This window comes from Crotalus tigris, unplaced genomic scaffold, assembly GCF_016545835.1.
Source record: "Crotalus tigris isolate CLP2741 ecotype Arizona unplaced genomic scaffold, ASM1654583v1 scf7180000019161.1078591, whole genome shotgun sequence".
NCBI lineage: Eukaryota > Metazoa > Chordata > Lepidosauria > Squamata > Viperidae > Crotalus > Crotalus tigris.
In genome coordinates, this window is record NW_024097408.1 from 74,977 (window position 1) to 217,084 (window position 142,108).

Consider the following 142,108-nt stretch of genomic DNA (forward strand, 5'->3'; position numbering starts at 1 on the left):
TCCAAGTGCTTTGAAGTTTCTTCCTGCTCTTTTAAAAGGATAGATGAATGGATGAAAGAATGGATGGGTGCATGCATAGATGGATGGATGGATACAGGAAGGGAGGAAGGAAAAAACAGAGGGGTTAAGTAAATTAGAAGTGATTGTAGGTAAGAAACATGAGGTTGGCTCATGTATACAGTATGATCAACCTATAAAATCCTATCAAGTTAATGAGGCATTGGGGCTAATGCAAAGTGTTCACTGCATATGTTTGTCCTGAGGAGCTCCCATCTTCATGAGAACCTTCTGTGTTGCACAACTATTCTAAACTCTCTCTCTGCCACTTAGCCACATTCTAAACAATTAACTCTTTTATCCATTGAGTTTAATGCTGGCTAGAGAGCTCTCTTTCTATGGCTTCATCCAAAGATAGAAGTAAATTACTTTCCTATTGAAGAATATAAACATGTCCATGAAATCACAAGGAGGTAAGCTTAACTTCAAAGAGTGCCTAGTTTACAATTTATGGTACAAGTCGATACATAATCAGCCACAAGATAACAGGAAATAGTGATTGGGATTTTTATTAAAGTTGAAAATGCCCTAATAATTGAAAAATGAGAGGGATCAGGCAGATAAAGCCTTCAGGCATTGATTGTTCACCTCTGTTGCAAATAATCAACCATCTTGCTTTTAATGAATTTCAGTGTTTATTTGGATATTTAATTGTTCTCGTTTCATGAAAAAAATGAATGAACAATACATTCCACGATATAATTGTTTTTTTTTTTAATTTTACTATCACAGAGCTAAGCATATACCTAAACAATCTAAAATAAATTAGTATTAAAACCATTTGGCATTTCTTTCTTCTGCGCCTAAACTCTTAAGATGAAAACAAATAATTGGACAAAATTATGAGAACATTATAATTAAAAATCTTGGAATGCTTTTAGAGAAAAATAATGTGAAGCTGTTCTGGATTTTTCTTCTCAATGTTTTTTTCCATATACATGAAAAGAAAACAGAATTAAGAAAGCAAGAAATGTTTACAAATGAAAAGTAACGATGCCTAGATCCCACTTAAAATTTATTTTGCAATAAGGTCTTTGTAGAAAGTGAGGCAGAATTATTGCACAATAACAACCTTATCTATAAATACTCTCAGAGGAAGGAGGGATGAAACATAAATAAACAAGCACACAAGCAAGCATGCTGCCATATTAAAGGTGAGCAACTTTTTTTGTTGAATGGGATAATTATTTCCAAGATTTCACCCTTGATGGATTTCAAGGTAATTGCATTGCAGGGATAACCCCCCCCCCTTAAAACAGCACCCATGTTTGTCTTTTATTGTGTAATACTGGGACTATTGTAGCATTTCAAAAGTGATCATACTAGCCTTCAAGTTACAATGGAAATTGGGGCCAAGATTGCTGCTGGTCATAAAGCACATTGCATTACATTAGCAATGCATTTCATTACATTGCTTAGTGAAGGCAATCTAGGCAGTCCTGGTTGTTGTCTTAATTTGAAGATGTACAAGTTGTTAAGTTGGAAGCAAAAGGAATCTCAAGTGAGGAATACTGCAGGGGGCAATAAGAGGCCCTGGGAAGCCCGGCACAGGCCACACATGAGTTGGGGGTGCTGCTGCAATGGGTCATGAGCTCAGGAAGGCCAGAGAAAGAAGATGTGGGGGGCATGCATGCACAGGGAGACTGGGAAAAAAGGATGCTGGCATATGCATGTGTGTGTTCAAGTGTAGGGAGGCCCAGGGAAGGAGGGAAGAATGCATGTGTGTGTATATGAATGAACGAAGAAAGGTGGGATGGGAGAAATATTGACTTGTAACCTTCCTGCCGGCTTCTACGTTGATGCTACTTGGGAGTCAGCAACAGCAATAACATGACTGCAGGATACTGAAACCTTAAGTGTCAGCTGGTTGTCAAACAATCAAATTTTGTTCATATGAACTTGGGACATGTGACATATGACTGGAATATTAAGGACTTGTCATAAATCCCTTTGTTCAGTGCCATCATAACTTCAAAAAGTTGCTAATCAATGGTTGTAAGTCAAGGACTACCTTACTAAATCCAGAGTAAGCAACTGGCCCATTCTCTATGACTGTTACACAGCACTATCCTTGGATGGGGCTGAAGTTTTGAGGCCCACTGTTTATTTGGAGAAATGTAAACACACATCAGATTGGAAGAGAAATAAATAGCAGATAATTTGCATATTTGTTTCTAAAGATTCAGAATATGGCTCCTCTGAAGGTTACCTAACTTTAATAATGCAATTATAGCAATGTTGAGAACAAAAATAAAAATGAGCCAGGGACATAGACATCCAATAATCTGCCCAGTTCTGTCTAATCCTAAAACCAGCATAGTACAGAGCATGGTAGCTCACAAGATTAGGATGCTGGGCTGACAAGTGGCAGGCTTGTTTTCAAGACCTGCTTGCTGCTGCAGGATAGGGTGAAATCGTATCATATACTCCAGCTCCTGCCAACCCAGCAGTTTGAAAATGGGCAATCTCAGTTGGCATTTTAATGGGGACATGAAAGGAGCATAGAACTGGACATCCCCTGGGCAACAGTGATGTCACCATTCAATCTTTTTAACTTGGAAGCACTTCTGTGCTACTTGTTGAGTCCTTGGCGAAAAGCAGACACGAGAAGCAGTTGTAGTTCTCAGGTTTTCTTTTATTCTGTGTTCAGCTTACAGGTGAAGGCTTCAGCAATGCCCAAAAGCTCCCAGCCTCTTATATAGGCAATTCCCGGGTCAATGTGTTACTTTTCCCGCGCCAGCACCCGCGCATGCGCACAGGCGCTGGCGACAGCCTGTCTGGTCCCGGGCAGCTTGCACCTGCCCGGGACTGCCTGCAAACGCCCCGAGCCCGTTTGCAAGGCTCGGGACATAACACCCCTTTCCCCCGGGCTAAGACTACTACCAACATACAATTATTTCTTGATGCAGTGTTCTACTCCCCAGTGCTCCTACTGTTTACTGGCTTTTGTTTAGCCAGCAATGTTATGTAATCCTCTAAGTACTTAGGAGATTTCCTTGCTCTCTGTGACCTTCTCAGCTCTGGGTTTCTGACAGGTGTTCCCTGACTGAAGGGAGACGTGAGCCTGTTCTCCTTATCTTGCCTTGGTGCCTTCCAAGGACTGTGCCCCAATGCCTGGCCTGCTTGCTCGCCCACCGGGCTCGTCAGGCCAGGGCTTCTGTCACTTTGTGACCTGGTTGACCTGCCTAGCTGTAGGCCCTCGGGCCCCTTGAAGTGATAGCCACTGCTGGGCGTCTCTGTAGAACCTCCTAGGTCCGTCCAAGACCTGTCAGGAGGCTGTCCATTCCCTAAACCCCGTTCTGTGTCCGGGCTCGTGTGGGTTTCTGTACCTTCCCAAAACTCAGTTACTCTCTGATTTGGGCTAGAGGTGTTGCGGTCGGGACTTGGTTCCTCGACCACCTCCCTGTATGTTTGACCCCCTGTAGGACTTGGGGTAAGGTCAGGCCAACTCTGGGGATTATGTGCCAGCTCTCTTGCGGGGTATGATTTATTGGGATGCTCCCGGGTATCCTCCCTGACTGGAGTACTGTGCTGTGCAGGTGAATAGTGATTGTACCCCCGGGGTGACTCCCTGGCTGGAGTAGGCGTGAATGCCTGGTAGTTGGATAGGCTCTTAGAATTCCTGTTTGGGGCACTCGTGGAATCTTGGAATGGGCCGTTTGTGACTCCATCATTGGAGGTGGGCAGCAGCTCATGCCCCTCCCTTTGCTCTAAAGGGTCCCCCTCCCCCCTGGAAAAGACCCAGGAGTCTCATCTGGAAGATCCCGCCTAGGGCGAGTTGGTCGATGTGCCGACGCAGGACACGACCGTTGTCCAGGGCTACCTCGTAGGATAGAGGACCTGTGACCCTGGAAATAGAAGCGGGGACCCATGTATGACCAGGCCCGTAATTGCGAGTCCAAACCGGGGCACCCACAAGTAGTTGTCTAGGTGCCCTAGGATGTGAGGTAGATGAAGGCAGTCTGTCCGGATGCAACCGGTCAAGCTTCGTAGTAAGTTTGCGCCCCCAGCGAAGTTCAGCTGGGCTTCTCCCTGTAGAAGTGGACGGTGTGGTGCGGTAAGAAAGGAGAAAGTCAGCCAACCTGTGATGCCAGTCCCCATAGGTGAGTCTTTTCAAGGCATCCTTTGTGATGCGGACCATGCGTTCAGCCATACCGTTGGTGGACGGGTGGAAGGGTGCAGACGTGGCATGACGAATCATGTTAGCCTGTAAGAAAGCTTGGAATTCGGAGGAAGTAAATTGAGGGCCGTTGTCAGACACGATGACATCTGGGAGCCCGTGTGCAGCAAAAATCCCCCTCAGTACCTGAATAGTCTTTGCAGTGGTGGTGGATGAGACAGGTACAACCTCAAGCCATTTTGAATGACTGTCAACGAGGACCAAGAAGAACTGGCCCTGAAAGGGCCCAGCGTAGTCAATGTGCACCCTAGACCATGGGGACTGTGTATCCTCCCATCTATGCACAGGAGCTTGGGGCATCTCTGGGCGAGAGCGCTGGCACAGGTGGCATGCATGCACCTTAGCCTCAATGTCCTTATCTAAACCAGGCCACCACAAGTGGCTGCGCGCAAGGGCCTTCATGCGAACAATGCCAGGATGACCCTCGTGGAGGGACTCTAAGATCCTAGTCCTCATTGAGGTGGGAATGACAACTCTGTTTCCCCAAAGCAGACAACCCTGAGAAGTGGACAACTCTTTGCAAGTTGCAAGGCTCGGGACATAACACTACTGACACGAGTGTTGTAGTAGTGGTAGTAGTAATAATACCACCCTAGTATGGTGGTTATGGGGGGTGGAATTGAAGAATGAAGTGCTAGGAAATGTTCTGGAAGAAAGGTATGATATAACAAGCAAATATCTCAACAGCATAAAAAGCAATAGATTGCCAAAATTCCTGATTCTTAATTGTTCATTGGCAATAGCAGAGAAAAGGTTTTTCCTAATTTAGGGTGTGAAGTTAAGAAAGGCTGGAAAGAATTTGAGTTGAAACCCCATCCCAATTGTGAAAACCAGCTATAGATGCATATTGAGAAGTATGTTCTAAGGCAGAGGCACATACAGTGCTCCTGTTCAGGAACAGACAGTATTTATTTTAGGATATCCTTACATTGTTTTGCCAAACAAAAAATTATCCTTGTGGGGGAACAAAGTAGTAATATGCAAAGCATATGAAGAGCCTGGAAATAGGATATTCTGTATTTATTAGAGAGTGATCTTTGCCTGGAGAGACTCTTTCACCTTTGTTCATCTGAATAAAGACTAGCAGTTCACAATTTATCCATCTTGTTTCTACTGGGCAATTGATCATAGCGTCGGTTCTGATTTAATAGTACTTTCTTTTGTTCCTAGTTGGCAGATGCTATGAAGGAAAGGTGAAAGATCAGGTCCTGGCCCATGGGCCTTGGGGTAGGAAGCTAAATAAACCTCATGATTTTTGAAGGCCTCTGTTCTTTAAAGTAAAGAAGTTGCCTGTTAAGAAAAGGGATAATGGCAGCTCTTGCTAAATAATGCAAATCGTCTTTTTCCAAACCCATAGATATATTGCAGTGATGGTGAACTTTTTAGAGACCAAGTGCCCAAACCGCAACCCCAAACCCATTTATTTATCGCAAAGTGCCAGGGGCGCATCAGCATTGTGGTGCCCTTGAGGGGGGCAGGGAGGCACCTCCGAGTGCCGCCTCTGGCATGCAAAAACCAGGGGCGCAAAAATGGGTCACCGTGCTGCAAGACACAGGGTGCAGATACAAGGCGCTGCACCATGCAAGAATAGGGCAGGGCTAGTGAGTTTCATGCAGGCACTAGCCCCATCCCATTTGCAGCACATGTATGCTCGTGGCCCCGTATGCGCATGCACACATGTAAAATGCTTCCCCCTGCCTTTTCTTCCAGTCCACCATTCGACAATGGTTGGTGACCTCTGCTCTACCACCTCTACTCGAGGTTGCTAGTCGGCCGCTTCGCGTCCTTTATGCTGGGCGAGGCTCCTGCTGTGGGCAGCGGTGGCGGCCTGATGGACCTGCTGCTGGCAGCGTGCGTGCCAACAGAGAAGGCTCTGAGTGCCACCTCTGGCACACGTGCCATGGGTTCGCCACCACTGGTATAGTGGAATCGGCTAAAGGACAGAAAATGAGAGGGGCAGGATGGAGTAGGAAGGAATCCCAGAATTGCTGGATTCTGACTGTGGGCTATCTCCTAAACCCACACAGTATAAGCCCACATGTATACACCGCATGGCTTTAATGGCTAGATAATTTAGATCTAGGATTTAATGGTTTTAGTTGGAAACAAGTTGGATCCACAGTCACACTGAGGAAAGCCCACTGAAATCACTGAGACTTAATTCAGCATTTAGTCACTTGAGTTGTGTGATACTAATAAGCCTGCTTATTAACTGTGCAGAGTTAGGTAAAGATTAAAACATTGTGGAAACCTAGTGTTGCTGAGCTGCCCCTAGATAAAACTAAGGCTGTAGACAAGAATAAGAAGTAAAAAAGACTACAGAAGAAAATAATGTATAATAATGCACCCTTGCCCAGAAAACAAGGATGTTTCTTCATAACTATCAAGAATCTAGCTCAACTAGGAGGAGAAATTATTTTTTAGTATCACATGTTTATTGTAATACAGATAGTTCTTGTTTTTCCCTCCAAGTTGGACCACAGGTTCCATACAGCTTACCCTGTGGATAGGTTTAATTCATCCTATACCTTGATCTTTCTGTAGCCTAAGTACAATGAACATCTGGCTGTATTCTTCTGTATCCTGCATTTTTGATACTCAAGGTGAACAATGTAAACAGAAGTTAGAATTAACAGATTGCCTGAAAAAATTAGGGAGAAGTGAGGTTGAATGATTTATAGGTAGCTTTGCATAAAACATATTACAGTACATAGACTGCATTTCTGTTTTCTCAATACTTAGCTTGGCTAGCTCCCTGGCCTATTGATGCCTTCATTCTATGTTCGTTGATGCTTTGGTAGAAGGGAATGGAAGAAGCCTCTCTCATTTCAAGCTGTTTGCCCTGCAGCAGGTATGGATTTCAGGTTGACCTGACTTTACCTCTTACTGCCAAATTATTTAATACCTGTCATATGATAGAAGCAAAGTGGAAAAGTGGGGAAGTGAAAGTTCCAGAATCCAGCTGATATTCAAGGGAGAGAAGGATAGCAATAGCAATAGCACTTATATACCACCTCATAATCCTTTACAGAGCTCTTGGGATGCCTGAGAATTATTCTTCATTGGCTGCAAGAATAAACAAGTCAGGACAGAAATCCTACCTCGCTGTAATATCTTTTTAAGGTACTGAGTGGTCTTAATGTTAATTCGAGCTCTGACTTTCTTCTTATTTCTGGGAATTGAACTGAAGTCCATACATCTTAAAACTACCAAAGTGAAGAAACACCGCATGACACCAAACTAACTCTTCAGAGGTATTAGGCTATAATTCCCATTACCCTTCATTTTTGCTTTGTTACTAGTAACTATTTTTTATTAATAAACATAGTAAACAATTATACAAGGTAAAGTAGAAGAAAAATAAAAGGAAAAGTTCAGAATGTGCAGAAAAAAGAAAATAAAAAAGCTGAAGAGAAAAGAAAAGAGCAACAAAGACAATAATAAACTTTCATTACACCAAACATATAATAATTTTTCACTCCTTTTTAAAGTTACAAATAAAAAATTATTCTCTTCATAGTCTAACTTCTATCTATATGCATTCCAGAAATTATCATCTTTTCAATCTTAGTTCAGCAAAAAGTCTATTAGGAGTTACCAGAGGTATCAAACAAATACTCTAACTTTATATTCCTTCTTTTTGCTCCATCTAGTTTTGACCTTTAAAAAATTCCCAGGGTATCCCATTCATCCTTCTTTGCATTTAGAAGAGATCTTCAAAGCTTTCACCAGCCTATTTTGTAAATCCCATAAAAAGGTATCATCCAGAATTCCTTGTTGCTGCTGTCCATGTCCAAATCCTTTTCCTGATTTGTCTTTTGTATCCCCACCTCAAATCTAAAACTTTTAAAAGGTTTTTCATAGCATTTCCCAAACTTTATCCATTGCAATCTGTATCCTGAGATTTCTGATATGTTAATAATATTTCAAAAATCTAAGACAAGAAAAAATAATAGCTGACTTAGCCACTTTAACTCTTTACTGCCTGGCCTTTAGTTCCCTCTAGTGTCCACTTCCAATTTTCATCAAGGTTCAATTCCTAATATGGTTCCAGTTCGATTTCAGTAATTTCCCACAACTTTTTATTTAATTATAATTTATTTTTCAAACCTTACAGCAAATACAAATACTATTCTAAATCTTTCTAAACTTCCAATCTGTTTAAAACTTTTTTAAATCAAAACTCTTTTTTGCTTTTTGCCAGTTGTATATTATTTTAAATTTTTAAATTTGTCTAATTTTTTTTAAATCTAAGGAAAGTAATATTCACCGTGTAGATCAAATTAAGCTACCATTTTGAAGATGTGATTAAATTGACTATTTCTGAATGCCATTAGAAAGTAATTTGGCTTAATGTCCTTATGAAAGATTCTATTGCTGCTGAGCATAAGAATACATTCCTTGGTTTCTGATGCTCAACCTGTGGGAGATGACTGTTTTATAGTGTCCTCACAAGGAGGTGCCATTCAGAGTATTTTGGATGATGTCCCCATCTCACCTCCTACAGAGAGATTTGAAAGACCAGTCTGCTCTCTGGTCTTTTGTTCTTCACAGCAGTCATCATCTCTACTTATTTGGGGCAGTGTCTTCAGTCTGTCATGACTCACACTGGAAGCTTAATCTAATAATTATCAATCATTCTCTAATATAATGGAAGAATGCATTTAAGAATATACAGTAACAAATTTGACTCAAACATATTAAAATAAATGAAATATGGGGATAAGCTGTGGGGGACAGAAAAGAGAATGGGAAACAAGGTATGTGTGGGTGTTGTTGTTGGGAGAAGCCATTAGAATTCTTTCATCACGATGGCGCTATACTAAGAAAGTCTACAATAAAGGCACCCACTCTGTGTCTACCCTCTATGAGTGAACAATAATCTTGCTACTCAAGAGAAGAATTTCTTTTTTTTCCCCCAGGCTATCTTGGCCAGATGTGTCCTGCATTATAGTTCAAGTCAACCTTCTTTATTTTCCCCAGATGCTGGGCAGATGGTCCTTTTGGGGAAAAAAATCCCATCCCATATTCATTGCATACTTCATTGCAATTTACCTGATTACAACAGATCAGAAAGCTAAGATCTGAATGCTTGGGGTCAGTGGCTGTAGGTTTTGGAGCATAGTATTTTTTTTGACAGAGAAAATTAAAATAATATGTTTGAGGACTACTCCTAATCCTCAGCATGCTTCTGTTTCTGCTGTTGCTTCTTTGCCTGAGGCTTGCAAGTTTGTGGCGTATGAAGATTAAATATATCCCAGGTGTATTGTTTTTGTAAGAAATAGCATCAAGGAAGTCAGATAATTCTTTATGCTAGAATAGTTGAGTTAAATAGATAATGCTTGCAAGCTTTTGAACTGTGCAGAATTGTCTTGCTACCAACATGAAAAAGCCTCCTGTGGAATTCAAAAGCAGTCTCTTTTGTCTTAGTCTCATATAATAAGGGGCATTTTGGATTCTGTCTGTCTGTGGATCATCTCAGTTTTCAGATCTTAAATGGAAACAGTTGGAGAAAATTATGCATGGTCATTGAAGAAGGCCATGAGGTAGAACAAATCACTCATGCAAGTACAATTGCCATGCACTTCTTTAGTAGCATTACAATATGTGCTTCTTGATGTGATCCTTCATGGTTCATTTCTGAACTCTTCTCTCTCTAGCTCTGTGACCTGCAGTTTCTTGGGCTCAAGACAATTAGGTTGTAACTCTGTAATTGAAGATATGTCTTGAGACTTCCAGTAAAATGAGATGATGACCACAAACTCCTTCTTCCACATATTTCTCCCTTTTCCTGAGGCATTGTTTCTCAATTTCAAGAATTTTAAAGAAACTTTAACATGCATAGGCTTTAATTCTCCAGACAAGAGTTGGTGTTCACCCATCTTAAAGTTGCTGAGATTAATTTTAAAGTTTATGTTAGCATACTCCTGAGCGCCTTCTAGACATCAAGTTCTACTTAGCTGTCCTTGTTCCATGTTCTTTCCCAGTTAAAACATCATCAAGGAACACCAGGCGGTTTTCAGTGGTGGCTCCTTGTGGGGAATCTTCCTTTGCTCTTAAGATCATACTGGCAGAAGTATTTATTTTGCTCAGCCTTTCCTACTTTATTTTTTCAATGCCTTTTCAACGCAATGGAATTTGCCTTAATCTGTTTTTCCGTGCCCTTGTAATTGCTGGATGAAGTTTTAAATTAATTGTTCTTTTCACTGATGTTCTTATTTTAATTGCTTAATTACTTGTGAGTCATGAATGAAAGAGCTATGCAGATATGCTATATAAATGAATAAATAGTTTAATCTTTTACTGATTTGAGTATTATCTTGTAACAACTAGCAGAGGTGTAGAATGGAAGGTGTAGTGGCTACATCTGGTTTCTATTCTTGAAAAGTATAGACAAGGCAATAGTTTATAGCTATGTTCATGTCAAGTGCCAAGCCATGGAATGACCATGGTTTATATATTCACATATTGGTGGGGCTCATGCAGTATGTGAAATCATAAACCAGAGGAGTCAGTTTGCTCCAGTGGCTAAGGCACCATATAGAGTTCCAGTTCTGCCTTAGACATGAAAAGCCAATGGGGTGACTTTGGGCCAGTCACTGTCTCTCAGTTCCACTCACTTCACAGGGTGGAGGAGGCAGGTATGTTGGATATGTTTGCCACCTTGAATTAGTTATAACAATACAATAATACAGAGAGGATATTAGATAGATAGATAGATAGATAGATAGATAGATAGATAGATAGATAGATAGATAGATAGATAGATAGACAGATAGACAGACAGACAGACAGACAGATAGATATTAAAAGCCCAGGACACTTGAACACACTGAAAACTGTAGGAAGGCTTCCCGAATACCACTAGAAACTGTCAATAACTAACTTTGCATCTGAAAAACTTTTCATATGGAGAAAATAATTAAATACATGACTGGATAAAAATAATATTTAAATTATTTTTAAATATATTTTAAATAATATATAAATTAAATTTATATATATATATGGTTAATAACTCTAAAAATATGAACCCTGGGAATATTCATATTTAAAATAAGGTGAACACCAGGGTAATAAAACTATAAAAGTTTAATTTAATTTAAAAAACGCCAAGCTTTCGCCGTCACCTGCTGACATCCTCAGGGCTTAAAGAGCCAGGGAGTGAGAGAGTCTCTTATAAGCAAGCCAAAGTCTGCGCCCGGCTCCTCGATCTCGTCATCGGACCTAATTGGTTGGATTGTGCTCCGGTGACTCGTTTCTTCCTGCACCCCTTTTTACGTGTGTCCTCATTTGCCTTCTTTTCTTTGAGCTCTAAAGTAGGTGGAGCAACCTCCTTGTCTCTCTGATTGTCTCTGTTCTCTCCCTCGGGTTTATCTAGTGGTTTGCATTTCTCCTTCTCCTTCTCCCAATCCACATTTGCACAACTATTCTCTCTCTCAGTGTTTTCCCTTTCATCCCTAGTACCTCCCCCTTGTGCCCAACTACTGTCAAGATGGTCACATGTATCACTCTGGGTTAACTGGGGTGTGGTAATGAGCTGGGATGATTCAGTAAGTTGTTTGTTTATGCAGCCAGTCTCGTAGATGCGGCCAAACCCAGTTAACATGCTCTCCCCCCTCTTTCTTTCATCTCCTGCGCTCTTTTTCTCCGCGTTATAAACAAAGGTCCCGGTCTGGGGGGAGGTGGGGTTACGATCCTTCCGAACGCCCCAGCATTCCTCTTCCATCCCCCTCCTCGCTCCGTTGCTTCTCATTTTTGCGTGCCTGTAACAAGGATCTTTGGAGTCGATGGGTGCTGTTGATCTGAGGCGCGGTAGGCTGATCCCGCAAGCTCCGCCCTCTCGCGCCTTCCTCCATCCGGGTTCGTTCTTCTCTCCGCTCTCCAGGGTGTCCATCAGCTCGCAGTCGCTCCTAGAGCTATCCCACACCCTATACATCCCCAACTGGGTCAGCATTATAGAGCAGAGGGGTCGTCCCATCCTCTTCGGATCGATCGTCCTATTCCTCTCGAGCCGTGGATGAGGTGTTGGTTTTAACAATCCCCCCCCCATCTCCGTCTATATTGCTTTCTGCCGTATCAATTGGAAAGTCCCTGATGTTCATAGTATGGGGATTCTGGGTTTTAGTTTTTATCGCCCTCCTGGTCTTTTGGGAGCGCGTCAACACGGTGGGGGTGGGGGTGGCTCTCAGGCTTTGTTCTTCATCCTCTGGGTTGTCCACGATTGGTCGGGGGGTTGGCATGTTCTCCTTAGTTTTTTCACTAGGTCTGCCGTCGGGCCGTCAGTAATGGGACGGGTAATTGGCCGCACTCCATGCTCTTAATGTCAAGTGTGCGGAGCAGAGATCAATGTGTCGATTAATGGAGTTACTATTGGAAAGCCATGCTTCTTTAAGAAGGCGGCCTCCCTTTGTACTGTCACTTGCCAAGACGCATACTTCATTAAAATTAAAGCGGTGGCCCAATTCCGCCATATGAACCCATATCTGGGAGTGCTGCTCGCCCCTTTTCACTGCTAGTCTGTGCTCATGGACCCTGGTCTTCACTTGTTTAGACGTCTCCCCAACATAGTTACATGGGCAGTCAATACAATCGATCCTATATATGGCTGCCGATCTTTCCATGCTGGGGAGTGGGTCCTTGGGGTGCATGATGGCAGCCCGTAGCGTTTGGTTGGGTCTATGTGCTACCTTTATGTTATACGGTGCCAAAAGTCTCGCAGTAGCCTCTGAGACATTGCAGATATAGGGGAGGGTGACACGTGTTGTCTGTGGCACTAATTCCCAAGGGGGTGGGTTGCTCCGAGATTCCGATGGTATACTAAACCGATTAATGAATCCTACCGGGTGCCCATTGCGCCACATACTTGGAAGAGATGGTTTCTTTCCTCTTTCTTTGCTTTGGCAGTACTGCAATGTGACTCTACTCGTTTGAATAGAGTTCTGACACAGCTGACTTTATGGGCTGTCAGATGGTTACTCTCAAAATGGAGAATCCTGTCCGTACAAGTTGCTTTTCAGTATACCTTGGTGGTCAAAGATCCATCCAGTTGGCGTTGGACCAATACATCTAAGAATGCCAATACGCCCTGATTTTCCTCCTCCATGGTGAACTGGATGTCTGGGTATACCAAATTCAAAATACCCATAAAGTCAGTCTTGTGCTGCTTCTTGATGACTACAAACGTGTCATCCACATAGTGGGCCCAAAATTTTGGTTGGTACTGGGTCATCGCTATGTGTTCCAGACGTTGGAGCACCATCTCTGCTATTACACTGGAGATCGGAGACCCCATTGGTGTTCCCTTAATTTGTTCGAATATAGTGCCCTGAAAGGTGAAGTAGGTCTTTAAGCATTCTCCCACCAGTTTAATAAGGTCCTCCGTCTGGAGGGAGTCCTGGTGTTGTCCCTGGTCTCCTTGGTTCAACCGGTCCTTAAGGACCGTGACCGCAAGGTCCTGCGGGATGGAAGTGAATAGGGAGACCACATCAAAGGAGACCATGAGTTCATCTTCCTCCATCCTCAGGGCTCTAATTCTACCCAGAAATTCGTCTGCCGATCTCACAGTGGTGTTATTATTACTGGCCAAGTGGCAGATACGTATGCTCAGCCACTTGGCCAATTCTGAGGTAGGGGTGCCCCTGAATGCGACAATAGGGTGGAGGGGGACGCTGGGTTTGTGTATCTTGGGCAGCCCATAGAACCTGGCAAGAGCTGAGTCGCCAGGGCGTACCTTTCTCAGCACATCCTCCCCCATCCTCCTATTCCGTTTTAAGTCATCAAGAAGCTTGTTGATACGGTTTCTAAGAGTAGTGGTGGGGTCTTTATTCACTACTCTATATGCAGTACTGTCATTGAGCAATTCAAGTGCCTTGTTTATATATACCTCCTTGTCCATGACAACAGTTGCCCTCCCCTTATCTGCTGGAAGTATGACAATAGTGTCATCTTTTTTAAGTTGGCTCAGGGCTTCCCTTTCACTCCCAGATAGCGTTTGGTAGTGTCTGTGGTTCATTATAAGGCCTGTGACTTGTTGTCTAATAGAACTCCTGACCTCTTCCCCTGCTCCGATATGGTATAAGGCAGGCTCTAATGCTGCTATGAAGTCAGGGGTATCTGTATCTGCAAGATTATGACCCACATCCCATTGTAATAGGGAAAGTTGAGACTGGGTTAATCTTCTAGTAGACAAATTGCATACCACTCTTCTTGATGAGGTGCTGTTGTGGGAGTCACGTAGCAGGTTCATTCTCCTTAGGAATGTCTCCATCATATAACGAGTTGTTTGTTCCGTAGCTTGTTGAATGTGCCGGTCCAGCATCCAAAAATGCTGGTTTGTCAACTCTAAACTGCAATAGTTCCAATGGTCTTGGATCCATGCTTTTAAGTTCCTTATACGTCTATGTTGGTCGTTGATCAAGGCGTGCAAGGTGCGCCGCTGGAATTGGCGGACTGCTTGCCGGTATTCCAAGGAGTCAACTGTCGGTCTCCTCCTCAGCGATTTTGGGGCCAGGTTCTCCTTAATACAGCCATGCAGAAATGCTAGCTTACAGTAGTTAGATGAAATGCGCTGTGCAAACTTCTCCCACTTCCTGGCTCTGAGCAGAACTGCTCTATCATATCCATGGTTAATAACTCTAAAAATATGAACCCTGGGAATATTCATATTTAAAATAAGGTGAACACCAGGGTAATAAAACTATAAAAGTTTAATTTAATTTAAAAAACGCCAAGCTTTTGCCGTCACCTGCCGGCATCCTCAGGGCTTAAAGCGCCAGGGAGTGAGAGAGTTTCTTATAAGCAAGCCAAAGTCTGCGCCCGGCTCCTCGATCTCATCATCGGACCTAATTGGTTGGATTGTGCTCCGGTGACTCGTTTCTTCCTGCACCCCTTTTTACGTGTGTCCTCATTTGCCTTCTTTTCTTTGAGCTCTAAAGTAGGTGGAGCAACCTCCTTGTCTCTCTGACATCTGCAATGTCTCAGAGGCTACTGCGAGACTTTTGGCGCTGTATAACATAAAGGTAGCACATAGACCCAACCAAACAATTAATGGGAATTGTTCCCATTAAAATTTCCCATTGTGGCCAACCCGGAATTACTGCAGGGTGCTATGGGAACTATGAATGGCAGAACCTCTTAATGTTTTTTGGGGAGACTACAATGATTGCCACTACTCTCAGGAAGGCCAAACAGAATTAATAGAGGATGATAATAGAGATTTGTTAAGATACCAAGGTTATATTCTCATTACTTTTTTGTTTTTTAAGTTTTTTTTAAAAAATGCACAAACATATAAAAGAAATTCCAACAAACGGCAAAAGATGCAAAGGCAAACTATGAGTATAAATTTTAAAATGAATTACACCTTTTAAAATGTATAAATTCACATATCTTGAATCCAGTCTTTACTATTTGAAGTAATAGTGCTTTTCCAATTTCTCAAAATAATTCTCTTTTCTATTTCTCCTACATAATATACCCAAAGTTTGCAAATTTCCACATTTTTGCAACATATGTATAGTTTGTGTACATACACATATATTCAAAATTTTGTGGCTGACAAAGAGTTAGTGAGGTCTGCCTGCAAAACATGCTCCTAGATTGGAGCAAAATGCAGAACAGACTGATTTATATTTGGTAGACCGGGTGCCTCATCCAACAGATAAGATATATATCCCCCCTGGTTTCTGCTGACAGGAGTAATGGGGAGCCTGTGGCTCAAAAGGGTAATATAGCTGTCTAACATGCAAGCTGCCCCAGTTCGAATCCCTGAAGGGTGTGAGTAACTGATGAGGGCAAATGAGCCTGAAATAGCTATACTATTTGTCAGCCACAAAATTTTGAATTTATACTGTTCACAGTATGTGAGGTCTGCCTGCATAGGGTTTTTTTTGGTCATAGAATGCCCAGAACGGAGTTCCGGCACCTTTTTTGGATGGAACCTTGTAGGGTAGGCAAGGCGGGTTGTATGACGTGTGTGAATTCCGGCACTTTTTTATAAAAAAGCACTGTGTGTGTGTGTGTGTTGAGAAAAATAGTTGAACACCAGGATAAATATAAAACAACTGTTTAATAAACTTAGCTTTCGTTGGCTAACTACGACATCGTCAGAATGGAATGCCGGAGATTTGAAAGCCTGTTTATAAGACCAGCTGCTTCTGCGCTCTGCTCATGGAGCGCGTAACCAGTCTACCCACCCCAGTTGATCATATTGCTTCTAGTTGTCTCGCATCCATCTATATAAAACAGTCTTGAAGATGTGAGTCTCGGATATATTCATATTCAAAAAACTAAAACACAGATCACCAAGACTGAAGAATTTATTTAAAAACCTAGTTTTTGTCAGAAATTGCATACTGCACAGTAAATATTTCTAACATGAGTTTTTAATTTCTAGAAATGATAGAAGAACTAGGACATGTTCACAGTTAATATGGCTGAAGTTAATTGTCCACGAACATTTTTGCGAACAAATATTTTCCCTATTGTAAGCCTTGAATTGTAAAACTAAGGTGGGTTGCTAACAAACATATAATGCAAGATCAATGAAAAAGATCCCTCTCATATAGACAGAGTTCAGATCATTTAGCTGACTGCCTGGACAATCTTTTCTATACAGATACTCCTTGACTTATAAGTGATTGCTTAGCAACCATTCAAATTTCCAACAGATCTACCTGGGGTGTATTTATGACCAGATCCAAAGTTATGACAGTCACCTTTGTGACCACATTTCGGGTACCTGGCAACCAGGCTGTATTTATAGTTGTCTATTATGTCCCATGAGAGTTTTGCTAAAAACTGCCATTTACTTTCAAATTTTGGCAAAACTATGAAATAGTGATCCATTGGTACACTTAACAACTGCAATGATTCATTTAATAACTGCCACAAAAAAGTATAAAATCTGTGCTTTATGACCATCACAAGATATGATCATGATGGATAGGTTCCATTACAGTGATAACTTGAGGACTACCTGAATACAGAATTGTTAGAAAATATATATGCAAAATATCTTTTCCTATTGGCTAGCCATAGGTGGGGGGGGGTGCAAACACCTTCTCATAAAGTGCAACCAAACTCTTTCACAGAATAATTGGGTTCATATATAATGTTAAGCCATAAGAGATTATCTTCAGACCATTATATGGTCTTGTCTTTGTGCAATATGTGAATGCAACCAATAAAGGGATTAATCCTTAGGCAAAAGGTGGATAACAACCCAGGACTTCCATTCTACAATTTTTGTTCCCTATTCCCAAATCTCCCTCTGATGTTGCTGCCAAAGTTTGTGTTGTTCTAAAATTCAGTGTTAAGAAATAAAAGATGAGGCTTGAGTCTATTCTACCCAATGTCTCCAAGAGCTTGTCCAAACTGATGCCCACTACATCAGTGAGGCTTTCAATTTTTCCCAACATCAGGGTCTTTTCCAATGAGTCCTTTACTAAAGAGTCTTAGTGAATTATAAAAGTGTGTGTTCCTTTATGCTCTCTTAGTTGCCTTTTCTCCAATAAACCGATGACAACATGAGAAGCTACACCTGGCAGAAGCTTTCTCTTTTTTTCAATTTTCAGAGGGACAAGCATTCTCTCCTACAAGTGGGGAAATAGCAACCTGGAAGGATCATAATGGCAGAATACCTATATCAACATATACTTTCCCTCTGCCACCTGGCAGGGGTGCATCTGAGGTTAACTGACAATGCCAGGATTAACCACACAATAGAAGCAGCGATAAGATCTTGCAGTTGGCCTCATCCTCTCCCCTTTTGGGCCCCAAGAGGATTTGCAAAGTTGGCAAATTTTCTACTTCATCATGATTATGTCCAGGAGAAAAGGATTAATAGAACCATGTGTAAAACCAAGTGTGTATGTTGAAGGCAGAGTATGGGTGTGTGGGGGGGGGGTGAGGCAAAATTTAGTTCAGCAAAGCACTCAAATGGAAGAGTTGAAAGCTGGGGATGAATTCCACAAGCTACATCAAGATTCTTTGAAAGACCAAAATAGGAGATATCCTGCACTAAAAGATGGAAATAATATCGGTCCCCACCTTTTTTCTTTCAGTATAACGTGACTCCTCAGTAAAATTATGTGATAATGAAGTAACTTCATTTGTTGAATAGTCCTTACTCTTAAAAGCACAGAAAAAAATGAAGGCAGGAAGAGAAAGAGAGGATTTATTTATGGACATGTCTCATTTTTCTCATGAGGAAATGATTCTCAAAGATAGAAAATGCAAATAAAATGTAAATATTTTAAATATAGATGTAGCTAAATCACATGAAAACACAATCATCAATGTAACAAAACATCCAACAACTCTCTTTTACCTGAACTTCAAAAATCCTAAGGTGACCAACCGTCCTCCTTTAGGGAGGACAGTCCTCCTTTTGTAAGTTCTGTCCTCCCTCAAAAAGTGTCCTCCTACATGTCCTCCTTTTCGATATTTGAAGGCTAATCTGCAGGGCTTTTTTTTCCTCATAGAACACTCAGAACAGCATTCCGGCACCTTTTTTTGATGTTTTTTTTTTTCAACTTTTGCATGAGCTGTGCTACTCCCCCTATTGGCTTTCGAAAGCCAATAGGAATTGCTGCTGAGCGCGCCAAAACACCTGGCCGGCAAACTTTGCACATGCAAGTTGTCTGCAGTGAAGGTGAATTGGCAGGAACTTTGCACCCCTCCCTGCTCCTAGTTAGTCCCGAAGATACCTGGAGGAGACTAACTTCCATTTAGGGATGGAAAAACAAAAAAAAGAGGAAATGCCATTTCAACGATATATTGAATAAGGAATTTCCATTCATCACATCAAAGAAGGATAACATTGTTTTCTGCAATATTTGCAGCAGAGAATTTTGTATTGCAGTTGGGGGCAGAGCAGCTATTACGAAACATTTGACCACCAAGAAACGTAAGCAATCATCAGATGCATCTGCTTCCAGTTGTAAAGTAACAAGTTTTTTAAAAACTTCAAAGTATTCTGAAGATGAAAAACAGTTAGCTGCAATGGAGGGAACATTTGCATTCCATACCATACCATAATTCACAATCAAAGTTTTCGTAGTATGGATTGTACAACTAAATTATTGAAAAAGTTTCATGATGCTAAATTTTCATGTGCCAGGACAAAATGTGGGGCTATTATTAAATCAGTATTTAAAAATTACTGTGACAAAATACTTACAGAAAACTTGGAAATTGCAGCATTTGTAATGATTTTATCTGATGCATCCAGTCATAATGAAACTAAATTGTATCCAATACTAGGAAGATATTTTAATGTTACCAAGGGCATTCAAGTAAAAATTTTAAATTTAGAATCTATTGAGGGCGAAACTGCTGAAATTTTGTCAAACCATCTATACCAGTGGTTTTCAACCTTTTTAATGCTGTGACCCCCAACCGGTCGTAAGTCGAGGACTACTCAACCGGTCGTAAGTCGAGGACTACTCAACTGGTGCAGCACCATTTGCAGAATGGAACTTTTGGCGGGCTCAGCAGGGCAGAGACAGCCTGGGCAATTCCTATTGGCTTTTGAAAGCCAATAGAATTAGACTCTATTCAATAGAGTCTATTCTATTGGCTTTCAAAAGCCAATAGAATAAAAGGGAGTAGCACAGCTAAGGAAAAGGGGAAAAAATGGCGGACTGCGTTGTTTGGCGACCCCCGTGAAATGGTCGTTTGACCCCAAATGGGGTCCCGATGCACAGGTTGAGAACCACTGATCTATACAGAGTAATAAATGAAAACAATTTGAAATCCAAAGTTGTTGCACTAACAGCTGATAATACAAACACAAATTTTGGTGGGTGAAGATGAAAAGGGGTGAATAATGTGTATGTAAAATTACAAGATTTACCCCAAAAGAAAATACTAGGAATAGGTTGTAATGCACATATTTTGTCAAATGCAATCAACATGGTGTCATGTGCCATGCCAATTGATGTAGAAGTAATAATAACTACAATTTATTTGTATTTTAGTCATTTTACCGTTTGTGTGGCTACTTTAAAACAATTTTGTGAAAAAGCGAATGTTCAATACAAAAAACTTTTAGGATATTCAAAAGTTAGATGGCTTGCTCTAACACCTGCTATAGAGCGTGTTCTACAATTATTTGAGCTTCTCCGTTCATATTTTTTAAGTTTAGACAAATGTCCTAAAATCCTGGAATCGTTTTTCAATAATGAAATATCTGAGATATTAATGTATTTTGTACATAATCAAGCATCTATTTTTCACAAAACAATTCAAAAGATTGAAGGTGAACACATTTCAGCTACAGAAGTTAGTCTTATTTTGAATGACTTTATCCTTCAATATAAAGCTCGATTTGAAGAAAAATTTCTTCCTTTAGTTATAAAAAGAAAACTGTCAGACTTGGAGGAATCAAATCTGGGCATAATGGAAAAGTTTATTAAAGAAGTACAGAATTTTTATCAAACATGTTTTCAATATATCAAAGAATGGTCTGAAACAAACATCACAGGAAATAACAGTTTTCAATGGTGTTTTTTGACTTCATCGTAAGTATATTGGACAGATATTGAATCTTGTGTTGAGTTTTTATCTAAAGAAATGCCAGACATTAAAATAGATGACAACTGTCTCTTTGAAGAAATTAGAAGACTGAATGTATTTTTAAATTCTGAAAAATTAATGCAATGGGAAAATAAACACGCTGAAATTGATAAAAGATGGGTGGAAATATTCAGCCATTTCAAAAATGAACACATTCCATGTGAAAATTTATTTATTCTTGTTCAATTTACGTTGTGCTGCCCTGGAACTAATGCAGCAGTTGAAAGGGTTTTTTCAAGTGCTAATGATTTTTGGAAAAGTGAGAAATCGAGATTGAATGTTGATACTCTAGCTGCAGCACTTGCCGTAAAATTCAATATGAAGGATATTTCTTGTTCAAATATTTCCAAGATATTGTTAGCAGATGATACATTAACAAAAAATATTCATTCAATGAAAAAATACTCATTTAAATAATAATTAATAGGCATGTAAGCATAATTACAGTATAAAATGTTATTGTTACAAATGTTTTTATTATGCATTTATCATATTATAGTGTATTCTGTATTATTGTTGCAATGAATAAAATGTTTTTTATTTACGATATTTTTTTCTTCAATTTATTTGTGTCCTCCTTTTCATTGTAAAAAAGTTGGTCACCTTAATAATCCAAACTCACCAACATGTTTAAATGTTGCTGAAATAAAAGTGATTGCTTTTGGGAGAAGGCTTGGAGCTCAGATGGAGCTGAGCTGAACACACCTCCTTAATTCTGGAAATTCCATACTTTGGAAACAGTGACCCTATATGTGACAGAAATGACCAGATACAAGAAAGGGCTAAATCCAACTGCAAGGTAATGGTAGTTCTTGTTTGTGGGTTTATGGGTTTATGGACTCCAAGCATGTTTACTCTCTTTTTTTGAATTCTCACAATATTACAGAATGCTAGATTAGAGGGGCATTATGGAAAATTAGTAGCTAAATTTAGTAACTGCATCAGAACTGGGTCTAATAGGATCTTCGGTTTATAGCAGCTACACAAGGGAATTTGATGAGGTGATCAGCCTTGATTTCTGGATTGATAAGAAATAATGGGTTTTAACAAGATAAGTAGGGGATAGGAGGTCATATTTCTCACTTCTAGTCAGTACTTTGTGCATCTGGAATAAATGTTGATTAATTTACCAAAAATAAACAAACTCTACTGTATAAGGTATATTTTCATTCCGTTTGTAGACATTGCCCCCTACTGCACACAATGGAAATTACAACGTTTCACCGAGGCTTAAATCTTGCCTTTCTAACTAACACAGCCTCATTGGCTTAGGGTTACCTAAATAGAGAGGGGAGGTGGGAGGAAGAGGAGGAATCCTGTGCTTGTATAAGAAGCATTACATGATGTCCTGTTTAGCCAAAAGGTTCAGCTTTCCTGTAGTATGAAATTATACAGAGCCTCTTTAAAAACAGAATATTATAATGGCTTTCTTTTTTTGAGTCATCAGAAATTGCTACCCCCAGTTGGCATTCAATTCCACTTTGGGCTTTTCCCATGTCCAAGCCAAGGAGGAGGTAACCCCCATTTCTCTCCTTAGCCCTGTCTTGTATTTCAGAACAGAGCTATTCTTAGCTACCAGAAGATGTAGCTTGTTTATGTTGGAGGAACAAGTTTGGCCTCAGCTGACAGGGAACCACATGTGATTCCCTAAACCCAAAGTTAGCACAAGGCATGGTGTGGGGTCATGTAACATCTTGAACTTTCTTTACTGCCTTTCTTTGCTCTCCCTTGTGGATCCACCTATCTCCAGCTCAATCCACCCATCACTAAAGACCTATGTTGGGCTATTCCTTGTAGTAGCATTAACATACATTCCTCGTGTCCTTCAGTTGGCAGAAAAATATGTCAACATACCATCACTTTATCACACCTTGAGAATGTGGCCTGGCACTGTTGCTGCCCTTACAAGAAACAATGTGGGACATTTCAGGACAGCAATTCATGGAGTGCCCTCCTTCTTTCTACCCAGCATCACTTCCTAAAATAGGAAAAACAACCAGCTCTTCATATTGGTATGACAGGGTGGGATTGAGGGCTTGGGTGCTTCCTCCAGCTTCATCCTGCACTCCTGATATGCCTTATTTCTTACTTACCTACTTACTTACTTAACTTACTTACTTATTTACTTACAATCCTAGACTAGATCAGTGGTGCTTCAAACCACAGTTCCAGAAGGAAGACAATCTCAACCCACTTAATAACAAGTAAGCCGGGTAGACATGATCTTACTCTCACCTGCTCCTCTCAGACAATCCAGGACAAATCCACTGTAGAAAACTACAAGAAAATATTCACCCACTTTCTGCAGGACTGATATTTCCAACCCCTCTAATGGAGGCAGGGCATTTGTGAGCTGTACAAGATTGTGTTTCTCAACCTGCCCCCTAGCATTTCATGCCACTTAGAAACACACATATTTTTCTTTTTCTTTTCAGTTTTTCACATGATATTCATATTATTATAGCAATCTCTCAGGACCATTGTTAAAAATCTATAACATTTAAAATGTTAAAACTGGCACAGAAGTAAAACTATGTCAAGGAATGACCTCATTATTGGCAGGAAATATCCTGTGCATATACTCTTTTTGGAGAACCAGCTATTTAAATATGAAATATGAGTTACCAGGAAATTAATAAACCTGTATTTAAAAATAGAATGTATACAGAGTAAAAGTTTTAATGAATATAGTGATTGTTGTTGCAATGTTCTAATTCTCCAAAAGAGCAATGTTCCCATTAAAAACCAGAAAGAAGAAAAAGGATGCAGAAACCAAGTGTATGGACTCTCACAATCTGAACAAAATACTTGTAGATGTGGGGAAGGGGAATCCCTTTGGCAGGTTTAAGCAGCCAACAGAGTTGGGCAGATGCCTGTTCTGCCCATGTTCTGCCCATCTCTATCAACAAATCATTGTAGATGGTTTGTACAGCAAGGCTTGTGTCAGAAGAGGGGAAGCACCATTTTAACAGGCAAACAACTAAATATGACTTCTGCTTCCTACTGAAGTAGTTTGGGGATGAGATGGAGAAGGTGACATCATGAGGATATGTACTCCTTATGTCTCTAAAAAATAGAAAGTGAGGTGTCATAGTTGTGCTTTGATTAGGGCACAAAGATGAGTCCTTCACTTCTAGTATATATTGTATTAGGATAGGGCTACCCTATCTGGTGCGCATTATCAGGATGATTACAAGATAGGAGCAAAGTAATAAAAATGTTGGTATTGCTTCACAGCTATCTAGTATTTATCTGGATTTTGACAATCCAGATTTGCCAACTTTACAATCTGCAGTTGTAGTTCAAAATTTCATCATATTAGCTATTTATCTAAAGTTTTAATAAGGACTTGATTTTAATCATTATTTTCTTTAGACATTAGGAAAATGTCTTGATGATAAGAGCTGTCAACCCCTTCAAATCCTGCTATGTTGCCTCACGGTAACTTGGGTGGGTGGGAGGGATGAGCAAAGAACATCAGAAGTTCAGAAGTGTATACTAAGAATATATATTCCTAACAGGGTCACTGAAAGTGTGAAGGTCATCCCAGCTGCCTAGCTAAAACAAGCAGACACTGGGCAGACATTGGGCAGTAGCAATTTAGAAAGGTATCAGGTAGAATGTGGGAACAATAAACAATTCCTATATCAGTCAACCATGACCTGTCAACCAGTGAAAGTTGTCTCATAACAGACCACTTTGCCACTGGAGGTCCTTGAAAGCAGGTTAGCTATCTATCTAAAATCCACCAGCAAAACCTGCATTAAGCTGAAATTTAGATTTGATTACTTTTGAGGCAGCTTCTAATTCTGTTTTGATGATTTATCTCATATTAAATAACTTTATATTTGTCCCTGGAATCAAAAAATGGATTGGACTCTGTAATCTAGTGGATTTGCAATAGATTAGAAATAGTTTCTAATTTCAAGAGTTTAGTAATAGCAAGTAAAACTACAACTTTGATATGGTGGCCCTGGGCCTCAGTGATATCCCTGAGCATGAATTTGTTGCTTTTGAAATCTTTCAGCAACTTCACTGACCACTGTATAGGAGTTTTGTTTTATAATAATTCTGGTACAAATGTGTATATGGTATATACAGTTTATGAGGTACAGTAAATAATTGATCACCCATCCTTCAGTGTTTTACTCCAGTTTCCGATAACCAGATGGTGGAGTTTTTGTAATCAAATTGAATCCAGTGAAGAAGCTGGATTGCCTATACTTGCTTTTAAATAGTAGTAGGTGAAAAGCAGCATTTTTGCTGAAACAACTAAAAGGGGCTCCTGCTTTTAACATCTGCTTGAGAGGCTGAAATCTGGCAGGCATTTTCCCCTTCATGTGTTAAATTTCTGTATGTCAGCAGGCTGAAGAAAAAGCAAAGATAGAGCCATGGGGGGCAGAGAGGACAGAGATAGCTCCATAGAAAAGAAGAAAACCTTCTTTCCAATAATTTCTAATAATTTTTCTTTTTTCACACTTATTAAACATTTTGATTTTGTAGACATGGTAAATTGTGAAATGATTAACATCCTAAAAATAAGAAAATGTCATGAGAATAATAAGTTTTTTTTAAATGTACACAGTTCAGTTTCAATCTCTTCCAGTAGTGCTTTAATACTGTATACTCATCATACGTAATTGAATTTAAAAGTCTAACAAGGTCAATCTACAAGTGATCTCAGTCCAAAGATTGAATTATTTTGCATTTTGGTCAAAAATATGATAACTACTTCTCTTTCCTCTGTAATAAAATGGCAGCATTTAAAAAACTACAATGTATGGCTGCCTCATGATATTCAAAATCTGTAAGGTGAGGCAGATGCCTGATTTTGACTAGAGACAGGATTTGCTTTGTAGTCAAATTATCCTTAATCCAGGATAACTTTTCACCAAGTTATCCAGAAAAATTATTTTCAATGGAAATGCTCTCATTAGCTATCGCCTCATGCTACCCATACAATCCCTAAAGCTAACTTCACTTAACATTTTACTTTTCCAGTCATAATGATGTGGGGTCATTTTTTTTTTTTTTTTTTTTTTGGCTCAAGCCTGTCTGGAATTCAAGCTGTTCTAACAGCTTATATTTAAACTTCGCTACCTAAGCAGAGCGGAGCAGATGACTCAACTTCCAAGACAGTTTATATCTTGAGAAAAGAAAAGAGTGTTGTTGAGGTTGACTGAAAGAGGTTCGTTCTAGGTTGCTTCTGAACTAATCAAAGGCCTTTTAATTTGCTCCACCCTCCAAATCAGATACACATTTGCACTCAGGTAAAATACAGTTTGTTTTGGCTTAGTATATCATTTCAAGCCAACTGCTAGAAATTATGATTAAGCACAACATAGTCTAAGGTAATAGGAGAAAAGACTGGATGAGAACAGCAGTTAAACTGTTGGGCCAGCACTTGGGAAACTCAGATTCAAATTCATAGTCTGCTACAGAGATTCACTGGGTGATTTTGGGACAGTCACTCACTTTTTAGCCCAATTTATCTCATGGTGTTGAGAAGATGGAGTATTCTATATGCTCTGAACAAAAAAACCAAACAAACCAGGATGTATATTAAGCAAATAAATACTTGGTCATTATATAAGAGAAAACACTCTGCATTCACCCTCTATTTCTTTTTCAGTAAATAACCATTTACTTGCAATTTATTGTAGATAGATAAAGGGAACATATCTTCATAACAGCATACATGATGACAGCTGAAAAAATATACAAGAAAAATGATCCTTTATAGTAAATGGCAAAGTTCTTTAAACAATCAGTTTCTGAACACCAGGATTCAATTAAGCATTGCTGCTTGATTCAGAGATATCTATCTGGATCTCACTGAATAGATTCAACATGTCAACCTTCTCTTCTTCAGATCAGGTTATGGGCTAGAAACCAGTTTTGATAAAGAAATTTCGATCAATCCCTAATATTGATCAAAGCTATTTGTGCAAAAAAATAATAATACATGGTCCTCTTTCCTCATTTACCAAATATATTTTCATTTTTTTAGAGGAACCTATACAAGAGCTCCTCTTCTTACTCAGTGGGATTTCAATTTTCATTCCAAACTGAAGGAAGAAAAAGACTAGCTAGATGTGAAAAAATCAGGCCAATTCATCCATTTTCTTAAAAAGCCACTGCTAGCTATATAGAAAAGTGTCAGTTAACCAACCTTATCTTAAAACGGGTGTGTCAAACTCGTAACGTCACATGACATGTCGCGACATATCGTGGCTTTTTTGCCATTGCTGGCAATGGGGTGGGCGCGGTTTCGCTATGATGCATCTGGCCGGTGGACTTGCACCCCTGTCTTAAAATGACAGTACTTAGGAGACTCTTATCTAAATATTTCAAGATAAGGAAAGTTGCTAGACTACCTCTGCTGGCAAGAGATCAGAGCTATTTGTAATTAAACACCTTGAAAAGCTGAAGTCTCATTGGAAGCTAAGGGAAATACTGATGAACATCTGTCAACACTTAAGATTCATTTGGTTAAGAAACTAGTGCAAGAAAGGAACTATTTGTGACAAAGTAAAATTTAAGATAATCTGAGGATGCTGCATTACTGAAATAAGAGATGGGGTCAGATTGAAAATTAGTGAAATATCTGGCCCATTCCTCTTGTTTTCTGTAGGTCCAAGAGGTGGAGGGGCAGATTTCAAAAACATATAAGCCTCTATTAGGAAATATTTTAGGGTAGTTAACAATATAATAGAACAGCTACATGGTGGTAATAGCTTCTTTAAACTTAACAAGAGTTCCACAATCAATCTTTATAACTATGTACTTTCACTTTTTTCCTTATTGCTATATACCTGGCCAGGTAGCATTCAGATACCGTCATCCTGCCAATACTTACTTGAAACAAATCTCTCTGGGTCCAGTTAATCTACTTCAGATAATAATACTTAACACTTCCCTACTGCAACCAGTGAGTACAACAGGATGTAGTTTATCTGTCATGTTTTATAATTAAGATTTATTGTGTTTAACTTTGAAGAATCCATATCTTAAGTAGCTAATTCTCAGACATTCAAAAAAATTATACCATATAATATCTTTGTTGGGGGTGGGACTGGAGGTAGACTCGTTACTAGTATCATATTTATAGTAGGGAACACTTGTTTCTTTAACATGGACAGTTTTTCTGCTTTTCTCAGTGCTGGGAAAAGCATGTTGAATTTCTGATTATAAACTGGGGGGAAAATCAGCCTTATTTACTAAAATAAGCACTCACTTATTACAGAAGTAGCTTCAGCTATATGCGCCTCTTAGATCTGAGATCTAGGAAAGTTGATTTCTGCTAAGTCAAATTGTTTTTGACCTTTTCTAAACCATGCTCAGTTGGATTGATCCAGACTCAAGACACACACATAAGCCCTAGATCCTAAATAGGTGGTTTCTTTATTAAAAGTAAACATATAAAAGTAATATGTGATTGCTTTCTATATCTGTTCTATTGCTATTACTATGATATTATTGCTAACTACTATTAAAATTACTATGCTATTGCTATTCAATATATTATACTCTATTACTTTTACCTATTAAAGGTAAAGATTTACATGTTCAGATGTTTCCAATTGCAAGGGATGGTGCTCATCTCTGTTTCTTAGCTGAGGGAACCAGTGTTGTCTGAAAAAATTTCCATGGTCATGTGGCCAGAATGACTGTACATAGAGGCGCATAGAATGTTGTTATCTTCCCACCGAAGTGATACCTATTTATCTACTCACGTTTGCATGCTTTTGAACTGCTAGGTGAGCAGGAGTTGGAGCAAGTAATGGGAGCTCATCTCATTATGTGGCGCTCGGGTCTCAAGCATGAGCTGTCAGCTTTCCAGCTGACAAGCTGGTTGTCTGTAACTGTTGAGGCATTGTGCCCCCATTACTTTATTACAATTGCCTAAATAGGTAGTCCTCGACTTATGACCACATTTGGAGCAGAATTTCCATTACTAAGGTGAGTTATTCCCAATTTTTGTGACCTTTTTGCCAGTTTTTAAGTGAATCACTGCAGTTGTTAAGTGAATTACATGGTCATTAAACAAATCCAACAGCCTTCATTTATTTTTCTTGTCAGAAGCTGGCTGTGAGGGTTGCAAATGGTCATCAAATGATCCTGGGATGCTGCAACCATTATAAATATATCCCAGATGCCAAGCATCTGATTTTTTTTATTCTGTGTCTGTGGGATGCTAGGATGGTTGCAAATGTGCGTATTGGTCATAGGTAACTTTTTTCATGTCTTTTATTTTGAACAGTCGCTAAACAAATAGTTGTAAATCCAGGACTACCTGTAAACTATGCTCTATCCTATTACTAGTATGCATCAACAATGGCCAGCATGTAGAACATTTTTTACCATTTTTTACATTGTGCTTTTTCTTGCTGGGCTTCTATACATTTCTTCTCTTTTGGACCATCCATTCCTTCTGAAAGAAAAAAACATTTTCTTTCATTTGGCTGCTTGTCTAATTGCTGATGGTTGCAGAATTGCAAAACACATGTCTCCCATGCCCCCCTTCCCCCACCTGTAACAAAATAACAGAATAACAGAATTGAAAGGGATCTTGGAGGTCTTCTAGTCCAACCTCCTGCTTTAGAAGGATACCTATACCATTTCAGACACATGGTTGTCCAATTTTTTTTAAAACCTCCAGTGTTGGAGCATCCACAACTTCTGGAAGCAAGCCATTCCACTGGTTATCAGTGGACTATCAGGAAATTTCTCCTTAGTTCTAAACTGGTTCTGTCCTTTATTAGTTTCCATCCATTAATTCTTGTTCTGCCCTGGCTTTGGAGAATAGGTTGACCCCCTATTCTTTGTGGCAGCCCCTTAGATATTGAAACACTGTTATCATGGCATCCCTATTCCTTGTTTTCACTAGACTTACCCTTCCTGCAACCATTCTTCATATATTTTAGCCTCCAGTCCCCTAATCATCTTTGTTATTTTTCTCTGCATTCTTTCTAGAGTCTCAACATCTTTTTCATATCATGGAAACCAATACTGGATGCAATATTCCCAACTATTCCCAAGGCATTATAATGTGGTACTAATGTTTTACATCATCTTGATTCTATCCCTTGTTAACAGTCTAGGACTGCATTGTTTGTTTGTTTGTTTGTTTTGGCAGCTGCAGCACACTGCTTGCTCATTTTTAAATGATTGTACACTAGAACTCTAGAATGCCTCTCCCTGTTACTATTGAGCCATGTACCACTATCTTGTACCTGTGCATTTGATTTTTCTAGACTAAATATAGAGCCTTATTTTTCTCACCATTGAATTTCATTTTGTTAGATACAGTTCAGTGTTCAAGTCTACCAAGATCCTTCTGTATCTTGAGTCTATCTTCTGGAGTATTGGTTATTCCTGCCAGCTTGGTGTTGTCTGCAGATTTAATAAGTTGCCCTTCTATCCCCTCGTCAAATTTGCAGCTTTTACTGGCAACTCTGCCCAGCATTTCCCAACCTTAGCCAGTTTAAGATATGTGGATTTCACTTCCCAGAATAGCATTGCTGGCTGGAGTATTCTGGGAGTTGAAGCCCACTCATCTTAAAATGGCTAGGGATAACAGAATAACAGAGTTGGAAGTGACCTTGGAGGTCTTCTAGACCAAACCCCCCCCCCCGCTCTAGAAGGAAACCTATACCATTTCAGACACATGGTTATCCATTCTCTTCTTAAAGCCTTCATGTGTTGGAGCATTCACAACTTCTGGGGGCAAGTTGTTCCACTGATTGTTCTAACAGTCAGGAAATTTCTCCTTAGTTCTAGGTTGTGTCTCTCCTTGATTGGTTTCCATCCATTACTTCTTGTCCTGTGTTCAGGTGCTTTGGAGAATAGCTTGACTCCCTCTTTTTTGTGGCAATCTTTGAGATATTGAAACACTGCTATCATGTCACCCCTAGTCCTTCTCTTCATTAAATTAAACATACCCAGTTCCAGCAACTGTTCTTTATATATTTTAGCTTCCAGTCCCCTAATTATTTTTATTGTTCTTCTTTGCACTCTGTCTAGAATCTCATGGCGACCAAAATTGGATGTAGTATTACCAAAGCATTATAAAGTGGTATTAACACTTCATGTGATCTTGATTCTATCCTTCTATTAATGCAGCCTAGAACTATGTTGGTTTTTTTGGCAACTGCAGCACACTATCATATTTAAGTGATTATACACTAGGACTCCTAGATCCTCCTCACAGTTACTATTATTGAGCCAGGTACCATCTATACTATATATCTGCGCATTTGGTTTTTCTTGCCTAAATATAGAGGAAATGTAGAGGAGGAAAAGAGGGCAGCACAAGTACCTGCAATTTTGTTCAAGCTCCCTTGAACATGCTGATGGCTGCAGCGCTGGAGGCTTTCAAGCAGGTTTTCCAGCTGCAGACAAAGCAATTGGACTGAGACTTGCCTGAAAGATCCCGGTACCCACCTCCAATTAGTTTGCATAGGGCACATATAATGCATGGTAACATTTGACACTGATACTGATGAACCTGCCAATCCATTTTAACCATAGAAACTATAGACAGTGAAGCATTTACTTTACCATAACATTTGATTCAAATTATGGAAGAGGTTAGCGAAAGCTAGTCCAATATCCTTTTTCCATCAATGCCTAATTATTATTTGCTGGAAAAAATTGTGGAGACTTCAACATTAATGGTACCGTGCCAAAAAAAAAAAAAAGAGGGGGGAGACACTCTCATGTTATATTGCTGAATGTAAAGTTTATCAGTCTAGAGCAAATGTGAAGCATCCCTAAAGACTTTTTGCAAAGCTTATCATGGGGAATGCTGGAAGTTGCCCTTTAGCAACATCATGAGAGCAACAGATTTCTCAACCCAGGAGGTGTATATAATTACTTCATTATCCAACAAAAACTATAGCAGCTTCTCTTTGGATTCCAGCTTTGGAATGCTTTTATATATTAATTTCTTCCAAATATTTTCTAAGCTTTTACTCTAAACCTATATCCACAATGGTTGAGTAATAAATGCAAATGTATTTCTGGATGGTACCATTTATAAATATAGCCACTGTGACTGTGCTTATCAACTACAGTGCAATTGTTTAGGCATAAGCTACACTTCAGTTACTGAAATTATGCAGACAAATTACATGCTACTCAAAATGTTTAAATTACAGTTGGCCCAGACAGTACTCTAGTTGCTAAGGGGGATTGTTGTCATCTATGTTCCTGGCAGAGGCACTATGCTACCAAAGAACTAAATGATCTACATACTGTATCATGTAACTTTGCAATTCCTTCACACAGAGCATTTATGAGCGACAAGGTGGCAATTCTCACCAGAGTAATCCTTTTCCTCTTGCACTTACTTTCATTGTAATAAGCATGCCTTTGCATAATGCACAGGAGGCAGATAGCTGTTTCTTCTCTCCCTCAGACACACAATGGTAAAATATGGGGCTCTCCTGAGAAGCCAACTTGCAAGAAATTTAGGATAAATAAAGTCAATTTCTTTTGACAGTTCTTAACTAACCTATAAAGTTTTTTCCACAAGATATAATAAAAAGTCCTATTTTAAGAAGAGACAAATTTATAAGCAGGGTTCTCTTGGTACATTTAACCATAGTGTGTTTTATTTGTCTTATTTTTCAGCAACAAACACTATTTATTTACAAATCTTGTTTTAAACATAGCTTGTCATTAAGTTTAAAATTATAATTCTGTAGTATTTATGCTCTGGCCATTTCTTTTTTGTACTAGTAGAAAACAGGAATTCTTTTTAAAATTCAATTATATCGCTCATATGTTACAACTCTATTAAAAAGTTGGTTTACTGTCAAGTTGAACCTTGCTCAATCAGGTGTATTTTTTGAAACACTGGATATCAATTCCCAAACTTCCCAAGTTTTATGGGAGCCAAAGCCCAACTTACTCAGATAGCACCATTATTGCAAAACAGATACTGGGATAGATAGATGTTGGTCTGGTCCAGCAGGCTCTTGTTATGTTCACTCTGGCTGACCTTTTCCATTTATTGAACCTTCCTCTTCCAAGAGGAAGATGCAGGAATCCTGTCTTCTTTTGCATATGTTCATCCTACCCTGCCCACTTTTGTTAACAACATATTCTACATAGCATTACTTTGTCATTAAGTTCCTGATGTAAGAAATGAGCAGGGGGGTAATATAACCATAGCTATAATTTTTTAAAAACTTACCACATTATCTATTTGCCAGCCATTTCTATTGTACTGCATTTCTGTTGAGATATCTGTAGCCTCTGTACTCACTTGCACAATTCACACTTCTGTTTAGATTCACTTATTCACACTCTGTCCTTTAAGCTTAATTGACTTCAAGAAGCTTTTTTTATTTATATAGTTCTTTTTGCCCTATAATTAAGAGAAAGTGCTGTTGTTTAACCAAAATGTAAACTCTTCCCTTTCTCTCATTTTAAGACTCGTGTAATACAAATTTTATTAAGACAAATAAAGTGACTGGGAGATGGGGGTTAGGGGAAGTCTTTCTCTTTTTCAGTTTCATATTTTACCCAGCTGATTGCTATTTATTATTAAAATTTTCAGACCTATCATCACTTCCATTTCCTACAATATTTTATGGGATAACTAAAAAAGAGGATTTACCTTTATAGAGCAATGTTTAACCCAATCATTCCCAGTCTAGTGCCCTCTATAACTGTTGGTCTACAGCTTTTATAAACTCCAGCCAGAAAGAATAGAGCTGTCATTTAGTGAACATGAAAGAGATCAGGTTAGAAAAAGCTGCTCTAAAACATATGAAGTAAAATAAACTGTTTGACAGTAGCTAGCAGAAGGTTAACCCGAATTAAAAGTAAGGTTTTTAGCAGTTATCTGGATTTTGAGGTGAAAGTCTATGTTCTTCCTGAATGAATTTGACAGTGGTTAAATTGAAGCAGAAGGGTTTTTGTTCCAAAAGCAATGGAAGAGCAGAATGGATTGTGCATATTTGTAAGGAAAGTCTTATTGGGTTGTCCAGAAACAACTCACAATATTTTGGCACCATAGACAAAAGAAGCATAGTGTTGAAGGACTATGGTATTAATGGTATTAATGGTATTCTAAGGAGAGCCAGTTTGTGATTAAGGCATCAGGCTAGAAACCAGGAGATTTCTGCCTTAGAGATAAAGCCAGTTAGGTGACTTAGGGCTAGTTGCTCTCTCTCTCTCATCCCAGGAAGAAAGTAATGAAAACCACTTCCCAAAAAGTTTTTGGGTTTTCAAAAAAAAAAACCTGGACACACTAGTCCTAGTAGTTGCTATGAGTCAATGTTATCTCAAAGATATGCATATATGCACCCACACAAGATCTGTTACACAATCTAAACTCTTTTACCCTGCTTTTTTAAGTTGGGCTGGTTTGAGGTATAGTTAACTGGGTTGATCTTGGTTTTAATGTTATATTAAATTGTCCTCTTCCTTTTTAGGGGACTGAACATGGAATCAGAAGAATGTGCTGAGAAGAGGGTTGCACTAAATTTCAGAAGAAAAGAAAGTAGATTTCAAAACACATTATACAACCACTATAGTTTTGCTATTGCTTAAAAAACAAGAGCAATTTTCAAAGTAAATTTCCAGAAACATGAAGGCAAATTATCTGTTGTATAATCTAAGTAAAGAAGTCCTATGTTAGGAAAGTAGCTGATGAAAAACCTGTAGCAGCAGCAGTAGTAGAAGTAGTAGTAGCAGCAACAGTAACAGCAATAGTAGCAGCAGCAGCAGCAGCAGCAGAGCAACAACAGGCTTTCTCCTAGAGATGTATTTACAGTTCCTTCTTAGCACGATGACAATGTTGCCTGTAATATCCTGAATCAAAAATGACTGCCTGATAGCACTCCCTTATTTATCCCCACACTTGCTATTTGGGGTCTGCTTGTCCTGGGTATGTTCCTTTGGACGATCCAGCAGATGTAACTCAAGAACACAGTGCTATGGTTTCAGGAAGGCATCTTTGTGCCCTTTTGAGTCACATAAGGATGGTAGATAACAGAGTAAAGGCAAATTAAAAAAGCAGAAAGAAAACACTTTTTCATGACTGATTGCAACTCCAACTTACAAAAGAACAATATGGCAGAATAGATGTTTGTTGAACTGCCTCTTTGCAATTTAATTCATTTTTCTTACTATATAGTCTGATCCTTTGGCAGCTCGTTGTAATTAGTCCCATTCCAAACCCTTCCCTCTAAATTAACGTGAAGCATATCTTTGAACCCATTACTAGTTTTTAAGCACAACAACAGATCAGACTTCTGGCTCATGGCCTTATTATGCAGAACTTTCAAGTTAAATATGCTGAGGTGAGGTAAGGAAAGGCATCTAGCAGGCAAGAATTGCTTGGGTGGATGAGATGATCACACTTGGGTCACAAGACGTTTGTTGGGAACTTCTGAATTGCCTGTAAGCACCATACCATCTAGAAATTCTGAACTGGGTACAATAAGTTCTTTATCCCCATGTTTCTCCCTATGTAGAGCTTTCTCATGGCTATGAACTTTCCTTTGGATGGCAGCAAGTTCTGGGGATGGTGGTGGGGTATATGGGCATGTTGTAATGTGGGTGTATTGACCTTGATCCTCACAATCAGTTTCTCGGTGATAAAAGTAGCTGAAGTTGGAGACAATGACAGGTACTGGAAGCGAGATGGTGAGTACTCCAGCAATGGCACAAAGAGACCCCACAATTTTGCCTCCAATAGTTTCAGGGTACATGTCACCATATCCCACAGTTGTCATGGTAACCACAGCCCACCAGAAGGCAGAAGGGATGCTGGAGAAATTTGACTGTTCATGATCAGCTTCTGCAAAATAGACAGCACTGGAGAACAAGATGACTCCAATGAAGAGGAAGAAGATGAGCAAGCCCAGCTCCCTCATGCTGGCTTTAAGCGTCTGACCTAGGATTTGCAATCCTTTGGAGTGTCTGGAGAGTTTGAAGATTCTAAAGACTCTCACCAACCGGATGACTCTGAGGATAGCCAATGACATGGCAGGTTGGCTTACCCCACGCTGGCGTGCAAACTCTGTACCAAGGGCAACAAAGTAAGGTATGATGGCTATAAAATCAATCATGTTCATGATATTCTTGAAGAAAGCTGGCTTACTTGGGCAGGCTATAAGTCGCACCAGGAGTTCAAAGGAGAACCAACAGATGCAAATGGTTTCCACAATGAAGAAAGGATCTTCAGAATTAGATTGTGGTGGCATTGGGTGCATCACACTGCTATTCAAATGATGATGGACAAGCTGGGGAAAGGAAGAAAGAAAAACAGAATGACTTTGTTAATGTGACTTAATTAACCTGAGGGAGGTGAAAAATGAGTGTTATAGTACAAAACATTGATTTCAATTAAAAGAGATGGTCTAAACTGGTGAGTGCACTAAAGCAAGTTTTTTCAAACACAACTTTAAGATGTGTGGACTATCGTGAACCAACACCACCCCGGAAGTGGTGCCATAGAAAATCCCGCCAAATGTGAAGATACCAAAGGAGTACTGCTAGTGAAGTTCATGGAATGTGGTTTGACCATTAATTCAGAAATCTACTGTGAAAAATTACGAAAACTCATACGAGCCGTCCATAACAAGCATCAGGGCATGCTGACTTCCGGTGTGATGTTGGTTCACGATAATGCTCGCCTGCACACCGCAAGATGCACCCAAGAACTTCTGAAGCAGTTCCATTGGCATGTTTTAATCACCCCTCCCATAGCCCAGACTTGGCGCCGAGCAACTAAGGAATTTCAAACCTTGTAAGATGTTATGACAAGTGCCTCAATTTGAATGGTGATTATGTTGAAAAGTAATGTTGTAGTTTTTTAATCTGTATAATAAATGTTCTGTAACTGTGAGTGTCTGTCATTGATAATCAAATGGAGGTTTATTTCCGAATTGCCTTCATATATAAAGATGTTAAAAATTTAAATATTCCGCCATTCTTACTTTGCCAAGTGCAAAACATTAGCACTAAGCAGCTGCCTTTGCCCCTGGTAATAGCTGTATCCAGGCTGGTATCCACCCATCACTCAAATTAATCAGTTCTCTGAGAGAGAGGGTAAGATGGCTACAAATCATAACGTAATTACTTGAAATCTTAGTGTAACTGAAGAAGTATACACAAGTGTGTATTTATTCTATCCTATCCTATCCAATCCAATCCAATCCAATCCAATTTTTTATATTTGATGTCCACCCATCTCACAGAAAAGTGACAATATTATACCTTCAAACTTAGATTGGTGCATTAATATGAATCAAACAGTAAGAATGGAAGGAAAATTAGTAAGTTACATATTATTATGAGATAGGAGGAAAAAATAATATGAAAACTGATATGCTCCAAACTTAATTCAAGACAACAGATGGGAGGGGGAGGGGAGACATTTGGAAATGGGTGGCAGAGAATATGGGATACTATGTTGGTCCAGTTATTTGCAGAAGGAATCAAATTAAAGTGTGCCTAAAGGCTGGAGAAAAGCAGAATGTCAAGGTCAAATGTTTCTCCCATCTCTGTCCTCTGGTCAGCTCTGATTTCTTGCCTCTCTAATTTTGACTTCTGTAGTGGGTCCTGCTTGCTCTGCAAATGAGGGAAGTACCTGTTAGTTGTGTGGAATTTCTAAGATCAACGTGGATTTGGAAAAACTCCAGGACTGGGTCTGTCTGTCTGATATCTGTTTCTAGAACATGTTGAGAATATTTGTTCTGCACCTCTATATGTTCATATTCCTGGGCTCAGGATATAAACGAGAGTATTTTTACTTTGCATTTTCTACACAGTCTTTTTTATTTCATTAGTATTCCATCTATCCTTCAGGAAGTTCATAGCAAATCCACTGAACTGTTACTAGCAAACGAACTACATTAATTGCCTTCAATCCGCTCTCTATAGCTCAAATCACATTATATCCTATTTTCTATTTAGATGTCTATTAATTAAATTAGCATTATCTGTCTACCAGAGGAGGGTATCAGCAAACTTAGGAAAATGCCAGGCCTTGCAGAAATGCACAAAATCTTCTGGGTGATGGTGGTGGTGGTCAGAATGCCCAAGAGGCAGAAAGCTCCAATTGGAATTGCCTATGTTAAAATGGGGGAAATGTAAAATCCAAAAGTCAGGGATGGAAAGACATATGCTAGAAAAGAGTGCAGTTGCCTGGCACCACAATATAGTTTTACTTTTCATGTCAAACACACATTTTACATAGTAGTTCAAAATTCTAACATCTATTAGTTTCTGTGCTATACATTTTTACTTTTTGTGGATGATTATTTTTGCCTCCTCTGATCTTTAAAAGATATTCCAATACATACTACGTAGGTTATATAGTATATATTGGGATAGATTTACTAACTGTAGGTCCATATGATGCTACTGTACAACTATTTTATCCCTCTTTTTAAAATCTCCTTCAGTTGTAAGAGACTATAGATGCATACTTAATTTCCATCTCCTAATGTACATTCACAAAAATCCTGCAAGATAAACTTGAAATAAATAAATGATACAGAATTTTATTTATTTGTATCCCACCTTTATTATTTTTAGAAATAATTCAAGGTAGTGAACACTTCCACAATTCAAGACTATAGGAAAAGAGAGAAAAAAACTTAGCTACCTTTAAAAAAAAGGTTTATAGTGAACAAACAAAATGTGGCACTCAGCACACTTAAAACGTGACCACTGAAAACAGGCAATTTTTTTGCTGGAAAAGTCACCCACATGGGACTCTGAGCAGGATTAGGATGATAATGTAGAGATTCATCCTCATCAGTACACAAATGTGCTTCCTTCCTCTCTTTGATGAAAAAGATATTGAAATAACTCATGCTGACCCACAGCCTAGCATTACTGCATATCAGCAAAAAGGAAGACACTGTAATACAACGAGGGGTGGTATCAAATTAGCAATGAGTGGTTTTTCAGTTGTCCTTCTCCCTTCCTATATTTCCTACCATCAGGAAAACCAGCCATCCATTTTTCTGCTGAACATGTGCTGGAGAAGGGCAGCTTGGAGGTGGGACCACCTGCAGCAACAGTCAGTGGCTTCAAAAAATGGAGGGAGCAACAGGGTGATCTAAGTCCTATCCCTGTTTAATACAAATCACATGGATTGCACATACATAAAACTGTGCTAAATGTCAATGGCTTAGTTCTGCTTGCCATTTTGAAGCCCTCAACCATCACTGTGGATATTCCTGGCTGGGCATTCAAGATTACTACTACTACTACCCTACTACTACTTTACTACTATTATTAGTATAATAGTTGTTATTAATCATCGCATAGTCAGCTAATTGTTGATCATCGCATAGTCAACCAGATGTTCAGACTGGATTTGGCATTTTTTGTCTACCCATCGTGTCCTTACCAAGGACCTGGGATAGGCAGATCTAGATGTTTGATGGTGTTATAGATATCATCACAGGATGGAAGCTATCCCCAGTAAAGCCGCCTATTCCAATTGACTGGTGGGGAATTTGTCAATGCTAATGATGTTCAAGTGGTGCTCCAGTTGTTTTGGGATTGCACACAAGGCACCTATTACTATTGTGGTACTACCCTTGCTTGCTTTTGCCCCAGTCATTCTATTTCTATCTGTAGATCTTTGTATTTTGTTATCTTCTCCAATTCTTTCTCTTCTCTTCTGCTGTCTCCAGGCTCCCACATCCACTATCCAGACATTTTTGTCTTTCTTATTGACAGTTGTTAAGTCCGGGGTATTATGTGGCAGGTGCCTGTCTGTTTGAATTCTAAATTCCCAGAGTAATTTAACTTTTTCATTTTCTATTACTTTCTCTATTTTACGGTACCACCAGTTCTTGCTTGCAGTCAAATGATATTTCTTGCAGATCTTCCAATGCACCATTGTTGCTATTTTGTCATACTGTTGCTTGTAGTCAGTCTGTGCAATCTTCTTGCAGCAGCTTACCAGGTGGTTCACTGTTTCTTCAGCTTCTTTGCACTTACTGTCCGTTGCTGTCTTCTCAATTCTGGCTTTGTATGCATTTGTTATTAAGGCTTGGTCTTGTGCAGCCAGAATTAATCTCTCAGTCTCTTTCTTTCCTGGTCTTAGACATTGCCAGGTCTTGTTATTATCTGCTTTCCGAGTTATTTTTTTAATGTACTGGCCATGTAGTGCTTTGTCTTCCCATGCCTCCATTCTGTTCTTCATTTGGTCTTTCTTATAGGTCAGTTTGGTCTCTCCAGTAGTCAGTAAGCCTTCCTGATATACTAACTTCAGTGCATTTTCATCATTGTCCTTCAGATATTCTTCCAAAGCCACTTTTTCTTCTTCAACCATCTGATGTACTTGCAACATTCCATGCTCACCTATTTGCCTTGGTAGATAGAGTCTGTCAATGTCACTGTGTTCATTGTCATTATTTTTCTGATCTTTCTATCTATTGCTTTTAGTTCTGCTTGAGTCCAGTCCACTATTCCAGCTGTGTATCTAATTACTAGAATTGCCCAGGTGTTGATTGCCTTCATGGTATTTTCTCCATTGAGTTTGGACTTTAAGATCTTCTTCACTCTCTTGATGTATTCACCTCTATTTCTTGATTTCAGTGTGCTTGATGTTGTCATCTTGAAAGATACCCAAGTATTTGTAGTAATCTTCCTCATCCAAACTTTTAATGTTATTTTTGTGGAGCATCTTGATTCCTTCAGTTTTCACTATTTTCCTTGTTTGATAGTAAGTGTGACACATTTGTCCAAGCCAAACTGCTGCAATAGCTTGGCTATATATACGGACAGTGTTGAGCAGCGATTTTATTTCAGATGATGTTTTTCCATACAGTTTCAGATCATCCATATAAAGGAGGTGGGATAGTCTGGCAGATGTTTTTGATGATTGATAGCCATGGCCTGAGTTATTCAAATATTGTTGACAGAGGAATCAGTGCAATGACAAATAGTAATGGTGATAGTGGATCTCCTTGAAATATTCCTCTCTTGATATTAACTTCTTCCAGTCTCTCACCATTGACCTGCAACTATGTCTTCCATTGTGACATCGATCTTTGCACAAACTTTTTGATGTTTCTATTGACTCTTGTTATTTCTAGGCACTTGATTATCCAGTCTTGTGGCAGAGAATCAAATGCCTTTTTGTAGTCAATCCATGCCACATTCAGGTTGGTTTTCCTTCTCTTGCAGTTTTCCAAGATCATTTTGTCTATTAGGAGTTGATTTTTTATTTTAATGTATTGGCCATGTAGTGCTTTGCCTTCCCATTCCTCCATTCTGTACTTCATTTGGTTTTTCTTGTAAGGCCAGTTTGGTCTCTCTAGTAGTCAGTAAGCTACTAAAATCAGTGCATCATCTTCATTGTCATTCAGATATTCTTCCAAAGCCCCTTTTTCTTCTTCTGCAACTCCATTACAATATATTGGCTCTATATATGGACAGTGTTGAGCAGCGATTCTATTTCAGATGGTGTTTTTCCATACAGTTTCAGATCGTCCATATAAAGGAGGTGGAATAGTCTGGCAGATGTTTTTGATGTTTGATAGCCATGGCCTGAGTTATTCAGTATTGTTGACAGAGGAATCCATGCAATAATAAATAGTAGAGGTGATAGTGAATCTCCTTGAAATATTCCATTCTTGATATTAACTTCTCCCAGTCTTTCACCATTGACCTGTATCATTGTGCCATTGATAAACACCTTTTCTTCCAGTAGTTCTGCAGCCTCCAGCCCTAGTTGCTCAGACAACCAGTCCTGAGTCCTGTGGCCCATTTTTCACCACATAGCCAGGAACTCCAACATCTAGTGTATACCTTGTTAACTTGGGTGACGTCCAAGCTGGTATGGCTTTCTGAAATTTATGTCTCACCATATGTTTTATTTTTCTAACTTCTCTGATGAGAGCTGTCCAGTACGGTTGAACCTCTGGCATAGCTCTCATCTTCCTCAGAGCACACAAGTAGGTTTTTTGCAAAGTCAGGATATTCAGGTCTAATAAGTTCAAACTTTCCATGCATCTAGGCAGCCCTTTGGGTATTGCTCCATTTTATGGTCCCACCAGTTCTTGCTTGCAGGCAAGTAATATTTCTTGCAGATCTTCTAATGCACCATTGTTGCTACTTTGTCAAGCCCTGACAAAGATACAACAGATCTGCAGAACATGGTGCTTTGTCATTTTCTTGTCTTTTGATCCAAATTATCAAGTTCTACCTGAGTCCAATCAATTATTCCAACTGAGTATCATATTACAGGCATTGCCCAGGTGTTAATTGCCTTTATTGATATGCAGGTTCTGAGGTTTTGCTTGATAAAGAAATACAGGAAACCAGAAGTTGTCTTCAAGCTTTACATTTTTATTCAGCTGAATAGAGACGGACTCCTCTAAATGAGAGAAGCCCCGAATGACAAGAAATCCTTGTATTTATTCTTTCTAATTACATAAGCAACTCATCCAGCAAAGCTGACACACATAAGATAAAGATTTCACCCAGTAAGTCTGGCACACTGTAGATAAGAAGGGAGAAAGCAGAAGTAGCTAAACACGTTCCCTTTTGGGTGTTTCCCTAAAAATATCGTATGTTCTCAGGTGGGTTAGGACAGAGCTTTTCAACCAGCGATACAGGTACCACCTGTGGTACATTGGCACCTGGCAGGTGGTACACGACCATCCTAGAAAAGTGGTAGCGGGGGAGGAGAATGAGCTGAACTGGTGGCAGCACCGCACAAGTCTGAGCGAGAGATGGCTGGAGCTGCAGGGCTATTGGGGCTCAGCGGAAGCGCCAGGATCAGCGCTTCTTTGGGGCTGTCAGGGCTCAGTGGAAGCACTAGGATCAGCGCCAGGCTCCAGCTGTAGCTCGGCGCTGATCCTGGCACTTCTGCTGAGCCCTGAAGAAGCACCAATCAGCTGGAAAGTGGCACTGATCCTGGTGCTTCTGTTGAGCCCAGATGAAGCGCTGATCAGCTGGAATGTTGCAGCATCTCCAGGGTCTTGTGATTTATATTCAGATGCTTGGCAACTGATTCATATTTATGATGGTCACAGTGTCCCAGGGTCATGTGAAGTGACCAAAACCTGCTGCAACCATCCAGCAGATGGGGGGGAATAAAAACCAAACACCACTCCACACCACCCCCGCTGCGAATCCTCAACAGAAATGCTCACAACAATGAAAACCTCAGACAGGAGGAAGAGTGTGGCCAAGTGGGCAAGCAGGTGTCTGGCTCAGCTGTGCCTTGGGGGGAATTTTTTTCAGTGCCATTGTAATTTTGAACAGTCACTAAATGAACTGTTGTAAGTCGAGGACTACCTGTACTTCATCACTTTTTTCCTTTTTTTTTTTTGGTCATCACATTTTTGACACCTTGCTAGGCGACTGGTGGTATTCGGATGTTGCCATATCCTAAAAGTGGTACAATGTGTGAAAAGGTTGAAAAGCCCTGGGTTAGGACATTGGGTGTTGTCCTTGCTGTCCTTTTATGACCCTGCATCCAGGACTCTGTAAGTGACCAGAGAGAGAAGGGCCATCTGTATGTATTCACAATTGATACTGTCCCCTAAGTCCTGGTCATCATTATATTTCCTCTACTCAGCTTTGATCTCAAGATTTTCAGGACTTTTGTTGAAGTAGCTTTCTTGACTTCGTTGTGCAATAATCAGAAGATTCCAAAACTCCTAAGTCCTTGTATCTCTATTCTGGTGTTCCTGCTTTTATCAACTCTTCATTATCAAGTGTGAATCCACCATGTTCAACAATTTTTTCTGCCTTAACAGTAATTGTTGCACATATGCCAATGCCAAATTGGATTTCAATGTCTCTGTTAAACCCCTCTGTGTTTTTCAGCAATGAGCTCAATTCAGCTTTTGTTTTTCCAAACAATTTTAAATCATCCACATAGAGCAAATAGGAAATTTTGAACCCTTTTTTTGCCAATTCATAGCCATAGTTCATCTTGTTCAAAATGCTTGTTAGTGGCACCATCAAAAGTACAAATAACACCTTGGAAGATTCCTCATTTGATTTCAACTTCACCAAGTTCTTCTCTACAGGCCATCAGCTTGGTTTGCCAGAGCTTCAAGGAAGTTTTCAGGAATTTCTGGATGTTGCTGCTAATTCCAAAAATTTCTAAGCCTTTCTCAATCCAGCTGTGTGGAACAGAATCAAATGTTTTCTTATAATCAGTCCAGGCCATGAACAAATTTGTTTGCCTTTTTTTGAATTCTTCAAAATCAGTTTCTTTCTTCTTCTTGTACCATATCCGTTATTGGACATTGGCGATCATGTTGGCGAAAAAGTGCTGCTGAGTTTTGTCCAAACCAATCCCTTAGATTTTGAAGCTACAATGTTCTTCTTCTGCCTGGACCTCGTTTTCCTTCAATCTTTCCCTGGAGGATTAAATGGAGTATGCCTTATTTTTCTGGGTGTCACATCACACGTCCGAAATATTCTAATTTTTGTTTAATTGTTTTGATGATTTCCCTTGGCTTTCCCAGGTGGCTTATCACCTTCTCATTTCTGATCTTGTCAACCCAGTTTATATGTAACAGCCGCCTGTAAATCCACATTTCAAATGCTTCAAGACTCTTCAGGTGGCCTTCTGTCAGAGACCAACTCTCTACTCCATACAGCAAGATAGAAAAAATATAGCATCTGACAAGCCTGATTTTCAGTTTTAGGCTTATGTCGTGACTGCAGAAGACCTTTTTCATTTTGAAGAATGCTGTTCAGGCTTTTTCTATCCTTGACTTTACTTCAACGGTCATGTCCCAGCTTTCATGTAAATTGGGACCGAGGTGAGTGATCCTTTCAACTTTTTCTAGTGGTATTCCTTCTGAATTTATTAACCATCAATTGCTCTTTGGTTCCTCTTGAATTTTTGTAGCACCCTTTATTATTATTATTATTATTTCCTTCTGACAGAGTTGTTGATCATCCAAGAGATTAATTATTCAGTCAGAGAAACAGATATAGCTATATCAAGCAACAAGCCCAGCTCAAAACAAAGTCTGCTTTAAAGATCAAAACACAAAAATCACAGAAGCCCCAACAGAGAATTCTTAGCACTACTGTGCCTCTGGTTTTTATTTTTCTTTCTCCCCCCCCCCAAATCAATTTTCTCCCATAACTTGTTTTTTATGGCCAAGAACCCTCTTCCCCTCTGCCCAATGTCCATATTGCTCTCTGTGTTGGATACTTTACAAACTCACAAACAAATAGGTATGCACCACCACTGCCCACATAGTAAAATGCCTATTGGGTAGATTTATCAATCTCCTGGCAGCAATATTCCAATAGAAGTGGGAAAAGATGAATACCTGGTCTCTCTCATAATCAAAGCCAAGAATCAGACATGGCATCGAGGCATAGTGATCAATGATCAGGTAGGCATTTCCACAGCTGAGTGGAACTGGGGTTGGGGAGATCATCCTCAGTGTCTTCTAGATTGTCTATATCAGTGATGGTGAACCTTTTAGAGCCCGAGTGTCCAAACTGCAACCCAAAACCCACTTATTTATCGCCGAGTGCTAGGTGGGTGTGGCTCACTGGGTGGGCATGGTTGTGGTCATGACAGACTGGGTGGGTGTGGCCAAGCTGGGAGTGGTCACCTCAATGTTGCTCATGGGGAGGAATATCTGTGGGGGCTGGGCAGGTTTGGGGGAAATCCAGGGGGTCTCTGGCAGGTGGAGCGGTGGGCCGGAGGCTCGTCCTCTGGGGTGAGGCTGGGAAGGTGAGGCAGGGTCGGGGTGCCATTGTCGCAGGGAAGGCGAGGCATGGGCTGGGGCGGCTGCTGCCTGACACCATTGGCCTCCGCACACAGAAGTCAACGAGCGCATGTGGGCCGACAGTGTCCGTCAGCAGCCACAGCCTGTCGGCCTCTCGACCGGCACACTCTGGGGCTCTGCAGCCCATTGCCAGCAGTTCAGAGAAGCCGCTTCTGAGCTGGATGGCCAGCCGACAGCTGAGGAGGCGATGCAGTAGGTCGTGCCCGGGAAAAGGAGAGCATGCAAGGCCAGGAGGGATGGGATGGGGGGGGGAAGGAGGAAAACCAGCCATGCTGGGATGCATCCAGCCACATGGGAGCTCAGCGAGTTAGCGGGCGGCTGGTTGAAGAGGGACAATTGCCATCTCCAGAGCAAGGTGCGTGTGCCCACAGAGAAGGCTCTGAGTGCTGCCTCTGCACGTGTGCCATAGGTTCGCCACCACTGGTCTATATGGAAAATTTTGAATTAGAAGAAGAAAATCTCCACTTCCAAAGAGAAGAACAAAAGAGAAATCAAGGCTGCCTTGGCAGCAGGTTGAGAGTAAGATGGAGAAAATAGGTCCCTCAAAAACAGTTACTGTAGTGAAACAACTTTGTACTAGAGCAAGCAGTATGCAAGAATGAATACACAGAGAGAAATTTAATTGTTATCTCTAGATATTTTTTTTACACTTTCACAAATGAGTCTTTATTTTTCATACCCTGGAAGTGTTGTTTAGTACAAATAGCCTCTGAAAAGCAAATGATGGAGCTTCAACACAAAACTGAAAGGGCCAACTCGCCAAAGTCAACTCGCCATGGCCAATTTGCCGTAGCCAACTTGCTACAACCAACTCGCTGCAGAACAACTCACCATGGCCAACTCCCACAGGACAACTCGCTGCAGGACAATTCAACAATTCAATTTAATTATTTAAAATAATTAATAATTCTTTTATTTTTGCCATTCACATTTCATTTTGTCCCTCCTTTTGAATCCTTTCTTTAATTCTATTCCATCTTTTTTTTAATATTAATATAACTGTTGTCCCACAGCAAGCTGCCCTATGGCAAGTTGGCCATGGCAAATTGTCATAGATCCAACAGGAAAGCACGAAGGGGGTGGGGAAAAATAATTTTCCATTTACCGTAGGCTTAACCTAGATTGGGGATCACTGCATTTTCCAAGAATAAATCATGGAATTAGTAGAGATGAATATTCTGCTAAAGATGTGTCCTTTACTTAGTACAGTGGTTCTCAACCTTTTTAATGCCGCGACCCCCAACCGGTCGTAAGTCGAGGATTACTCAACCAGTCGTAAGTAGAGGACTACTCAACTGGTGCAGCACCGTTTGCAGAATGGGACTTTTGGCGGGCTCAGCAGGGCAGAGACAGCCTGGACAATTCCTATTGGCTTTTGAAAGCCAATAGAATTAGACTCTATTCAAGAGAGTCTATTCTATTGGCTTTCAAAAGCCAATAGAATAAAAGGGAGTAGCACAGCTAAGGAAAAGGGGAAAAAAATGGTGGACTGCGTTGTTTGGCGACCCCCGTGAAATGGTCGTTTGACCCCAAATGGGGTCCCGACCCACAGGTTGAGAACCACTGACTTAGTACATTACATAATTTGACCATCCCTGGTTATAATAGCCTTCAGATTGGACATATTTGGGCAGAATTTCTATAATTCTTTGAACTCCGTTATTTTAAGGTTGTAAATGATACTAAAAACATGTACTCAGTGCTGTCTCAGTCTTAAAAATAGTAACATTAGATTCTGTCCACATTTCTCTAACTCAGGACAATTATCCCATATTAATACAAGGATATCTATTATTTCCAAATAATAATTTAATACTTTACATAATGAGATACATCAATATTTCCTATTCAAGGGAATAAAACAGTTAAATACACTTTAATAGTTATTTTAATAATCTGATTTCCCCATAAACTCTCATTTATTATGCAATTATCATTAAAAGATTTTTATAAATTATATTGAAATAGTAAGAATTAAAAAAAACATTCTGTGCTTCTCTGGGCATCTGACAAGTTTTGAGAGACTTTGTTTTAATTCTTTGATTGGGAAAAACAGGATCAAAATTGCATTCACCAGTAATTTGAATAGCTAAATAATGTACAAAGTTTTTGCTATTAGATATGGTAGATAACAAGAGAATTTTTTGGGCTGCAGCTTGAATTATACTAGATTTCAGCCATTTATTATTCAAATGTACTAATGTTAAACCTTGGATCATGCCATCCATAAGTTTAAATAAAATATTCTATGTCAGGCTCTGGTAAACAGTGACATCTTACTGATGTTTCAATCAGACCAAATAGTGATCCTGATACTTACCAAAATTACAGTTTAGTATTAGAACACTTGGACTATCATTGTGTTTAGCTCTATTTTAATCCCACATACATCTCTATACCAACCAGAATGCCGAGGTATAAAGTTGTAAATAAAAGGCACTTTGGATCAAATTGTATGAGTCAAAAAATTCCTGAGTGAACAGAAGTTGTCACCACCAATACATGATAAAAAAATTAAACATAAGACCTTTCTGCAAATTCCAATGCATATTACTATGTATAGTAGTTTAAAGTTGAACATAGTGGATGAAAAGTGTGGATACTCTTTCAGTTAATATTTTGTAATGCCTCCTTTGACAGAAATAACAGCTTCCCAATATTTTCTGTAATTTGTTAAATATCTTTCTATTCTTGCTTTTGGATTTTTTCCTCATTCTTCCTTGTAGACATTGTTTAGCTCAGTGGTTCCCAACTGAGGGTCGGGATCCCATTTGGGGTTGAACGACCATTTCACGGGGGTCGCCAAACAACACAGTCCGCCATTTTTTCCCCTTTTCCTTAGCTGTGCTACTCCTTTTTATTCTATTGGCTTTTGAAAGCCAATAGAATAGACTCTCTTGAATAGAGTCTAATTCTATTGGCTTTCAAAAGCCAATAGGAATTGTCCAGGCTGTCTCTGCCCTGCTGAGCCCGCCAAAAGTCCCATTCTCCAAACAGTGCTGCACCAGTTGAGTAGTCCTCGACTTACGACTGGTTGGGGGTCACGGCATTAAAAAGATTGAGAACCACTGGTCTAGCTCAAAAATATTCTTAGATCTCCATACAAACACTGTATGGAGAACTTCCAACCGATTTTCAGTAATATTTAAGACTGGGAAATATGAAGTCCTTTCCATAATTTTTATCTCTCTTTCATGGTTGGTGTTGACATTATTTTAGATTGTTGTTTTGTTGAAATACCCAACCTCTTTTCTTCATTGTAGGACAGTACTGTAGTTTGAAGACCAAGAACAATCTCTACTTGAATTGCCTGAAAACTGGTCAGATCTGCAAAACAGAACCGATCATTGAAAATGTTCTGCTGAAGGACTTAGTTGACACTGTATCCACAGTACAGTTTCTGCATTGGAGAGCATTTTTTTCTAACTTTATCTCAATAATAATTGATTTAAAAAAAATTTTTTTTGATAAACCTGAAATCTTTTGGAATGATTTGCTTTGAACTGATAAAACAAAAATTGAACTCTTGAGCACCATACAAGATTAATTAGGTGGGAAAAATAGGTCAAGCATTTGAAAAAAGAATATTTTTGACAACTGTAAAGCATACGGTAGGTTTATCTTGATTTGGAGTGGCAAGACAATCACTGACCCAGGACATGCTGTGCAGATAAAAAAAGAATGTTCTACTAAAGAGTGACATGTCCTAAAAACTAATTTGCCACAAGCAATAAAAAAGGAAGCTGAAAAGAGGTTAGATGTTTCTGCAAGAGAACAATGTAAAACATACTGTATATCCAAATCAAACATGAAGTTCTGCAAGAAAGACTGACTGCTCCTAAGATATGAATATATTTGAAAACTGTTTTGGGAGATCTCAAACCTAAAAGTTTATCTGTATAGAATAATTTTGCAAAGATGAGTAGGGGGAAAAATCCAAAACCAAGAACAGAAAGACTTATCTAAGCTGACTACAGAAAATGTTTGGAAGACTTCTGCTAAAGGAAGTATAATAATTATTGGCTGCAGTGGCTTCCAGACTTCTGCACCTGGTGTATTCAGTGTTTTCTTATTATGAATCTGAAAGCAACTATACATAGTAACTATTCAAATTTGCAGAAAGAAGTTGTGTTTAATTTTCTGCAAGATAGAAATTGTATTAGCTTCTCTTCACTCTTCGGGAGTCTTGGAAACTTAAAGTTTCCAGTGCACTTTACTGCACAATCAGCATTTAGCTAAGACTTTAGAGCAGCGGTTCTCAACCTATGGGTCGCGACTCCATTTGGGGTCGATCGACCATTTCACGGGGGTCACCAAGCAAGGCTGTCCACCATTTTTTTCCCCTTTTCTGGCAGGTGCCTTACCTCCCTTAGGCTGGGCCAGCTGGTGGCCCAGCCGGTGGTCAACCTGCTCTGTCTCTGCCGCTTGCCAGCTATACCTCGGCCGGCACAGGGGGTGGCACCACACATGTGCGGCGCTCCCGGGCAGGGAAAGTCCTCAACTTACAACAGATTGGGTAGTCCTCGATTTATGACCGGTTTAGTCCTCGACTTATGACCGGTTGGGGGTCGCGCGTTAAAAAGATTGAGAACCACTGCTTTAGAGCAACTTGAGATGCGTCCAATGTATATTGAATTGTAACCCATCTAGAGTCATTGACTGAGATAAGGGGTGAAGAAAGGCTACATTTCTTATATTTGTAGAATTTTGGAACTGTGAGAACTTGAGAGGAGCATTGGATCAAATCAACTGAAAAGAAATTCCTAGGGAAATATAATTTACAGTTGAAAGTAGCTATAATATTTTAACAGTGAGTCCTATGCTATTTTGGTGTTTCCTTCAAGAGTTATATAGCTTTGCATAATTAGATAAAAATTTGTTAAGGATTACAGTCTGCTAATCATCCTGTTTCACAAAAAACTACATTTAAGAAGATCTGTTATTCTTTGCAGTATTACAAGCTTTGTGCTGTTAAAAACTGATGTGGCGTTAAGTATCTATACAGTAATAAAAATTCAAAGGCTGGTTCTTTTAAATAAAAAAGCTTCGAAAAACAAAATCTGTTAAGTTTAGAAGTAATTCATGAAAACAGAGTAGAGTTTCTCCTTTGCAAAAGCATAACTGGAATATCATTGGGGAAAAGTAGCTAAAGGAAAGCAAACTGCAGAGAATGAATTTAGTCTCATTGTTTTTTTGTGTGTCTCTTCTTCCAAAAACTTTTTTTTTTTTTTTTTTACAAAAAGTAATACCCATTTCACTATATAGGGGGTTATACATGATTGCATGCAACTGGCAGGTCTTTGGTGAGTCAAAAAATTTTTTAAAAGTGCCATAAGGAATTAAAAAAATAAAAGTAAATTGCTCATTTCCTACATTTAGACAGTCAGATTTGACCATACAGTAGTGGACTTCTTCCTGTTCTCTGGCTTTTCAATTTGTCTTAAATTCAGACCAGCAAATCTGATGCTGGATCTACCACCAGCTTTGCTCCTCTTTATAACCCATATACCATGATCAACAAACTTCAATGGTTAGTGTTTAGAGAAGCTTAGTAACTACAACATAGGAAGAGTTCAATCAGAAAGCAATTTATCAAACTGAAAAAAAAAGTTTGCAAGAGAGTAACAGAAAAAAAGCTGAGAAGTTATTTTTTTATTGTCACATTACATATGATATGCATACACACTACATATTTAAAGCAAATTTTAAACCATTTAAAACATGTTGAAGAGCAAAACAACGAATAAAATGTTATCAATTTTTAACACTAAAATTAACTGAATTAAAATAATTACTCTGGGTTGAACACTATTATTTAGTCAACAACAAGCATGTTGTAGATTATATGCAGTAATTACAGTTTTAATATTGTTTTGCTACTATGGGCATTTTGCTCCTCACTGCTTTGAAAGGCAAGATATTCTGGTCAAATTGTTTGGCAGTCAAGCAGACAATTAGACATGCCCACTCTGTAAGTATCTGCTACCTTTTGTCACATAAACTCAGCTGTCAGAGGCAACTGCCTGCTGGATGAGAATTTTGGCACTCCATGCAATTTCCAATTAAGGCAACTTTAATTTCACAGCAGAGAAAATTTAGCTTGATACAGCAAGAATCATAGCTCAGTTTAACCTCACCAGCTGCAATCAGACCATTACATAAAATAAAGTTCCAAGTTCTAAGCAACCAGCTGCAGATACTGATGGTTTTCTCTAGATGGAGAGAACAAAATAAGAGGATAGTCTACAGATATCTCTGTTCTATTAGGACAGAAAGTGTATCTAAAATTATGTTATTTCTACACTACTAGCTCAATATGTGTATTAATGCTCACAAATGTTTTAGTCTCTATGGAGGAAGTCATGATGAGCATCACTTGCACATGATATAAAATATTGATCTGGCTAGGAAAACAATGTATGCCTCTTTGAGTCTGAAGGAGATGGTACAGGCAAGGAAATCTAGATAGTTAAGCAGACTGAGAATCAAAATGTAGAAGAACTAAAAAAAAGGAACATGACGGAAAGCAGAAAATCAGATTATCATTGCTTGAGAGACCAATGTAGCAGAAAAATGTATAATGAAGATGGGTCAGAACAGACAATTATTGCACAGCTTAAAAAAATTCTCACTGGACATAGAAATATATGATACAATATAATTGGTAAGAAATAGGCATTGCAATTCTGGAAACCTAAATTAGTGGACCAGCGAAATACTGTGGATATAGTATATTTGGATTTCAATAAGGCATTTGCCAAAGTAGACCATAGTCTACTTTTTAGTAAGCTAGAAAAATGTGGGAGAGACAGCATCACCACCAGATGGATTTGTAACTGGCTGACAAACTGCACTCAGTGGGTAGCCCTTAGTGCAGGGGTTCCCAACCGGGGGTGCTCGCACCTGCTGGGGGTGCAAGACAATATTGCAGTGGGTGCGAAAACTTCGGTTTTCAAAATTATAGTGTATATGCATAATTTGTTGCCATTATTTCAAACTTTTGTAAGGGGTGCGAGAATATATCAGAAGCGTTCTAGGGGTGAGGAATATAGAAAAGGTTGGGAGCCGCTCCTTAATGGAACTACATTCACATGAAGAAAAGAAGCAGTAGGGTACTCCAAGGTTCTGTTTTAAGCCCAGTACTCTGTTTTAAGCCAAGTACAAGATATTGCTCTTCCTAAATGATTTAGATGAGGAGATAGAAGGGCAATTCATCAAACTGCAGATGCCACCAAGCTGGTAGGAATAGTTAACACCCCAGAAGACAGGTTCAAAATCCAGATGGATCTCGACAAATTTGAACACTGGGCCCTATCTAACAAAATGAGATTCAGTGTAGACAAAAGTAAGGTTTTATACTTAGGCAAGAAAAACCAAATGTATAGGTACAGATTAGGTGAAACTTGGCTCAATAGCAATAACTGCAAGAGGGATTTTGGAGTCCTAGTGGACAATCAGGTATAAACCAACAGTGTGCTGCAGCTGTCAAAAAAGCCAATGCAATCTTAGGCTGCAATAACAGAGGGATATAATCAAGATCACATGAAGTGTTAGCACTGCTTTATAAGACCTTGGTAAGACAACACTTAGGATACTGCATCCAGTTTTGGTTGCCACAATATAAAAAAGATGTTGAGACTCTGGAAAGAGTGTAGAGAAGAGCAATAAAAATGATCAGAGGTCTAGAAGCTAAAACATATGAAGAATGTTTGCAGGAATTGGATGTATGAAAAGGACTAGAGGGCGACATGAAAGCAGTGTTCCAATACTTAAGGAGTTGCCACAAAGAAGAGAGGGTGTCAACCTATTTTTCAAAGCACCAAAAGGAGAATTTTTCTGATGGTGAAAACAATAAACCAGTTGAACGGCTTGCCTTCAGAAGTTGTGGGTGCTTCATCACTGGAAGCTTTAAAAAGAGACTGGACAGCCATTTGTCTGAAATGGTATAGAGTCCTGCTTGAGCAGGGGGTTGGACTAGAAGACCTCCAAGATCCCTTCCAACTCTATTTTTCTGTTAAACCCTGAGTTAGAATTTCCAGTAGGAAGGATGGAAAAGGAATTTGTTTTCAATATAATTCTATGCATATCAATTCAGTTGCAAATGCAGTTATTTCCTGGGAATTTACAATGTGAATGAGTAGTTTTTTTCCTCTAAAAGGCAAATTTAGGTGAGATTGGCCCTTGTTGAAATTAGATTCATTTCTGATTCTTACATAATCATGTACCAGGATTATAATATTAGGGATCCCTAATATGCTATCATTTTGGATGAATCATTAAAAGTCACATGGAAAGGAAAGAAATTATAATCTCAAACTTTGTTTTACAATGAAGTGTATAATTAAGCCATGCTTTATAAGAGAAAAATGAGTTAGCTTCACAAAAATGAGTTGGAGTGCAGTAGTAGAATCCACTTTCATGGGTATACATAGCTGAATGGCTGCACTGAGACTGGAATGATGAAGAGGGAGCAGAAATGTTGTGTGACAGGGAGCACATGATGTAAAGGAATGGAAAGGTTTCTATGGTAATGTGCCCCAGAAGGATTCCCCTATTGGTTTCAAAATCCAGTTCCTTCTAGCCTTTAGCATTATATCAGTTACCCGCTTCTTCTTCTGCCATCAGGATCCCTAGTTGGTGAATCCTGCAGTATGGAAGATATTAATCCTGGTCATCTGCTTGCTCCAGCCTAGCTAGCAGATAATTAGCACCAGGTGCCAGCAGGAAAGCCGACGCCAAAGAAATCTTGTTGGACAGAATTTATAAAAGCTATTTTGGATGAGTGAAGATATGCAAGATTTGAGTACAAGCTATTCAGGAAGTATATGGGGATAAACAGGATACTGCTGACCAGAAAATTCCTTACACCAGCTTTTCCTGATGTCAAGTCAAAATTTTCATTATTCCTAATCAGTACAGTCTCATGATATTTGGAGGGCACCGGTTTCAAAAAGATACACTAGCATATCTATCCTGGATACTGTAAACCCCAAAATCAAGTCATCAGATGCCAGGTTGTCATTTCTTACAAGACAAATTTGGTTCAACATTCCTTGGAATGAAAATATGAATTCATATTTTACTTCTTCCAAACATAGCAAGAACTTCATTTGATTATTCAGTTTCCTCTTCCTTTTTAAATATATTTTATTAGTTTTATAGTTTTAACAGAAAGTGTTTGAGACACACCATGGTGTTTGGGTAAACACAGATTCCAACATAAAATCACACAATAACAGCTCAACTTAATACATTCGCTATAATCTCTCTATTTCCCTCAAATAACATAATAAATTTAAAATATTTCATTTCTATCCTACATTTCTATTACTACTAAACCTGTTTATTAAAACTTTATCAATTTCAATTACCATAATCAAATAATGTTTTACATCAACATATTACCCCTTCAAATATCTCTTGCAAATATATTCAAGTTCTTAATTTCTCTCATCCCTTTTTTATCACCAATCTTATTTATTTCTTCTTCCAATAATAACTAATTTAGTTTAAAAAAAGAGACAATATTATCATATCATATCAAATCATATTATTATACACAAATATCTCTTAATTAATTAAACATTACACATATATATGTGTAAGAAAACATTACACACATATATATGTGTAATATATATGTGTGTAATGTTTCTTACTTCTAAATCTAGATCATTTGACTTATTTCATTTCTATTCATTAAATAAACCAAATTCCATCCAATTAATTACCATATCAAAACATATTATTATACACAACAATCTTCTAATTAATTAAACATTTCAAAATTCCAGTCTAAATCAATCTCTTACTCCAAGAAATGCATTCTTAGTCTCTGTAAAGCCAAGTTTCTTTTTTCATTTCACATTTAACTTTCATATTTCCATACAAAACAAACTTCCATAAAACAAAAAAGTCATCAAACTAAATTAAACGCACATGAGTATAGTTGTAGATTTCTTACTTCTAAGTCTAAATCATTATCCTTAAAACAATCCATAGAACCAACATTGCCTTTTAATCCATTCAACAATTTTTACTAATTTAAACACGCATGTGTATAATTGCATTTTTCAGCTCTAAATCATTATCCTTAAAACAATCCATAGAACCAACATTGCCTTTTAATCCATTCAACAATTTTTACTAATTTAAACACGCATGTGTATAATTGCATTTTTTAGCTCTAAATCATTATTCTTAAAATAATCCATGAAATCAACATTGCCTTTTGCTCTATTAAACATTTTTAAATTTGTTTTTGAGTCTGATTCTGGGTTTCTTTCTATGCCACACTGGCTTCCATAAAGACATTTCCCTTTCAACCAGTAAATCCATTCTCGATGCTTGTAGTAATTTTTGAGCAAATGTATGTCCCTTTCTCTGTAGTAAGCATCTTTTTTTTCTCTTTCAACCAATAAATCAATTCTTATTGCTTATAATAATCTTTGAGAGAGTATAAATCTCTTCCTCTACAGTAAACGTCTTTTTCTGTTCTCTTTGCGATGTAGTTGATTTGTATTTTGAAATCTTAGTCTTTGCTTCTTCTGGTTCTCTAAGTTGTTGGAGAAGGGATTGTCAGATGAAGTAAATTCCATTTCTATCTCTGTAAATTCCTCTTCTGGCACATTTTGATTTATGCCATAATAAGTTGTAACCTGGACATCAGTTTGGGCAAATATAGTAGAGTCTCTGGATCTTAATTCTGAAGTACAGTTTTTAAATGTAGCACAAATTTCTGCAGTGGCCTCATAAATCTTTTCCAATATAAGTGCACAATTCAGTTGTATCTGAGGTTTCTCCATTTTAATACTAATGCTTAAAAGGAGATCTCTTTTTCTTTTTTGTAGAGGCTTTGTTTAATGTAGAAACATCCACCCCCACAGCTTCACAGGTGCACAGTTTATCTTTAGTGTATTAAAGTTCATAAGAAGAAATAAGCAGGGTTGCAGTATTAAATTTTCGCCGCTAGATGTCCTCAGTAAGTTAAGAAAGTCCTTTCCAAAAGTCAGTTCTTTTTTTTCCCCCTATCTTTTAAGGTTATATATATATAACCTTAATCGATTGCTCCTCGAAGCACGAAGCTGAAAACACCAGCCTGAAGATGACGAATGGGACTTCGTCGAAACGTCGCCAAGACACTTCCAATTTTACGCGGGAGAAAACCCGAATAACCAAAGACCTACATACATACATACATACATACATACATATATGTAGAAATAGTAAATTTCTTAAAAAGAAAGGAGAGAGAAGCCTTTTCCTTTTTTTCCTTTTTAGTGTTCCAATAAAAATAATTATAGCCTTTCAGTGTTTGTGAAATGCCTTTCTTCCCATAAAAAAGCAGAAGCCGCCTTTCCAAGCCAGGGAAATAATTTCAAGAGCTCTTTACAGGTACACAATCGAAAAAATAAACGGAAAAGAGAGAAAAATAAGAAAAAATTCTCACCCGGATTCACCACGGGGGCAGTAAAAGCTTAGATGTTGTTCAACTTACGATCTGAAGTGGCAAGGTGATCAGCCATTTTCCTGGCCGATCTTCTTCTCCGTCAGTCCTCAGAGTTTCGTCCGGACAGCTGGAGGAGCTACCGCTCCTCCGCAGCCAGACTGCAGCCTCCTTGACAAAAGTCGCACCCTCCAGGGCAACTTTGGACCCGTATAAGGGTCCACCAATGGAGGGAAACCTAGTCGACGAGAAGTCTCCCCGTGCGACTAGTGACGCCTCTAACCGGAACCGGAAGTCTGAAATATAATTTTTTTGCATGATCATCTAAAGATACTCCTAAACAGGGCTTTTATTTCTCTCATAGAATGCCCAGAATGGAGTTCCAGCACCTTTTTTGGATGGAACCTTGTAGGGTAGGCAAGGTGGATTGTATGAGTGTGTGAGTTCCAGCACCTTTTTTTTTTTTTTTTTTAGAAAAAAAGCACTGCTCCTAAATATAAAGACAGATAGGAATTACCCTACACATGACAGTAGGAAGTGAAAGGGGAAAGCTCTGCATTTGAGAAACTGATTAATAGAATTGTGCAACATGAATAATAAAGTAAAAACTAATTTTGTTGAAATGGCGAGATAAATCTAGAAGGATTACGATTGTGAAATGTTTCAATTTTTTTATTGTGATATTATACAAGTGGAATTCACTTTCATTGAAGCTGAAGGATTTCTATCCTACTCCCCGAAAATTTATCCTTATTTTGATACCTGAGAAAAATACTATAACTGTAAAAATACCATAATAAATTAGGGCAGATTAAATTAAAATGAATGAAAGAACTGATTGTAGGTCTTATTCTCCTTCATATTCCTATTGCTTAGCTTTGTGGTTTTCAGGATTTTGGACTGACGGCATTGGTAATGAAGATAAAATGAGCACAGGTCCAGGTTTCCACAGCCTAATGCCTCCTTCTTGACCCCAGCTGAAATAGTGGTTACATGTTTTTTCTTTGTAAATGTCCCATGGAACAAATACACTGGTACAGAGGGGAGCTCTATGAATCTGTGTAATGCAACCACCTGGGCTCTTCTTGACCTCTGATATCATCAACCATGCTATCCTTTGGAGCCTGCTATCAGTGGTGGGATTCAAATATATGAACAATCGGTTCTCTGTGTAGATGCCACATCCAGAAGTCCATTCTGGGCCTGGGCAACAAAAAATTAGCTACTGGTTCTACCAAAGTGGTGCACCAGCTGAATCCCACCATTGCCTGCTATGGAGCTTAGGACAGGGTGGCACAGTTCTGTACTTGTTTAGTTCCTTTCTCAAAAACTGTTCCCAATCAATGTTATGCCAGCCCTCTGGAATATCCTGTCTCCTGGGGTCAGGTTTTCCTCCATCCTCCTGTCCTTCTGCAAGGGTCTAAAGACCTGGCTCTGTTAGTTGGCCTGGGGACTGAATGAATAGGGGAATACATCATAGGCTGCTGACTAATTAGCTGATCCCACCTCACCCCTGAACTTCCTGCTCCCCTTTGCTCATTTTTTAAATTTCATATTATTTTACTTCCACTGTTTATTTTTATTGTTTCATTGCATTATAATTGTTATTCTTACATTTTTTTATTTTTTTCCCATTTTATTGTTTCAAGCCCCCCAAAGTAGCCCCATGGTGAGATGGGTGGCAAATAAATTTAACAAATAACATTATAATTGTTATTCTTACATTTTTTTATTTTTTTCCCATTTTATTGTTTTAAGCCCCCTAAAGTAGCCCCATGGTGAGATGGGTGGCAAATAAATTTAACAAACCAACGTTGCACTCATCTGCTTCGTTTTTCAAAATGCAGAAGTTTTATAAGATGTGTTTTAAGAAAAAGGGATGTCTATCGACCCCTAAGAAATAGTGAAGGACAATTCAACAAATACAAAAGTTAAATTAATTTCAGTAGAACTGTGGCCAATAATAATAAAACAAATAAAGTCAATCCAAAAATACAAGAGTTGCCATAATTTTGATGAAAACATGGTCACCAAAAGTAAAAGTAACTGAATGAAACTATTAATACAACAATGAATTGTCCAGCACTGAGTATTCCCATGGCTAGTTGGCCATGGTGAGTTAGCTACAGTTGTGGCAATTTGGCTATGGTAAGTTATCCTAGACCTAGCTCAAGTTGCTATCAGCTCCTGGACAGATCCTGTGCATTTTTTTTTATATCAAATGGAACTGTTTCTTCAGGGATTTTTCCAACTTCCCAGTATTGTTTCCAGCCATAAATTTTAAAGTAACCAGATCTGACTCTATTTAACTTTTTCAAGATCAGCAAAGGCTGGCTAGTACACAACCTGCTGTGAATGGAACAAAGGGGGAGTTAAGAAAGAAAATATAGTTGTTCTATTTGTTCCTAGGAGAGAATAAAGAAGTTCTCTTTTCTTTTCCAATGGAGGGAGTCATCACTTTGTGCAAAAATGCAAATATAGTGGTGACATGTGCTTACACTGTAGACCGATTAAGACTTCTGATTGTCTTCTCTTCTGATGAAGATTACAGCTCCTGAAAGTTCCAATTCACATAGACAGGTCAAAGAGAATCAAACTTTTCCTTGAAGATGTTCATTGGCAGTGTTAGAAAAACGATAAAAAAGCCACAACAGGAATGTAATGGAAAGAGCAGAGCCAATAACTATAGCAATTTTGATTGCGATTGGACAGGAATTTTTTGTGAGGCAAAAGCATAGAATTTTAGAGATGTGGAGCTGGATCAAATAACAAAGATCCTTTAATCCTGCCTGTTATAATGTGTAGGAAAACTAAACCAACCATCTTGATGGGAGTCTACTCACCTACTTCTTAAATGCTTCTAGAAATAGAAAATCAACAAATTCTGTAAGGTAAGATTGTTCTTGTAGATGAAAGACTGAGCCCGAGGAAAGGGTCAAATGTGTTATCAATCTTGAGTCCTTTCGCACCCACAAGAGATCTAAGTCCAGCCTATCTTTAATTCCATTAACTCTTATCAACTGCCAATTTACTTTGATTGTAAGTAGTTCATATTCTTGTAGAGAACTAGCATGGAGTAAACTTGTACACATTTAAACAGTCTTGGTTCCTGGTTTCTTAAGGCTCATAGTTCCATAGCTCTTATTGTCAGAAGTTTTTTCTTATATTTAAATCAAATGTGGAAGATCAAACAGATTCCTGATAAACCTAGCAGACAACTTTGTCTCCCAAAAAGTAGAGAAGGGAACTAGGGGATCAGCCATACTGGACCTAATTCTTACTAACAGAGATGAAATGATAGAAGGTGTTGAAGCCACAGGAACCTGGGGAGGGGAGTGATCATGCAATATTGGAATTCAACATTATGCAAGCACAAGCAATAGAACACAGTCAAACTAGAGTCTTGGATTTTAAGAGAGTTAATTTCAATAAACTTAGAGAGAGCTTGGGAAGGATTCCATGGAGAAAACAACTCAAGAAGCTTGGGAAATTTTGAAAAGTGAGATAATAAAAGCCCGGTCTAGCACAATATCAACAAAGAAGAAAAATAACAACTCTCAAAAGAAACCAGCATGGCTGCATAAAAAACTCTCTGATAAATTGAAAGACAAAAAGGACGAGTATAAAAAATGGAAAGAGGGGCACATAACTAAGGCAGAATATCAGCAAATAGCCAAGCCTGCAAAGATGAAGTGAGGAAAGCTAAGACTCAAAATGAACTAAGACCAAGAAAAAAGTTAAGGAAATGATTGGTCCATTAGTGGGAGAAAGTGGCAAGAAGGTGACAAGCAACAAGGAGAAAGCAGAACTACTTAACTTGTTTTTTGCATCCGTCTTTACACAAAGGGAAAAAACAGTTCAACCTATCAAAAATAGTACTGTAAAAAACAGATTAGAAACACAAGTTAAGATAGGCCTGAAAATGGTAAGTGAGCACTTATCCAGCCTAGACAAATTCAAATCACCAGGACCAGATGGATTACACCCGAAGATTCTGAAGGAACTGGCAGATGTGATCTCAGAATCACTGAACTATATCTTTCAAAGATCCTGGAGCACTGGGGAACTACCAGAGGACTGGAAAAGAGCTGATGTAGTTCCCATCTTCAAAAAAGGGAAAAAATGGATCCAGGAAATTACAGACCAACCCACCTGACCTCAATACCTGGGAAGATTCTGGAAAAGATAAGCAACGAATCAGGGAACACCTAGAGGCAAACAAAGTCATTACTAAAAGCCAATATGGGTTTGTCAAAAACAGATCATGCCAGACAAATCTTATTGCATTCTGTGACCAGGTGACAAAATTAGTGGACCAGAGGAATGCTGTGGATATAATTTACTTGGACTTTAAGTAAGGCATTTGATAAAGTAGACAACCTACTACTTGATAAGATAGAAAAATGTGGGTTAGACAGCATCACCACCAGATGGATCTGTAGCTGGCTGACCAGACGTACTCAGCGTGTGGTCCTCAATGGAACCACATCTACATGGAGGGAAGTGTGTAGTGGGATACCAGGGCTCTGTTCTGAGTCCAGTGCTCTTCAACATCTTCATCAATGATTTAGATGAGGGGATAGATGGGGAACTCATCAAATTTGCAGACGACACCAAGCTGGCAGGAATAGCCAACACTCAGAAGATAGGCTTAAGATACAGGACAGTTTTGATAGACTTAAACACTGGGTGCTATCTAACAAAATGAAATTCAATGGTGCAAAAATTAAGGTTCTACATTTAGGCAAGAAAAACCAAATGTACAGGTATAGTATAGGTGGTACCTTGCTCAATAGTAGTAACTATGAGAGGGATTTCAGAGTACTAGTGGAGAATCACCTAAATATGAGCCAGCAATGTGCTACAGCTACCAAAAAAGCCAAAACAGTGCTAGGCTGCATTAACAGGGATAGAATCAAGATCACATGAAGTGTTAATACCATTTTACAATGCCTTGGTAAGGCCACACTTAGAATACCGCATCCAGTTTTGGTCACCACGATGTAAAAAAGATGTTGAGACTCTAGAAAGATTACAGAGAAGACCAACAAAGATGATTAGGGACTGGAGGCTAAAATATATAAGGAACGGTTGCTGGAATTGGGTATGTCTAGTTTAATGAAGAGAAGGATGAGGGGTGACATGATAGCAGTGTTCCAGTATCTCAGGGGCTGCCACAAAGAAGAGAAGCTATTCTCCAAAGCATTTGAAGGCAAGACAAGAAGCAATGGATGGAAACTAATCAAAGAGAGAAGCAACCTAGAACTAAGTGTCAGGAGAAATTTCCTGACACTTAGAACAATTAATCAGTGAAACATCCTGCCTCCAAAAGCTGTGAATGCTCCAACTCTGGAAAGTTTTAAGAAGAGACTGGACAGCCATTTGTCTGAAATGGTATAGGCTTTCCTGCCTGAGGAGGGAGTTGGACTAGATGACCTCCAAGGTCTCTCCTAACTTTATTATTATTACTGTTGTTGTTGTTAAATGTGGGTAATTGTAGTACATTTTATATACCTGATTGTTAATATTATGTCTCTTCACAGTTTTCTTTTTTCAGTGTGAATTTCCCAATTTTCTTCCATCTTTCTTTATGGAGAATGTCCCTGTATCATCTTTACTGTTCCTCTTAATTTATTAATAAGCTCCTGAAAATATGTTCTCCAAAACGTACACAGTGCTCCAGGTGTGGTCTCATTAGTATAGGGTAGAGGGAATATAGACTTCACGTGTCTTTAATATAGTGCTTCCACTGATGCAGCCCAGAATTATGTTAGCCCTTCTAGCAACTATTTCATACTCATGCTCAAATTGTTTTCATAACAATATGTACACATCTCCAATGTAGTGCTTCCAAGCTACGAATGTGTAGCCTGAATTTCCCCCCTCCCTAAATGGAGTATCTTACATTTCTCTTAATTGAAAGGCATTTGTACTGAGCTCAATCTTCCAATCTGTCTTGATTAGACTGCATTCTTTTTATATTTTCCTATATATTGCCAAGCCTTTCAATTTTGTGTCCTACATAAATCTGATAAGCAACCTAGCAATCCCATTATCCAGATCATTTGTAAAAATGTTGAATAATACTGACCCAAAGATAGACATGGCTATGGCCCATTGGTTACTGCTCTTCAACTTAATGTAAAGCTATGAATGCCAAATTTTTGAGTGCAGTCAGCCAGCCTGTTATAAGCCCACTTTATTGTAGTGTCTCCAAACCATATTTAACAACTTGTCAGTGGGAATGCTGGTACCTTATCAAATTATCCTGAGCACAGATAACAATGTTCCTCATTTAGATATCCTGCATTATTCATAGAATTTTGTGGGTGAGTGCAGATAACAATGCTTCAACCTGTACCTCTCTAAGAACAAAACATCTGGTAGAGATATTCGAAGTAATTTGTTGATGTAAAACAATATTTGATTATGGTAATTGTAAATTGATAAAGTTTTAAAACAGGTTGAGTAGTAATAGAAATTTAAGCTAGAAATGGAATATATTAAATTTATTATGTTATCTGTGGGAAATAGAGAGATCATAGTGAATGTAAAAAAAAAAAAAGAACAAAATATCCCCACAGTACTGTGTTGCACTAGGAACTATCCATCTGAAAATATGTAGGATGGCCATTTTTATTAAATTATATTGCTTTGAAAGGAAAAATAACAAGCTATTTAATATATGCCCTTCCTCAAACAGTTTAAGGCAACCTATATGCAAACATGGGGAATAGCTTTCATTTTATCTTTACAATAATTCTTTGAGTTGTTCAGCCAAGAGATATCAAGCAATCAAAGATCACCCAATGAGCTCATAGTTAAGCAGAAATTTGTATCTCCCCCATCCCTTTCTAGACACAATAACACACTGCTTCTGAGTTAAACAGAAGGAGGAAATGTTTAACATTCTACTTTACAATTGAGTTTCTCCTACAACTTTTCCTGGCTGAATTACTTTTCCTTTCTTAAGTGTCCCAGTTTCTTATTTCCAAAACTATGAGACTCTGAAATGAAGCAGTTTAATAAATATCTAGAAACCAACCCTCTTGAGTGCTCTCCTTTTATAACCTAGAGGATAGAATTACAAACTTCATGAACCAAGATGGAATATTTCCAGATTATTAAGTGAAAGGAAAGCTTAGGCTTTTCCTCCATATGTTGGATTTTCCCCTGAAAGTTTTTCCCCTCTCAGTTGAGGAAAACATGACTTCAGAGCTGGCTAAGAATCAGATAAAGGACAACGTAAATTAATCACAGGAGAAAGCACTGTATGAAGAGGTTTATTTCATTCCTATTCCTGTACTTTCTTGCAAGTATTTTCATCTGATTTTTTTTCTATTTTACCCTCTCTACAAAGTTTCAATATTCCCAGCATGCATGGGGAAGGATGGGAGTTGTAGCTCAACACATTTTGAAGCAATACAGACAGCCAGGCTTCTAATTGTACATTGATGATAGAAGATCTATTGGGGATTCCATGATAAGTACAGTCTCTGGGGCCATTTTTTGTGGCAGACAGAAAGACACAGGCAAAATCAGAGCTCAGTTACCGATTGGGTCCAATGTCTCCTATGTGCTACATCCTTACATCATCCTCTCCCAACTGTGATTTTTCAATTGTCATTGGATTAAACCCCCTTCCCCTGCTTATTAACCATGTTTGTAGGAAATGACAAGTACATTTTTATTTAATTTCATTTAATGACTCTTGACTGGAAGCATTATCCTACGACTTTCTAAATTTTACCAGCTTCTTCAATATTCAGTGGCACTATTGTGTTTCGTGTGATTGAAGCATTCCAAAAATAATAGAGACAAATGAAATGACATTGGCTGCAGAAGGCATATAGTGGGTGAAGGCATACACTCAGACAAACCAAAAATATATTTTAGCTGAGAGAACTCAATCTCATTGTGAAAGAAACATGAGCAAGGAATATGTAAAAGATGCTATCTAAGTTGACACCATAGCAAAGAATAAAACTGCATGAATTTTATATGTTACTATTGTGTCTGTCCTATTATTGACTATCTACAGGTACTGAATCATTATTTCCCCAATGTTTAAAATTTGGGATTTGCAATCTAAACCCATCTGGAGAATATTACATGAGTGAAAGCTGGTTTAGAAGTTGACAGTGAAAGTCAAGCAAATCTGTCTATCTTGCTTTTTGTTTTGTTCCTTTTTGAATTCCAAGGTTCTGCAAGCATAGTACAATATACAGGTTTTTAGGATTATATTTCTTGTTGAGTCAGCTAGCAAGGCAATCACTCCATTAGGACAGAAAATTTCAACTTTTTGTTTGGGGGACATATTTGAGAAGGCTGAAAATCACAGAGGCTAACCATTACAACAATGGCAGCATGTGGGGGAAGAATCAAAACACAGAATAATTAGCATTGAAAGAAACATATTGATTTATGAAGGAATAATTCTTTGTTGAGAGTTACTGTTGTCATTATTACTATTTCAACAATTGTTAGTCCAGGTGCCTAACTTTACTCCTATCCCCATCACACAATCCTGTAGATAATAAGGAGACCCTGAAAGCAGTTGGTAAAAAACATTGATTTTTGAGTAACGTTATTCAAGACCATAATAGTTGGAAATCCCCACATTCTTTATGGCCTATGATACAATAATAGATACATGTTGTCCTGAGGAGAACAGAAGCATAACTATTTCAACTCATTCACTGGTGATCACAATCAGTTATGAAGTTTTGCAATGAAAAGTACAATCCACTGTAGTTGGGGAATTGATATTAAAGAAATTAGAATCAAGATGGCATTGAGTTTTCAGATGAAGGCCCATTAAGTAAAGAAATGGTTGCATTATTAAGCTACTTATTTTTTAAAAGAATTAAAGTGAGCATTTAAATTTCATATCTGATTTTTTCAAATATCAGATTTGGAATATGGCATTCTTAAAAGAGTAAAGGTATCAGAATGACAAACTAAGTCTTGAATGGCAAAATACTGGTAACAATACTACCATTTGTATGACAGAAATAGAGGTTTATCTGAACCAGTAAGAGAAAATTATATCTGAAAGTTCCTAAAACCATTTAAATTATAATGTGGCATCAGAGTAATTGCCCTAGAACTTTACATTTATTGGATTACAACTCTTATCATCATTAGGCAAAACAGCTGCTCTTGTCTAAGACATCTGGGTACCAAGTGGGGAAAGATTTTGAAGGAAAGAATATTCTGAAATATCAATATTCACCTTTCAGAGAAAGGAGAACAGAGAAAACAATGCAAACAATTATAGAGAAAAATAACCAATATAGTCTTCATAACTTACTGGCAAAGACACGTCGCTCTCGTCCCGAAACTCAGGTAAAGTCTCCAGGCAAAAAATCACAATGGAGATAAGAATGACCATAACGGAAATGATTGCAATGATGCGGGCAGCTTGGGAGCTCTCTGGATGTTCAAAGAGCAGCCACACTTGTTTGAGGAACTCTCTCTCAGGCATAGGTTGCTCTTCTTCCTTGATGAATCCTTCATCATCACGAAATTTGGAGAGAGCTTCTTCACCCAGTTGATAGAATTTAAGTTCCTCCAAAAAAACATCAAGAGGGACATTGATTGGCCTTCGAAGCCGTCCTCCAGATTGGTAATAATACAGAATAGAGTCAAAGGAAGGCCGGTTGCGATCAAAGAAGTATTCATTACGCAATGGGTCGTAATATTGCAAACGGCGCAGAGGATCACCCAGTAAAGTATTGGGGAACTGTCTCAAGGTCTTTACTTGGGTCTCAAATCGTAGGCCAGAAACATTTATCACCACCCGCTCGCAACAGTCCTTGTGGGAATGTCCCCCACAGTGGACAATGGGCTCACTTTCCCCTGCAGTCAGTGGCAATAGTTTCTCCATGGTAAAGCTGGCAGCTACAGAGAGCCTGAGATGATGTAGGAGGTCATGATTCGAAGTTCACCCAAATGTTGAGGCCTTCTCCAGAGAATTCCCAGTTCAGGTATTCTATCCTGTATCCTTTCCAATATCAGTCTATTCACACTATTTGTATCTCAGCTGACATCTTTTCTCCTAATTCCTTCATCTATTTTCACTCTTTCGCTCCCTGCTTTAAACATATCAGCTCTACTTTCTAATTTACTTCTTTCCTCCTCCTTCTCCTTTTGCTATATCATTTCCTTAGTTCATGCCATCTCCTTTCTTTTCCTGCAACAAACCTTTCTGTTAAAGCTGTTGTCTTCAACCATGGATAATCACACGGCCATCTCACCCTACTCTCAGAATTGCTTTGGTATTTTTAAAGGGGTTATAGCCACAATTTAGATTTCCCCTCCCCAACTGTCCTTCTCTATGTCCCCTTTCTGAGAACACCCCTGTCTTCCAGTGTCAGCGTCAAGGTTTCTGCCTGTAAACACTTTCCCTAGATCTAGGGATATCAGATTGCCCCAGGACGTTACAGACTCTTGGCCCCCTTGCCAAAACCCCAGCACCGCCTCCAACTCCATGCCTAAAAGCAATCCCAACAGTACTCTGATCAGAAGAGAGAAGAGCTAAAAATAACAGAGTGACATAGGGGAAGGCAGAGTGCCCAGGCCAGAGAAAAAGGTGGGTAGGACACCTTCAGGAGAACACAGAAGATTACCAGTGAGAACTCTTGTGCTTCCCTATTAAGAGAAATAGTGCTTGAGTCTGGACATCCCAGTCTTTTAAAGGAGAATAGGACCTCATATATAAGAGTAAGCAAAGATAGAAAATTTGGATTCAAATGATAGTCTGAATCATAGATTAGAGATTGAGAAGGTAATAAACTAAAACAAATTTAGGCTCTAGCCTTCCCAGAAACTATCAAGTCCCTTCTGAGTTGTTTCAAGTCTTGAGAGATCATGGACAACACAAATATACAAAGTGTTCTCCCCACCCACTGAATTGCCTAATAAGATTCCTAGTATTATTTATACTTATATTTGTTCCTTCTTATCTGCCTTCATTGTTTTTCTCATTTCTTTTTTTGGGGGGGGGTTTTCCTCTTTCATCAAATGCTAATTATCTTACAAAAACTTGATTCAGTTGTTTTCTCCCCTCCTCTGCATTTTAAGTATGTTTTATACAGACTGTATAACTAAGGTAACACAGTACAGTATGTTCTTTATGTACATCAGAGCAAATTTAGGAAAAAATAAATACTAAATAAGCCAAAATACATTTCACAATACTGAAATAGTCACCTATTGCTGCTGTTCAACAACTGACCTGAATGTCAGTAATGTTAAGATGTTTACTTTCCTTTTTTTTAATGGTTCTCTAACTTCAAATTGGACTTAGACAGAGCATCTCTTCAAGAAATAACTTCCTGCAATAGAGGGTTGTTCTTGAATATGCTTTTAGATGAAGGATTTCCCCTGCAGGACATGTAACAACCCTGCACAGAAATGTTTTTGCTGCCTTTAGATATTTAACTGGTCTCCTCTTTGACCTGCTTTAAGATCTGATCAAAAACACATTTCTCTTCCTTTTCTTTCAGGATGTTCTATTTGGCTCCTTTGATCATTTTCTTCCTGTTGCTAGCTTATAATTGCATACAGTATAGGTTTAACCCTCTCTTTGGCTTTCCATTTAACTTATTGCAAAGTTGGCCCTGAACTTCTAACATCTCTTTTTCTCTCAGATTTGTTTGACTGTAAAAACATGTAAAAAGACAGTCTGGTCATGTTTGTTCACATTATATTGTTCCAATACAATTTTAGATTATTTTAACATTAAGATGTAGCAATGTGATATATATACTTCAGGTGTTTTGTTCCTCATTCAAAAATATTCTCTAATATTGAAAAGAAAGCCTCCCACCCTCCAAAAGATGTAAAGCAAAGTTTGATGTTCTTAATTGCAAGGAAAGTTTATGGAACCAGATCATGAACCCACACTCTTTTTCAGATTTGATCTATGTGAGCATCAATTTCTCCATTCAAAGAATTTTGTATTTTTAAAAAAGATTTAGCTCTTTTTTCTAGTCTCATGCCTTCTAACCTTTTATGTGGCTAGGATTCAAGAATTTTTGTTCTAGCCCATATTTTTCACACTGATTTAGAACAAATGGCCATACTAGGTTTAATATTTTACTAGCACTCCACAGATGAGAAATGTGCACATATTTTTCCTGTAGGGTCAGCAGTTAAGACCGGTCTACCGTAACTGGTCTTCTGAACAACTGCTGAGGTGCCATCTGGTATTTACTCAGAATTTTGCAGTTCATGTACAGCAGTTCTTGGTTTTGAGTTCTATGCTAGAGACCATACTACATAAATTGTCAAGATCTGGATAAAAACTTTAAATTAACTAATTACAACTAATTAAGCAGAGCTGATATATTTGTTATAATCCTATTGGATGATTTTATGAAATAAATGAAATAAGCAAGCGACATTGGTATATTTCTCCACTCAGACTCCTTGGATATGTTAGGAGAAACAAACTTCCATCGACATACAATAGACTGGCAAAGATATGCCAAAATTCAAAGAATGGTATGCCTTAAGCCAGACATGTCAAACACAAGGCCTGGGGGCTAGATGCAGCCCGTGAAGTGGTTTCATGTGACCCATGAAACCATCCTGGAAACAGTGAGGGAACGGCCCCTGCTGCCTTGGCCCTGGCCCAGGCCAGCCGGGAGCCAATGTACAATTTTGTGGTAGCCATCTATGCTGAAACACATTCAATCTTAGCTCCACAAGGCCGTCTAGAAACAGTGAGGAACCAGCCCCTGCCGCGTCGGCCCCGCCCCCTGGGTGTATGCTAGGGAAGTGTCACCCTTTGTGAGGAATGAAGAAATGGACCATGCCTTGTCGCTTGCCCCGGTCCCACTCCCTTCTGCCAGAGACCCTCAGATCCGTCCCACTCCTGCCCAGGCCCCCACAGGCACCTTGATGCGAATGATGTAGAGCTGGCCATGCCCACCCAGTAGGCCACACCCACTCCATCTATTCCCACCCAGTAGGCTGCACCCCCCTGGCCACACACACCCCGCCCCCCGAGGGCAACCGCAATGCTGATGCGACCCTCAATTAAATTGAGTTTGACACCCTTGCCTTAAGCATTCAGTGAAAATCTTTTCACCATTGCTAATCTTAAAGACTGCAATAAATATCTCAGAAAACTTATAATTGGAGTAGAGTTTAAAAATGATTGCCCCAGTTAATTTTCAGAAGCCCAATTATTACTAAAATATTACATTCTGCTTACTGTATTACATAAGCAAAAAAAAAAAGTTAGATGGGACCAAATCTGTAGCCATAAAATGTACAGGTAGATGACTTTTGTGCAAATGGAACAGCACGAAGTGTGTATGTCTGTGGTTTGTGTGAGTGTATTTTAGGTGAACATAAGACCATACTTTACATTTTTTTTCAATGTATACATAGGAAAAACTAAACAGATCATTATCGATTTCAGAAAAGGCAGGCACAGCTACACACCTGTGTGTATTAATGATTGACCTGTGGAGGTGGTTAGCAGCATCAGGTTTCTGAGTGTGCAGCTAATGAGTAGGCTAGATTGGTCACTCAATGGTGAGGCACTGGTGAAGTGGGTACAGCAGCGCCTGCATTTTCTGCATCACATAAGAAAAGTACATCTTCTTTCTCCTGTCCTTACCACTTTCTATAGAGGGACGATCAAGAGCATCCTGTCATATTGCATTACAGTCTGGTTTGGAAGCATCACTACTTCAGACAGGAAGGCAGTGCAGAGTGGTGAGAATAGCAGAAAAGATTATTGGTAGCTCATTTCCTTCTATCCAAGACATAGCATATAAGCAATGCTTGAGCAACGTCTGCCGGATTGTCTGGGATGCTACAAATCCTCTTCATGACCTGTTTTTCTTGTTACCTTCTGGGAGGAGGCTTCATGGTATCTGAAGCAAAACATCCAGATTCAGTCACAGTTTTGTTCCATATAGCATTAACCTTGTGAACACTCAAGTTTCCTCCTTGGTGTGTGTATGTGTGCGTTTGTGTGTATAGCATGTAAATATGTATGTGTATGAGTAGATATATACTTTCCTTTGAGAGCAAGCAACAGAATTTCATTTTTAATGTGGGACAATAAAGGTTATCTTAGCCTATCTTATTTTATCTTAATCTGAGACTGAGGGAAAATATTAAATTTAATATTAAATATTAAATCCTATGTTTTCCATCTTCTCATCCAATAATTTCTGCCTGATTTTAAAAGAAAAAGAGAGAGAAAGTTAAGAGAAATCTCCTTGCTGTTTTTCTTCTTCTGCTTGAGATTGAGAGAAATTGCAGGAAGCTTGTGTCACAATAGGTATGCTTCAGTTATGGAATTATATTCAGAAATGTTTATAGTTAATTAGAAATCAATTTACCCAGGAGCATTTCCTTCAAATGGGGAAAAGCCACTCGGCTTGAGACTCCTGGCCCTTTTCCAACTTTTTGCTTCCAATGTGAGAATTTAATGAAAAAATATTTCTCCAATGAAAGACCAGAGAGCCACAGAAATGGGAATATTGTAGACCTAATGTCCAGTGCATTTCACTGTATGAAAATAAGCTTGGTTACTGGTGGCTAGAAATATTTTTACCAGCTGATGCTGGTTTGCCAAGTACAATGCTATTTGGATAAAACAGGCCTTGCATGAATTTGTCCCTAAATTTCTAAATCTTTCTCTACATTTGATGTTCTTTTTTCTTCTTACTGTAGTATTTTTAAGTTGTACTACAGGATGACAATTGAAATACTATCTAGTGTGTCACTACATAGCTTTTCAAGGTTCTATATCAGCCTTAAGCTTAGTACCTTGTGGATGCATATACCACAAACTAGGCTGTTGTATTTACACTGCAAAATTTGGATAATCTCTAAATAGTAGCAGTCACATAAACTCTCAGTCTTGCCATTTAAAAATTATCTGGATATCTGCATTGCCTAATTACATGTCCATTATTCCCAGTCATCATGTGAAAAGAAGAAATATGTAGCTTAACTGGAACTCTCATTCCTGGATTTTCCTTTTTTTAAAACACCAACAAGCTTTTGCTATTTTTTTAAACTGTCCCTGCTCCCCATTGGTTTCAGTATAATCTACCTCAGTGGTGGGATTCAGCCGGTTTGCACTGGTTTGGCAGAACTGTTACCTACTTTCTCTTGAGTTTGGCGAACCAGTTGTTAAAATAGCACTTGAAAAAAGCGGAGTTCGTGTGTGTACCTGCCTCGCACTTACTCTGTGTCCTCCATACTCTCCACAGCACACTGCAGCTTACTCCAGGCAGCCAGCCAGGCACCAAAGCGCCACCAAAAACAGCAGAATCTGTGTGCGCACCTGCCTTGCCTGTGTCCACTATGCTCTCCACAGCACGGTGCAGCTGACCTGAGGTGGCCAACCAGGCACCGAAGCGCCATTGAAAACAGCGGAGTCAGTGTGTGACCCTGCCCTGCCTGCATCAGCCATGCTCTCCACGGCATTCAGCAGCTGATCCAAAGCATGGAGACATGAGAAACAGGGTAACATAATCTAGTTTTGTGTACCTGTTTTATTGTTCTTATTTAAGTATTAAATATATGAAGTAATAAACTACCTTTTGGTATATCATTTTTTTAATACTTAAAACGATCATTAGGGCAGAGAACTGGTTGTTAAATTTTTTGAATCCCACCACTGACCTACCTTTGAGGGAACTGTAAAGTTTAATTTGCATTATTTCTTGGTTTCAAAGGAGGACCATTGTACACTCTCTGGATCCTATCTATGCTTTCTAACTAACTGCTATAATAGAAGGAAAGCTTATCTGCTGACTTTGCTTCTTTATGCAACTTGTGAAATATCTTGATTTGTTAAGTCATATCAACTATGAAACCTATGCTGTAGTTCATGATCATTTCCATTATGCTCTTGAATGGGATTCCTAATTACATAAAATCTCAATGTGTGTTGGGCTCACAACTGTGATTTGCACACATTTTCAATTTTTAACATTCCATGTTTAAAGTGGCATGTTTAGTTATCAGAGGATTGTGTTCTTACTTGGCAATTTATGAACTATCTTTTGCCTGGTTTATGACCCAAGACAGTATTTAACTTGTATAAGGGATTTTTAAGAGATAAATAGCATCTCAATATTATTTTTATAATTTGCAAAGAAAGCAGATCTTTCATATCCTCATTAGACTCTGAAAAGCAATTACTGCTACAAGTGTGATTGTTCCCCCCCATCTTTTCCTGCTAACTGACCAATAGTGCCACCTACTGCCAGGCAATTCATTTAAAAAAACCCTTTCCTAATATATATATGGTTTTGTTTATACATCACATTTAGAAACTGTCCATCTCCCTCACCGAGCGATTCTGGGCCGTATACAAGTAAAAACATAAAAGCTATACATTTATTTGGAGATAATTAAGAATAGAATAAATTAAAAAGACAAGGGAAAGCCTTCAGTGTGCTAACCAGTCCCACAGCTGCATGCTCTTCTATGGGCCTCAAATAAGTCAGCAGAGCCAAATCTTCAGATATTTCTGGAAGGCCAGGAGAGTGGGGGCCCATCTCACCTCTGGAGGACAATTTTTCAAAGGGTGGAGCAATGGTAGGGAAGGCACTCTTAGACCAACATTCCAGATGTTATATTTTCACGGATATAGGTATGCAGGTCTTGGTGTATTTGGGTCTTTTCCCGTGTAAGATTGAGAGTATCTTGGCGACGTTTCGACGAGGTCCCCTCGTCATCTTCAGGCTGGGGTCTTCGGCTTCATACTTGTGCAAGCAAAGTGTGATCGGAGCTGCCGTCTCTCTATATATTTTGGTGGGGGTGTGTGGAGTGCTGGCTTAGTTGCTGTAGGTGGATTGGTTGGCTGTGTAGGAGTTATTGTTTGTGGATTGTTTGGCTGTTTCGTAACATCCTGAGTAGTTGAGGTGCTGGCTGTGTGCCTATTAGTCTTTTGTGTTGTAACGACCTGGGTAATGGGTTGTGTGATGACATCCTGAGATCTAGTGTAGTGATATCCTGAGTTCTGTGTTGCACCATCCTGGGTGGTTGACTGTGGATGGTTGGCTTACCACCACAATGGAGTCCAAAATTTCTGTTGTTAAACAAGGCAGTTGTTGTGAAGTTTGCCCCATTTTATAACCTTTTTTATCAGTTAAGCAAATCACTGTGGTTGTTAAGTAAATCATGGTATTTTAAGCAAATCTGACTTCCCCCATTGACTTTCCTTGTCAGAAGCCAACTGAGGTGATTACAAATGATGATTGCGTGATCTTGGGACATTGTAACTCTCATAAGTGCAAGCCAGTCACCATGTGCCTGAATTTTGATTACTTGACCATGAGGATGCTGCTCAGTCGTGTTAAAACTGATCATGTCACTTTTTCAGTGCCATTGTAACTTTGAATGGTGACTAAATTAACAGTTGTAAGTTGAGGACTACCTGTATTACTAATATTACATTCTAAAATAACAAATTTGGTCTTATCAAAAATATACTTCTACACTCAGCATATTTTTTTCCTAACCAGTTATCTTGTGGAATACTAAAGGACTCTTATGAATTCCAGAGGGTTTAGCAGAGAGATTTATTGCGCAGGTTCAGAAGCTATAGCAACAAGCAATTCTGAACCCTGAGGGTAGGTTCAGACTTCAGTTTTATACTTTCCCTTTCTCAGGAAAAAAGGACTACACATTGCAATACACATTGTGATACATTAGGTCCGTTTCTCACGGATATACAATGGAGAATTTGCTATATACATTGTATCCAAGGGCAATGTGCATTAGGTTAGTCACATACTACGAACGCAGCATTATTCCAGTAATTATGCAGACACATCATTATTTTAGTGATTGTTCATTATTATTCCACATTATTCCCCCCCTTTGGAAGTTTTCCTGCTTAAGCTTCCATCATTCTATCTCCAATTCAGGATCTTTAGAGGACAGCATTTTATACTCCCATAAAGCTAACATTGTTTCATGTTTTGCAGTTAATTAGGCTGTACTTTCTGAGATTCTTTGAATCATTGCTACAACACAGGGGAGTAAGCAGGGAATCAAAATACATCCTAGAATTAACAAGACTGCTATAACTATAATGGTTTGTAGGCCTGGTAACTTTGGCCACCATCCTGAAAATATGTCTTCCAAATTAAATCCTTTCCAGATTTGCACCGGAACGTGAGCTAGTTTGACCATTTTGTCTGTTATGTCCTTCAACACTTTTCCACTTTCATCTATTTCGATGCAACAGTTTGTTACGTTAAATTTTTCACATACCTCTCCTTCTTTGGTCAACAGATAGTCCAAGGCTAACCTATTTTGCATAATATATGTCCTGGATTTCATATTTTCTTTGGCCAATTCAGTTAGTCCCTTCACAGTCGCTTAGTGATTAATTCTACCACCACTTGTAACCTAATGAGCTTGTTGAGCATATAAATAGGAGTAGGGTAGCCATACATTCCAGCCTCAGCCCAAGTAGCTGGACCATAAACTAGGATAATGCGGCAAGGTGGCCATTCATGTTCTTGCCAAGTGACTCCTGTGCATTGGGTGTGTGCACTTAGTTCCCTTATTTTTCTTATATTGCCAACTTCATCATAGATGGGAACTCCAAGAATTTGCTTAGTTTGTAATGGTAACAGGAAAAATCCTGGTTGAATTATTCCCAATACATAAGATCCACACCAGTTCTTAGGTAGTTGTCCGTATGCCATTTTTCTGCAAATCCAGTACATTCCATCTGGGGCTAGCCAAAGGAGACTGGTATTTGTGGGGTCTTTTAAATATGGCATCCCAGATATGTTAGTAAGGGCATAATGATCCATAGTAGTGGTTTTGTTGATTCCAGACCACCATTTACCATTTTCCCAAGTCCCTGTGCATAGGAGGTTACCTACTGCTATGCAAGATTCTGTTTTGTTCCTTGAGTAACATACATGTCCTACCAGGTTGGAAGTGAGAGTCCAATCACCATCTTTCCCGCTTGTATAGGTTAAGGCCCAACTATTCTCAGACATTTCTAGTACCTTGGTATAATTTAACTCTTGTGCCTCCCATGGCCATTTTTCTCCCATATTTGTTCCACCACACACAAAACAGTTGGACACGTCTAAAGTATGGGCAATATCTTCAGCTAACTTAACAAAGGTATTGTTTACATGTTTAGGTATTTCAGGAATATTTAGTTTCTCCATTTCCTCATAATATGATCAAAATAATGATTTTTGTTCTGATCTTTTGGTTGCAGCTATAATTTTGATTTCCACCTCTGATATTGGGTCATAGCCGTTGGCATCTATCCCTATCCAATTTTGTCTTTCCCATCTATTTTGTTCCAGGAACCAACTGCCATTCATGACTGTGAGAGTCACCAAATTACAGTTGTCCCTTCCACAGGAGTCTGCTTTTGTATTATTCTTTTCAAACAAGATGTGTTCCATCTCCTTTGGGTCTTGGTATACCATTTAATACATGACCACCACTTACATCTGACCGTGGAGACTGCACACCCGTCTGGTGGGCACAAGTACTTATGGTTTGGGATATAGCTGTGGATTTGACTGATCCCTCCACAACCATCTATTGCAGCCCAATAATTAACTGCCTTACAAACATCAAAGGTGACGCTAAAACTGGAGTATGGGTTGGATTTCCATTGGGAGATCCTTGATAGTAACTGGTCCCTAGAGCTCCTAGCTGTTCTATGTGTTCGGATTTCTAAGGCCCAACTATCAGGATCAGACTTTGGGTTATAACACTGATCTTGGACTCCTTTTCTACAAACTTTATATGTAGTTCTATTGTATGTACAGGAGCTAGGGGAGCTATCTTGACACCCTTCTGGTTTCATTGTATGATAAACTAAAGTCTTAGTTTTCTGGGTTCCTTGTTTTGTAATCTTGATGCAGTTTTGACAATCCTGGTTTCCCTGTGTTTTTGTTCTTTGTGTGTACTACTCAATAGTTTTCTGTTAGAGGGTTTCTGCGGTATGACTTCTTGTGTAGCCATTGCACTGATTTGTGTAGAAATGTGTGTGTATATTCCCCATATTAAATAATTAACAGATATTATGAGCTGTAGAATTGTTGGAATATTCATGAGCAGGAAGAGTCATGTGGTAACTCAGTCAGCCAATGTGAAGAAAGTGCTACTGAGTCTGTGCAAAAGGTATTGAGTTAGGAGCTGGATTTCCAGTCTCAGGTTTGTCTCTGTATCTGCCTCTGTAAGAAGTCTTCATTAAGCTATGTTGCTGTAAAGAAGAATGGTATTGTAAATATTTTTATATAAATATAAAGTTATTTGAATCAGCTAAATGCAATCAACTGTGAGAGCTTCTGATTTATTTTTTTTACCAATAGAGAAATTAAAATTCTCTAACAGGTTATGGGCCCAGAGCTTATTAAGGACTGCATTGTAATGTAAAGCTGGAAGAAATTGCCTGTGTTTAGAAAGTATAAGAACAAGGCAGAATTAGCAGAATGGCTGCAATGGAATTTAAGGAAAGCTGTGTGCCTCGTTTGGGCCAGAAGAATTACATTGTGTGGGCTGCTAAAATGGAATGTTTGCTCAAAGCAAAAGAGCTGTGGTATATTGTAGAAAATCCACCCCAATATTTGCAGCAGTTGATCAGAAAAGTCATGATCAAGCAATGGCTTATCTCATCTTGAATTTAGATGATGAACAATTTCTAAATGTTGCAAATTTAAAGACTGCAAAGGAGATTTGGTTGAAGTTGAGAGCTGTGCACGTGAATGTTTCTGCATGCAATATAGTGCAATTGTCAAGAAAACTTTACAGGGCCTGTTTGCAACCAGATGAATCTGTGGAACAGCATTTAAATAAAATGCAAAGTTTATTTTTGGACTTAGAACAATGTGGGATTAAATTCCCTGAGTCCCAGAAGGTTTTATTGGTGTTGAACAGTTTAGATAAAACCTGGGACACAGTTTCTACGATATTTGAGTGTAAAGAAGAGCAAGACTTAAAGTTTAAGGCTTTAAAGGCATGTTTGCTTAATGAAGAAGAAAAACACCATTTTAGGAACAGCCACGAGGAGGAGAAATTCCTGAGGAGAGGGTCCAGACTGCAAGTCTCCGGAGGAGAAGAAACAAGCAGATCAGACCCGGACCAAGTTGCAACAAAGGAGAGATTTTGCAGGCAGAGAGCTAAGCTAGAAAAGAATTGCTACATTTGTGGAGAAAAGACACATTTGCAAAGGAACTGTTTGCAGAGAAACTGTTTGGAGCAAAGGACATTTGTGCAACCAAAAAGGACTGTTTTGCAAAAGGAACATTTTGGTGTTACAAAAGTTTGCTATAGCAACAACAGAGACAAGTGGCTAATAGATAGTGGGGCAGGTCAAATAATTGTTAATGACTCTGAATTATTTTGCAGGTTTGTTCCAGTAGCACAAGAAGCTGTAGCTTTGGCAAACGGCCAGAAAGCAAAAGTCATTGGAAGAGGCGATGTAAAAATTCCATATTTGGAATCAAAGTTTACCAATGTGCTTTGTGTACCTGAAATGGAACATAATTTGTTAAGTGTGTCTAATTTAGACAAACAAGGTTTTGAGGTCATTTTTGTAAATGGGAAGTGTCTCATCAAAAGGAATGGGAATATTTGTGCAGAAGGCATAAAGGAAGATAATCTATATGTATTGCAGAGACAAAAGGTTCAATGTTCCCATATATTTAAGAATGTTGCAGAGCATGATTCATGTATTCATCTTCTACATAGAAGACTTGGCCATGGAAGCTTTAAAGTTTTGCAGCAAATGCAAGATTTTGCAGAAGGGCTAAATTTGAAGGGATGCAAAACATATTTGGACTGTGCAGTATGCAAAGCATCGAAGTCAAAGGCATTCCCAGTTAGTAAATATAGCACAAGACAAACAAAAAGAGCTCTAGAGCTGGTCCATGCAGATCTGGTGGGACCTATGCAAGCCAGTTTGGGAGGAGCAAAATATGCACTGGTAATTGTTGATGATTATAGCAGATATTCATTTTGCTATTTGTTTAGAGCAAAGACAGAGGTGCTACAACAATTCAAACAGTGGGTAAGTTTTGTAGAGAGAAGGTACAGACAACAAGTGTGTCAGTTGCAAACTGACAGAGGTACTGAATTTATGTCAACTAAATTCCAACAATGGTTGGGGCAGTTGGGGATAAGACACAGACGTACAAATCCTTACACAGCAGCAGAGAACGGTGTAGCTGAAAGAAGGAATGGTGTTTTGCAAACAATGAAAGATTCATTATTACAGGATTCTGGTATGAGCAGGTCATATTGGGGAGAAGCCATATTGACTGCCAATTATATAGTTAATAGGCTGTGGAGTTCCTCCATTAATAATACTCCATATGCCATTCTATATGGGAGAAAGCCATCACTGGCACATTTGAGAATTTTTGGAAGTACTGCATGGGTACATATTCCAAAAGCAATCAGAAGAAAGGGACAGCAAAAGGCAAGAAAGCTCAGGTTTGTGGGCTATGAGCCAGGGTCAAAAGGATATCGCTTTAGCGATGAAAGTAAAAGAATTATAATTTCAAGGTCTGCTAATTTTGCAGAACAAAATTGGGACAGAATTAATGCAAATTCTGGGTATGTCTCACTTAATGACGGTGATCTGTTTAGTGACAATAACTCATCTAATGATGGAAAAATGATTATAGAAGATGTCAATGTTCAGGGAGGAGAGGCTGAACAAGACATGAAACCAGAAAGACTTGAGACACAGGAGCAGTTAATACCACGTAGGTCAGAGCGATGTAATAAAGGAATTCCGCCTGACAGGTATTCTGCCAGCAAGGTAAAGGTTTACAATGTGTGGTATGAGCCAAGAAGTTATAAAGAGGTGTTGGCATTACCAAAAGCTGAACAAGAAAGATGGAAGGAGGCCATGGATAAAGAGATGAAATCCATGGGAGACCATGAAGTATTTAAATCAGTGAATTTGCCACAGGGAACCAAAGCTGTGGGTTGTAAGTGGGTATATAAGAAAACGGTATTACCAAATAATGATATACAGTATAAGGCCAGGTTAGTGACACAAGGTTTTTCACAATTAAAGAATATATTAGGTTAATAGGTCTGATGTCTCTTCCTGTCATGAAGGGAGGAGTGTTGGAATATTCATGAGCAGGAAGAGTCATGTGGTAACTCAGTTAGCCAATATGAAGAAAGTGCTACTGAGTCTGTGCAAAAGGTATTGAGTTAGGAGCTGGATTTCCAGTCTCAGGTTTGTCTCTGTATCTGTCTCTGTAAGAAGTCTTCATTAAGCTATGTTGCTGTAAAGAAGAATGGTATTGTAATATTTTATATAAATATAAAGTTATTTGAATCAGCTAAATGCAGTCAACTGTGAGAGCTTCTGATTTATTTTTTTACCAATAGAGAAATTAAAATTCTCTAACAAGAATCCTCATGTCTTCCACCGTGCGTAGAGAGACAGCTTCCAGAGTGTCTCAGCAAGGTTTGTTGTTCACACGGTGTGTTGAGAACCCGTTGCCGGTAGGGTTCGACAGGGTGTATTTCTTGTAAATTTCAACACTAAAGGTTTGTCAGTTTTATCCACCTTGTAAGTTACTGGATCAACAGGTGCAGCTGCTTTCAATCTACTCCAGTGGACTCAGGACTTTCCCTCCAAGGTTTTCACTGCCAAAGGAGAACACATGACAGCAGTATATGGTCCTTTCCATCTTGGGCTCAAGGGATCTGATTTCCAGTGTTTTACCCATACTCTATCTCCTGGTTTGAACCCATGTGTTGCCGTGACCATTGGAGGGGGTTGTTGTTCCATCATATAATGGCATAAATTTAAAACAGCTAAATTATGAAGCTGTAACTGATGTAACAATTTCTGTTGGTCTATTCCCCCCTTATGAGCCAAGTCCGGCCAGCCCTGACTGTCAGGTTTAAATAGACAAGGGGGACGTCCAAACATGAGCTCATAAGGGCTAAGTTGTAATTTAGTGCGGGGGGGGGCAGTCTGATTGCATACAAAACTATAGGCAAAACGTCTGGCCAATGGAGATGAGTTTCCAAACAAAATTTGGTAATAAGGGTTTTAATCATGTAATGAGCACGTTCCACCCTACCAGCCGATTAGGGGTGGAAAGCACAATGAAATCTCCACTTAATTCCTAATGCCTGGGCTAAAGCCTTATTAATTTGGTGTACAAACTCAGGGCCATTATCTGATGAAATCCTAGAAGGGCAACCAAGTCTTGGAATAATTTCTTTAAGAAAGATTCTGGCAACCTATATAGCTTTCTTATTTACAGTCGGAAAGGCCTCAATCCACCCTGAATAGGTATCGATTATAACTAATAGGGTTACATATTTCTTACTCCTAGGCATATCAGTAAAATCAATAACGACATAGTCCATTGGAAAATGAGCGATTGGTTGTCGACCAGGTGGTACTACCGGTCTTTAGCATGCATTGGTTTGGGCACAAATGGAACATTGAGAACATACTTGTGCCGTTATCGAAGAAGCAAAAGTAAGATAGAAAAATTGTTCAAGCTGCTGTAATAATGCAGTTTTTCCCAAATGATGTTGCTTATGCGCCTGAAAAATAAGAGGGTGGCCAAGCGCAAGAGAAACAGCAATGCATCCATCGGGAAGGGTGTACCAGCCTTTAACCAGTTCGGCTTGTACATCCTGCTTCAACTTTTGGCTTTCCTCTTTCGTATATGTAGGATCAAGTTGTTCTAAGTAAGTGTCTAAATACATGAACCTGGTGACATCCGACTGAAGGGGGGGGCCTTCTAACACAGCTCTTTTGGCTTCTTTGTCTGCCTTCCTATTGCCCTGGGTAATAAGGCTTGAGTCTTTTTGATGTCCAGGACAATGGATAATTGCAACTCTGGACGGCAATTGAGCTGCCTTAATAAGTCTTTTAATCAAAGTTGCATATTGGATGATCTTGCCTGTGGAGTCCAAATATCCTCTTTCTTTGTAGATTGCTGCATGTGCATGAATTGTCAAAAATGCATACTTACTGTCCGTATATACATTTAAAATCATTCCTGAGTTATTTCTAATGCTCGGGTTAGGGCATATAATTCTGCAAATTGCGCACTTGCTTGGCTAGGTAATTGTGCTGATTCTACAGTTGCAGTTTGAGAAACAATTGCATAACCAGAGTATCTAATTCCTTGATCCATAAAGCTGGATCCATCAGTAAACCACTGAAAGTCTGGATTATGCAATGGTTGGTCCGTAAGGTCAGGTCTGCAAGAATATTGTAGTTCTATTGTTTGCATGCAGTTATGCACGGACATAGTTGAATCTGGTATTGGCATAAGAGTGGTCAGATTGAGAGTAGAATACTGTTGCAGTGTAACTTGTAGATTTTCTAATAAAAGGGCCTGTATCTTATGCATCCTTTGATTGCTAATCCATAAATGTTCCTTATTGTCAATAATTGTCTGCAGGGCATGACTAGTACAAACAGCCACTGGAGCAGAAAAGGTTAACTTATTTGCCTCCTGTAGTAACAGCATAACTGCTGCTAGAATTTTTAAACATTGTGGCCAACCTTGCGCCGCCATATCCAACTGTTTTGACAGATAAGCGACTGGGCGATTCCAATTTCCCTGCTTTTGGATAAGGACTCCTAAAGCCACATTCTGTCTGACATTGACATAAAGTGAAAACGACCTAGATATATCAGGTAGTCCTAGAGCCGTTGCTGTAGTAAGAGCTCGTTGAAGGTGTCTCATTGCTTGGGTCTATTCTTGTTGCCACAAAAGGGGTTCCTTTTCTGGTCTCTTAAAACTTGGTACAATGGTTTAGCTGTGAGAGCGAAGTTAGGAATCCAAATTCTACAGAAGCCTGTAATTCCCAAAAAGGCTCTAACTTCCTGTTTTGTTTGGTGGATGGGAATCTGTAACACAGCTTGCTTTCTCTGGGGGTCCAGAGTTCTTTGTCCTTGTGATAGTTCATAGCCTAAATACATTACAGTCATTTGAACTAATTGTGCTTTCTTTTCGGACACTCTGTAGCCACAGTCTTGTAACATTCGGAGCAGTCTGGATGTGTTTTCAAAGCAATCCTCCCTGTTTTGTCCAGTTATCAGAACATCATCCACATATTGAAGGCAACAATCCTCTTGTCTGACTAACTTCAAATATGCAAGATCTTGGGCTAAAGCTTGACCAAAACACGTAGGTGAATTCTTAAAGCCTTGTGGTAGTCTAGTCCAGGTATATTGAGTCTTAACTTGTGTCTTTGGATTAGCCCATTCAAATGCAAAGATCGGCTGACAATTCTCAGCTAAAGGTATGGTGAAAAACGCATCCTTTAAGTCCACAACTGAAAACCATTTAGCAGATGCAGGTATTATATTTAAAAGAATATATGGATTAGGAACAGTCGCATGTAGAGTTAAAGTCAATTTATAACGGGGCGGAGATCTTGCACTGGTCTCCACTGTCCATTGGGCTTACGAACAGGTAGAATTGCAGTATTCCAGGGTGACTGGATTTTTCTAATGATTTTTGCTATCAAGTATTTTTGGATTAATTTTTGAATGGCAGTAGCAGCCTCTGGAATACAATATCATTGAGGCACTCTAACAGGATATGCTTGTGGTTTTAGTTCCACTATAACGGGCGTGGCATATTTTGCAAATCCAGTGGGACATTAAATTGCTGCCACTTAGTACCTCCTACTTGTTCTTCTGTCATTATCATCAAGCGCCATATTTCTTCCACTGGGTGGTGCACTTGAATTAATTGCATCCCATTATCAAAGGAAACAGTTGCTTTTAACTTATTAAGCAAATCTCTTCCCAATAATGGGACCGGACAGTCTGGGATATATAAAAATTGATGTTTAATGATTCCTTGTCCCACTTGGCATCTTAGGGGTTCCAGGAGTGGTCACAATTGAGTTTCTCCGGATACTCCCTGAATTTGGATGATCTGGTTTGATGGCTTGCCAATAGATTTATTCAGGACTGATCTGGTGGCTCTCATGTCAACTAACATTGGACAATCTATCCTCCCACCCGTATTTTAACAATGGGCTCCGGGGGGGTGGGTGGGACCATAGAGCCCGGTCCTCTTCAGTCTCCCCATTCCATGTCGGCTAAGCCAATCATGTTTTCTTCTCTTTTTTCCGTCTGACTGGGATAGGCTGGACGCCCTCTTCCCCTGAAGCTTCCTTGGAAAGTCCCTCTAAATCCTCTTCCTCGTCCTCTTCTATACTGGCGAGATTGTCCTCTAGGTTGGCCATTCCTCTGGGGGCACTCCTTTTGCCAATGTCCTTCCCGTTTACAGACGGCACATTGGTTGGGTCCAATACGCGTCCCCCCCAAGGCCACTGCTAACATTTCAACCTTCTTTTTCTCTTTCTGATCTGACTTATGCTCTTCTTCCTTTTCACGGTTATGGAACACTTTCTGAGCTATCTATGATCTCTGCTATATTTTTCCCTAATGTCCCTTCTGTGCATTGTAATTTTTTCTTTATGTCTGGGGCACTTTGGGTGATAAATCTTTCAATTAGGAGTGGGCAATTTTGTGCCACCTCCATATAAAGACCTGTGTTTACTTTATAAGCTTCTATCAGTCGGCTGAGAAAAACGGTTGGTGACTCATTTTCATCTTGCCAAATACTAGTTACTGCAGCATAATTAACTGGACAAATTGCAGCTTCTCTCAGGGCTTCTAAACACAAAAGCCGATAATTCTGCAACAAAGTTTGGTGTTGTCCATCGTTAGCATTCCAGTCTGGTCTTTCTTCTACTGCTTCGATATCTCTGTTTGCCTGATAATTCGCTCCCCCATCGGGGTGTCGGCGAGCAAGTACTTTTAGTTTCCCTAACCTATATCTCTCTCCCCTCCATATCCAGTAAAGTAGAAATAAGTTGTTGCATATCATCCCATGTGGGGTTATGCATCTGAATAATGGTGGAGAATAGGTCTATTATTTCTTGAGGTTTTTCTGAAAATGGTCCATATTGCTGACGCCAATTGAGTAGATCAATGGTTATAAAGGGAACATACTGGAGCATTGGAATATTGGTGTTGTTTGGTCCAGGGACCAAAACTTCTCTTAGAGGGGCTATCATTTCTTCTGTTTTGACCCCCGTTTTACTTCTAGTTCGACTAGAAACTGATATTTTGCTGTCATCGCTATCTAAGTCCTGGTCTTTCTTCTGAACGGTTTTATCTTTTTTTTATCTTTCTTTTCACACCGGCTTCTAGTTGAAGGTGAACTTCATTTCTTTCAATGGGAGGGGGTGGAATTTGCTGATATATCCCCCTTTCTTCTCTTCTAGGAACATAGGGAGGGGGCCTGGCAACTTCCTCCCTTTCTTCCTGGCTCAAAATCTTAGCTTTTGTCTGAGGTTTGACTTTTTGGTTTGCCAAATATATTTTAGCATATTCTATCTGACACTTTGCTAACCATCGAGGCTTTTCTCCAATATTGATCTGCCACTATAGGGATATTGGTCCCAATGACCACTTCTAGTCACAATTTGATGAACCCGTGCCACGAGTTCGGGATTCACCAATCCCTCTTTGGGCCACCCTATGCCAAAGGTGGTCCATTCAGATTCACAGAATTTTTTTAACATGGCTGGATTTGGTCGTGGATCCCCATAATCCCTAGAAAAACCCTTTTTGAAATTTCCTAACATACACTGAAGCGGCATCTGACCAACGCCCTTCTTAGTCTGGTTCCCTCCCATTTCTCCCTAACCCACCTGGAGTGCCGGACATTCCAACGGTCACTCTTCAGGAAATGCGATGGTTTAACCACCCACACTGTCCTACCTATTGAAGACTTAAGGACTCCGCCTTGTCTTCTAGGGGGTGATCAGTCCCCTCTTCTGATCCAAATGGGATCAGGTATCCCCTTTTACAATACTTGCCTGCAGGCGTTCCAGACCCTTCTGCAGATTAAAGACCCGTCTGCTACCCTCAGTGGATCCTTGACTGGACTGCTTTGCTGGCGGGTGAGTTCCCCTCCCTTCCCGTCGAGGTCTCCCCATAGACAAAGGCCACGGAGCTGGCTTGGAAGAGTCATCGTTAGGAGAGGGGCTACCCACCAGGGCAGTCCGTCTGGAAGGTCAACAGCCTCTTCCTAAAAGTCCCAGCGGAGTTGCCATAAATCTTGTGGAATACTAAAGGACTCTTATGAATTCCAGAGGGTTTAGCGGAGAGATTTATTGCACAGGTTCAGAAGCTATAGCAACAAGCAATTCTGAACCCTGAGGGCAGGTTCAGACTTCAGTTTTATACTTTCCCTTTCTCAGGAAAAAAGGACTACACATTGCAATACACATTGTGATACATTAGATCCGTTTCTCACGGGTATACAATGGAGAGTTTGCTACATACATTGTATCCAAGTGCAATGTGCATTATTAGGTTAGTCACATACTACTAATGCAGCATTATTCCAGTAATTATGCAGACACATCATTATTTTAGTGATTGTTCATTATTATTCCACATTAGTTAAGTACCAACTTTTAATGTTCCTCACTCCACGTTTCATAGGCAAGAGGGAGATTGAAAAACATTTTGCTATACTGTATAATACTGTCTTGACACAAACGACTAGCCCCTACTACTTCCTCATACTATAGTAATCTGATGGGGAAATGGCAGACATTTGCCCCTCTCAGTGCTCCCTCAAATCCTGTTATTCAAGGCAAAATTGATTTGGTTTCTTCCTTGAACAAAGGTAACCGATGCTGCCACTAACAATAACCATAATTGAGCTCTCCCTGTATAAGCCATTTAATTCAGTTAAATCACTTAAGTTAATTCACACAAAACTACGGAAGTCAGGAATAATGCTATTCCAGAGTCTTCCACAAGGGAGCAAAGAATAAGCCAACAACCGGTAGATATACATGCTCGTAAATACATCACTGCAAAAACTGGCAAGCCTTTAAACCTAAACCTTAACGTGGAACAATCCAAGGCAACCTCCCGTAACTGGCTGGGAATCCGGGATCCAAAACATCGGGTCAGATGAGGCTTTCCATTCTTTTATTATCTCTTATTGCAGAAATACTACCGCAGATTCATACTTCTATAGCATTTTAGCTAGCACTGTTAATAAGGTAATTTAGTAATTTAGCTTTCCTCTGGGAACAGCATACCTTTTTTGTAAAAAAAAACCCCAATAATAATCAGTAAAAGGGGTTTTATTGATTTGGCTGCAAGCAACAAATCAAACCTCGGGAAAGTCACACGGAATTTCCCGTTGCCATCACTGAATCAGTGCCCAATTCTGACACCTCGGATCAATCTTTGTCACCACTGAGTAGTGTACATGTATACCTCTATAGACCAATATAGTGTACTAAGAAAAACTACTTTCTCCCCAACCGCCCAATTAAAAAAAAGAAAAAAAGAAAACCTTGCGCGGATTGATCAGGAGACGGCAACGAATCAAGAACCGACGCGTAAGGATTCAAGGGTGGTGATGGGGTCGGTCCAAGCATGCGCAGAGTGTGCGCCCAGTAGGCCAAGCCTGAGGCGGCGGGAGGCGCCGAACAGCGGACGGAGATCGTCGAGGGTCACGACGGCTAGTGAGACCCAAAGTACGTCCGGGAAGCGCGTGCAGAGCATTGTTTCGTGAGAACCGGGATGCGGCCGTTTTCTGGCTCATTCATGCGGAATGGATAATGCTTGGGGGGGGGTGGCGGTTGTTGCAGATAGAGAAAGGGGGGTGGCGGTTGTTGCCGATAGAGAGAGATCTGAGGGCCGTGATTTTGCGCAACGTCTGAGGAGCGGGGGAAGGCCTGCTACAGAAGAGAGGCAGAGGGGATGAGACGAGGTTGTGGGTTAAAGGGGGGGGGGAGAGAGAGAGAGAGAGACGTCTTTGCGCGCGCAGGTTAGAGCAAGAGAGGTCCAAGGGGCTGCTGGGATAACAGCCGCAGCAGCTGCAACAATCAGAAGCACGCGCTGTTGAGTTCCAAAGCTCAAGCTACCCTCTTGCAGCAGGAGATGTCGTGGGTTTGACATCCCCTCCCCCCCCCCGGTTATCGCTGCTGGTCGATCGCGAGCAAGAAAGGAGGGTTCAGCAGAGACGAGTTAGCCCATGACGTGGAACCAGAGCTTGAATACTGAGGTGGTATAATGGCTTCTACCAGTTATGATTGTAGGAGGGAAGCCCACTTTTTAAAAGCTGTCCGATTGCACTGTAGAGGGCAATCTGATTTGCACCATCCTTCTGGGATCTCTTTTATAGAGATATGAATAGTATATAATGTAGTATATATGCTGAAGAAAAACAGTTTTTGCCAGTTTGAAAAACATAACTTTCATGATATCATCTGTGATAGTAACAACAAAGTTCAAACTGGAGATATCCCTCAAAATATGTCAACTAAGTTGACAGTTTTTACCTTGTTACAGGCAGATGTTTTTATATATAAAAATCTGGGGGAGGGGCTTGGCTTCCATGTTGATCCATAGATTAGTTACCGTTATTCTTTTTTCAGATTTTCTGAATTTTTTTCTTCTTACATGATAGGTGTTTCAAGATGACGCAGTTCCTGCCCCCAAATTTGTTAGCACTATTTGCGCCCCGTGATCCTATACCTTATTTGCCTCCTCTGGAAAAATTGCCCCATGAAAAACATCATAATCAGCCATACAGTGGTATTGCTCCCTACATCCGTGAGTTTGAGGTAAGTCCAATAATATTAATCTTGATTATCTTTGGCTTATTGCTACTTACTTGAATATTGGCTAAATGCTTGTGGAATCAGAATGGCTGCTGTAGCAATTACTTCCTCAACATCTTGTCTTTTAATTAAATATTCAGAGTTATTACAAAAGAGCTTCTCTTTTAGGATCCACGTGATGCTCCCCCACCTACACGTGCAGAGACACGGGAGGAACGGATGGAACGGAAGGTATGTATAGCACAAAGTTAAATGTAAAGTACATCAATATTTGCTTTGATACAGGGTCTGAAAATAGAATTAAGTAGAAGGATGTTGAACAGTTGACCCTTGAAGGATTCATACAATTGTCTTTCATGAGGATACACTGAAAAACAAGATAAGCATTCCTTACGTTTCCTTGGTCCCTTTCATTGCAGAGGCGAGAGAAGATTGAACGCCGACAGCAGGAAGTTGAAAGTGAATTGAAGATGTGTAAGTGAGGCATAATAGAAAGATGTGAAAAAGAATGACTACTATTTATTATCAACTTAAAGCTAATAGTAGCCCCTTTAATTGAAGATGAAGCCTGGCACTTGTGGGAAAAAGGGTAAAATAGAAGAAGTATATTTTTCTCATTTCTCCTCTAATTTGATTCATTATCTTTTCATTTAGGGGATCCACATAATGATCCCAATGCGCAAGGAGATGCCTTCAAGACACTTTTTGTGGCCAGAGTTGTAAGTTATTTATTTTTCTTTCTGTCAGTGCTTTGATTAAAATGCATATAAGCAAGTTGCTGCTTACATTCTTGGTGATCCAGATGCTGTTACTCCCAGTACCATGCAATCTAGTGGATAGCTTGCTGGAAATTGGGGATTGGTCAGTTGTTTTGTCACCATTTGGAAGCCAGTGCAGCTGACATTGGTCAAGGACAGATAAGCTTAATCTTCTTACTTTCCAAATTCCATCCCCAAATTTGTCAACTTTCCCCCCAAAAAATTTGGTGGCAGTGGTGGGGGAAATAATTTCTGGGGTAAAGAGGGGCTTTTTTCTATTCCAGTTGTTAGAAAATATAATACTGAGGTTTGTCCTACATTCAGTTTATTATATAAACTGACAATGTTGTTCACAAGGGCTATTGAGGCTATTGATTTGGTAACTTCATTAATAATCCTAGAGAGAGGTATCTTTAGTTTTCCATAAATTTTATCTCTGCTCTTCCTACTTATTTTCCAGAATTATGATACAACAGAGTCCAAATTGAGGCGAGAGTTTGAAGTCTATGGACCCATCAAAAGAGTGAGTAGTTTAGATCAGTGTTCTGGAAGACATATATCTTCACAATGGAAGGAGGGGTGCCCTAACCTGAGCATCTTTTGTACTCATAGTCTACTCTAGATTAAGATAATATTACCATTTAACATTCCTGTTTTTGCTCTCTAAGGGAAGGAATTTAAGTTTTTTTTAATATGGTAGTTTTCACATAAAAATATACTTAAAGATTTTCAGAAGAAATGTAAACTAAGATGATATAATATAGTTTTTAAGTCCTTATCTCAAGAATCTAAAATTTGCAAAGGCAATACCAACTGAAGTTTTATAGTTGCAATCATAGTGACTGATCAGACAACATAAACAAAAGAGAGACAACCATATGTCATAAGGAATCTTCCTGTGGAAATGCTTACTCAGGTAAATCAAAATAATAATAATAACAAGAATAACAACAATAATAAATATGAAAACAAGAACAGCATAAAAGGATGCTCTTTTTCCATTTGATTGGTAATCTCATAAATGATGGGATTCTTCAAAGTGGTATTTTTTGGAACTCAAATGGAGATTAATAGAAGATGTCAAACAGATGTAAAAACTGCAGGTTGGATGGATTTTTTTTTAAACTGAATGGCTGAGAGGCAAAATGGTTGTAAAATGTGTATACAAACTCAATATTCTAAAAAGACATCTAAAGTATTTGATTTGCCTCTTTTAATATTATCTTCAGACCCTTCAAAAACACTTTGTAGCACTTCGCTGCTACAGAACCCTGCAAAACATCAAAATGTAAATAATGGATGTATAACAAGTACCCCTTATGTTGGTATAATTTTCAATGAACCAGTGGAAGCCCAATATGACCTTCAGGTTAAAGGAAATAAGACTGCTGCATATGGGCTACATTGAGCTTATGTGTCTGCTTAATTCCTTTCTAGATCTACATGGTATACAATAAGCATTCTGGCAAGCCACGTGGCTACGCCTTCATTGAATATGAACATGAACGTGACATGCACTGTAAGTCCTTTTATGGGATGATTTTAACCTTTTCTATATGCATATTTTAAACTAAATTATTATAAAAGCATGTGTTTTTTTAAACAACTATTTTAAGCCCTTAAGTTATTTGAGGGCCTGGGTTCCCCCCCCCCCCCGACAGGTAAGTTCAGAGTGGGGGAGCCTAGTTTGGTTTGGCGAGCACCCAAGTTCCGTTAATGTCATTCAGATAGTTTTTCAAGGGATCTTCATAATCAGATCAACAAAGTAGTCTAAAAGGAAAGAAGGAAGTTTTTATCCCCTTCTCAACAGATTTCATAATTTTTGGATAATACTGTATTGGATCTCTCTTATTGTAGGTCAGATGTTTCTCTCGGGAGCATTCCTTTTATTCTTTATCTAGTTTTGGAAAATCAAATTAACGTAGCTAGGGTGCCGCAAATTTAATGTGTGCTAAAGTAACAGGCAACAGTTCCTCTCCTTATTTCCTAAATTCCTATGTTTTGGGATGGATCCCTGTAAACTAAGGGTGGGCAGCTAGTCATGCCAACATCTTTTGGAGCAGTCTAGAGTTACTGCTTGCATTATGGGTCCCCTGCATTCTGAACTGTTGCCCATTCTTTTATGTTTTTTTTTTAATTTTTAAAGAGGGAGAGTGAATGCTATGAAGAAGTTCTTCTTCTGAAGCAAATGTAACTTTGACCTGAAGTTGTGTTTTCAAAAGATGCTTTTGTTGAGAGGCTGTTGTGAGCGGGTTGTATTAATTCTGTGTTCTTATTGTCACTGCAGCCACCTTTCTGATGGCTATTGCCACTGCTGGCTTGCAGCTGATCCTTATGCTTCCCCTTTACAACATCTCATTGTATGGTTGGTATAAGGGTTTGTATAATTGGTAAGAACCTCAGTACCCAACACACTTCTATACACAAGCCAGGTCAAAGGCAGATGCTAGATAATATGGTTTAGGTGGGGGTGGAGGGAAGGAAGGAATCTATTTCTCTTTTGGGTTCTGTACAACTCTCTTGCTGTGTAGAAGGAGAAAAAGAAATAGGTTCCTCGTGGTCTAATGTTAGTTGTATATTTTTCAGCCTGGATTAAAAGAGGGAGGGAGCAACAGGCCAGCCATTTCTAATATAGCTCAAATATCCTGAGTGAATTCTCCTTCCTTAAGTCACACATTTGCCATTTTATAGTCTTTATAATCTATGGACTGAGGAGAGAAATAGGCAGAATCTGTTTCAAAGAAATCAAAATGCTTTTTTTGTGGCATATGAAACTGAGTTACAGATATATTTCATATTGCCTAATCCAAAATAAATATTACCTCTTAATCACAAATTCCAATTGGTTTATGTCTATATTAAATTATGTAAACCCAAATGTATGGCAATGTTCTAATGTAAGGACCACAAAATAAACAGAGTTCCTATCTGACTGGGTAAACCAAGACAAAACTAAAATGTTGGTAATTACTCCAAAGCGCATAAAGTATGTGACAGTAGTACTGTAATTTAACATGATTAATTACCTCATCAAAGTCACTAAGGATTATGTCCGTAGAAAAAAGCAGCACCATTTGCACAATTTCTATAGTGCTTTCTTGGGTTAACATACAATAATACTTTCTTGGGTTGTACTACTTGCACAAAACAAAAATCTTTCACTGTCATTTTAAAAACAAGGCAAAACTATAGAGTTTGTGCATCTTGCTGTTAATTTTGCTCTTATAATAACACTAATTGGGAGGAATAGCTAATAATAGCTGAGTTTGAAGGGAGAGATTAATTTAAATGGAAGTTGGCAGCCATCTATGAGTATTTATTTATACTCTTTATAATACCTAGCTTCAATGAACATGTTCCTAGAATATGTTCTTGAATTTAAATGTTAAAGTTACATTTAAATCATCAAAACATTCTTTATAGTTGCTAAATTATTTGCATATGAGATATTAGAAAGTCTAGTTGCATGTTTCATCCCTTGGATTCCGTTTTTAGGAAAATCATTACCTTTGTGTAGAATAATGCAGATATTTTAGTTAGTACAGATACAGCCTATTTTTTGGTTAAACTTGGGATAGACAAACTAATTAGCTAATAATGTGTTTCTTAGGAGGGAGTGCATATTTTTGCATGTGTCCTGAACTTTCAGTTGATTTGAAGCAACACTGAGGATATTTGAGCTCTTCTTTTAGCTAGTAAATTAATGGGCAATTGTACTTTTAGTCTAACTTGGGGCACAAAGCTAAGTAAGTGGATTTTTTTTAGCTACCCCTGGTATGGCTTGCCAAGACCATAATGAACCTTTAAGAGGGACATGGTTGGGATGTCTGTCTCAACAGAGATTCTAACTCATTGTTCCCTTAAATAAGGGTTTCCACATGAAAGCAGGCAACTATACTGCTGTTGCTGGGTTCCTGGTTAATGGTAGAGAGGGCATTTCAGACACAACACACATTTCTTGCTGTTTTTTCTTGTATCTTTTTTTTCTGTCTGGCTTCTTTAGCTTAGCTCTTTCAATTGTGTAGTATTCAGAGCTTTTCATTCTGCCTGAAGGAGGCTACAGCTAGGAATGTTAAAAAAGCTCATGGCTAACATTCAGGACTTATTTTGCCTCCCTGAATTTGTAGTTGTAAAGATTTTAAAATGTAGAAATTAAATGGGGCCATTATCAGCTTACCTTTTCCAAGTCAAAACTGTATCTAGAAATGTCTTTCCCAGCCTTAAGTCTTCTGGACAATTTTTATTATTTCCAGAGTATTCTCTTTGGGAATGATTCTAATCCTTATAGTTGGGAACTATTTGGAAAAACTGACCAAAGCAAGGACAAGACAAAATGGTGAATTCTAAAGACTGACAAACATTCTTCATTTTAGTTTTATATTAGGATACTGTTTAGTTGTTAAGATAATTAAACAGTACAAACAATTTCCATTAAAATTAGTTGCTGGCCCCTGAGTCCAGAGAGTAATTTTAAGTTTTATCCTTGAGTCCCACACTAGGAAAAAAAAAAAAAAACCACAGCTATTTGTGATTTTAAATTGAGCTGTAAATCATTTAATGTGATCAGTTTACATTTGTTCTTTGAGGAACTATCTAAAAACTAAGTCCTCATGGAACCTTTCAGTTCTATAATTTTGCTTATTCAGACCAGATAACCAGCTATGCTAATTCTGAAAAATATGTGAATTGTCATGTAACAATCTCCCTAAAAAACATGTACTTCTTGCATATTTATTTGTTTTCATTAAATATGCCTTCCAATAAAATACCTGAAAGAAGTGTAAATCAAATGTCTGTTCCCTTGTTATCTCCCCCCTTGATACTTACATATAAACATGGAAATTGGAAGAATTACAAGAATTTCTCTTTTGAGGATGGGATTTCTGTGTTAAAAGTGAATGTTTCATCTCATCTTTTGGAAGTCAGATGGCCAACCTCTTAGATAAGGCAGTAATTTGAGGCTCCAATTTGGTATTCAGAAGCTTAGAGTTGTACATTTACTGCCATTAGTAGAATATAAGGGCTTTGAAAATAACTTTTCGGCCCTAATTGTATATAAATCAAAGAATAGGTTTTGATTAGTTGCCCCCTTCATTCCACATTGTTCATATCCCATCAGAAATCTTTGAAGCTCTGAAAAAATCAGAGGAGGTTTTTATGATAGGCCTGTTCTGCTTTATGTAAAATGTTCTATAAGGTAAGATTCAGTACAGAGGGTGGTTTCAGGTAAGCATGCTGCAATTCATCTTGCCTCGGATTGACCTCTTCATTGGAAAAGGCCCAGCTTCATCTCCTTTCTACAATAAAATGGTGGTGGATTAGTGACTCTGGTCTACTGGCTACCTTATCTGGAGAGGAGCCATGAATTTAACTTTATTTGTAACAGATGATGGTGTGTCATCGTGTCCAACATCAAACATGACTGACTGATTCTCAGCTTGATGAGCATCTTCAAAACGCAGAATGACCACTTAATAATGTGAAACAGTTTGACGATGACAATTCAGTCAAGTCCCATGTTTCAAACTTCTCTCTCTTTTTTTTTTTTTATGAGGAGGGAGGGTGGCCGACTTTTGGGAAATGCATCTCTCATCAAAGCTTGTCTGAGTAAACTAGACAAGATGAAAAGTGGTAAGAAGTTAGAGTTAGTATTTATTTGCATAAAGTCTTTTGCCCAATACTATTAGCTTTTCAATATTTTTCTGAAGTAGTATTTTTTCTGACTGCAAGTCTGTACACTAGAATCCATTTCTTTGAGAACTGCCATTCCCAAGAGGAAATGGGGAAGAGCATCTCTGCATTATTTCTATGTGCACACATCAAAGGAAAGAGATTCCCTGGTATTTCGTTTGTCCCCATGAGTTCATTTTCCTTCAATATTTTTAAAACCTTATTATTTTTAAAAATTTATGAGTTTTTAAGCCCAACCAGAAATATTTCCTTTGTAATTTTGTGCAAGGACTGTTTCCTTTCTAGTGTCAGACATTTTAATTAAGCTATTACATTCTAATAAATATCCCCCACCAAAAAAAAGTTAAAGAATCATGGTTATTTCTCAAGGCTACAAGTAGTTTGGTAGCCAAACATTATTGGTACGTTTTCTTAATTATCTGAAGTTGAAAGCTTTTTTTTTTCCTTAAAAAGAAATATTTCTGAATGCCTGGGTTGGATATTTACTTTTATCTAGCACTTTATTAATTGTGCGCCTTTTGTCGCACTTACGATTCATTGCCACATATAAATGGCTTCAGTAGGTTTGGAAGTGAAGGGTGAGACTCCCAAGGCTTGTGAGGACTCCTAAAGGATGAAATGTGCCTAAGCTCTTAAAAGATTTTACCTAGTTTGGGGAAATGGATTGAGAATGGGGGAATTGGGCAGGGGCTGGCAGGGGTGGGAATCTGAGTGTCCGACTTCTGCTGCTGAGACAGGTAAGGCAGGGAAGGTCGGCTCAGCAGCTAAAATGCAAAACCCAAAATACCGCCCCAGCCGGGGGCGCCCGGGCAGGGGGGAGCTGCGCCTCGGGCCCCAGCGCTAGCAGCCCGATGCAGTGAGTTTGAGGAGTTAAAAGTTGCAATGGTTTTGTAAGTAGTTTCTCCAGGTAAATGCTTTTATTTCCTTATTACATATTAGTTGTACTCACCCTACCCTTCCTTTAGCAAGTTGCTTCAGGATATTCCCCTTCCCTAAAAAATATCCTAGAGATTTGCAACTGGGTGATAGTAACAAGGGTGGTATAGAAGGATAAAGTGGGTTGGATCTCTTAAGGGAGGGTACCAGCCAGTTCCTGTAGAGGATTCTTACTCTTAATTTTTTGGTGCATATTTTTTTTTCCAGTCAAACCTTCCACTACCTCTGTAACATAGAAAAAAATTCTGTTTCTCTTTTCACATCCACTTTTCCTTAAGCTGTTGCTTAGTTTAGCCACAGAAGCTCTCGCTTTGAGTGAGGGATTTGGCCTAGGTTTTTTGGGACTGGCTGGTTGAGGATACTATTAGAAGAACAGTAGATCCTGGCTCACCCTAAAGTGAGCTGGAAAGACTGGATGAAGGAATTGTTTTTACCCAGACTTTTCCCCTCTGGGTAAATGATGAATATAATGTGAATGTCTTGACTGGTCAATAACATTTCTTTTTTTGCAGCAGCAGTAGAGGCTGGGGGAGGAGGGGGGTTGCATTATGGGATGGAACTGGGCTGGCTTCACAATCTGAAGGATTTATAGCTGATGTGGCTAGGTTACTTTTGAGATGTGCTCGCTGCTTCCGTTATTCTGCAGTAATGTAGATTTTGTTCCCAGCAAGCACTCTATTTAGGTTTCCTCCTAGAAACTTTAGACAAGATTTCCCAAAGCAGGTGTGAAGCAATCCCTTATCCAAGGAATCATTGGGGCCATAGGAGTTGCCTCTCTGGATCCTTTTCATATGAGTTTTGGGGGAGGGTGGGCTTGTTTATGTGCACTGTAGATAATGGCAATTCCATTTGCCGTTCCCTTTCCCCTGGATATTCCTCCTAATCTATTGCAGCGGCATACAAGCACGCCGATGGGAAAAAAATTGATGGCAGGCGAGTGCTGGTGGATGTAGAGAGAGGACGGACGGTGAAGGGATGGCGCCCACGTAGACTTGGTAAGCATGTGGAAAAGCATATCAAAACCACACTGTAATTGGTTCTAAATGCCATCTTTTTTAAAGTTCTGAATAATGTACTGGAGTACTATGTGCACTTTAGCCTCCCACATTAAGTTGTTCACATTTACTAAAGGTGGAGCAAGTTTAGAAAAGTGGTAAATAAAGTTCAGTACAATGAAGGGCAAGGAAGTTAGTATTTTTTTCTAAAAAGAAAACTTGCATAGAATTATCAGCAGATTCAACCCAAGTAAATGATGTGTTCTAAATAGGCTTTTGTTAAGCTAATTAAGGTACTTTGTGATGCATTCATACATTATTAAGCCATAATTTGAACTGTGCTTTGTTGAATAAATTGAAATACTCTGGCTTTTACTTACCCCAAGCCATGAGTTGGCTGGCATTTCATACTAAGCAAAACCAAACTTCATTATGGCTTAGCATCAAATGTTAACCATTATTAATAAAACATTTTCCTCTTGATTCTCTTGTATTAAACAGGATTCCCTTTTCTTAACTTTTTCTTTTTCCAAGATTAATTATTTCTATTGTATATATATTTCAGATACTTTGAGTAGGTTAAATTTAAATTTCTGATAAGACTAAACTGAGTAAGGACTCCTGCATGAGAATATGTTTTCTACTAATTCTGTCAAATTCCAAAGAGGGCAGCTTCCAAAGAGAAAATACAACTGGAAACAACTTGTATTTTCTTTTCATTTGTAGGTGGCGGTCTCGGTGGTACTCGACGAGGAGGTGCTGATGTAAATATAAGACATTCAGGTCGAGATGACACTTCTCGGTATGATGAACGGTAAGTCAGAATGTATTGGGATAAAATAGGATGGTGTTTCTGCCATTATTTCTGATTTTAAGAGTGTTAACTGTGTTTCCTTGTGGAAGCAACAGAAAAAAAAGAGTCTGTTTGGTGTAATGGTTAAGGTACCAGGTTAGAAAGCAGGAAATTGTGTTGTAGCCCTACCATAGGCATGGAAGCTGGCTAGGTGACTTTGGGCCAGTCACTGTCTCAGGGTTGGGCCAATCCATTTTGTTAGGGTTGTGTGGAAAATAGAAGGAAAGTATTAGGTATGTTCACCGCCTTTAGTTATTTATAAAAATAATAAAGGCAAGATAAAAAATAACTCTTCTTTTTCAAATTTTTATGTAATTCCGGTTGCATGTTAGAGGATCCACAAAGCCGATAGAAAAAAATAATCTGATATTTAAAATTTGAAGATTCTTAATTGGAGCAAAAAGTCTTTTATTTGGTTAAAAAATTACATCATGTACAAATTGGATAGTATTTTTTAAGGTTCTTAGACAGTATCTTTGTGATTACATTTGAAGTCTGTTGATCATAATGGAAACTTTACTTTTTCTTAATGAAAAAACTAGATTGCATTGCTGATGCTGTATGCTCAGACATTCATTCTAATTCTTTGATGCTTATTTTACTTTGGTTCTCTCAGGGATAGGGACCGTGAACGTGAACGTGATCGCCGAGACCGCAGCCGAGACCGGGACAAGGAGCGGGAACGCCGTCGCAGCCGATCCCGAGAACGCAGGAGGCGAACACGGAGTCGAGAGAAAGAGGAGCGGAAACGTAGCCGGGAACGAAGCAAGGATAAAGACCGGGAACGCAAGCGTCGGAGTCGTTCTAGAGACCGCAAGCGAGATCGGGACCGAGATAGAGAAAAGAAGGAGGAGTTGCCAGAAGTGGGAGAGGCCCAGCCTGATGAGGCTACTCTTGGCGAGATAGGTATAGATGGGGTAGAGGTGAAGCCTGAAGGAGAAGAGAAAGGGAGAGAGAGGGAGAGGGATCGGGAGAGAGAGAGGGACCGTCGGCGTGGTCATCGTGACAAAGACAGAGACAGGGAACGTGATAGAGAACGTCGTCGTGATAGGGATCGAGATAGAGATCGTGATCGTGAGCACAAGCGTGAGAGGGCTGAGCGGGGTGGAGAAAAACGGGAGGAGAGAGGGCAGGACAATGGGATGGGAGGAGCATTGGAGGAAACCAGTCAGGATATGTTCCTGGACCAAGAATCCATACAGTCAGCTGATGGCTACTTATCTACTGAAAATGGATACATAATGGAGCCCCCACTGGAGTGATGGAGACTCTTCCTTGTCCAGCCAGGTGAGGCTCTGCTTCCCAGGCTGCTAGCCAACGAGGCCCTGTCAGCCAGTTGAGGTAACTGATTTTAACTGGTTTTGTTTAGAAGGGTAAGTGTTTCAGGTCTGTTTGTCCCATCCCATTTCTTCTTAACATGTAACTTTCCACCAATCCCTTATGTATTTGGATATTTTTGTTTAAACAAGAATAAAGTGTTAAAATGTTTTCTTCATGTGAAATGTATATGACATTGGGATGATAGCAGAAGTGCTTTGCTGATTCTCAATTACTAATAATGAGAGATCTGCTATAGAGGTATTTAGTTTCATGCCAGACTGCTGCTGAAAATATATTGATAATCAGTGATTCAGGGTTTTGCTTGTGCTTTGGGAGAGAGGGCAGAGGGAGGCTGGAGCAGGAAGCAGCAGGTAGAAAGCATCAAAAGGTAATGAAAAAAATCAATTGTGGGAGCAACCAGGTCTTTGCTCTCTTATCAATGGCGAATGACTTTATAGATTGAGGAAGAATGTGAGCAAACTTCAACAAGATGCACTGAGATCAGCCTGGTTTATCTGCATTTGGCTGATGTGGGAAATGACATAAAGGGAATATTTAGTTAGAATTACATTTATACATGGACAGAATTAATAATAATTTCAAGGTGAGCAATAAAGAAAAAGATTGCATCTCACAATTTAAATGAATGCATTTTTAGAACTTATTTTTCTAATAAACCTATTTTAGCTTGCTCAATCTATACTTTGGAAAGGGATGCACAATAAATTAGGATACTAAATATTTATTTTCAGTTACTGGGCATGGTTCACTATGCTTTTGGCATCTAAGATTTTGAGTAGTATCTTTGTATTTTCAACCACATGGTTGAAGTCCCAAAGCCTAGAAGCTTGTTTTTTAATTATGAAGTGAAAGATTCTACAAGAAATAAAACTCTGCACTGAATACCATATTGAGTATAAAATGCCTTCGAGTCTATCCTGACTCCAAGGATTAAGTGAGCAAGGACACTTAGGTTTTTTTGGCAACATTTTTTGGATATCAGATATTTTTTGGGATAGCTCCCATGAAATTCACAACTTTCCATGAACCTATATTGTGGTTAAAAATTAAAAAGTAGGTTTTAGTTTGATACAAAATTGCCTGGAAATTTGCCAGGATTGAATTACTACAATAGAAAACCACAAGCAGAATCTTTTTTTTTAATTGAAAACAAGAGTATAGAATGATGCTCAACTGAAGTTATGCTTCCAAACTCTCAGCTTCTCTGCTTCCATTTACATAACACCCAATATTGAAAGGGAATTCGTGCTTATTTCATGAAATAGTCATGCGAGTGTGATTTAATTGATGGACAGGTTCTTGCAAGCAAATATAGCAAATGAAATACCGCACCTGGATGAATTGGGCCTGAAGGGAAAAAGAAACAAGAACAGCAAAATAAATGTACACAGAAATTGATGGAAAGAAGATCTTTATTAGTTTGCACCTAAACTGTTTTTTCACAATAGGGTTAGACTTTTAATCAGAAATTTACTGGATTAAAGTTAATGACTTCTTGAAGTATTGAATCCCATTCTGTGACTCCTATCACTACACCACAGGAATATATATGATTTGTTTGTTCACGCATACTATGATACGCAAAGAGATTTTTACATGATTAAACTATAGTCTGTTACATGTTAGTAACATTCTATTAAAGATAGAGTCTTCCTCAAATAGAGCTCGACTCCTGGTGAATTGGGAACACATTTTCAGTTTTTCTGCTATGAATATAAGAAATAGCTTGCCACTGCTTTCTTAAATCTGTGTATATGCAGATTTCATTTATAATTGAGCTGGATTCTGCTTAGTTTTCAAGGCCAAATAAGCCTGGCCAAGTGCTATTCTTTACTGAGATATTTTTGCAAGACAGTTTCTGTTGCATAATTAAATCAAGCAATGAAAGTATTTGCTTACAAGTAACAGCAGGTTACTCTGATATTCACTTTGGTAGCAGGAGCTGATGGAAATGAGCTTCCAATATAACTAAAGGCTTTTAGACATCTGAATTAAAATAGAAATTTGTACAAGAGGCTGAGTTATACCAGAAAGTTGCAAATTCTTCCTGAGTACAGAAATGAGTTCAGCTGGCTGCTGTGCCTGTGAAATAAAAGGCTTGGCTGCTTTGATGTCATGGTAAAGGCAGGCATGATGGGAGTATTTCCTTACGTAAAGATTCATCCAGCGATTCCAGGCACGTTCGACGAGAGTCCATTTTACGTTTAAGGGAAAATTCGGCACCTGCTGCTTATGCACCATCGGCTCTAACCAAATATGGAGGAGGCTTAGGTTTAACATCTCTGAGCGTTGAACTTCCATCTACCGGCTAGCGGACTTCATGGTGTCGCCTTTCTTTTTCTTGGGCAACGGGAGAGGCGCCTATCTGACCTCAGTAGCGCCAGAGAAGCAGGGTCCTCAACACACGTGCCTAGGTAGACACGCGCATCAGTAGCCCGGAGACAGGGTTGTGCGCCGGCCTGCAGAATCATACACGCACTTCCCACCCTTCCGCTTTGACGTACGAGGCGGCGGTAGGGTTCTCGGACGTGAAGATGGCAGCGCTGGCGGAGCCTCTAGGGCTGGAGAGAGGTAAGGATGGAGATGGCTTTGCCTCGGAACGGAGATTCGCGTCGAATGTGCCTGGTGGATCGGAGAGAAGTGGTAAGGCAGCCTTTGAAGCGAAGGAGGGGATGTAATCATAGCTGGAATCTAGCAGCCCCGATTGCTAGAGGGCTGCCGAGAGAGAGGACGGAGTATCTGCAGACTTTTGGGGAGGGCTGGTGACATAAGAGTCGCCGTGGGTTCGGCGGCAGAGAAGCAGGGATGGGAAGGTGAGGACATGCGGTGCTTCCTGTTAGAATATGGTGGAAGCTGCTTCTTAATTTCCTTTCTGGCTATGGCCCCGTCGAAAAGACGCGAGCTGGGTTCTCTTCTTCTCTCCTTTTCCTCTAGGTAGTGAGATGCAGCGCCCCGGAGCAGCGAAGCCAGAAGCCATGGCTGGGTTACACTCTTCCGCCACTCGCCTTGAATTCGGTCCCAAATGCCCTCTAGCACTCTCGGTTCTGTTTTTTTTCTTTTTCTCTTTCTGTAGATGTGGCTCGAGCAGTCGAATTGCTGGAGCGGCTGCAACGCAGTGGGGAGGTGCCCCCCCAGAAATTGCAAGCCCTTCAGAGGGTGCTACAGAGCAAATTCTGCTGTGCCATACGGGAGGTGAGATTGAGAAGTTTGTCCTATTTAAGTTGCCCCTCCTTCTGCCTTTCATATTTTTGCTTGTGTTTAACCTTTTTCCCCACTTCAGAGATGAGTTTCTTTAGAAAAATGTTTCGGAGTAGGGGAGGTGGAGTTAAAGATGATGGTTAAGAGTGTCAGTTTTGCAAAATATGTTTAGTATAAATACCAACTGGGTTTCCGCCCTGTGCTTAGGCTGGGCTAAAAGGTGGTTGTGAAATTTTGTGGGAACCTAGCCATCATCTTATCACTTATGAACTAGGCCTGTGTTAAGGGGCAGAATGTACCCAATTTGTTTGGACAAAACTCAGCAGCACTTTTTCGTGCAGCTGCTAATAAAAATAGGATTGCCAACATGATTGCCAACGTCCGATAACAGATATGGCACAAGAAGAAGAATAGACTGCTACATTACAAAACACATAGCATTAGTTCTGAAGGGCCTCTCCTCCTTTTCCAGCCCTAGTCACGATTCTTCATCACCTCCTAACATGTAATTTCTGGTAATTGCACAGCTGGTGCAATGCATATCATGATAGGATTCTTATTTCAATCCACTCTCTACTACCATTTCACTCTTTTACTCTGCCATTCTGCATCAGATTCTCCCAAGAATTTCATTTAGCCATTTCCATTTCTGTTTGTTAGTTATTTCTGATTTTTTTATTTCTTTACTCTCCCTTTTCTTTTTATTACCAATGGCACCTAACTGGATCTTGAATTTTGCAGAGTCTTGCCATTGGAAAGCGATCTTCTTGTCCTCTCTTGTATCTCTGGACAGGTTTATGAGCAGCTGTATGACACTTTGGATATCTCGGGAAGTGCTGAAATTCGGGCACATGCTACTGCTAAGGTAATTCAACAAGCTTTTTATAGTGCTACTTCTGATAGCACTATAGAAGTCTGGATCTGTGTCGCACTTTTTGCGAATCTAGGAAAACACAACTGCTTTCAAGTTGTTACTGACAAGTGCCATAGGCACATCCATGTGCTTTCCAAATCACATTTTCTCTCTCAAATCCGCATCTCTTCACACCCTATTAACCTTTGATTTATATTCCCTAATTCTCTGAAATGGTAAGCAATCCAATGCTCACCAGATACTCCATCCATTGACCTTTTAAGGGTTCAGGATCTACCAGGGTTGTGTAATGAATTGGATTTGAAGGTACAAAACTGTTTTGAGACATATAGGGGCAGTCAGTAATATGTGTCTACCCTCCACAGCTGCAGTACAACCTGAGATGTGGATGTATTTGATTTCAAACAGGTGTTAGGTGCCTATACCGAGTGGGGGTGGGTGAGTGGGTGGGCAGGGATAATGTCATAACTTTGCAGCTCTTTCCAAAAGGAAATACATCTGGCATTAATGTCTGTGTGTAAGATATCTGTTCATGACTTAATTTTTTAAAGCATTTGGAATGCAAGCAATGTTGTCCCTGCTTTATATTATTGTGATTTTTTTTTCTCTTTTGGTTTTCTAATCATTGCTACATTGTGTTCAGCATAATTATTATTTATTCATGTTTGGTTAAATATTTTGGGATTCATTTAAATGAAAGCTGGTTTAGGAATTTTTGAAACAATTATTTTAAACACTGGTGAACAAAATAAAACGATGGTTACCTATATGTGTCTGCGAGTATCATAGAAGTAGGTCATTGGTAATAACTCATCCTACTGGGTATATGTACTCTTGGGACTCAAAGCTAAAAACCTTTCAGGGTGACATTAATTGAAGAAAAAGTAAAAATACATCTGCTGTGAGAAACAGTCTTACATGCCTTAAAACTTCAGAAAGGGAAAGGGAAACAAAATATCCCTATTATACTAATTTATTTATAGGCGCCCCTGCTCTTCTACCAAAAACATTTTCTGAGGGATTACATAAAATCAATAAAAATAATTCTGAAATAAGTATCTGCAAGATTCCAAATTAAGGGATATGACTGGGCCAGTGACTGCAGGATGAGAAATAAAGTTTTTAAAATATCAAATTGATACATGATTATAAACATATTGACTTAATGTTATACTAAATGAATAAAGGAATGCTTTGCCTTTTTCTTAACATTTGATAAACTGTTACCTAATTCTTATCATTTATCATTTCTTTTGTTTTTCTTCTCCTTTCTGGTTCTCCTGAAAAATAAAACAAAACAAATATGATGGCAGCAACCATGCAGTTAAAACCTTGCTGCCTTTTAAAGTGTATTGCACATGTGACACACATTAAAAAGAAAGCAGAGCTTTGATTGTGTGATTACAGTTGCCACCTTCACACTTCCTCCTGCCATACCTCTATATTTGAAGCAAAGGAGATTGGGTCCCTTTTTGTTTTAAGCACATTTCCAAAAACAACGTATGTGGAACATTTTCTAATACATGCGTGCCAGAGGCGGCACTCAGAGTCCTCTCTGTGGGCATGCGTGCCATGTCCCAGAGACCATCTCTCTTCAACCAGCTGCCCGCTAAGTTGCCAAGGTCCCACGTGGCTGCATGCATCCCAGCACCCATGTGCTCATTGGCCTCTGTGTGCAGGGGGGGGCAATGGTATCAGGCAGCAGCCGCCCCAGCCCCTGCCTCGCCTTGCTCTGCGACAATGGTACCCCTGCCCTGTCTCACCTTGCCTCAACTCACCCCGCAGGATGAACCTCTTGCCCACCACCCCATCTGCCAGAGATCCCCTGGATCTTCCCAACCTTGCCTGGCCCCCATAGGCATCCCTCCCCACGAGCAACATCGAGATGACCACACCCACCCAGTTTGTCATGACCACCACAGCCACGTCCACCCAGTTGGCCACGCCTACCTGGCACCCGACGATAAATAAGTGTGTTTTGCGTTGCAGTTTGGGCACTCGGTCTCTAAAAGGTTCTCCATCACTGTTTTAATGCATCTAATTTGGATTAAGTATAAAAGGAGCTGTTAACAGGACATATAGAATTGAAGGAAACTATGTAATTTCAATATAGACTGAAATGAATAGAGCTGGGTATGCTAGCCTAAAACCATATTTTAGATTTATTATCTCTACAATATTTGTCATTAGATGCTCAACTTCCACTAACAGTTGTGCTACAAAGCTATGTGTCAAATTCTGAGAACAGGATATAAAAGTAATGTCAAATACAATTTCCATTCAGAAATTTGTTTATGGTATCAGAATTAGAATTTCTTTAAACTTCGTACTGTTTGTTATGTTTTGAATGTTGACTTGGACTCTCCTGGTCTTTCCTTTGTGTATGCAGGCAACAGTGGCGGCCTTTGCAGCTAGTGAGGGCCACGCGCATCCCCGGGTGGTGGAGCTGCCAAAGACAGATGAGGGCCTAGGTTTTAACATCATGGGGGGCAAGGAGCAGAACTCCCCCATCTATATTTCTCGCATCATCCCCGGGGGTGTTGCTGATCGCCATGGCGGGCTGAAGCGTGGAGATCAACTGCTGTCTGTCAATGGTGTGGTGGGTATTGGGTGAGGGGAGACATGTGACCCTTCTATGGCTGAATGGCAAAGATGTGGAGATGTGCATAGCATTTCTGAGCACTGACTGACCACTTCCTGATTCTAGTGAATGCTGAACCCCAAGTGTGTTAGGTAGCCAAAATGTCTTTCAGCAAATAGTGCGGTAGAATCTGTTGCAGAATTGAGGAGAAGACTGAAAACATTAGATAGCCTTCAATCACTGAGGTGGAGCAAGTGAATTAAAGGTGATCCTCCCTAAATGTTCACAAGGTTTTATGTATTAGTTTCTACAGCAAGTGCCTTAATTTGGCAAAACTCCTGTCAACAGGTGAGTAGCAATGAACATACCATTCTGATCAGTTTCTTGTGTCATTTCTGATTCCGTATGCCTGACAAATAGGTGCCTGCCTTCTGCCACCCTTGTCTAGTATCAGGTGGCCTGGGAATAGGGAAATTTTAATTTCCCACGATTCTTTCAGAATTGCTCCAGGCCACTATGGAAAATGAAAGCTGCCATTTTAATTTTGCATAATACTTTGGCATAATGCAAATGAAAAGGCAACTCTCCCAGATGCAGCTTCTCTTCACACTTAGAATACTGAAAAAAAATTTAAAGCTAAGAATAGGCATTGGCTACTGGGATTTGCTAAGGCTTTGTAGTGCTGAAAAGTGCTAAAAAATGTCCTGTGCTTACACTAGGCTTTGGATTTAATAGGTAGATTGGTTAAGGATTTGATAGCATTTGAATGAACAGAACCTCCATTTTGGATAAATAGCTTTTATAAAAATATGAACAGTTTATGCATGAAGAAGATAATTTATGACATGAAATGGTGATAAATCCACATATCAATTACATAAGACATCAGTCTGTATTACAGGACATGTGGTAGCTGAGATGATCCTCTGTCCTATCCTCCCTTAAACTCGCATTCTCCTAAAGTCTAAGCTGGCACAATTCTGTGAACTATAGTCCCAATATATCCAGAGGGCATCCATTTGTAGAAGAAACTATACATTAACTGCAAATCTTTATGAAGCCAAAACAAAATGATGCATACTCTAATAGAAGGCATTGATTGGAATGTGGGTCCAAAAACATCTTTTTGTGAAAAGGGATACTACTATAAGTTGTAGCAGGACCTTCCCTCATAAATCCCAGCTTAGTGAAAAGTGGCCATGTTCATTGCCAAAGAAATACAGGCCAAATATGAGAAAAATGGTTTGGATGACCTTCTTAGAGGTATTATTGGCTGGAAATCTGAATAGCCACCCTTGCCTCTCTCTAGCATTTTTTCTGAAGTACCGTTTGCCTAAATTTGTAATTTAAGGTAGAAAAGGTGGAAGTTCCTCAACAGTGATGGGTAGGGTGGGACAAGAGTTGTTTTTTTTTGTGTGAGGAGGATTGTAAGAGGAACAGCCCTTCCCCTTTCATGACCCTGCCTTTTTGTCTCCTCTCTTGCAGAGTGTGGAGGGTGAGCAACATGAGCGGGCAGTGGAACTTCTAAAAGCAGCACAAGGTACAGTGAAACTGGTTGTGCGCTACACACCCAAAGTACTGGAAGAGATGGAGGCACGCTTTGAAAAGATGAGGACAGCGCGGCGCCGGCAGCAACACAACAGTTACTCGTAAGAATGGATTCTGAAATGTGTATTGAGAATAACAGATACCCAGCAGGTTGCCAGTTTTTGTTTTAGAGGCAAGAGAAGGGAGTTGGTGGCTTTAAGGAATTTCTCCCCCCGAATTCCCCCATCCCTGAAAACACCAGCTGCTGCTTGTACCTTAGAGAAGTCCCCAACCTGTCTGGCATCAGGGACCGCTTTTGGGCTGGACGGTTTTGCATGCAACCTAGGAGTGGATGCTCAGATGAAACTTTGCTTGCTTGCTCGCCTGCTGCTTCTGCTGTCCAGTTCCTAAAAGGCCATGGACTGGTACCGGTCCAAGGCCCAGGGGTTGGGGACCGCTGTCTTAGAGGATTGTGATGTCTTCTAGGGCAGAAATATTATAGAGTGGTGTTAGTAATGCATTTTTTATTGCTACAGTTCAGGAAGACTTTTAAGTTCATTGGGAAATCTAAGAAAAAAGCATTCATTCATTCATTTTATTTGCCACCCATCTCTCTATGAGTCTACTGTGGGCTGCCTACAACAATAAAATTGGGGAAAAAAAAGATAAAAAATGTAAGAATAACAATAGTAAAGGAATAAATAAATACAAATAAACAGTGGAAGTACAATAATATGGAATTAAAAACTTGAGTAAAGCTGAAGCAGAAAGTGCAGGAGGGAGGTAAGGTCAGCAAGTTAGTCCAGCAGCCATCTCCTGTGTTGTACTCCCCTTTTGGGTCCCCAGGTCAACTGGCAGAGACAAGTCTTCAATCTTGTGGAAGGATAGGAGGGTGGGGACAAACTTTACCTGTGGGACAGGAAGTTCCAGAGGACCAGCATTACAATAGAGAAGATTCTTCTCTTGGATTCCATCAGTCAGAGTTCCTTGACTGATGGGATCTTCAACAGGCCTCCTCTACCAGCATGAATAAGGTGGGCTAATCTTAGAGGGACAAGAGAGCTCATCAAATAATGTGGATTTATGCACGGAGGGCTTTAAAGGTCATAACCAATACTTTGAACTGCACCTGGAAACAAACTGGCAGCCTTGCAGCTTGTGAAGCATTGGTATAACATGGGTCATTCTACAATCCCCAAAGACTGCTCATGCATCTTACATCAGCTGAAGCTTCCAAATGCATTTCAAAAGTGGCCCCATGTAAAGTGCATTGCAGTAATCCAGATGAGAGTTAACTAGGGCTTGAATGTGCAGGGAGTCCAGATCCAAGAAAGATCACAGTTGGTGCAATGGTTGAAGCTCTTCTAAACACAACCGCCACTTGATCTTCAAACAGAAGTTGCAAGTCCAGGAGAACTCTGAACTGGGTTGGGGGTTGCGAACTGGTTCTCAACAAGGCAGGGCAACCATCCAGAACCAAATATGCTAAAGACATGAATCTGGAAACTCCATGCACCCAAAGCCACGGTCTTGCCACGGTACAGTCATAGCCCGTTCCCCATCCAACCCCTGCAGCTTCCAAATACCATAGAGGATAGCAACAGCATCACTAAGTTACCAGGTGGATAAGTAAAGGTGAGTACCATCAGCATGTTGATGATATTTCAACTCATAGCGATGGATGATTTCATCCAGCAGCTTCGGGTAGGTGTCAAAAAGGACAGTGAGTATGACATAAGAGAGGCTGGATCTCTCACTCTCTGTCAATAGTGATTGGGACCAATCTTGGAGAAAGCTCAACCAGCACAGAAGTGCCAAGTCTTAAGCTCTATAGCAGGCCCATAGAATACCATAGTTGACCTCTGCTGAGAGGTCAGAGAGAGCCAGGATGTTTGCACCCATCCCGCTCTCGCCAGAGATTCACAGGTATCATCAATGAGGCCTCTGTCTCATAGCTGGCCCTGAATCCAGACTGAAAATCTGAACATTGTTTTCAGAGATTCTTCTTGATACAGAGTTTGTTATTTGGGAGCACATTCCCTCCTTCCAATTAATTGGATTGGAGCCATAATCCAGGTTAGGGTTATAATAGAAGATGGGGAAAGGAGCCTATTCGCTCCAAGCCAGCATTTGAGTTTTAAATTATCCCTTCTTTACATACTGTATCTGTAATTTTTTCTCTGCAACTTTAAGCTGCGTGGGTTTCGATTCCCCAAATCCCCTAGCTAGCTTGCTGGGCGGGGAATTCTGGGAGTTGAAGTGCACATATCTTAAAATTTGTTAAGATTGAGAAATGCTGATTTAAACCATAGCAAACAGATCTACCTTCAAGTTCCAACAAATCTGAAATGTGGGTTTTCATATATTCTGACTATTAGATATCCTTGTGAAAAAAAAAATCTAAATTTTTACTTACTCTTGAGAATTTTGGCTGTAAATTTCAGTTGGTTCTGTCTATCTACTTAGAGACTTCTGAAGCCAGTGCCTAATACTTCCAAGTATTATCTTGTCATTGCTGCAGAACTAAAGGGGCTGGGCTAGTTATATGGAAGACCAGATATTTGGGTCCATCAAATTTATATGCCCTGAGAATAGGGAGCACCTAATACTGGTTTCTGGTTGACTATACATAGAATCCATGCTATATTGCTGTCACAATTTGGGTTTTTTTCTCTTTCATTTCTACAGATCCTTGGAGTCCCGGGGATAAATTTGCACAAGAGTTAATTGGGCAGCTGATGAACCTGATCCATCCTCCCTATCCTTTGGAATGGTTTTACCTGTATAGCGGAGACATATTTATCTAGTCCCCTTCCCCGTGTTGGGAGGTGGACGTCAGTGTACAGTATTTATTCTTTACATTCCTCTTATTTAAAAAGATGTTCAGTGTAAACAATTCTATATGTTTGTGCAAGACCTTAACCTTTGTGAAGCTGAAAACAATAACTACAAAACTACCAAGAGAATCATCAATATCTCTGATATAGAAAACAATGAAAGAAAAATATACTCTTCCATGAGAAAAAAATCTTAGAGGAGCTTTCACCACTGTAGGCAAAGAAACCCCGTTTATCCATTTCCCTCCCCTTAATTCCCAGACACCATTGCTGCACTTTGGGTATAGGAAAGGTTTTTATGTTAAATAAACAGCTCTAGTGAGATGCAATTCTAGATGAAGCGTATTAGATGTATTCTGGATTCATAACGTTGTAGATGTCCAAATTGTTCTTTCAGTCTCACCTCCGTGACGGTTATTGTGAGAAGAAAATAGCAAACATGTTATATGTTTGATACACTGAATTTCTTGGGAAAAGCTGATAGTAACAATAGCAACAACCTGAGAGGGAGAAGATAATCTGAAGACATTAAGGTGATATCATAGTTTTCTTTAGCAAGCCCACATTAGAACAGGATGCAGCCATTTACAGGAAAAAAATACGGGGAACATCAGTTTCATCCCCTTGATTGACCCTCAGTCTCCTGGTCTGTAAAATAAGAATACAACTGCTCAGGATCTAAAAGAGATGCAGTAAAATTCCATGAAAGACGGAATTACAGAGTATTTCTGAGATGCAAAATACTATAGATATCTGCATACATGAAGTGTATTTGATTATGATATGAAAAAGCAGAGAAGTTCCCACTCTTCCAGTGGCATCAGAATGGAATCTGTAGTATGTTTCTCTCATCAGCTGTTTCCAGCAGCCTTTCTCATCCTTGGCAGGCTGAAGATGTGTGGATGTCAACTCCCAGAATTTCCCAGCCAAAATGTTATTCTAATCTGATATTTATTTGGAAGCAAATTTCTTGGGGACCACAAGCAAGATGTAAGTGGTAACCTCTTATTTTTTTTTATCCTTTTGTGTGCCCCCACTTTTCACTTCCTTTAGACCCCAATTTATTCTCTCCCTTTGACCTCCCTTCTTTCCACCTCCCCAGTTGGTGACCAAAGGAAAGGAACATTCTTCTCATCAGCATCATGAACAAGGCGTTTTCAGGGAGCTTTTGTATCAGGTTGAGGTCCAGAGGTTTTCTGTCCTCTTCCTTTTTCATGGCAAAGCAGCAAAGCATGGAGCAAGGGGGAAAAATACTGTAGGAGGAAATGCGGTGATTTTTATCTGTCTACCAGCAGGGGATGATCTTACTACATTGTTGGAACTAAAAACCGCCCTTCTACTTATATTCAGCAAGCTAGACACATAATCCAGTTTTTGTATTAATCCACTGTCTCTGCTTGCACTATCGAACACCAAGACAATAAATTAAGCCATGAAAAACGAACTCAAAGGAACACTAATCAAGCTGCATGTATGAATGCAGCTTTTCTTTAACCCACCTGGGTCAAGCAGGTGTATCAACCAAAGAATTTTAGGCTGAGATGGCATTGCTGGGAGCTGGCATGAAATTGATCAAGATTCAAAGCCTTTAAATGGTGATGGAATGCAATAGGAAGGAGTTGGGGCATGTAGTGGCATCACCAAGAGCTTTGATTCACTCCAGTTTTTTCATGGAGGAGCATGTGACAGGTGTGGTCTCCCAACTCCATTTATCTGATCCTTGGGCCCAGAATTGGTAGTCCTCGACTTAAAACCTTTTGTTTACCAATAGTTCGAAGTTACAGCGGCACAGAAAAAGTAACTTATGATTGGCCCTCATGTTTATGACTGTTGAACATCTCTACCTTCAGGTGATCAAAATTTGGGTGCTTGGCAACCCGCCTGTATTTACAGTGGTTGCAGTGTCCCAGGGTCATGTGATCACCATTTGCAACCTTCCCAGTCAGCTTCCAATAAGCAAAGACGGGGAGGGGGAGCAGATTTGCTTAACAGTCACATGTTTCACTTAACACCTGCAATGATTTACTTAACAACCATGAGAAAAAAGGTTATAAAATTGGGTGCGACTGATTTAACAACCTAACTTTTGCTTAGCAACAGAAAGTCTGGCCCCAATTACAGTTGTACGTTGAGATATACCTGTACTGCTGCCACAATACCTACTTATTTTGCTGCCAAACTTTGGTTGTGTAATCACAGACTTTTAGCAGTGCATGTTTTTTTCTCTTTTATCTAAGATAAGTCCATTCCTTATCAACATGGCACAAAAGTAAAAGAGTCCTCGCCTGGTACATGGCTTGGCATCTTTTTAACTCAAAATGCAATATAGAACAGAGGTTCCCAAACTTTCTCGGTTTATAGCATCCTTTGTGGCTTTGTAATTTTTTCATAATGCTCTGAGGCCAAAACTGTGAAGTATCTTAAGCTAATAGTTTGCATGCTGTCTAACAGATGTCAAATATCACTGTGTTTCCTGAAAAATTAAAATATTTCATGATGCCCTTGTGACTTTCTTGCCACATTCTAGGATAGAGATAAAGTTCAAACCCAACCTTATACTTAATTCTAAAGGGATTCTGCTTCTAAAAAATTAATAAAACTTTTGGGGAAGTTGAAATTATATTCCAATACATCTGTTTGCATTCTTCTAAAGCCCCATGAGGGGAAAAATATGTTTTTTAGATCTAATATTGGAATGTTGGAACAATGTATGAAGGAAGGACTGACATCACAAAAATGAATTCATGCAAGCGGGGGTGTTTCTGATAGAAATCTTTTGGATCCATATTCTGCATGCAGTGGTTTCCTCAAGCTAATATCAGTTGTGTTGTTCCTCCCTGCCCTGTTGAAGATATGGTTCTATATAGCAGCGGCTCCCAACCTTTTTTATACCCAGCAGCCCTAGAACGCTTCTGATATATTCTCGCACTCTTTACAAAAGTTCGAAATAACGGCAACAAATTATGCATGTACACTATAATTTTGAAAACCCAAGTTTTCACACTCCCTAGAATATTGTCTCGCACCCTCTGGTTGGGAACCCCTGACATATAGCATTATGATCAGAAAAAGTGGCCATAGTTTTCAGTGTATTGGCTTAAGCAATCACCAGAAAGCTATGATATTTAAAAATTTGAACTTATAAAAATGCTTGTTATCATGTTCTATGTTTGATAGGCAATTAAGTCCCAGGAAATGTAGAGGACTCCTGGACATTAGTACTGTGTACCACATTATTTAACCCTTTCCTGTTTTAGGAGCTATCCTAATGAAACTTTTACTACTGAAAGAGTCTGCTTCCCCACTCTCCAATCAAATAATAGTTTTGGCTTTTTTGTTTCTTTTGGTAGAGAATGGGGAGGCACCAACAGCTCTGTTCTTGCTAATTATCTGTCTACCAGTTGATGCTATTTGTGCTTTTTAAATCCTTGTTTGATCCAAAGATGCATTTAATTAGTTTAGCCCTGACAAGATTTCATGAGCACTTGATTATTTAAAACCTCACCCAGAATTAGGCTATGGCTGATGTTTAATTATTATAGCCTGCCCTATGTTGGTATAATAAGCATCAGTAAGAAGGATTCAGAATGCAAAGAGGCACTTTAGAGATACTTCTTTAAAGATCTCCATCTGCCTATGGGATTGATTTGTTTGTATTTATTATATTATTTTATGGCTTTAAATCCTTTGTTCTGTCCTTCTTGGGAGTAGCTCTTCTTCACACTGTTGTTGACACTGGTACTTGTCAACAACCTCCTTATTGTCACTGTCCCTAACATACATATATTTAAAAAAGGACAAGGAAGTTACCTGGCTGGGACGGACACACTACTACCTGACCCTAAGGATCACCTGATGCCAAACTAGGCAGTCTTGGTCCTTCTTGAAGAAGTGTCAGAGATCTCTGTGAAATTGCAACAAATTAAATACATGTGTGTAAATACATTAGTAAATGAGTGAAGCATGGTATTTAAGAAATGTGTAGCAATATTTCTTGCATCCTTTCCCCCCATGTTAAAAATATTGTGGAGGCAAGTGTTGTAATGTCAACTAGAGAATTATGATACAAATGTATGTACCAATGCTTGAGAAGCAACTTAGGCCCAGGGCCTTGTCTGGTTAAAGCAAAGTAAGATTACTGTCATTTTCATAGAAATACATCCTTATGTTACATTACAGGCTGATCAATTCTTTTACAGTAGGAAGGCAAGTGAAAAGAAAAAATAAAAATAAAGTTTAAGAAAATGAAATTCAGTTTCTAGGGGAGAATGACATAGGTGACATATCATGATGTTCCTGGAATTAAGGCCAGAAATGGATGACTTATTTTACTACAATAGTTGTATTACTTCGAGAGTTTTGTAATGGGCTGTATGTAGAGATGTGATAGCAGTAGCTTGGATTCTTGTTGGTTCCCACTCACTTTACTCCAAAGAAATTCCTATCTCACTCATTTGCCAGGAAGAAAGTAAGTGGCAACTCCTTTCTGCAAGTGGCATGATGTGTCAGGGAGATGTGTGTTCTCACTGTGAGCACCAAAGATTCATTAAAAATTTAAAATCATTATTATATATAGCAAACTCAGAGATCTAGGAGAAAGTGGAAAGAAAGGAGAAGAACTGAACATTCTTGAGGCTAATTTCAGACGCTTCAGTTCAAGAACAATAGCTGCTCTTTCATCCAGGTTATCACATAAATACACATCTATGGAACATGCCTACCCAATCTAGATCTCACTTCATAAAACAGTATATTGCAACAAGTTTCCCTGGCCTCATTTTGCTGTTAAAATCCACTTGGTTTTAGCCCATTGGCTGTTTGCTGAGACTCTGCCCTTTTAACTTTAGAGGAGAAAACACAAAAGACTAGAACACCAAGGCCAAATGGGAAATCCACCCTCTTGTTTGACTCCTTGATGTTTGAATTTCATAGGCTTTTGTGTTCTCTGCCCATTATCAATCATCTGAGATTGACAGGTCAGCTACCTTTTCTTTACCCCTTTTAATATCTAGACCTCTTTAAAGGGAATGTCTGTATTCACTATAAGTTTGAAAGACCTATTGTACTCTTGTTCTCAACAAAATTGAAACTAGGGCCATAAAAATTAAGCTTGTTGCCACTTTAGCAATATAATCAAACAGCACACTGAGCCATGAACTAGGCAGTGAGATTTTAGCCTGGTGTGTTATGCCAACCTAACCCTTGTGATTAGTTCATGTTCAGGATGTTGTATGAATGCAAGCCCTTGAGCTAACTGATAAAAATGTAATGAAATTAGCATTGAATAAATGCATTCTATATTCATAGAATTGTTTCCAAATCTGGATAGGTCAGACTTTACATAGCTGGAGACACTTTTTTCAATGCCTTTTTTCCCCACCAAGAACTACAAACATGATCAAGTGGAAAATGTCAGATTTTTGCCAATGTTAAAGTAAGTTTTTAATGTTTAGCTTACATGCTTTGGTTGTAAGTTTCAGTATCCTTTTTTTCATCCATCTAGAGCAGGGGTGTGAAACTGCCGGCCTGCAGGTTGGTTGCATCATATGGAGGCTGCACCCAACCCAGCTCCGGCAATGCAAAAAAAGTCGCAATACATCCACGACACATGACCGGGCGAGTTTGACACCTGTGATCTAGAGCTCTGGCAAGATCAGGGCTGCAGCAGTGTAGTTATGTTTTTATATATCTTTTTTCTAGGGATCAGTAATTGTTTTCCAATATAGCCTGTGTTGCCCCAAAAACATTTTAAAGCCATTGAATGAGCTTTCTGTTAGATACTGATATATTTACATCAATATAAATGTCTGCCTCACACTGACGTGTAATTGTGTACGTGCATACATGCCTATGTAGTGTAACATAATGGTTAAGATATTAAACTGAGACTCCCAGTTTGAGTTCTGACTTATTCCTCTGAATTCACCTGAGTGACTTTTGGTCTAATCCAGTAGTTCTTAACCTTTTTGAACAAATCACCCCCTTGAGCCAATGAGGAAGTTGTCATCGCCTCCCTCCTCCAACATAATCTCTCAATCACAACATAGGAAATAATTCTTCAATTTATGCAAACACTTTTCTTTAAAATTGTCATCAGGACATGCAAATAATTTAATTCCAGTCTTTTTCCCATATCTCAACTGTGTGAAAAATTTTGGTGCCACCTGTCACTTTATTCCCAAATTTCATGATACATGTATTTCATTATTATCTTATTTATTCAAGACAGTTAAATGTAATGACCACTGAAGACAAAATTCAATGCAAGAAAGTGAAATGCCCAAAAAGAAAAACAGTAACATTTAATGATTGAATTACAAGTGAAATTTAAGACGCAAAAAGAAATATAAAAGGGGCATAAGAACAAACTGCAATGCAGGAACTAAGAATTTCAAGACGAAACTCTGAAACTAAATTAAGATTCGAGGAAAGTATATATAGTCACGCACACTGTAAAACGGATTAAAAAGACACCAAATATAATATTGAACTGGAGTACACGCTAAAAAAGTACAATACAAAGAGACACACAAAATGTTTTACAGAGCACAACAAAAATTTGAAAATGAAGCTGAAAATTCAAACTGGAAAGTGAAATCCAATGCAAGCAAATACAATGATAAAAGCTCATATAATTATTAATGAAAAAAGGTATGTACACAAAAAGCAAAAAAAAAAAAACATCAATGGCTGCCTTGTGAGGTTTGCCACATTTTGCTATCAACAAAGATACTTCATAGGAACAAATGAGCCCCTTGTCGGTGTTGAGTGACAATTTTCCAAATAACTTCCCAACAGTGATGCAACCCTCAAACATGGCCTTTAAGAATTGGAAAAACGACTTCCGGTTCCGATACACGGTGACGCCGGTCACATCTAGGGACTCGTCTCCAGTCCGGCTGGGTTTTCTGCGTTGGTAGACCTCCTAGTGGGTCAAAAGTTGTCCTGGAGGGGCGACCACCGAGAAGGAGGCTTGCTGGTGACTGCGGGAGAGTGGCAGCTTTTCCCGCGGCCCCAGCTATTTCCTTAGGGCCGATGGAGCAACGATCGTCCTGCAAGACGATTATTATCCTGCTGCACCAGCCAAAGTCACAATTACAGCTAGGCGATCTTAGACCCACCGCGGAGGATCCGGGTGAGACCCTTTTTGCCTCTCTCTTTCCCCCACTTAGTTTTTTTTTTTTTTGCCTGAAAAAACTTGGTTGGAATTATCTCCCCATTTGGAAAAGTCAGCTTCTGTGTGCGTGGGAAGAAAGGTGTTGAGAACAAAGAATTTTTAAAGGCTAAACTCTATTTTAGTCATTTTGGGATACAGGAAAAAATGCTGTTTCAAATTGTATAAGTAGCTAATATTGGAAGATTATTTTTTTCCCTACTCCTTCCTTTAAAGGATAGAAAAAAGGACAAAAAAAATGGTGTCTGGAAAAGATTTTCTATTTACTGAGGACATCTAGTGGTGAAAAGTTAATATTGCAACTATTTGGAGAGAAGGGTTTGACCTTAAGATTATTCCTGGAAAAAATAAGCTGGTGCAGCTGTGGGAACTGAGGGGGTGGACACTGTTTAATTACAGCCCTCATAAAAAAAATAATAAAGGAAGGACTTCCTTTAATTACTTTTAAAATGGAGAAACCCTACCCTCACTTAAACTGTAAGCTTATACTGGAAAAGATCTATGAGGTTTCTGAAGAAATACGTGCTATAAGGAAAGGGATTATTACAGAACGAAGAGTTAATTCCACCCCAAACATTCAAACTGACTTTCAGACTATAACTGTTTATTCTACAAACCAAAACATACCAGAAGAGGAATTAAGGGAGGAATTCGTTACAAGGAAAGAGAATACCACAGAACTAAGAACTAGAGATTCTTCTTTAAATCTGAAAAGTGACTTTCAGACTATACCTGATTATTCTACACATCAAAATACACTAAAAGATGACTGTATTGAGGATACAGAGGAACTTATTTCACTCTACAAGCATCTTACTTATATTTTTGAGGATCGGAAAAAGCAAAGACTGAGATTTGAACCTTCAAAACAGTGGGGTTTCAAGAATAAGAGAAATGGAGCTCCAATGCAGAGGACAAGAAGCTTATTATTGCCGCAGGTGGCATCACAAGCAATAAAGAGAGACTTATCGGATGAAAGGGAAGCGTTGCTATGGAAACCTGTTTGGCAGGAAAAAAAGCCTAGAATAAGACTGAAAAGAGAAATTTAAAGTTATATATATTGGATATAAGGCATTTTAGAACTATGGATTGATTTTAGGATTAAGTTCTTGAGTAGTTTATTATATGAAAATTATTATATAATGGAATGAAGAAAAATGAAGAGATGTTCTAGTTTTGTTTGATAATATGACTATTAGGTTTTATAATTAATTGGACGAAATTAGAACTTTGTTTAACGGATTCAAATAATTTAAGGTTGATAGTATTTTGTTTAGTTAGATATGTATAGGATAGATTAATATTTTATCAATTGGGAGAGATTAGTAGAAGAAGGAATAAACAAGATTTATGATGAAATTAAAAAATTAGGATATAGCTGGAAGGGATACCTGAACTGATAATGTGTGTACTTGCAGTTAAATTTGATTATGGTATTGTAATTGCATAAAGCTCTAAAACAGGTTTAGGATTAATAGTAAATTAAATTAGAAATAGACTATTTTAAATATATAAGTTATTTGAGGGAAATAGAGAGGGAATAATTGATGTATTGATTGAGTTATTGATATATGTCTTGTTGTTGGATTTTTGATTACCCCAGCACCACGGTGTGTCTCAAGCACTTTGTATTAAGATCTAAAAAACCAATAAAACTTGTTTAAAAAAAAAGAATTGGAAAAATGATGCCGGTTTGTCGGCTTTAACCGAATGAATTCTTATCAAATGGTCTTTCACTGGGGAAGGCTTCATCGCTTCATTTGAAAATGTTTTCTCACAAAGAAGACAATATGAAAGCTGTACATTGGAAGGAGATGGAATGAATCCCAATTTTAGGTATTCCGTCGAATATTGGCGACACTTCCTCTTCTCGGCCATGTTGAGAGGACTTCGAAATGAAAGGCACTACCTGCAAATTAAATTTTTGACTGCACTGGAACACTAGAAAAACACATGTAATAAAACTTTTTGAATTAAAAAAAAAAAGAAAAACGTGGACGTTGATAAACCTAGTTTCAACAGTTACATTGTCATTACAGCTGATATCACAGGGGACAGCCACTCAGCATGCAATGTTTCGAAAGAAGCGCTCCCCCCTCCATCACTGCCCATTCTGGCCAATGGCGCATCACTGTACGGATAGAGGCTGCTGCGCAATGTGCATGAAGATAAGCGATGCGTATTCACATATGTACGGCATTCTGTACTGAAGCTAGCTGGAGGAACATTTGAAAACAATTCAATCCACTAATAGTGAGCAATCTGATGTTTTTGTACAACAGATATACAGCGATTCACTGTACAAAAAAGTCTCAAAAGTGTCCTCAAAACTTCTCGCTCCATCGTCCCATCACCCCCGCATTGCCCCTTTTCATTCCATCACCTCCCTGAAAAATGAAATCGCCCCCTGAAGGGTGATATCACCCAGGTTAAGAACCACTGGTCTAATCCACTTCATGGAGCCATCTCAATCCAACCTGCCTCATAGGATTCTTGAGAAAATAAAATGAGAGGAAGCCCTCCAGGTATACCATGTTGAATTCTCAGAGAAAGGCAAGATAGAAGTGCAATAAATAAATAATGTCTTATGTATGCAGTGGAGATTTTCATTGGTATATGTGCCTGTCAGGATGATCTAATGTTAGTGTATGCCCAACAACAAGAAATCTTTATAAAATTTTGCTCCATCACTTCTGCCAGAAATCAATCCAGTTTGAACAATTCAATCCAAATATGCCATTTCATCATGGACATAACTCAAAGTGCTGGAGGTAGGATCTTAACACAATTAATTTTAACATAAGAGAAAAATAATAGTGTGTATATTTTTACTACATAATTATACATACATACATACATATATATGTGATATCTGTTAGACAATATAGTTTTTTTAAAACAAAAATCCCTTCAAAAGGTAAAGGCAAGTGAACATTAAACATCAAACAATAATGAGGAGGAAAGAAAATCCTATAAACATGCCCAGATGATAAAATCAGTTAAGCAAGCAATTGAGGCTATTTTAACCAATTAAGATAAAATCATCTAAGAAAACAGAAGCAATCTTCCAAACCAGGAGAAGAAACAATTCGTTTTCATCCAAGTCTAAAAAGAGTAAAAGCTCAAGTAGCTACCACAGAGAAGGCGCCACATTCATAAAGTCCGCTTTTTATAGGCCATTAATCCTCCAAGTGATGCTCATGTTGTGTGCTTCTCATTTTCTTGAGCAATAAGAAATTTCAGAAGCAACATTAATGGGCTGATTTTCTTTTGGATGGGAAAGAGAAGACCTGAGGCTTATGCCTGTCTAGTTGATTTATGATCATGGCACAAACAGCAGAAGCAGAGGTTAGCAGGTACTCCTAAAAGGCAAAATATGTGTGGAAAATAATTTGGCAATGAGCTCTCCTAAACTGCACACAGATCAGAACTCCTAGCTCTGTGCCGCTAAAAGAACTGCCAGTTGTATATTTCACCCAGATTGGCTCACAATATATACTAAAGCTAAATTTAAATTCAAATGGATTAAATGCAATTGTTCGCATACCATGGTATGCCCAAACACATGAATAGTACTATGGTTTAATCTGACTCACCTACATATCAAGACAATGGCTGTATCCTCAGAATCTCAGTTCAGCGTACTCTTGTGGGTTACCTGGATCTAGTTAGTATAATAATCAGTATCTATAATGAGCATCTTCTCAAAACAGGTTTATTTATTTATTTATATACCGCTTTAAGTGCAAGCACTCTCTAAGTGGTGTACACCAGTAAGCAATGTATATATATATTTACATTGCCCCCAACAATCTGGATCCTCATTTTACCTACCTTGGAAGAATGGAAGGCTGAGTCAACCTCCCTCCATATGTGTGTTGAATAACTCCCAGAACTCCCAGCTCCATGCTCTACATAAGTGTTGAATGACCACTAATATCACCTCCAACCAACACAGCCAACCGTCTCTTTGATTGTACAATGGGACTTTTAATTTTATATAAGGTTTTGTTTTCTGCAGACAGCCCAGCTCAAACTCTCAGAAAAATGGAGATATTTGGCTTTAATAGCCCTCCACTCACAATTTATCTACTGGTCTTTAAAGGCCAATACACATTTTCTGCTTGGCCCATTGTCAGTATGGGTAATTCTTCAGTTCTTGAGTGCAGAAACAGATACTGTCTCCCACTCCCAACTCATTGCAAATGCACCCTGCTACTGTATTTTCCAGAAATACAGAAACAGCTGTTTTCCAAAGTGAGCTATCTTAAGACCTCGTTGTACCTGGTGTCAGAAGCTTTGTTCCATTCTAGAATAACAACAGCAATTCTGATTGTCTGCATGGTCTGCTCTGCTTCCTTCTTTCTTGTGGCTTGGGCAATCTGGCTATATGTTCTGTTCTGGCCAAAAGTTTTTTGTTTTGTTTTGTTTGGAATAATATCTTGTGATTGATCTAACGATGACCCATTGAGTCCTTTCCTGAACCCTAGAAGCTCAGGCTCCACTCAGCCCTTACTTCTCCCTGCAGGCACTGCTTCCATTTCTGTTCAGGTTTAGTCAAGCCTGCTTTCCTTGCTTTCCCCTTGCCTTTATTTTATGTTTGTTAATGTCTCTTACATTTTTAACCTGGGAACATTTCTACTCTATTTTTATTAAGCTGAGTTATCAGTGCTTCCTTATTACAGATTTTCCATGGTTCCACTGAAGTGAAAGAACAACCTGTTCCTACAGCTTTAGTGATCATTGCAGCAATAGTACCATGGTACCATAAGGAAAAAAAGAAAAAAGAGTTTTTTATAGTGTCCAACAAAATATGTGGGAAAGAGGTGTAAAGAAGTGTTTGTGAAGATCTGGGAAAGCAAAAGAAAGACACAGAGATTATGAGGAGGAAATAATCCCTAAAAAGGAAACAGCAGATTTTGGTAGTTTCTCCATACAGGATCAAACAAGGTAAGATTGCCGTCCCTGCAGAGATGGAATGGGCAAGAAGCAGGGGATTGACCAATCAAGTCTTATGGTGGCTTTAGACCAGATCGGGCAACTGCCAACTCACTGTAATCTGCATGACAATTCCTGAAGTTGGTTTAAGAAACAGCTGGATGCCACATGGGAGACCATCAGCAGCCTAGGCTGTAGTGCACTATGGCAAGAAGAATCAAAGAGGCCATTGATTATTTGATTTGATAGACCTCAGGTTCTAAATAGGCTGAAGCCTATTTAACTGAAGCCTCCCCCCCCCCTTCTATAAATCTTCCTGCTCTCATCTGTATCACTCCCATCCCAAGAAAGATTGTGGCAATTCAACAAGTCTGAGCCGGTTCAGTGGAAGCTGCATCACTTGAAAATGACAACTTAGGCATTTGGATGTCCAGCACCACACCCCTTGCTTTCATTCATATTCTAAACCTCACTTACCTCCTAGACCAAAGAACACAGCAGAAGTCAAATTCTGCTCTGCCCTGGTATTGAAATCTCATCTGCATCAGAGGAAAAAAAAAAATACCAAACCAGAATGAAGACTGTTCCCTGCCCAGAAGCTGCATGAGTCATCTCTTCTGCCCTTCCCAAGTTGGTTGAACCAGTTGGATTGCCCTTTATAGACTTCTCCATTACTAGGGAGGGCAAGAAGGGAGGAGCTATGCCTCATTCATGGGAATCTTACTGAAAGGCTTTTGAACTGTTGCTACAACAAAGTAGCCATTTTTGCAGGGTTCAGTTGATTTTCTGCTCCTCTGTATTGTAGCTTGCTGCCTATTTATAGGTTTATTTGTACCACAGTAGCATTTTAAAAAATTAAGTTTTGTATGAATCAGAATACAGGAATCCCATGGATATTGTTAGGTCTTGATATTCAAATCCAGCATTGAGCTTGGTGGGGATAGTGTGGATGGAGATTTATCTGATTATTAAATTGATAAAACAGTCCATATCAATCCCAAGGATTAATTCATTAATAGGGAAAATATTAAAATTATGTAAAAGTTCTATGATAAAATGAATTCTGACTTTTAGAGGATTACATCCAGATAATCCTTGACTTACAACCACAATTGGACCAGAATTATTGTAGCTAAGCAAGGCGGTTGTTAAATGAGTTGTGCCCAATCTTGATGATGTGACGGTGAGGATGCTACGACAATTATAGATAACTTTTTCAGTGTCATTGCAACTTTGAACAGTCGCTAAATGAATGGTTGTAAGTTGAGGAGTACCTCTACGTGCAAGAAACTGTGATAAAGCCATAAAAAGAAGACCAACTAATCCTCTTTGGGATTTTTTTTTAATGGATTTAAAAAATCTTTGAATACAGCTCAAATACTGGTCACTTTGTGGATAGAGACATGTAGTTTTCTCAACAGCAGTATGGGCATGATTTGTCCCCAATCTATGTTGTTTTTTTGATTGGCCTAAACCCTGGAATTACCTGGTAATCTTTCTTCCAAATATAAAGGCAGCCCAGTCCTGTTTCAGTCAGTCAAGGCCTTATTCTTTATTAACCCCCAAAATACAATATATCAGATATGTCTATTAGCTGAATAGAATAGAATATAGAATATAGAATAAAATGTCTATACAGAGAATAGAATAGATGGGTTGAGAAAAGAAGGGGAATTCATCAAATCTGCAGACGACACCAAGCTGGCAGGAATAGTCAATACCCCAGAAGATAGGTTCAAGATCCAGATGGATCTCAGCAGACCTGAATACTGGGCCCTATCTAATAAAATGAAATTCAGTATAGAGAAAAGTAAGTTTTACGCTTAGGCAAGAAAAATCAAATGCACAGGTACAGATTAGGTGAAACTTAATAGCTCAATAGCAGTAAGTGTGAGAGGGATCTTGGAGTCCTAGTGGACTGTCACTTAAATATGTGCCAGCATGTGCAGCAGCTGCCAAAAAAGCCAACACAGTGCTAGGCTGCATTAACAGAGGGACAGACTCAAGAGCACATGAAGTGTTAATACCACTTTATAATGCCTTGGTAAGGCCACACAAGGGAATATGCATCCAATTTTGGTCACCACAATATAAAAAGGATGTTGAGACTTTGGAAAGAGTGCAGAGAAGAGCAAGAAGATGATTAGGAGGCTGGAGGCTAAAAAAATACAAAGACTGGTTGAAGGAATTGTGTTATGTCTAGGTTAGTGAAAAGAAAGACTAGGGGTGACATGATAGCAGTGTTTCAATATCTGAGCATCTGCCACAAAGAAGAGGGGATCAATGTATTTTCCAAAGCACCAGAAGCAAGAAAAGGAGCAATGGATGGAAACTAATCAAGGAGATAATCAATGATATAAAGAGTACATATAATATCCCCAAGATCAATACATTCCTCAGTCATAAATGGGATGGATAGAAAAATGGGATGAATAGAACATATAGAATAAACCAGTGTGAAAAAATCTGGTCAGACAGAAAAAATGACAAGTAAGCTTTGTACTTTCATTTTTTGCTTCTTCTGTCTGACCAGGGTAAATATCCAGAAATAAGCTTTCCAAATAAATATTTAAAAAAATACAAAATCAGAAGACATGAGAACAAGGAATAGCCAATTTATATATTCTTCCTCTGACTAAATTAAATATAAAGTTTAAAGACTGTAGTAAAACTTATTGACATGATGGCATATTGAAAAAGATGGTCTATATGTTAAGTGACACAGTTGTAATCTAAAGGGTTTCCATTACCTTTCAGAATGTGGTTTTCCCAAGATCTGAAATTTAGAGTTCAGTTCTGAAATTCTTCTAAAAGTATGTGAAACCCTGAAGTATGTGAAATCCTAAAGGCACTGATGGTTTTTTGTTTTTTGTTTTGCTAAGAACTTCTTCGATCTCTATGTTGGGTATTGATGTGACAGCATAAATGGGGTATCATTAATAGTAGAAAACTTTCTTAAAGAAACTGAATTTCCCCGAGGCAGATTTAGTTCATAGCAAAACAAAGTATTTGAAATTGGCAGATCATATTATTTTTTTACAATGCAACAAAATGCTATTTATTTTAAATATTGTAATTCTATTATTGTATGCTTTGTCAACAAAATTTGTTTGGAATATAGTTTGTTTTATAAGGTCTGTCCAAATGTGGTCAATGGGTTGGTTTGTTTTTAACCTTTGCAAGCTTTAATACTTTGGGAGCAACATTCTTAAAAATTAATTAAAATTATATCTCATAAATGAGAAATTAAAGTAACTCCAGTCCTTTGCACATCGACACTGCTTCCAAACACAATGATGCATTTTCTTTATCTCACTATCTGATGTTGCTCACATCAAACTTCCCAGGCAACCTCAAGACAAAAGAGTGGAAATGCCTCATCCCCCAGCCAACCCACTTTCTAAGAGACTCTTGGTTTAAGTAGCCCACATCATTTTTGATCAACTAGATCTTATATACTCTTTTCTTTTTGATTGTTCTCCTTTTCTTTTAGCATTCCCTGTGTTGGCACCTACAACTTCCTAGCACCTCATAAACTAGCCTTTTGGTACTAAGACACGCCCTGCTCACCTGGCAGTGAGGTTCTCTCATGCTCCTCCTCAAAATAGTTGCTGTCAACTATTTTGATGGCAACGAGAGAATTTGAGCTGACTTGGCATCATCTTTGCTTAATCACTACTCACTTATAGGTCAGTTCATACTCCCATTTCTGTGAGAGAGAGATTGTGGAGAAGCTGTGAAAATAATGGAAGGAATATTAGACATAAACAATGAAGAGATAGAATAGGAGCCTATTGGTAGTTTAGCTGTTAAAAAGCAACTGAGTCCAGGTGGTAAGAAACCTGGGAAGAAATATTCCAAAATGTTTCAAAATGAGACTAGAAAATTTCTCCTCCAGTTTCTAATATTCTGTATTTATCCTAAGATTAATATTAAAGATATCTTACTGAAGTTTGTATAATTCTTACTTTCTTAATCTTGCACAAATCTTTCTTTTTTTCAGTTTCAAGTTTTTTATTAATTTTACAATATTACATTTACATATTTGAAAAGTAGCTTGGCGGCTGAGCACAGTAATTCCATTACATTTGAATATCATCAGTACAAATCTCAAATTATTACAACAAACTAATTCCCTCTCTTTCCCCCATGATATCTACTCTCATGTTCAAAGCCGAGGTGGCGCAGCAGTTAGAGTGCAGTACTGCAGGCCACTTTAGCTGACTGTGTTCAGCAGGTCAGCGGTTCAAATCTCACCGGCTCATGGTTGACTCAGCCTTCCATTCTTCCGAGGTAGGTAAAATGAGGACCCAGATTGTTGGGGGCAATGTAAATATATATATACATTGCTTACTGGTGTACACCGCTTAGAGAGTGCTTGCACTTAAAGCGGTATATAAGTCTCATAAATAAATAAATAAATAAATAAAGTTCTTATTCTATTATTCAAACAAACAAAAAATACCTTTCTAATATTCATCAATAATCTTCAGTCTATACATATCTTAATTAATTTGATATTCCACCTTTTAGACAATAACCTAATAAGTTTTTCTTAACTTTAATTTGCCATTGATATTTAAGTTTAACGTTTAATCTTTATCATTTCCAGGTTTTAAATGATCCCAATTTCTAAGTCTCCTATCTCACATTTTGAGCTAATATTTTTTTTTCTTTTCTTCCTTTCACTCCCTTCCTTTCCAGAAAGAGAAAGAAAAATTGAAAATAAACCACCATTTATACCACAAACCCATATACAAACTTAATTATTAGTACTTATACTTTTAAGTTTTACTTAACCTTTGTCTCAACTCATAACAATATCTTAAATTCAAATCTTAAATATTTGTAGATGTTCAGATTACATTTAATATTTAATTTTTCCAAATTTTAATTAAACACAATTCTTTTATCCCAACTGCTCATACATTCTAATATTTAAAATATATACAAGGTTATATATAACCTTATATATAACTTCTACTCTCTATCTTACCCATCTAATAACAATATAGTATCCTTATTTCAACATATTTCTAGATTTTATATGACCAAAATTTTCTTTATCTCAAATCATTACAATGTCTTATGTTCAGAATACATATTCTATCTATTTAGATATATTCTATTTTAGATCTCATATATAGATCAGAACCCCAATCTTTTTCAATTTTATTCTAGCTTTTTTCCTCTGCCAGGTCATTTTTCGTATTTTTGCCTTTAAATCATCAAAAAAATCTCTTTGTATTGTTGTGACTATTGTTTGATGTTGATAAAAACGTCCAGTTGATGTTTTCTTAAGACAGTGGTTCTCAACCTTTTTAATGCCGCGACCCCAACCGGTCGTAAATCGAGGACTACCCAACCGGTTGTAAGTCAAGGGCTACCCAACTGGTCGTAAGTCGAGGACTTTCCCTGCCCAGGAGCGCCGCGCATGCGTGGTGCCCCCCATGCGCCGGCCGAGGCGTAGCTGGCAAGCGGCAGAGATGGCGCAGGCCGACCACCAGCTGGGCCACCAGCTGGCCCAACCCAAGGGAGGTAAGGCACCCGCCGGGCCCCACACGCGCCAGCAACCCTCCCTGCACCCGCCGGCCTCCCACCTCCCACCCCTGGCCCTCTTTTACTTACATTTTTAGTAGTTGCTCAGCAGGGAGGGGTGGAAACTTCCAGACAGCTCGCCTTCGCTGCAGACAACTTGCAGCACCGTTTGCAGAATGGACTTTTGGCGGGCTCAGCAGGGCAGAGACAGCCTGGACAATTCCTATTGGCTTTTGAAAGCCAATAGAATTAGACTCTATTCAAGAGAGTCTATTCTATTGGCTTTCAAAAGCCAATAGAATAAAAGGGAGTAGCACAGCTAAGGAAAAGGGGAAAAAAATGGCGGACTGAGTTGTTTGGCGATCCCCATGAAATGGTCATTCGACCCCAAATGGGGTCCCGACCCACAGGTTGAGAACCACTGTCTTAAGAGGACTTGATTTAGCCAGTAATCTCTTTATTTTTCCAGTTCGATGCAGTTGTCCCAAAGTATTTATCTTCTCTTTCATCTGTTTTTCTTGTTTATCTTCAAATTCCTTCTGGTTTATAAGAAACACCCTTTCCTTGTTCTCTATTATCAATTTCTTTTTTGTGTTTTCTATTGTCTGTATTTGTTGAGTATCTAAGTCTTCTGTCATAACATTTGGTTGTTTCACTTTCTCTATAGAATTCTGTATAGGTAATTCTTTAATTGAAGTCATAGTTTGAGTTTGTATATCCAGAGCTTGCATGCATAGAGTTTGGATCATTGCTTTTAACATACAAAGAATTTGTTCCTGTACTTCCTCGGTAGAAGAAATCCTTTCCTGTTCTCCTTCCATTATAATATATTAAACTCAAGAGAAAGAAACTGACAGTCAGAAAGTCCACCAAATAGGGAGCTGAACTGAATTTTGCAGATGGTGTTTCAAGGTTATTTTTTATCTTGTCTATTTTCAAAGCTGTCAACAAGTCTCTTAGAGAATAGCAGATTACGTCTTAGAGTTAGTTGGATCTTTTTAGTCTTTTTTTTCACTCTATTTTAAGGGGGGGAAACCCCAAATTTTCAATAGTAATTAGAATAAAAATCAAGGAAGAAATATATATAGAGAGAGCAGAAAGTTGCAAATCTTATAATCCACCAATTTTTAGGAAATAGGATTCCAAGTAAGATCTCAGTATTTTTCCACCATTTTAAACTCCCAAGTGGTTGATAGCTGCTGTTTCTGGAGGGAGGGCTACAATCCCCCTTCCCTCACCACAGGGGGAAAAGTACTTTAGCAGCTTATGCAGGTAATTAAGTAGTTAGGATGTAAGAAAGGCAAACCTCACCCAGTCCTGTCCACGCTGCTTTGAAGTTGCCAGATGGTAGTGTGACTTTGGCTATTTGCAGCGTAGGGACAAGCCATATTTCTATGGCTGGCTGGTCCTTTCGTTCACTAGTTTGGAGGGATTGCCTGGTCTAACGGAAGAGTTGCTGCTCTCCCTGGATCCAGCAAAAGCCCCTCCTTGCTGGTCGCCTCTTCGGGGCAACTTTTAGCCCTTTTCAGCAATGCAAAACTGAACGGGGGAGAGAGAGCAAGTCTCCCAACCATCCATGGCGGCTGTGTGACGAACTGGAAGTCCGGCTGTGACGAACCGGAAGTCCAGTTAATATAATTTAAGTTCAATTGTTATGACATTCTACATTCTTAACTCAATCAAACAAATAAAATAAATACTGCAGAATATTAGAACAAATAAAAAATTGTGAGCCTATATCTTTGCTTTCCTTTGATAAATCACAACTGTGAATTATTAGAAATGCACAAGCAAATGTAAAAAACACAAAGTTCCATTCCATCAGTTTGTCACTCTCCGTGGTAGCTAACATCTAGCCATAATCCCTTATTTGTTTTTACCACCTTTATTGAACAAGTCAGAAACAACCTTAAAAAAAACCAAAGTAATAGTGTAATCCAATTATATTGTAATGAGAGAAAGGTTAATTTCTAAATTGTTCTCCCTATGTTGCTACTCTTTTCTTGCTCCTCTGCAGATTGGCAAGAATCTTTGCAAGCTAAAAACAAGTCTTGTCCACTAACAAAACTACCCCATCACGAATAGTTAGCTTAGATGAAGAAGGGAACACCATTCTTTAAATCATCATCATCGTCGTCGTCATTGTCTTGGGTGCAAACCCAAAACAACTGGAGCACCACTTGAACACCATTGGCATTGACAAATTCACCATTAATCAATTGCAAAAGGCGGCCTTACTAGAAACTGCTTCCATCCTGCAACAATATCTGTAATACCATCACACATCCACATCTGCCTATTCCAGGTCCTTGGTAAGGGCTTGATAGGTAGACAAAAATGCCAAATCCAGTCTGAACATCTGGCTGACTGTACGATGATTAATAATAATAATAATAATAATAATAATAATAATAATAATAATAATAATAATAATAGTTGGAAGGGACTTTGGAGGCTTCTAGTCTAACCCTCAGCTCAGGCAGGAAACCCTATACAATTTCAGACAAATGGCTGTCCAGCCTCTTCTTAAAAACTTCCAGTGTTGGAGCATTCACAGCTTCTGGAGGTAGGTTGCTCCACTGATTAATTGTTCTAACAATTAATTAATTAATAATTAATTAAGTACCTACCCTGTATCAAATTTATGCATTGGCTTTCAGATTGATATGCTTTTCTCCTTTTTTTAAAGTTTTACCCCATCATCACAAGAAACAATAATACAGGAAAGAGATTTTGACATTATAGAATGATTGTTGTGTGCACTATCTAAAATTAACTTACCGCTACTATGGAGACTGGGTGTGGAATAAAAAGGACATTTAAAAAAATATTCAGATATGTACAGAAATAGAATCCAGCACAAAGTCTCTGGAAAAATAACAGAAGCTTGAAATTGGAAGGGGCTAATAAGACTGTCCAATGGTGTCTCCTGCTCCAACTAAAGCATCCCATACAATTGGCTGCCAGCCTCTGCTTGAACCTCTGGATAATTGGCTCCATTATTGAGCTGCCTTTTCTACTAGAATTCCTCCCACCCACCCCATATTAAATTGGAATCTGCCTTCTTCTACCTTAAACCCATTATTACGTGTCTTTCACTCTGGAAGAAGAGAGACAGAGAAGCTTATAACATCCTTTCAGATCTATGCCTCCTCCCCAATTTTTCTTCTCAGTCCCTTCAGTTTCATTTTAATAGACTGAATTTCCAGTCTTCTGACCCTCCTCAATGAGATGAAGGAATGATCAGATAAAGAAGTTGTTTCTTTCCATGCAGAAGGATTTAGATGTCATTTCTGATGTCTTCAGGCAAGACTAGAATAATCCTTTACTGCCAATCTATAATGACACTACAAAACGGACCAATGACTTTATCCACTATAAGACCATTTTAATGTTTTCTACTCGATACATATGAACAAACCTAACAAACAGAGCATTCTTTCATACTAGGGTTTGAGACAGAGAGACAAGTGAAGGCAGGACAAGCAGCCATGTTCTCAATTAGCAGAAGCAGCCTAGCAAGTCAGCCTATCCCTTTGGACCAGCCCTTTCTGTTCTGACACACTCAAACTGGAGAGACTGGAGATCAAATAGAGTATATAGCTTCAGCATGCAAAGGGTATATTATAGTGTGACAATGCAGCTCCTCCCTAAGGGAGAATATTTGAATATGCATTGAATTGCAAACAGAATATGCATTTGGAGAGACATTTCTTATATTTCACCTGTGATTTCCCCAGAAAATTATATGAGTATCAACCATGTGGAGCAGAGATTTTCCTCAAAAATTATCTCAGTGGGGGGAAAACAGGGTAGGTTGTACTGGGAATAGCTGCCTGTTTTCCAGCAGCATTCTGTTTGCCAATGAATAAAATTTGGTTTAGACTAAGGGTAGATTGTTTAGGGGGAAGGGTTTCATTCAGCTGATGGTGAAATTCTTATTGAAGTCATTTTTGGGAGATTAAATTGCAGGCCATAAAAAAGTAGGTCTGAAGCAAGCAGCCTAAGTCAGATCCCAGAAGATGTGTGGTCAACTTTTCTCTCTTTGATACACATACACAGATCCCTTTCTCTTTTTTTCTCCTGATGACTTCTTTCCCTTCTCTTTATTCCCCACATAGAAGGCTATCTGCTTGCCAGAAGTCTAAGCTGATTGTTTAGATGATACTAAGACAACAGTTGAGTTCCTGTAACCAGCTGAATCAAACACTATCCACCAAGGCCTATTTTAGCATAGTCCAATACATAAATATAAACATAAAGCCATGGTGGTGCAGTGGTTAGAATGCAGTACTGCAGGCTACTTCTGACTGCAAGCAGTTCGAACCTTACCAGCTCAAGGTTGACTCATCCTTGAGGTTAGTAAAATGATGACTCAGATTGTTGGGGGCAATATGCTGACTCTGTAAACTGCTTAGAGAGGGCTGTAAAGCACTGTGAAGTGGTATATAAGTCTAAGTGCTGTTGCTACAAAGTGTCATGAAGTTCCTCTTTTCATTATATTCTCTGCAATAAAGCATAGAGGACTTAAAATGGAACATTCATTCTTTCAAATCAAGAAAGCAAAACAAGGAATCAGACACTCCTCTGTGTTGTTGGGGCATTAAACCCCTCATGCTGGCTGAGGAATTTGGGGAACTGAAGTCGATGGGTCTTAAAGATAATTGCTTACGGTATTTCTTTTACTGCCTAGAAATAGACCAAGTGCAAGAGGAATGGGCTATCTCTTGCAGCTTCCCTTTATCTATGATTATAATACTTTAAAGACTTCATTTTCTACAGATTCAAGCAATTTATCTCAAGATGTCAGGATTTTACAGCTCAACTCTGTAGCTCAAGTTGCAGATAACTATTATAAGGTTCCTTCTTTAATTAATACATTCCCAGCAGCTCAGGGTCTGTATGAAGAATGAAGCTTATAGTGAGAGTATATAGTAATTATTTTTACATATATACATACTTGTGATGCTATTCACTTTTCATATGTAGAGCATAGAAAAGAAATAGTAAATCAAAGAAATTAAAGACAAAATATTAAAAAAATCATTATATCTCTTTTTTACTTTCTATCCTTGCAAACCACTTTTGCTTCTTTCACATTTATGCATGGCTTCATACATTGCCTTTCTTCCTTAAATTTTTCATCCTTCTTTTCTTGACAATGTTATCAAAGAATCAAGGGGACTTTACACATCCCTAAGTATTCAGCAAGGAACCATATTTTACTTCCATCATATACTAGATTGTTCATTGTCAGCTATTCAACTCTGTTTTGCATGTTTTGCATGTGTATACAGAGAGAAAACCTATTTTCTTTCTGTACATACACACACACACATACACACATGCACACCTTTATTTCTCATATTAATATATTTGCTAAAGAGAAAAAAATATTGTACTGCACTACTTGTCTGGGACTTCTCAAACTTTGTTCATAGTCATCTCCTGTACTCTTTCAGGCAGCATTTTGCTAAAGACTTTTCCAGGTATGTTTACTAAACTGTTTTTCTCTTCTACTAGTTCTTGCATTCATTCTTGCGATCTTTCTCCTTATACACTGCAATATTCTTTCAATATTGGGCACTGATGCAGTATTTATACATATTAAATAACTGTCCATTCCATAGGCAAATGCTATCAGGTTTATGGTATTCTTTCAGTCATAGCAGCTACATAGGCAGCCTTTTCATTTTTCAACTTCCTCACAGCACATTACCTTTTCATAACTCTTTCTTCAACACCAATATGTATAGCATAGCATAGCATAGATTTATTATGTTGTATATTTCCACTATTCAATATATGCCCACACCGTAGTTTCATTCCAAACCATATCATTCCTTTCATTTTTAATCCCATTCACTCTGCTGAAGGTTCTTTGTTTAGTCCCTTTATCTACCTCCAAAGCAAATATTATTTCCATAAATATTGCTCTGCATTTTTTTTGTACCTCTTAATTTTGCTTCTTGATCTCTTTGATTATATTGCAATTGTTTTCTTCTCTCTGAATAGATACTTTTATCTCTTTGTCATGTTTTTTCTTACACAAGATCTTTACCTTTTATGTTTTTCATCCAATCCACAGCCTCCTTCAGTGCCAATATATATTTTTAAATATAATTTTATTAAATTTCAAAAACATGCAGAGTAAAATGTAAGCAAGCAAAAAAGAGACTTGAAAAGAAAGCAAAGTCAAACAGAAAGCAAGATAGAAATGTAATAAAAGAAAGAAAAGAAAAATTGAACTAAAAAAAGAATGGCTTCTAACTTCAGTACAGATATAAAGACATTCAACTCTTACTGTAAAATTAACAACAGTCTACATTTTTTCTATAATAACATATTCCAATCATCTTTCACTGACAAAGCAGACCAGGTTTAATTTTTCTTTGAGTGTTCTTCAAGACTTGACACAGAAGAAAGATGTCTTATAAACTATGGTGCCTCAATAAGGTTTGCCACTTATGATGTCCTTGCAACTTTAATGCAAGGTGGTTAAGGGGATGAGCCTCAGCTGAAGGGTTTTATCATCTTTCAGGTTGCCCTAAGTGACAGGTCATTGCTATGGAAATGTCCCATGAGTGCTCTATCATTTGCACTATTGCTAAACATGAATTTGGTGCTTGTCTGGAAAAGTGTTATAGAGATATATTCTTAAAAAAATAAAGCAGGATAGTGTAGAAGAAAATATTTGATAAATACTATTAAGAATATAGTACTGCTGGCCATGGACAACACAACCTAGAAATGTTTGTGTGTGTGTGTGTGTGTTTAGTGCTTTTTTAATTTTGTTTCTTAGTTTAATATACGATATTTAATTTTTCCCATTTTATTATATAGTTTTTCAGTGATACGTTAGATTTCTTTTTTTAACATATATTTCTCTCATTACAATAGTAACATAAAACAGCAGTTGTTATATTTAGTTGTGTTTTTCTAAAAGAAAATCACTTGCAATGTTTTTGAAGTTTAATCAATTTCTTTTAATAAAAAGTGAAAACAGGCATACCTGAAGCAGGCTAAGATATGGTCAATACAGCTGAGCAGATCCTATACCCTGAATCACATCATCAGCACTCTTTACAATAAACATTTGTCCAACAAGACTTTTGTTGGAAGAAAGTAATAAAGAGTATTCAAATACTGAAGGCTACCTCGGCAGTGGGCTGGGATAAGACAAAGGTGGTATCATGTAAGCATGTACTTTTAAAATAGCTTCAATTGCATCCTTGTGCTTTAATTGGTGGGACATGGGATGAATCCTCAGGTGTACAGCTACCATATGCACTTTAAGCCCATTCAGGCCATTATGCCACAAACAAACCAAAACTTGATTTATTTCAAGCAGTACCATCTCTCTTGCAAGCCAATGTGTTGTTGCTTACTTCCCACCAATAATGAGGTAGTCAAGTTGTTCTGACACCCAGCATATAGGATATACAATTTTCCAGAATTAACTCTATCTGCGTGTCCGAAGGCCCCTTTTTCTTGGCTTGGTTCAGTTTTGGAAATATGCTTATGTTATCAGCAATGTGCTATTAATTAACTGGACTTTCTTTTATAGAGACAGTACACTTTAGCTTGATTTATACACATTCTAAAAAAAATGAGGCCCTCTCTCCCTTCCTGGCGTCTTACAACCACTTGTCTGTTTTATACATACATACATACATACATACATACATACATACATACATACATACATACATACAAGTTTTTATAGGATTAGGGATAAGGTGAGGTCGAGATTGGGGTTAGGATTTGGGATAGGGTTAGGGTTGAGGTTGGGGTTAGGGTTTTTTCAAATAGCATTCTCAATATTTAGCAAAGAGCATAATGTCTGGGTTCATGTGTTTAAAAAAACAATGAGTAATAGTTAATTATCATAAACAATACATTAATTAATCATTCAGTGGTCTTCTTCTTGCTAATATATATTCAAAGTTACATCATATTCCTTTCTCTCTAACTTGTTTTTCTAGCCATTGATAAAAATTATCCCACGTTCTAAAATACACTGAGTCTTCTTTGTCTTTTCTCTTTAAAGTCTATCTATCCATTTCTGCACACTCTAAAAAATTTTTTAATTAATTCTTCTTCAGTTGGTAAATTTTCATTTTTCCAATATTGGGCAAATATAATTCTTGCTGCAGTTAGTATGTGTAGAATTAAATATATACAGTCTTTCTCATAATTTGCTATTATTCCTAACAAAAATAATTCTGGCTTAAAGTCTATTTGTTTTTTAGTCATTTTCTCCAACCATAAATGTATTTTTAACCAAAAGCTTTTTGCTTTAGGCCATGTCCACCAGATATGGTAATAAGTACCTAGTCTTTGTTTGCATTTCCAACGCTTCTTTGAAGTATTTTTAAACATTTTTGCTAATCTCACTGGTGTCGTATGCCATCTGCAAAACATTTTACATAAGTTTTCTTTATATGCCACTGCTTTAGTTAATTTAACATTTCTTTCCCATAACTTTTGCCAATTTTCTAATTCTATATTATATCCAAAGTTCTTTGCCCATATTATCATTGTTTCTTTTACTTGTTCTTCCCCCATCTTTAAACTTAACAGATATTTATAGAGTTTCTTAATCAACTTTTCGTCTGTTTTTAACAGTATCTGGTCAAATTCTGTCTGTTCTTTATAAAATCCCATTGTTTTAACATCTTTTTCATATCTCGTTTGGATTTGCAAATATGGCCACCATGAGAGATTAATGCCTTGTTCTTGTAAATCTTGCCTATCTTTCAGTTTTCCTTCATTGTCCAAGATATCTTTATAGGTCACTTTGTCGTAATTAACTAAATTTGAGAAGCAAAAACTTCCATTGTTGAAAACCATCCAGGTATCTTGATATAAATATTCACTTTTATTTTTTCCCATTCTAAAAGAAGTGCATTTCTTATAAAGTGGCTTTGATAGTATCTATATATTTTATTCTTCCCATACCACAGAAAGGCATGCCAACCAATTTGTAGGTCATGCCCCTCTAGGTATAATAGTCTTTTGTCTCTAAGCATTATCCATTCTTTAAGTCATGTTAAAATAGTTGCTTGATAGTATAGCATTCAGTCCAGCAGTCCAAATCCTCTACTTTCTTTTGCTTCTTGTAGCAATTTCAGTCTAATTCTAGCTTTTTTTCCTTGCCAGATAAATTTCAGTATTGTTGTATTCAGTTCATCAAAAAAGGCTTTTCCCAGTCTTACAGGAATCGTTTGAAATAGAAGGAGTATTTTTGGTAAGATATTCATTTGCTATTCTCCCCAGCATTGAAAGTTGTAAGTTGGGGAGAATTTCAGCGGTTAAAATGAATGTTCTTCCAAAGTTTCTTTTTTTGTTCCAAATGATACCTATTTTGAAAAAAGATGTCAATTTGGAGGAATGGCAGAAGGGTATTAATAAGTTTATTTGGGCAGGGAAAAAAACAAGAGTCAAGTTTAAGATTATACAAGATGCACGGGAAAGAGGAGGACTTAAGGCACCTAATTTAAAATTGTATTATGATGCAGTGGTTTTAACTCTGATTAGCGACTGGCTTAATTTAACAAATAAAAATATACTTCTTCTTGAGGGATGGGATTTATTATATGGATGGCATGCATACTTAATTTATAATAAAAAAGTAGATCAGGTTTTTAAATCTCATATTTTAAGAAATGCTTTATTATGTGTCTGGAAGAAGTATTATTATAGGTTAAATTATAAAATTCCAATTTGGGGGATTCCCAGACATGTGACAGAGGGGTATCTAGAGGGGTATCTAGAGGAGTGAATTTGGATAGGATTTCCAAAGGAATTACTTAGTTTGGAAGGGAAGGACTGGCAATTAAAATCTCTGGCCGAGTTGAAGCAAGAAAATATTGTACACTCTTGGTTTCAATATAATCAATTGTTAGCTAGGTGGAGTTTAGATCAAAAGATTGGTATTACTTTAGAGGATGTGAATTTGATAAAACAGATTAAAGATCAAACTCGAGCTCATATAAAGAGAATTTATAATGTCTTAATAGAATTGGATTCTGAAACGGAACTAGTTAAAGACTGTATGGTAAAATGGGCACAAAATATTCAAGAGCCGATTCTATTGGACACATGGGAGATAATTTGGATTAGAAATGTAAAATTTACTCAAGCTCAAAGTTTGAGAGAAAATTTTTATAAAATGTTTTATAGGTGGCATTTGGATCCCCAAAAGTTCTCTTGTATGTATCCTAACTTGCAGCCCAAATGTTGGAGATGTGGTAGTTTGGATGCAACTTATTTTCATATTTGGTGGACTTGTAGAAATGTAAAAGCTTTTTGGATTAAAATTTAGTGGAACATTCAGAATATTTTTAAAACAAAGATAAAGTTTACTTCTCAACTATTTTTATTGGGTATTATAGTAGATATTGATGCTAAAGAAATTAATTTGATGTTGAATTTAATAACAGCAACAAGGCTGCTGGTAGGGTAATATTGGAAGAAGGAAAGTTTGCCTACTATAGAAGAATGGATGCTTAAAGTGTCAAACTTAGTAGAAATGGCTAAGATTTCTGCTTATTTGAAGGATTATTCACAAGAAAGATACATTTCGGTTTGGAGAAAATGGATAGATTATATTCAGAATAAATATGGGACTAAAAGTTCCATTTATTTTATGAATAAATTTTAGAATATTATTATTGTTATTATTACTATTATTAATAATAATTTAATATAGTGGAAATTTTATGTAAAAGAAAGTTAAAGTGCATTATATTTGTTTATCTATATAGTTGGTTAATGTTAGATAGATTATGATTATTATATTTATTACCCTGTATTCAGCTCTGGGAAGTATGGGGGGGGGAACGGGGGATTAGGATATATTTTGTAATTTTTTGTAAAACTTTTCAATAAAAAAAAGAAAATTGTAAATTGTTCCACTTTTCCAGATCCAATTTTATTTGTTTTAGCAATCTTACGTAATTAGCTTCTTTTATTGTTACGCATCTTGCTGTTAGATAAATTCCCAAGTATTTAACTTTTGTAACTATTTGAAGATTTGTTTTTTTTTTGCTAGCTGTTTTTTTTTGTTTTTCTGTTAGATTTTTTGTTAGCACTTTAGTCTTTTCTCTGTTCATTTTCAACCTTGCCACTTCTCCAAATTTTTCTATTTTCTCCATAAGTTCAATGCTTGTTTCAAGTGGATCTTCCAATATAAAAACCAGGTCATCTGCAAATGCTTGTAGTTTATATTTTTCATCTTTTATCTTCAGTCCTTTAATTTCTATATCTTGTCTGATGTTTCTATTCAATACTTCCACTGTTAGTATAAATAATAGTGGAGATAGTGGGCATCCCTGTCTTGTGCCTTTTTAAAGTTTTCTGTAAAATCTCCATTTATAATTATTTTGGCTGTTTGTTTACAATAAATTGTTTTAATTACATTTATAAAGTTTTCTCCAAAATCCATTTTCGCTAGTTGCTGAAACATAAATTGCCAGTTTACACTTTCAAACGCTTTCTGTGCATCAAGAAACATTAAAGCCATTTGTTTCCCTGGATGAATTTCATAGTACTCTAACATATCAAAAATCATTCTTAAATTGTTTTTTATCTGTCTTTTAGGTAGAAAACTATTTTGGTCTATATGTATAAATTTGGACAAAAATTTCTTTAGTCTTTCTGCTATTATTGAAGCAAAAATTTTATAATCTACATTTAATAGCGATATCGGTCTATAGTTTTTTATTTGTATTAGATCAGAGTCTTCTTTGGGTATTAAGGTAATATTGGCTTCAATCCGTGAATTTGGTATTTTAGCCTCCAAAAGTATTTTATTACACAGTTCTTTCAAAATAGGATTTAGTATATCTTGTAATGATTTATAAAGCTCTGCAGGTAATCCATCTGGACCCGGAGCCTTACCATTTTTCCCCTTTTTATAGCCTTTATAATTTTTATCAATGATATTTTTTCATTTAATATATTTTGAATATTCTCTGAAATTTTTGGTAAGTCTTACTTTTTTAAAAATACTGCTGTATTTTTCTTTTGGAATTTCCTCTGCATTGTAAAGTAACTTTTTGATATTTTTTTTAATTGGATCACTTTGAAACTGTAATTCGCCTTTTGAATCTTGCAGCTTATTTATTAGTTTTTTCTCTTTTTCTTTTTTCAGTCTATGTGCTAACCATCTCCCCAGTTTATTAGCATTTTCAAAAAAGTTCTGTTTAGCCCTTTTAATCTGTTGAGCCATTATTTCCATCTCAGCTAGATTTAATTTGTGTTTTATTATCTCCATTTGTTTCTTAAGTATTTTCTTTTGTGGATCTATTTGTAATTCTGATTCTAACTTTCTGAATTCTTCCTTCAACTTTAACTGTTGTTTCTTTTCTTTATTCTTTTTAGCGGTATAGGTTATAGCCAACCCTCTGAAATATGCTTTAGCCGTATCCCACGCGTCTGTTTTCAGCCACAGTGATGGACTAGATCAAGGTAATAATGCTTTCCCTGTCAAGTGTGCAGTAGAAGAAAAACTGCATTTCCATCCAAAATTTTCCTTCATGTCTTTTATAGACGATTGAAAAGGCAGGACAAACGTGGGGGAATAGTAGTGAAAAAGGAGAGAGGTCAAGAGGCCACTAGAGGGAATTCTAGTTTGATTGATGAACATTTTACGGTGGACACATTCCCATCACAAAGGAAATCAACTTTATTATGAAAACAGCAATGCATGTTTTTGAAATATATACATTGTTACCAATTGCTTATAAGATTTTTTTATGTTCTTGTAATAATAGGAACTGGAGCTAAATTTCAATGGATCAATTCTAAAGAAAAGCTTTCAACATTTATGCACTGCCCATCTTCTTAGCCCTTCGGGAATTTTATAAATGCATGAATCCACAGTATGTATAGCCACTAGAATTCTTTTGACATTGACTGTGTAAATGGGGGCCAACAGATTTTTTTTATGACCATTTATATTAATGTATGTATTTTCTCAGTTTTTCTGCATTTGTAATTGTAATTGTAGGGAAAGATGTATTTTATTTATGTCACTGTGGCCACACACTGTAAATGAAGTTTTTTGTTCTTTCCCAGGTTTATCTTCATATATGGAATTATCCTTTTGAACTCTGCTGTTTAATATATTTGCTTGTAAATTAATGCTTAGTGAGGTTTGCTAGCATGCTTTATTTAGTGTATTGTTTTTGCTTACATGTGTTGACATAGCTTGGATGATTATAACCTTGTTGATTATTATCTTGGGATTTTTGCAGACTATGTTAAAAGTATAAGTCAATATTTAATCATATATCCCGCAAATAGCATTTCGTTTAAGGGGGAACCATGTACCACCAACCTTAAACCCAATACAGCATCCTCATTCTGTCTTCTAATGCCACCAAGGTCTGTGGCTGCATAAGAACTGTACCCATTGGCTAGTAGCCATGCACCGATGAATTTTAATGAAACAATTACATTTTAAAAGCTGAGTACATGCCAAGCCTTTTAAAGATAAAATTAAACAAAATACACCTGTCCTTTTGCAGTATCATCCTGTCATTTGTCACATGTTTTGTATTCATTGTCTCTTTAAAAATGTTTAATGAAAGAAGTGCATATTTGTCCCATTTTTAAAGAAAATGTCAGGAAAATTAACCTCTCGGATCCTCCAGAGCATTTATGTGGGGAGAACGTAGTGTGCTCTACTGCTGTTGATTCAGCGCTAGCATTTATATAGCACCAAAAATAAAATGTGTTATTCCCCTCCACCTAACCATCTGGAAAGGACTTTAATGATGCATGTGCTGTCTCTCCATCTCTGGATTGTCTTCTGTGTTGCATTGATTTGCAGTTCTTTGGCTTCATGGATTGATTTTTGCACTTTCCCCTAAAACATCCCTTGATATATTTTCATTTCTGGGCTGGTTTCCCTAAGCTAGCACATTTCATCCACAGTGCCAGCAAAGAACACCTTCCCTTCCAGGACAGTAGGTTCATGTTTTGTTCTCGAGAAGATTTTTATATTTTCCTGCATGAATTTTCTTTCAGAAAATGAAGAAACATGTTCCCTGAGCTAGTTCCTTCTCTCCACCCACCCATACATCCATGCTTTTCTCAGAGTACTCTCTTCTTCTCTGAGGTATATGTATAGGACTTCCACTCCGTTAAACAGACTGATGCATCATTTT

General features: G+C 38.6%; 3 protein-coding genes across 12 annotated transcripts; 2 read left to right on the forward strand and 1 right to left on the reverse strand.

Moving 5' to 3' along the window:
• Window positions 1-29,182: 29,182 nt before the first annotated feature.
• KCNA7 (potassium voltage-gated channel subfamily A member 7) lies at window positions 29,183-67,406 on the reverse strand. Of its 7 annotated transcripts, none has more exons than XR_005558723.1 (4): window positions 66,345-67,406; window positions 33,021-36,081; window positions 32,173-32,280; window positions 29,206-29,252 (listed from the first exon to the last, which is right to left on the reverse strand). XR_005558723.1 is itself a non-coding variant. In XM_039360222.1 (2 exons), exons 1-2 carry the CDS (start codon window positions 66,918-66,920, stop codon window positions 35,191-35,193), a joined length of 1,467 nt encoding a protein of 488 aa, XP_039216156.1. In that variant the 5' UTR covers window positions 66,921-67,406; the 3' UTR covers window positions 30,978-35,190. The 7 variants fall into 7 exon arrangements, 1 of the variants encoding a protein (XP_039216156.1); XR_005558725.1 differs by lacking the exon at window positions 32,173-32,280 and adding an exon at window positions 31,140-31,212 and having other exon boundaries at window positions 29,208-29,252; XR_005558724.1 differs by lacking the exon at window positions 32,173-32,280 and having other exon boundaries at window positions 29,183-29,252.
• A 20,040-nt stretch (window positions 67,407-87,446) lies between these two features.
• SNRNP70 (small nuclear ribonucleoprotein U1 subunit 70) lies at window positions 87,447-99,411 on the forward strand. 2 transcript variants are annotated; one of them, XM_039360230.1, is made up of 10 exons: window positions 87,447-87,601; window positions 88,537-88,693; window positions 88,859-88,921; window positions 89,110-89,164; window positions 89,345-89,409; window positions 89,909-89,971; window positions 90,886-90,967; window positions 96,969-97,070; window positions 97,797-97,884; window positions 98,540-99,411. In XM_039360230.1, the coding sequence occupies exons 2-10, from the start codon at window positions 88,547-88,549 to the stop codon at window positions 99,183-99,185; spliced, it is 1,311 nt and encodes a 436-aa protein (XP_039216164.1). In that variant the 5' UTR covers window positions 87,447-87,601; window positions 88,537-88,546; the 3' UTR covers window positions 99,186-99,411. The 2 variants fall into 2 exon arrangements, with proteins under 2 accessions (XP_039216164.1, XP_039216165.1); XM_039360231.1 differs by lacking the exon at window positions 87,447-87,601 and adding an exon at window positions 87,982-88,131.
• A 149-nt stretch (window positions 99,412-99,560) lies between these two features.
• Window positions 99,561-116,181, forward strand: LIN7B (lin-7 homolog B, crumbs cell polarity complex component). 3 transcript variants are annotated; one of them, XR_005558727.1, is made up of 7 exons: window positions 99,561-101,907; window positions 102,338-102,456; window positions 103,256-103,327; window positions 105,726-105,935; window positions 107,403-107,566; window positions 110,133-111,271; window positions 111,384-116,181. XR_005558727.1 is itself a non-coding variant. In XM_039360232.1 (6 exons), the coding sequence occupies exons 1-6, from the start codon at window positions 101,799-101,801 to the stop codon at window positions 110,152-110,154; spliced, it is 696 nt and encodes a 231-aa protein (XP_039216166.1). In that variant the 5' UTR covers window positions 99,561-101,798; the 3' UTR covers window positions 110,155-116,181. The 3 variants fall into 3 exon arrangements, 2 of the variants coding, with proteins under 2 accessions (XP_039216166.1, XP_039216167.1); XM_039360232.1 differs by having other exon boundaries at window positions 110,133-116,181; XM_039360233.1 differs by having other exon boundaries at window positions 99,561-101,835; window positions 110,133-116,181.
• The last annotated feature ends 25,927 nt before the right edge of the window (window positions 116,182-142,108 follow it).

Coding starts and splice junctions, on each gene's coding strand:
- KCNA7 (XM_039360222.1), bottom strand. CDS start 66,920: ATGGAGAAACTATTGCCACTGACTGCAGGGGAAAGTGAGCCCATTGTC. Junction 36,082..66,344: donor AGAGCGACGTGTCTTTGCCA/GTAAGTTATGAA, acceptor TCCTTTCCCCAG/CTTGTCCATCATCATTTGAA.
- LIN7B (XM_039360232.1), top strand. CDS start 101,799: ATGGCAGCGCTGGCGGAGCCTCTAGGGCTGGAGAGAGGTAAGGATGGA. Junction 101,908..102,337: donor TGGTGGATCGGAGAGAAGTG/GTAAGGCAGCCT, acceptor CTCTTTCTGTAG/ATGTGGCTCGAGCAGTCGAA. Junction 103,328..105,725: donor GGGCACATGCTACTGCTAAG/GTAATTCAACAA, acceptor TTGTGTATGCAG/GCAACAGTGGCGGCCTTTGC.
- SNRNP70 (XM_039360230.1), top strand. CDS start 88,547: ATGACGCAGTTCCTGCCCCCAAATTTGTTAGCACTATTTGCGCCCCGT. Junction 89,165..89,344: donor TGAAAGTGAATTGAAGATGT/GTAAGTGAGGCA, acceptor CTTTTCATTTAG/GGGATCCACATAATGATCCC. Junction 97,071..97,796: donor ATGGCGCCCACGTAGACTTG/GTAAGCATGTGG, acceptor TTTCATTTGTAG/GTGGCGGTCTCGGTGGTACT.